The sequence below is a fragment of the Daucus carota genome, chromosome 4, assembly GCF_001625215.2.
Source record: "Daucus carota subsp. sativus chromosome 4, DH1 v3.0, whole genome shotgun sequence".
NCBI lineage: Eukaryota > Viridiplantae > Streptophyta > Magnoliopsida > Apiales > Apiaceae > Daucus > Daucus carota.
This window is the reverse complement of record NC_030384.2, coordinates 30578892-30700787: the sequence shown is the minus strand read 5'-3', so window position 1 is coordinate 30700787 and position 121896 is coordinate 30578892. Positions and strand designations below refer to the sequence as shown.

Genomic DNA, 121896 nt, shown 5'->3' with positions numbered 1-121896 from the left:
AGAACTGAAAGTAACTCATGGCTGACCGTTTTTCTGATTTCGGGAGTGTTTGGATTGTGAGTGGGAATGAGAATCGGCAATGAGAATGAAGGGTATAGGAATGAGGGGTAGGGTATCTCAAGCACTACAGGAAAAAACGGGTATTTTTGACCGACTTATTTTTGACTTAAAAATTTTATAATATTGTATTGATACTAGCTCGTTTAAACAATTAAGTTAGATTTGAATCCCCTGACAGAAAAAAGAAGAAGTTAGATTTGAATTCGTTCATATTTATTCGAATATGAATTATATCTTTTTGGAAATCTGAATCATGGTTCGAGCCTGATTATTCATATTATTTTTCAATTTTAAATTCATTTACGTAAATAATTAATTTATAGATATTAATCTATCATGTAAACAATATATGAGACTTAGCTGAAATAATAACTTGATCTCAAATAAAGAAGATATTGAAAGAGAATATAAATACAACCGTCTTAATTTATGTGGTTAATGCATTTCAATAACAAAATGTTTTTGTAGCTGATCAAATGGTTTGAATGGTCATGACTCAAGTCTTATCTTAGACTCAGGTTCGGAGCTACCTAATTTATTTGCTCGAAATTGAAAATTGAAAAATACTACAGAGTTGGACATAACAAGGGTCTAACTCAAACCTTAAGCTTTTTACCCTTGTAAAGAACTAATGCCATATTAGCCAGTAAGAAAATAATGGCCAGAAAGAACATGAAACTGATGACGGCAACAGTAACTGCAAGGCTATGCGAGTGGGCCAATACGACATATGTACCAGCTATAAATGTCAACATCATTGCAACGATGGATATAATGTTCAGCACTGTTGATGCAACATCGAATCATCTCACTCGAACAGGATCATCGTTCATTGATGAAATGAAGTAGATGAAGAGAGAAGTTAGTGATAGTGCCAGAGCTAAGGCATCTGATATCATGAATGTTTTAAAAGCTTTCCTCTTTGAAAGAAGAATTAATCCTTGTTCGGGTTCTCCACTCTGATGGTATCCGCCGGGCATTGTAAAACCAACGGTAAAAGTCACCGTAGTTATCAGGGCAGTTACAATAATCTGTGTGTTTGTCCTGGACCTATACCCTTGAACCTCTTCCTTCATCTTTTCACGCCTTCGTGCAATCAATTCTTTCTTGGCTTCCTTAAATTTCTCATCTTTTTTGGACCTTCTTTCTTTGGTCACTTCATGGTAAGGCATATCTGGTTTTCTCCAAAACCAAATCCAACTTCGTTTAGATTCTTGGATTTCATCAAGTGCTTCTTTGATTTGTACCTGTATATAATCGTTAGATCGACTTGAATAATTTGGAAACAACTTGTGTTTGACCGTGTATATTGAAGTTGTATAATGACAGTGTACACAATTTTGTACACCTGGCACTACTCATATTTTAAATGTACCTGATCAACAATGATATCGTCGCTAAAATATAACATGTCTGCCTGAGTCCAAGAACCCCTATTTTGGACCACCTTTTGGCATGACTTGTGTTTGATGACTTCCGGAACAAAACAACCGGACCAGATAAGTAAATGGAGGGGTGTATTGCCATCAGCGTCTTGCTGATTCAGCATGGCATCAACATGTTCCAGGGGACAATGTTTCAACATACATTGTATCATCTCTATCTTATGTTTAGCCACCGCCAAGTGCAGTAAAGTTTCACCGTGGATATTAACAACCGGATACGGCTCATCACCCCGCAATAATTTTATAAGCTGAATCAGTGTAGAAGTATTGGCATCCAAGACCGCTATTAGAAATGCTTTAATACGGTCATCTTCCGATATGTGGTCACTGATCCTGATGTGGGCTTTTATTATCACTTCAAGTATAGAATCAAACTCTTGAAACACAGCATGATGGAGTGGTTTCCACTTCCACCCATCCTTATCGACGTAAGTTACAACAGATGGGTTTTCTTCCAGGAGTCGTACTACAAAATCTGTGATAAATTCACCCAGATTCAAAAACATATTTAGAGAGAGATAGTAATATTCAAGGATGAAGTGTATCAGCCCGTTTGGCTGAGCTTGTGACTTAAGACTTAACTCGACTTATGATTTAATGTAACGTAACTTATTTGATAAGTTTGGAGATTAAAATTTCTGTTTGGGTAATTTTATAAGAGTAATTGACACTTTGTACCCCTCAACTTTAGGCGTTTTTTCGATTTAGTCTCAAATAATTTTTTTTGGCAATATGCACCCTAAAGTTTAAAAAGCACTTCGATTTGCACCCCTTTGACCATATTCCGTCAAATTGACCGTTAAAATTAACCGAGGCAGGGGTAACATTGTAATCTAGGAGGCAGGAAGAGGGGTTCGATGATAGAGCGATTGTATTTTCTGATTTTCCTGAAATGTAATTTAACAGTCAATTTGACGGAATATGGTCAAAGGGGTGCAAATCGAGCGCTTTTTAAACTTTAGGACGCATATTGTCAAAAAAAATTGTTTAAGACCAAATCGAAAAAGCGCCTAAACTTAAGGGTGCAAAGTCATTTATAGATAATCTACGACTTATGGTTAATTTTTATCAAAAAAAAGTTCAAAAAATTAAGTCACTAGAAAAAAAACCTCAAACTAACTTGTGACTCTAAGTCAGCTTCTGGCTTATTCCCGACTTTAAGCTGAATTCTGACTTATTACACAAACAAACATTTTTCAGCTTAAAGTCAGAAACAACGCTTTAAGCCCCAGCTTTTGGTGGAAAAAAGCAGGCTCTTAATTGAACTACCATCTTATAATTAAGTGACTCTTAGTTGGTTTAACAAATTCCCAGCATTCTTTGAATTTTAAGAACAAATTTAAAATTTTTCTTAAAATTTTCATACCTCGACTCCGGACTCTGATAGCAACAAGAAAAGCATGCAGACCAACATTTGTGATTTCAGTCTGACCTTTGTCGGTGGCGTTTAGAATCTCGTACGTCTCAGATAGTAGTATCACCATGTCCCTGAACCCATTATGAGCGGCTTTGCCGATTAAATCTGAGAGATTACTTGAACTGACTCCAAGTTCACGTTTATAAGCTGGATGTTCAGCTAATATCAGCTCAGCCACTTCCGTATAATTTTGACTTACCGCAAGTTCTAAGATGGTCATTTCGTCGTATGTTTTATCAAGTATTGCTTCAAAACTATCATTATCATCAGACGCATCCTCTGAATTACTAGTTGAACGTTTGGCTGCGTAAATGAGTTTTCTTAACGCATCTTTAGCTATGCTATTTGCTTCAAGCAAATTCTGTTTCCATGCTGCAAGTCAAGTGCAAAGGTACAGGGGTTATAACATTTGTTCAAATTATATATATATAATGCAATTGTTACAAATAACTAAAATTTATTATCTCATACATCTAACAGAATAAATTATATACATCAATAAAAAAACATAGTTGATATCATATTTACAAAACCTTTGATTGCATCACTGATGTTGTGTTTGGTTGGGGTGGATGGAATGAAATTGAATGGAAATGAGTAAAAATAAAGAAAATAATAGAGTGTAGGAGGGAGGACATTGAAAAAAATGAGTGACTACAAATTTTGTATGATAAGATTTGGGCATAAGATATGTATGATAAAGAATGGAGCAATCCTTCATAAAATGAAGGGTTTGAGTTCTAGTTCAGGGTGATATGAATGAAATGGTGGAAGGAATGAAATATTTAAACATTCAACTAAATTATAGTTCTAATCTTATTTCATTCCCTCCATTTCCGTTCACCCCAACCAAACACAACATAATAGATTAAATATAGATGAATTTACGTTCGATAGCGAAGATTATCAAATTTTTACTTTTTATATACTTCTGTCAGCATATAATAGTTGCTTGACTTTTTTTCACGTACTTTTAGGGGTTTTGACCGTACACTTATAAATATTTTTTAAAATTTTTTTTTTGTGAATAAAAATATTAGTGTCATATTTTTATTCACAAAAATTTTTTAAAAACAATATTTATATGTATACGGTCAAAACTCTTAAAAATGCGTAAAAAGTCGAACGATGAGTTATCAAGTTAATCAAATCTTTTTGTTGGTAAAAAAATTTTTAATTTGAACTTTGGTTGAAAGTTTGAACTGGTGTTAAATATATACTCCCCTGTCTTAATTTATAAGTCCTTTCTCAAAAGAACACGCATATTGAGAAAAATGTTGGTTGCATATAATTTTAACTCATGCATGTATCATTAATTAGTTCATTGATAAGTAAGAATAGTGTTGAGTTTCAAAAAATTCGCAATAAATATAGAGATTTAGTGTATTGAAACATGAGAATAATGTTGAGTTTAAAAAAGTCACAATTAATATGGAGATAAATTTGTGTTGAAAGAAGAGAGGGACATGTATTTTGGGACAATTTTTTTTTTCCAAAAAGACTTATATTTTGAGATGGAGGAAGCATAAGTATGTTATGAGAAAGCTGAGTATGGTTGAAAGTGGTGACCAGTGCAAACCTCTAGGAAGACTCATAATAGAGGCATGCAAAGCAGTCGTATCGTCCGGACCGTCTAGAGATGAGCTTTACAAAATGAACATATGGTCTTGACCATATCATGTTTCCCCAATTTAGCCGCAAGAAAGAGTGGAGTTTGGCCAATAGAGTTTTGAATATGTCTATCACTTGGGTCTGCCTGGACTAACCGAATAACAATTCCCAGATGACCAAATTGCACGGCTCGGTGTAAGGCAGTGTTCTTCCAATTATTAGCATGCCTCACAAATGCTAAGAACTCGGCACTCACCGGTTTACATTGTAAATCTTCATTATTAGCTGAGGAAATTCCAGCACTACTGCTCCTCCAATCGTTAGCATGCCTCACCAAAGCTGAGAAAGCACTAACCGGTTTATAAGGCAAGCTCCGGGCTGCTTCGATAAGGGCCTCAACGACCTCGACGTGTCCACGTTGTGCTGCTAAGTGAAGTGCAGTTTGTCCTGATGTATCCACCTTGACTAATAAATTTTTGTTTGCAAACTCCTTTACTAGGAATTTAACATGACTTGCATCGCCTTCCCAGGATTCCTTGTGAAGGATAGTCCAGTGATTTTCCTCATCTACAATTCCTGTGAACTTCTCTAATTCTTCTCTGGCATGAGTATCACCGGTTGAAGCAGCCCGAAATAATGTGTTTCGGCTCATCCTTATAATATATGTTTCTGAGAGGGGTTTGTATTGATATTGGATATTGTACAAAAGCTGACTACCAAATTACTCTTCTTATATAGACCAGGGCAGGCTCTTTCTTAGCCGCCAGTGATGTAATCACAAAAATGTGTGCGTGATATATACATGTGTAATTTTCTCAAAAATACGATTTTTCTTACAATTTATGTTTGGGTCTAAATAAATTTAAAAAATTTAAATTAGTGATTTCTAAATTACATCAAAATATAGTACATATAATATTTATATTGATCGTTGATAGCGGGAAAAAATATAGTGAAGTGTGATTCCAAAAAAATTTGGAGCCTTTTGTTACTAATGTTTGGAAGTTTTCTCTCCGATTTTCTCAACACAATCACTATATTTTTAAAGTGAATATCATTAAATCGTACTGATTTTTAATTTTTATTTAAGGGTTCGTTTGTATTTAATCATTAAATGAAGATAATCAAATAAAAACCAATATTAGTCTAAAAACTAAAAACTAGTTTTAAAATGATCAGAGATCTCTTAATAATTTTTAAAATTTATAATATGCATCCCTTTGCTGGCACATCAATTTTTCAAAACCTACAATTTTTACCCAAATGCCACATTAGCAATGGGACCCATCCAGACGCCACGTCAAATGTCACATCAGTATTGGGATCCCACCCAGACCGCCACATCAGCTGTTACATCAGCATTGGGCGCCTATCTAGATCGTTAAGTTAGCTGCCACGTCAGCATTGGAAGCCACCCGGATTGTCACATCAGCCCCATGGCAGCATGACGTCTCTGTCACGTCTGTAAAGTGATGACGTGGCAACGCCACATCAGCAGCCCCGCCCCGTCAATAAGTGGGCACCCCGGAAATTAAAAATAAATAATTATGAAAGTCATGCAGTCAAATGCAGTTAGCAATTATGAAGTGGGTATAATAAAATTGACAATGTACCTAAGGGTTTTTAGTATGCTTAGAATCTAATTTCTAATTTGAAATATTAGTTATAATATCCGAGTTAAAAAATTTGATTTTTAGATTTTGTTTTATTAAAGAACCAATTTAGATAAATATGATATTATTTTAGAATCGGTTTGAGTGTTATTCAATAATTTTTTAGAGATAAATGATGATATTTTATGTTTTTAATTTATTAATTACATGTTTGATTAATAATGAGATTGCTATATTATGTGTAAATATAGTTGTTATTGACTAGACTCTAAATAGAGTCTTCTATCACTACAAGAAAAGTCGATATTAGTTGAAATTTTTCGGGCGCGGACTTTCCCCTTTTATTTTGCCTACAAAATTTTGGAGTAGCAAAAAAAAGCTGAATTTATTTCTATTTTCGACCAACTAAATTCGTCAGGGAATATTTTTGACCAAATTTGATCGAAATAATTAATTTCGACCTTCGACCGTAAAGGTCACGTCCTTAATAATAATCATTATAATTAAGACCGGCTTAAAAATAATTAGCAAAAATAAAGAATAGGAATATTTTCAACCAACGTCATCTTCTAATGAATTGTCTCTAAACATTTAAAGTGCTGTACATACATAGGCAAATCAAAGGTCAACTTTTAATATTGTAGACAAAAGATTTTACTAAAAAACATATCTTCTGTATTATTAGATGAAACACTTTCGTATAAAACAAAGATAAGTTATAAATAATTAAAGAGAGAAAGAAAATATAATTAACTAATAGGCCTCGAATTCTTAAAGCCGGCCAGAGAGAAAGAGTGTCTAAATGTGGTGACCAAAAGAAAATAAGGGTTGTCTCACACCAACTCTATACAAATAAAAATACAAAAATAAAAAATCATAGGAGAAGAGGACAAGGAATATTCTGGAAACGTCCCCACTTACATTTTTAATTAGGCACCAGAAGAATTTTATAATATAGTTCAATTATAGGGACACCTTAAAATAAAAAGTTAACTAGCAACAATTATCAGTCAATAACATAGGGGCTGTTTGGCTAAGCTTAAAAAAAATGACTTCTTGCTTAAAATAAAGAAATAGATTATAAGTGAAAAGTTGGTTTGAATTTATAAGTTATTAAAAATGTTTGGATACTCATGACTTATTTTGTTATAATAAGCTCCAAACCCAAAAAAAGCTAGATTTCTTAGCTTTTTTTTAGGGCTTTAAGCCTCATTTTAAGTACTTCTCTTAAATTGCCAAACACTACATAAATAATAAGTTAAGTTTGCCAAACACCCACATAATATGATGTCGTTTCTCATCGCAAATTTTAATTATACATCAGAGTTGTTGAAACTACCCAATTTTTTGTAGTAAACTATGTTACTGTAAGTTTTGTTACAATGACGTATGTACAGAATCTAAACCCCGATTCCAAACTATGCTGAGCTCGTCAAGTTTAACATTCTGCTCAATAAATTCATCCAAACACAAAATTACACTTTATAGTCGTCACAGATGACACATTATAAATGACATGTTGCTCGTCACGAGCTTTGTATAAGAGCCTCAAAATGCGTGCAAACAGTGAACGTAAACTACCTGGTGGGACGGAGAGAGTACTTCTCTAGTCCAAATATCTCTGCAATGATTAATGATATTTAATTTAGTGTAGCATTGAGTTATTTAAAAATGTGTTTAACTATCATATTAATACGACGGTTTTTCTAATGTGTGCTAAAAGACACACAACAAACACCAACTCTTATGAAAATGACGTTTTTCTAATGTATGCTAACGAAATGATCAGGGCTGAGCCCACCACAGTCTGCGTAGATATCCTGCTAAACACGTGAGGTAATTAATGTTGTGTTTGTTTGTAAAAAATGAGATGGAATGGAATAACTAAAATTAATAAATAAAAATAATAGAGGTAAGAGGAGGTTTTAAAAAATAATCGAGTGAGTGTAAAATTGTTATGATGACATTTGAGAAGAAAATAAGTACAGTAAAAAATTGGAAGTATGATATTTGGCATAGGGTGTAAGGGTTGGAATTTATAAACATTTTCCCATATTATAGTTCAAAATTCATTTCATTTTTTCCATTTTCATGCACCCGGCCAACCAAACACAACATTAACAAAAGTTTGATCATCTTTTATTTACGGTAATAACTACATTATGTCGAACGCTTCGCAGCAATTTTCAGAGGTCTAAATAAATAAAACAAAAAACATTAATTCTGCGTACGCTACATCATACAGTTGCGTACTGTGCCTCCAAATCTTGCGAGTTCCTAGAAGAAACTGAATTCATCATAGCTCCTCTATTTGAACCGGAATCCACTGTATCAGTCCGTGTCCGACACGTCGGGCAGTTTGGATGCGAATAGAGCCACAAGTCTATACAAACTACATGAAATGTGTGCAGGCATTTTGGCAGAGTTCGCAGATCTTCACCGTCTTCAAACTCACTCAAGCACACGGGGCACTCTTCTTTCGGACTCTTGTTACTTGTTGTGTATTTATGAGTTGGGATGCTGCGAATGTCCACCTCGCCTTGGCCCGTATCTTGTGGTTGTTCGAGGAAATCATCTTGTCGAGGATGGCAGAAAATAGAAAGGAGACAGTGGTACATGGTGACTACTAAAGCAGCGCATCCGAATGCAAAGAAGAAAAACTTGTGATCAGTTAGGACGTTCATGATACAATAAACCAGAATCGTAGTTTAGCTCCAAATAAATCTTCATTTCTAGATTCGAGCAAGCTATGTTGTTGAGCGACGGTGATTACAACTTATAAGTTACAACATTGTTTTACTCATATGGATTCTGTTTTTTAACAAGTGCTGGTTTTTGTAAGTTATTCACCAAAATGTGTACAATTTGTTGACATTGTAATAGTAAAAATAAAAGACACGATGTTAAATGTTATGCCATTTATAGGAGGATGTTACTTGTTAGTGCATTAAAAATAAATTCAACCTAAAATATTCTTAATTTGTGGTTTTGAGAATCAACTTCCAAAATTAGAGTTACCGTCGTTATTTTTCCGCTCTGCAACTTTCATCTCCTTTATGGATTAAATCTTTCACTCTGTTATAATCTCTCATATTTATTACTCCCTCTGTCCCCCTAGATAGTTTACCTAGGGAACAATGAAACAGAACATAGTACCACCATATAATATACTATAAGACATCTCCTCTCTACGCCATCCTATATATAAACAGATTACTACATGGAAAAAGATACCAGAGAAAATAAAATAGAAGAATTATCGCGTTTTGCATAATTAGTTTAGCTTAGGCACGCCTGCAATACAGTGACCAGTGATTAAAACTTAATCGTAATGTCCCCCAGTAGCTAAGGTTTAATCAAAATATTTGGACGAAAACTTCTGCTGAAAATTGTTTTATGCATCTGCTTTAGTTATATATTCAGTAAACTTTCACTGGAAGGGAAGAAATCAGATAGCTGAAAATATAAACTAATAGCCATTTCAAAAAGAACATGTTGACTACAGTTACTCGAGGACAAACTAAACAATTGTAAGACCATGGTGATAACTCCATTCTCTGTCTGTAGTTGATAAAGTTTTCTAGATTGGAAGGACTAAGACTGAACAATACTATAGCTAACAACATCACAAGACCAAACAAAACTATAGCTAGCACCATCAAATGACCCGAATAAACTTCATTAAGTTCATAGAATTCCTTGGAATATTAAGAATAACAAAGTACATGAGGTAGGAGCGACATGCCAACTTAAAAGACAAAGATTTCAGGCTTGTAATACTTAGGTACCGAAGTCAACTCTACTAGAGGAAAGCTACAATAAACAAGAAAAAACTAATTACTGTTTCACATCGGTTAAGGTGCTAGGGTCGCGTGCATTGGCGCTTGGGCAAGCCACCAGAATATTCACCACCTCCTGATCCGCCAAATACCTGATTCCATCTGTGCTCGATCTCCTGTAGCTTATGCTCAAACTCATACACCTCTGCTTGCCGGTTGCCATCCAGCCAGCGAAATGTATTCCCAATAGCATCTTCCAGACTAGTCCTGGCAGCAACTGGAATGGCAACCTGGATGCTATGAATGAAATCCCTTTTGGTTTTCAAGTAATTTTCCAAGGTATTCATGGCCTGAATCCTTTTAGCTTGCAACTCATCCTCAAATTTATACTTCTCAGCATCACTAATCATTCTTTCTATCTCTGCCTTCGAGAGTCTTCCCATGCTGTTAGTTATCCTTACATTGTTTCTGACCCCAGTGGCATTATCCTCCCCTGTAACAGTCAGCACCCCATTTGCATCAATGTCAAAGGTGGCTGACAATTTGGCGACACCTCTTAGGGCAGGAGGGATGCCGGAGAGAACAAATTCACCCAGTAACCTGTTATCAGTGGATTTCACTCTCTCGCCCTCAATGACTTTGAACCAAGCAGATTTCTGATAATCAGCACTTGTAGTGAACCTACTTCTCTTAGTTGTGGGAATAGTTGTGTTGCGTGGAACAACAACACTTGCTACTTGGCCAGCACATTCAATTCCAAGGGACAAAGGATTCACATCCATGAGCACAATGTTTTGAATCTTTTCACTATCATTCCCACTTAAGATAGCAGCCTGCACTGCTGCACCATATGCAACAGCTTCATCAGGATTAATGCTTTTACAGAGCTCTTTTCCGTTGAAGAAATCTCGTAAAAGCTGCTGAACCTTTGGAATTCTAGTCGAGCCACCAACAATGACAACATCATGAATGCTGCTTTTGCTCATCTTGGCATCTTTTAGACAAAGTTCCACAGGCTCCATACATTGCAAGAAAAGATCCAAGTTAAGTTCCTCGAATTTTGCCCTGCTAATTTTCGAGCTAAAATCAACACCCTCGTATAAAGATTCAACCTCAACTGATGCCTGGGTATATGAAGAGAGTGTCCGCTTTGCCCTTTCGAGAGCAGTCCTCAATCTTCGAAGAGACCTAGAGTTTCCACTTATATCCTTTTTGTACTTCCTATTAAACTCCTCCACAAAGTAGTTGAGCATACGATTGTCAAAATCCTCCCCGCCAAGGTGAGTATTTCCTGCCGTGGCTTTCACTTCAAATATACCCGCCTCAATCGTCAGAATGGAAACATCAAAAGTACCCCCACCAAGATCGAATATAAGCACATTTTTCTCCCCAACAAAACTTCCACTGGCATAGTCCTTGTTAAGACCATAAGCAATGGCAGCAGCAGTAGGCTCGTTGATTATACGAATTACATTAAGACCAGCAATTGTTCCAGCATCCTTCGTCGCCTGGCGCTGAGAGTCAGTAAAATATGCAGGGACAGTAACAACAGCATTTTTAACCAATGATCCGATGTATGCCTCTGCAGTAATCTTCATCTTCAAAAGGACCATAGATGAGATCTCTTCAGCAGAAAACTGTTTCTCCACACCTTTGAAGTTGACCACAATCATTGGCTTCTCACCAGGACCAGATATAACTTTAAATGGCCACAATTTCATGTCATTCTGTACCGAAACATCACTGAACCTCCTACCAATCAATCGTTTTGCATCTGCCACAAGATAAGATCAAATCATTGTTGCATGAATATAGAGATGGTAAAGATGAACATTCAAAAGCATAAAAGCACAATTTAACAAGAAAAAAAAATTAGAATGATGCTACACCCTATACAAAATAGACATACTTAAACACGTCATCAGTTATTGACGTAATTAACACAAGTTTGCAACCCTCCCACTTAATTATATATCAAATATCCGTGCTTGGGGGCAATAACAATCCACTCAAACACAAACAAAACAAATTCTCATGTAAACACAGACAACACTCATATTCCAATATTCCAATATTATAACATATGTATCAATCTAATAAAAAAACGACCTTTTTAAATTTTTACACATTCTTTTATATATGTAGCATATAAATCCCATAAATCCATGATTCGGCACGGAGGGAGCAGTAGCACATTTCATACAAATCACATAGACACATATAGACATTATAAACCTATTTATTAGATTCCATAAAGGGTCATCAAAAATCCTCACAAAACACGCAATCCGCCCAAAGATTCCACGTTTCAAGAAAACCCTAATTCATAATAATCACCAATCATCAATAAAAAATTAAAAAAGGCCAAAAAATAAAATTACATAAAAGGGATCATCTATTGCACAACATCCGCCGAAAGATTCCACATTTGAATAAAACCCCAATTCATAACAATCACAAATCATCAATAAAATAAAGAAAAAACCCAAAAATCATAAAACCCCGAAAAAACCCAAATCACCATCAGAAAAAGAAAGAAAGAAAAAAAAAGAAACTACCACAGTAAAATTCATGTATCAACACGTATGTGCATGGGGAAAAGTGCAATAAATAGTTACCAAACACGGAGTTAACAGGATTCAAAGCAACTTGATTGTACGCAGCATCGCCAATGAACCGCTCGGAGTCGGTGAAAGCCACGTACGACGGCGTTGTTCGGTTGCCCTGATCGTTGGCGATGACCTCAACGCCGTCGTTTTGCCAAACCGCCACGCAAGAGTAAGTGGTCCCGAGATCGATCCCGATGGCCACTGCTCCTTTTCCTTGACCTTTTTTCTCTGGCGTTGTCTCCATTTTCAAACTTTTTATGACTTCTTTCTTTAAGGTAAATGGAGCGGTCGTAGGAGAGTGTACGGGAGCTACAGGGTTTTTTATTGCTGGGGGTGTATTGTGTAGTCTGTAGAGGCACGGAGGGGGCGTATATATAGGCACATAGATGTGAGAAAGATATCTCACTCCATCCGTTCGTGTGATATGTTTGTTTTGAAAAAATTACAAATAAAATTAGTTGAGGATTTTATTTCTTGTCTATCTCTAATAAAATACATTAAATTAAGATATATATATATATATATATATATATATATATGTAATAGCCAAATATGAAAACATGTATTTAGAAAGTATTTTGAAAAATATTCAAAAAATTATTTTGAAAAAAGAAACGAGACAGATATTTTGTGATAAAAATTTTCTCAAAAAAAATATGTAAAAGAGAAATCATTTACGGGATATCACTATTTGAAGGTCTTTGTAGCACTCTTCGTGCAAAGAGCCAATAGTTGAAAGGTATGTAGCCAAACATTGTAAGGTATCATGTGTAAGAGCAACTCCGGTAGTTTCCCTAATTCATATTTTAAGTCCAATTATAAGGGATGTGACATAAATTAGTGCTCCAGCAGTGTTTTAGAAGTGCCTCCAAGAGATGCTCTATATCATGTCCTAAGTTATAATTTAGGGCAATTGATGAAAAAACTTGATCCAACAATGTCCTAGTGATGCCCTATATCACTAGGACAACCTCATCAAGCCCTATTTTTGGGGCACATCTCTCCTTGCCCTATTCTATATTTTATTATAAATTCTCATCAACACTCTCTTTCTATCTACTTTTATATTGTGCTTTAATAATGAAAGATAGTCTTTAATAATAAAATATTAGACATATGGTAAAAATAAGGCACATTGTTGGAGTTCAAGTTAGTAAAGTATGTCCTAAATTACTGGGACATGATATTTTATATTATATTTGAGGCTTGAACTAGGACACTCTTGAATTTGCTCTTAAATCACTAGGATCCTCCTTCCATGCTTTATTAATGAGGCACCACCAGCCGTGTCTTATTTGATTTCTTTAATAAAAAAAATCATTTCTCTCTCTTATTGTAACTTATGTTCTCTCTCTTCCTTCCATCTTTTATCAATCTCTTTCTAAATTTATTATAATAATACTAAGGAATGAATTATAAGGATCATTGTTGGAGTTGAAATACAAAATCTTGTCCTAAATCACTAGAATTCAATATTTTATAATGTGGGTGTTTGGCTACCCATTTTAAGCCGGACTTCTCGGCTTATAAGTTAGAAGCACTTATTCGTACCGTTTGTGTAAAAAGTCAAGAGGCATTTATAAAAAGCTAGGAATGCTAACTTTTGTTTCAGGACTTCTACTTATTTCTCAAACACTTTAATCACTTATAAGTCTTATCTTGCTTCCAACTTCTACTCCACTTATTTATTTTAAGCAATAAGCACTAATTTTAAGCTCATCCAAACGGCCCCAATATTTATAAGGAAGACACTAAGATATTGCTGGAGATGCTCTAAGTTGCTACGGTGCTTTTGAGATAATAAAAAATAAAGGAAACTCGTAAACGGTTATGACTCTTTTCATCCACCAAGTATATAAAGCCTGTTGCCAAATTCAGTGTAAAATTACTGGAATGTCCTCACTCTAACAACCGTATCCACAATAATGCCACTGCTTTCTTAAAAAAAATACGGTCCAAACTGAAGCGTGGGTTGAAAATTAGAAGTACAGCTGGCATATATACACACATGTACACACAGGGTTTTTGAATGTGTGGGAAGTACAACACGTGTCGGAAATCAAGGTCTCTTTTCGTACGGCGTCGGCTTTATCTGCCGGTTCATTTCATTGCTCCCCCGGTTATTTGCTTTTCATTATTTGGTTTAAACACTTCATTTGAATATAAACCTCTGCTCAAATCATCCTCTATTCAAATTTGAAATTGAAAGAAGACGATATTTTAAAGCGCAGACATCTTCAAAGCAGGTTCAATCCTCATCCCTACAATTTTATATTCACCATTGTCGCTTATAAATCTTCATTTCAGATGATTACAGGAATTGTCACGCTGTTATGATCTCCTTTTTTATTTTCTTTGTCTTTGTATTGAAATGCAGTGCGTGCTCCTCTTGGTTCAATCGGAAAGGAGAACCAACCTAGGCAGCTCAATCATCACCTCTCTAAACTTTTGGTTAGTTCCTGATTTATTGATCTTTCTATATATGATTTTTGTTTATTTATATTATAAATAAGCCACAAGCTGTTCGATAGAATGCGTCACTGAATTTGGTATGTTTAATGATTGATTAGTTAATATCATTATGTTTTATACCAAGAAATATGTGATAATCTATAGTGTCTTTTTTATTGCATCTTCTGTTTTGATGATTTTCTTTGTTATTTTGGGTGTGTATGTTTATATTGATTTATTGTATATATTGATGCTCTTTCTGAGTTTAAATTTTTGACATATCTAATCATGGCGAATACTGAAGGATATTGAGATGGAATGTATTGATCTTATCACCAGGAACAATTTTGTAGAATTGATTATATGAATACTTGCATGTATACATTCGTAAATATGGTATCCATCCTCTAAGATGGTATTTGCATAATTTTGTTTCTTTTGAAGATTTAATGAATTAAAATTAGGTATGGTGTTGCTCTTATAGTTGGAAGGCCTTCTAATAGCCATAATAATGTATATGTACCGATCTAAACTTGAGTACAAGTTTAGATTCACCCACAAATATAAATCTGATTTGGTATGCTGCAATAAAGGCTCTTTTTTGAAGCTGTTAATTAAAGACAGAGTAAGATGGAACATTTCCTTTCGAATATAAAGATACAAAGTTTCTGGCTTCTGGGCAGGTCATTAATGCGGCGGTCCAACATCACCACTGACTGGCGCCATGGACGCTATCCCATGGAAGAGACAGTTTATCCTCTCCTTGAAGGTGGGTGTTATTTTCATTCCCGATAATCAGTGCATTACTTTTTCTATTAAATATTTTGTGTTAGTTTTGGCCATGGATTGTGGATTTGCAATTTAATCAGTGCTCTGTTTATCTTGGGCATGTATTTTGGTTTTGTTGTTCTGCTTTAATTTTTGGTTTGTTTTTGGGCATGGAATTTAATCAATGTGATGTTTAATCAAGCCATGGTTTTGTCATTGTTGTTATGCTTCAGTTTCAGGTTTGTTTTTTGTTTGTTTTTGGGCATGGAATTTAATCACTGCAATTTTTATTCAAGCCATGGATTTTGTATTTGTTGTGCTCCAATTTTGGGTTTGTTTTCGTGTTTTCCTCATTAGATAAATACAAATTAATTTTTATATTTATTATCACTGAAAAATTGTTGCGACTTAAGCCAAATACTGGAAAGAAATCCACTAATAAAAGCTGTGATGTGTGCAGGCCGCATCTCGAACAGGAATAAATGATAAGTTGAAGTAAACCTGAGTCTGAACATCTATTCTGCCAAGAAACCTATTCATGTTATGTGCAAAAGGGATAACATCAGATCAAGTGATCCTTAGTTTTGCAGCGTCAGTCGATATCTCTTTCGCTAGCTAGAGGTGAATATCACGGAGATACGTCTGTATCAATGTATGAATGAGTTTGCATAACCCTGTTTTCCAATTAAAGATGAAGTGAGCTGTGAAAGAGATTGTCTATGGAAATTTATATAAGAATGTTAACTATGCTGACAAAACAACTCACAAATGTTATCCTGCATTTAAAGAGTAAAATATTCACTTCCCTCCTTTTCCCACTCAAAGCACACGTTCAAAATGGACAGATATTCATTTGACTATGTGCATTCTTTATTATTAAGTAATGTATCTGGCTTGCTTTATATGCTAATTTATTATTTCTTGCAGAGGCCATGATTTTAGCAGCGGTGGATTTGGTGAGGGAATAGTGATCATTTGTGATCAGGTTTGCAGCACTTTTGGCTTTATGCAGGAGTTGCCAACGGATAAATGGTTTTGCTGCACATAGTCCATTAACATTTACTTTGTTATATTTCAGAAGCCAGGAAGATTAATAAAGTTTATGATGGTGATGATGATATCTTTCTTCCAACTGAAGTTTCACATTCTTCTGCTTCTCAGTTTCTTGATTCCTTTTGGAGTTCCAAGTCTTTGCCTTCTTTTCAAGGTCACTTTCTGCATATATCTTATTGTTGTTTGTGTGAAATGAGCTCTGCACTAATATTTTATGGGCACTGTGTTTATTATTAGTTTTTGCATAACAAAACCCTCCCGAATTTACTTTATTATATTGGATTTGCAGTTTTCTACATGTTGATAGGCTATATACATACATAGCAACAAGATTACATCATGATCCTTAAGTTAATTCCATACTAAGGGTTAAGTTATGACTATAGCTTAGTTGCATGCTTGATGCTTTCATTAGCTGTATTTTTTGTTAATAAGATGCAGTGATACTTGGCACAGGGGACTCTGTTTCTGACTCTACGAATATGGTTAATTTACAGAATTCCTCACCTAAAGATGCTGGACTTGAGGGATTAATACCTCTCATGAAAAAGCATAGAGTGGAAATGAGGACTATGATCCTGGCTTTCAAAAGCCCAAAAAGAAAAGGCGACTACAGTTGATCAGGTTAATTTTTTTGAATAGTTGAGTAACATAATTTCAATATATGCAAGTATGATATATTTATATAGAATTACAAATGTTCCGACAGTTCAGTTGTGTAAAATGATAATAGTTTCACAATCAAGTTCAGTTGTTGGTTTTAGTAAGAAGTTTAATCTTTTGTATCCACCAGCCTGAATCAAAAAAGTATCTAAGAAGAGGCTTGAGTATCCGAAACCAGCAAAAATATCATCATCAACTCCATTTTCTCAGAATGTGACCAGTGCAAATGTGATAACAATAAAGCAAGAGTCTGCAAATTCAGCCACAAGAGTGATGTTTTCGAGATAGAGAGTCCACATTGCGCTGATGTGAACCATATATCTATATTTCGGCCTGTTGACTCTTCTCAAGTCCTAGAACAAGATTTATCTGCGTGCAGGTTTTTGCCAGCCTCATGTCTCCGGAAGCTGAAAATTTGAGTCTTATGATAAATAACTGCATGATTATGTGAGCTTGCAGTAGATGATCCCTTTTATTATGAACTTATATGTACAGTATTTGGTTGCATATTGTTGACAGATTTATATTATTTGCAGTTTGGCAAAAATGATGCCAGTATGAGAGTAAGTGAGTAAGTCTTGCAGTAGATGATTTCAATGTGCTAAGTTTTTGTGCTGATAATTTTTACCAGAATGGATGGTTTTTCAATTTGAATTCTGCTTTTGTATATGATATGTGAGGTCAATTTAAAAAACGGCTGGATACTTTTCAAGTTAATATTTCTAATAAAGAAATGTTAAAATTTTCCTAAATAAGATGACTTAATTAAAAATCACTCTGAATTTAGAAATGACAAAATGAATTCTTTTTTCATATCTTTCACATAAATGTGATAAAATTTATTTTGACACAAAATTCAAATTTTAACTATTAGTATGTACACATATAGTATTTGCAAAAAAGTAATGTAAATTAATAATAGTATTTAAAATTCAAAATATATAGATTTATGAATTTACCATAACAAAAATAATAATAAAAATAATAGTATCTTAAAATTTTTATATAGAAAAATCATGGCCGCTAGGCCATGCCGAGAAAAATATATATTATAGTGTGTTGATTTTTAAAATGTTGGCAGCTAATTTGTTATCTTTTTAAAATAATAAATAATAAAGATCGAGGTATGGCAGCTGGCCATGCCGACCATGCCGAGAAATCCTTACATTGAAAAGATATAGTTATATTGCATCAATTTCTGCTTGAAAAGTATTATCTTCACAATTGAAACATAATATTCAATTTGTTATCAAAATACTAATATTTTGATAGTATAAATAATTCAAAAATTTTGGGTTGTTATTTTTAGATCAATAATTATATTTTTTATTATTAATAAAGATCGAGGTATGGCCGCTAGGCCATGCCGAGACATCCTTTTACTAGAAATAATACTTTTATATTAAATATTATTATGCGAGTAATATATTCTTTTAAGAAGAAATATTATATTGAATTGTTTCTCTTATTCTTAAAATTATATTATATTCATAATTAGATGATAATATTCACCCTATTATATTCATTATTTATATGTTTGGATGGTATTTAAAACTTACCGGGTATAAAAATTATCTTTATATCTCCAGTTAAAATATTTAAATAATATGAATTATGAGAAATTATTTAATAATACAAGTTGTTTTAATAATATAAATAATTCGAGAATTTTGTAATGCTGTTTTTTTAGAGTAATAAGTAATAAAGATCGAGGTATGGCCGCTAGGCCATGCCGAGAGATCCTTACATTAAAAAAAATGTAGTTATATTGCATCAATTTCTACTTGAAAAGTATTATTTTCGCAATTGAAAGATAATATTCAATTTGTTATCAAAGTCATAATATTTTAATAATATAAATAATTCAAGAATTTCGGGTTGTTATTTTTTAGATCAATAATTATATTTTTATTTATTATTAAATAGAGGCCATGCCGAGACATTCTTTTATTGGAATAATACATTTATATTGAATATTATTATGAGTAATATTTTCTTTTAAGAAGAAATATTTATATTGAATAATTTTTTATTTTAAAAATTATATTATATTTATAATTAGATGATAATATTCAACCTATAAAGTGTTAATATGTCATAAGTTTATAAAATTGATAATATTTGTATTTCATAACATTTTTATTTTATAAAATCTATACTATATAATACATGTTTTTAATAATATAAATTATTTATTAAAGTTTAAAGTATTATTTTTAGAATAATAATAATATTGAATTTATTATTATTAAAAATCGAGTTATGACTGTCAGGTAATGAGAAATCATTTTATTGAAAAGAAGATATTCATATTGAATATATTCTTATATTTGAAAAGTAAAATATATTATTAGTTTAAGGATAATTTTTAATTTTTTAACTAAATACTAATATGTCATGTAATTATATAATTAATACTGTTTAGGTATTATAAATAGATATAACATGGCGGTTTAGATTATATGAAGAGAAGTGCTTGCACATATATGAGAAGTTAATTATAAATGAAAAGCAATTTTTCGTTTATACGTTTGGATGTTGTTTACCACTTACCGAATATAAAAATTATCTTCAGTAAAAATATTTAAATAATATTAATCATGAAAAATTAAATAATAATATTAGTTATTTTAAAAATATAAATAATTTTGAGAATTTTAAAATGTTATCTTTTTAGAGTAATAAGTATTATCTTCGCAATTGAAACATAATATTCAATTTCTTTTTATCAAAATACTAATATTTTAATAGTATAAATAATTCAAGAATTTCGGGTTGTTATTTTTAGATCAATAATTATATTTTTTTTTATTATTAATAAAGATCGAGGTTTGGCCGCTAGGCCATGCCGAGACATCCTTTTATTAGAAATAATATTTTTATATTAAATATTTTTATGCGAGTAATATATTCTTTTAAGAAGAAATATTAAATTGAATTTTTTTCTTATTTTTAAAGATTATATTATATTCATAATTAGATGGTAATATTTAACCTATTATATTCATTATTTATATGTTTCGATGGTATTTACAACTTACCAGATATAAAAATTATCTTTATATCTCCAGTAAAAATATTTAAATAATATGAATTATGAGAAATTATATAATAATACAAATTATCTTTATATCTCCAGTAAAAATATTTAAATAATATGAATTATGAGAAATTATATAATAATACAAGTTATTTTAATTAATATAAATAATTCGAGAATTTTGTAATGCTATTTTTTTAGAGTAATAAGTAATAAAGATCGAGGAATGGCCGCTAGGCCATGCCGAGAAATCCTTACATTGAAAAAAATTTAGTTATATTGCATCAATTTCCACTTGAAAAGTATTATTTTCGCAATTGAAACATATTATTCGCTTTGTTATCAAAATCATAATATTTTAATAATATAAATAATTCAGGAATTTCGGGTTGTTGTTTGTTTAGATCAATAATTATATTTTTATTTATTATTAATAAAGATCGAGGCATCCTTTTATTGGAATGATACATTTATATTGAATATTATTTTGAGTAATATTTTCTTTTAAGAAGAAATATTTATATTGAATAGTTTTTTATTTTGAAAAATTATATTATATTCATAATTAGATGATAATATCAACCTATTAATAAAATGTTAATATGTCATAAGTTTATAAAATTGATAATATTTCTATTTCATAACTTTTTTATTTTATAAAATGTATATTTTATAGTACATGTTTTTTAATAATATAAATTATTTATTAAATTTCAAATTATTATTTTTAGAATAATAATGATATTTGAATTTATTATTACTAAGATCGAAGTATGGCCGTTAGGTCATGAGAAATCATTTTATTGAAAAGAAAATATTCATATTGAGTAGTTTTTTATATTTGAAAAGTATAATATATTATTATTTTAAAGACAATATTTAATGAATTTTAATAATATAAATATTTCATGAATTTTCTAATGTTATTTTTTTAGATTAATAAGTGATAAAGATATACCCGCTAGGCCATGCCAAGAAATCCTTATATTGAGAAAAATATAGTTATATTAAATCAATTTCTACTTAAGAAGTATTATCTTCGCAATTATATTCAATTTGTTATCAAAATACTAACCTTCTGCTGAAAATGGAGGAAATGAATATTGTTTTCAAATCAGAAAAGCTTAAGACAACTGAGTGAAGAGAGAGTAAAGATATTGAAAAATGTAAAATTTTAATGAGTGTTTTTAAATCACCCGTGCACAACCGTTTACTTTAATAAACAATAGCATTAGAAAAGCGCATATAAAAAGCCATGCTTTGGTTTTTTACTTAACATATATAATTGAAGCTCAAATATAACATAAATAAAGTTAAATAATAGAACCACCATAAATTTGTATATTTTATTTTATTCACGGGTTTTTTTATTTAAAAAAAAAATCTAAAAGTAGACCATGCAACGCGGGCAACAAATCCCTCTTTCAATCAGTTTTCACATTAATTGATTTTTCAACCAATGTTCCCTTAATCGAGACGGAAGGTGACAAAACAACAATTATTCGGGAATTATTCCCAAATTTTGCCTATATTTTAGAACATTATTATTTTGTAGCAAATGGCGTTAATGAAAAATAAAAAAGAAAGTTTTTCGAAAAGACACCATGCGAAGCGGGCAACAAATCCTAGTAGAAGTATTTTGTGTTACTAAGAGCATCTCCGGCAGAGTCTTAACATGTTCCCTAAATATATAATAAAATATTCATCTTTTAAGGGATTACTACATTTTATTGAATGGGAACTCCAACAACATTCCCTATTTCTATTCCCTATTATTATTATAATATTATATTCAACTTGTAAGTAGGAGAGAGAAAGGAGAGAAAGAGGGAGAAAGAGGAGTAAAGTGAATATTTTATTCTTGAAAATAGAATGAGGAATGGTTCCACAATCCTTAAAAATGAGGAATGAAGTGGGCATCCTAACTTTTTAAGGGATGGCTAGGACTCTGCTGGAGTTGTGTTTTATGTCACATTCCTTATATTAATAGCTTAGGACATCATATAGGGAAGCTGCTGGAGATGCTCTAATCATCTTAATCATCTGGCAGGTTTTGGACATCCAAGAGATTATAAGCACAAAGGAGTTTTGATGGAGATTGCGCAAGCGAAAATTTAGCATTCAAGTCACGCTTCAGCACTCCTGTGGAATATATTTTGAAAGCATTGTGTACAAAGGAAAAGTGATTTGCATTTCTTAAGACCTTTTGAACGATATACGGAGTATAGTCCTTGAAATTCTGAATACATATACGGGGCAAAGATTTTAACCCAATTGAATAGATATGGATTTTAACACATTAAAAAAAATAGATGTTAGATTAAGTCCAATAGGTTACTTAGAGCATCTCCAACCATATAAAGCCCTTGGCTAAAAAGTGAGGTGGCTTACTTAAAATAAAAAAATTTAGCCAACAGCTCCAAAAACCCAACTCCAACCATGCTCAGCTGTTGTCTATAAATTTAGCCAACCTCCTATGGATGGCTAAATTTGTCGAACCTCTACAGGTCTGTAAGAAAATCTGTAGGAAGATTGTACATCATTTATTACCATATTGAACTGATATATTCTATTTTAACAATTTAAAATATTAATAACATACTATTTTTAAATTATAACCAACCAATATAGCCAATACCATTGAAGCAAAATGTCTTACAGATTCAGCAAATTTTACATAATGTCTTACAGGTCCAATTTAGCCAACGATTATAGCCAACGCCGTTGGAGATGCTCTTATATGAGCTCCCAAACTCACATTTAGGTAATGAATAAAAAAAACCACTCCAACACTCTCCTAGTGAGCTCCTAAATCACTAGCACATGCTCCAATATGCTAGCTATTACCTATTTTTAAGTAACTCATAGCCATTACTTATATATTATTTATGAATAAAAAAAATCATCTCTCTCCTTTTTTTTTTGTCTTTTCTCTCCCTTTCTCCTTTAGATTACCTAAATCACTAAGACTCGTTAGGATTCATTATTTTATATTATTTATAAGTAATGAGATAGGTAACCTATTGGACTTGCTCTTAGTTAATTAAAATTTTATAATAATCAATATTTTTTGAAAATTTAAAGATTTTAACAGTTGTACAATAATTAAGTACATCACTATTTCTTAAATTCAAAAAAATCTCAAAAATTTCATATTTAATACTCCCTCCGTCCTACAATACATGTCACTTTGACCTTTTTCACGTAATTTGAGGTGAAAATAAAACATATGTCTATATATTATTTTTCAAATTTTCTTTTTCTGAATAAAAATATGGATGTTATACTTTTATTCAGAAAAAAATAATTTAAAAATAATGTATAGAAATATGTTTTATTTTATGTGCAAAAAGTCAAAGCGACATGTATTTTGGGACGGTTATATTTCAAAACTATCATCTCAAAGTCTAGGTTGGATTGTCACGTATTTATAAACACTGTATGTAAACTTAAACAAATCAGGTTAGTCAATCATTTGACTGATTTATGATTATGGGAAGTGGGGGGAACATAATGATCTTTTGTTGTTAGACTGAGGCCAAACAAAACTATAAGCTAGCACCATGAAATGACCGGAACAAAATGCGTTAGTAGAATTCTTTGGTATATTAAGAACGATTTTTCTAATGTGTGCACAAGGTAGGTAGGAATGGGCACAGGGGCACTTGATCCCCGAATTCAATACCCCTCCTCGACCCCGATCCCCGAATTCAATACTCCGCCCCGAACTCCGAACGGAAATTATTTTCCTCTCTGATCCCCGCCCCGAACGGGGAACGGGGATCCCCGCGGGAATTCGGGGAATTTTATTTTTTAATAAAAACATAATAACTTTATAATATATAATATATTTTTTAATAAAAAACAAACTACTAACTCCTAATATAATAATAAAACAATATTATCTTATATTTTCAACATCAAATTATATTAAAATTGATTTATAATATAAATAAATGACAATTTAAATTTATAAATATATTATATTACAATATATTTATAATCAAACAATAAAAATAAAGATTATTTTTAAATTTTATTATAGATATTATTAATTTTTAATAATATATTTAGTATAATATATATAAATATATTGTTATTTATATATATATATATATATAATCGGGGTCGGGGATCGGGGCGGGGAGACACCATTCCCCGCCCCCGCCCCCGCCCCCGCCCCGAACCCCGAATTTTTTATAAAACTCTCCCCGATCCCCGCCCCGTCCCCGAAAAATTCTCCGAATCCCCGACCCGAACGGGGCGGGGATCGGATCGGGATCGAGCGGGGCGGGGTGAATGCCCATCCTAGCACAAGGACACACAATAAGCAACAACTTTCATGAAAATGGTTTGTTTTGATTGGTGGAATTGATGTGAATGCAGAGAGCTATTTACATTTATTATCTATCCACCAATAAAAGCTACTATTCTCATAGATGTTAGTGACTATTGTGTGCCCACACCATAGAAAATTCGTATTAAGGATAACAAAGTACATGAGACAGGAGTAGCATGCCAACTTAAAAGACAGATTTTAAGTAACAGCATGGGAAGACTCTCGAAGGCAGAGAGAGAGAGAATGATTAGTGATGCCGAGGATGTGGCGCAAGCTAAAAGGATTCAGGCCATGAATACCAATCGTCAGATACTGCCTACTGGCCACAACAGGAGGTCCTCAATATTCTGGTGGCTTGCCCAAGCGCCAATGCAGAGGACCCTAGCACTTAGATTCATGTAAACAGCAATTAGTTTTTTCTTGTTTCTTGTCTAGCAAAATTAATGACAAAGATGGGGAAGATGAGCAAAAGTTGATAGAATTTTATAATAGATGTTTAATCACCATGTCTGTTGAAACATACGACATGGTAAAAGAAATTTTTCTTATATCAGTCATTTAAACCCTCTGTTCTAATATTAAGATCCCTTAAACTAGTGTTAAACGACCATTGATGTGATTAAATTAGGGCCGTAATTCGAGCCGTGCATGCCGAGTTTCGAGCCGAGCCTAATTCGAGCCAAGTTTAATCAAGTCCAGCCGAGCTGGCTCGTTTAACTAATCGAGCTTAAATCTTTTCCCGAACTGGACTCGTTTAATTTCACGAGTCGAGTCGAGCCAGCTCGTTTAGCTAAACGATCCGGTTTAACGAGTCAAGCGAGTCAGCTCGCATAATTTTACACTTAATCGAGCATAACACTCTACCCGAACTCGGCTCGTTTAATTTCACGAGTCGAGTCGAACCGGCTCGTTTAATTAAACGAGCCGGAACCTTTGCCCAAATTCGGCTCGTTTAACGAGTCGTGTCGAGCCGAGCCTATTTAAACGAGTTTGAGCCGGGCGGGCTTACAGCTCTAGATTAAATTTATTACAAATTCTAATCATAATGTATATAATACTTTTCTTGCGTCTTCTTGATAAACTAACGTTGACATATACCCTAATTCTAATTTTGCTATTATTATTATTTTATTAATATTAGATAAATTATTGTAAATGAAATTGGATGAAGTGTTTATATATAGATGTGGTCTCATTCTAATTTTGTTATTAGCCTTAATTTATTAATATTATTTAGATAGATTATTGGAAATGAAACTTGATGAAGAGCAAATTGAAAATATAAGCAATAGTGGAATGCTTCATGATAATTTATATACACTATTTTGATAAATAATCATGTATACACTAAAATAATGGAATACATAGTATAATAGAGTGTATGTATTATTTTATTTTAGGATCTAATATACATAAAATTTTACAGAGGTTTTGAGTGTTGGAGTGTTATGCTTTAGGAAGGGGTTTGCACCAATCTCTCTTCTCACACGCCTTTATTCTTGCAATTCGTGAAACTGATGGTTTCTGATTTCTTCAATTGTTTCCTCCATCGGACTTTGCCACCACTGATGGGTAATGTTTTGGGTAAGTCTCATGTGAAAAAGGCCATGAACTAAGATATTGTAGTAATATTGTATCACACACCTTTTTAATTATTGTGCACTAAGTCGGGGGTCTTCACGGAAGGGGCAGGGCTGCGTACATTTTACCCTACTCAGACCCTGCTCTAAGCGGGAATACTGAGTACGTATGGTATGGTATGGTATACATAAAATTTTAATTCAATATTCATAAATTACAATTATTTCTCTAACATATGCATCGAACAAACATTTTAGAAAAAGTATCAAAAACTATTTTCCCCATTTTCCATTGCACACGAAAATCTCTAAAGAATTCATTTCCTAAATACCACCCATATATTAAAATGAGATAGACTTGTACTCGAAAAGATATTGCACATAAACAGGCACACATTTCACATACTTATCGATATTAATTTATCATCTTTATAAATTCCTCCCGATTTACTAGATTTTGTAGGGAAAAACTTGTGCTGTGTCGGTCTACAAGAACTATATATATAACCAACGCAACTTTTTCCTTCCATCCCCATCTCTTTCGGCAACCTATACATACAAATATCAATTATATATCTGCCCTTTATCTTCCATGGCATCACAAGCCAGCCTTCTTTTGCAGAAACAGCTAAAGGGTAATTCAGTCTTGGCTTTTACAGAAACCCCTTTTAATTTTTTATGTTGGATCTGATTGATTTGAGGCTTTTTCTTGATGGGTGGTTGTGATTTTGCAGATCTTTGTAAGAACCCAGTTGATGGGTTTTCAGCAGGGTTGGTTGATGAAAGCAATCTTTTTGAATGGAGTGTGACGATTATTGGGCCACCTGATACTTTGTAGTGAGTATTTTGTTGTGTTTTTGTGGGGTTTTGTTGAATTGGATTGTTTTTGAGGGTTTTGGTTTATAGGGTTGTGAATTGAGGTTTTGGTGGTTAGGGATTTTGTGGGGTTTTGGTTTTGATTGGGTTTGACTTGGGGTGATTGTTTGGATTGTTTGGGTGGTATTGTGTTTTTTTTTTCCTGGTGGTTTTCGTTGGAAGTAGGAATTGTTTAATGTTGGATTGCTGTGAATTATATGTTTGGCGTGGATTGTTCTTGTAGTACATATATGTTAGATTGTATTTAGTCAAGTGCATCCTAGCATTCAAGAATGATGTCTTTGGCTTAAGCAGGACAATTTGTAATCAGTCTAAGTTAGATTAGAATAATGCCTCTTTTAAAAGTGCCTTGTGTTATTACTTCTAAGCTTTAAAGTGAAATTTGTGGAACAAAATCCTCTTGTTTTGTTGATGATTCCTTGTTCTCTTTGGTTGATGCAACTTAGTTGTGTACTTCTCAGTTTATTGAATGTATTTATACATGCAGTGATGGAGGTTTCTTCAACGCTATAATGACTTTTCCACAGAATTATCCGAACAGTCCTCCAACTGTGAGGTTCACCTCAGAAATATGGCACCCTAATGGTCTGTATCTGCTTTGTGGAGTTGTTTATCACTATGGTATTTATATGTGAAGTCTATATCATTAGTAATTCTTTTGTTAATTCTATTTCAAATATACAGTTTACTCTGATGGGAAGGTTTGCATCTCAATTCTTCATCCTCCTGGCGACGATCCTAATGGATACGAGCTCGCTAGTGAGCGCTGGACCCCTGTCCATACGGTATAGCTCTAGTGACTCTAATCTCTTATCACTGATTAAGAACATAGACATTGTAGAAACTCTATTCATTGTATGTGTTTTAGTTTATACTTATACATTCAGTCGCTATCAGTAGGGTTTCTGTTTATGCCATTTTTGTTTTCGGATTACATTTTTCCATATTGTTTTATGCGATGCGTGTAAAGATGAATGGGATAGTATTATATTATATTGTAAAGATAAATTAATAAATTTGAATGCGGCCATGCTTTGGGATCCCAATAGCGATCACTTTTTTTATTAGTAATAATGTTTTATCAATTGTTTTGTGTGAAATGTAAGATTTTCTTTTGAGAACATGAGTTTGAGCATCTTTTGCACCTTGAGCTGCCTTTAAGTATCAGTATATAAAGAATGTATTATCTTATAGATTTATCGTAGAATCAAACTTGTAATGTCTTGTAATTTGGCCCAAAGTTCAACCAGAAAAATGAATAATAGGGCTCAAAAACATAAAGAACTTGTGTTTTTTAATCTTTTCGCAGAAGAACAAATGAGGCTCGACTTGTGAATGTTGATAGATAAGTAATTTTAATTCACTTGCGTTTGTATTTGCTTGGACATGCTTGATACTTGGTTTTTTGATCTCTTTTGCATTAACTATGTTTAATTCAAACTTGTTATTCTATTACTTCCAATTAAACTACAAATTTGATGTGTTTAGTTAGATAAATTGTTAAGTTCGGTGATAATCTGTATTGATAACCTATGGACTTCTTGCGACTAGTCAGGTGTCTAAGTGCTCAACTGGGCCGTGAGAACTAAGCTTCATACAAGAATATTAGATCATATAACACTAATACTAACATAATGGTATTATGAAAAGGTATAATTCATGAATTATAAACTCAGGCCATTTTCTTTTTAAATGTCACAATAATATCCTCACTTTAACAGAGAGCAAATCATTTCTATGGAGGACTGCTCTTTTCTCGTTCCATTTTGCGTAAAATTGTGACAGGGTTTAATTTTTTTATCTACTTGGGGTTTTGTATGATTTGTTGAATGTAGTCAAATATTATCATGTTTGAGGAAGAGAGCATAGACAGAGGCAAATTGTTAGTAAAATGCATATTCTAACTTTGTTGCTTTGTATATCATAATTGATATTACATCTAAGGGAGAATGGTTGAAAGATGTATGTTAGCGCTTGTTGATTCCCAACAGAAGTACATTTTCTGATCTAATATTAATTAGATGAGTTTGGTACTTATTTTCAACATATCAGTGTCTCCCTAATCTTTGTATCATTTCAACTTCACATCATTATTTCCTTCCGATCACTACTTTTTGGCATCAGGCTATGTAATATTTGTATCATTTTCAACATATAAGTATATCCCTAATCTTTGTATCATTTTAACTTCACATTATGATTTCTTTCCTATCACTACTTTCTGGCTTCAATTTATATGTGAACTAACAATCTGCTATGTCGTATACATCTCACTGTTGCTTATTATCTTTTACTTTTGATCAAACTATAAACTGATGTGTGTTCAACTATATTTTATATATTAAATCTAGTAAAAATATGTATAAGAATGACTTGTCGACTTTTTACGACTAGTCAGGCGACTTGTCGACTAGTCGATTCCAAGGTATCCAGGCGCCAAGGCTCGACTTGGCGCCGTAATAAGCTTGGTGATTACGTACAAGTCATTGAAAAGTAATAGAAGTTGAACAATGGTAGAGCTTCCCATAATATGTATAGGTATACAAAGAGTGTCCCATGTTTTTAATTATGGTTTTTAGAGGGTACGGGCTTCAAGGATGTCCACATTAGACTTATTCACAGCTCCTAAATGATGTTTTGGTGCTGGAACTCTTTAGTAAGAAGCAATTTTCGAATATTCCACAGTTGGTTCCACACACTGCAAGAAGTCAAAATGTCAAAATATGGACTCAGATAAAATCCTAAAGTTAAGAAGAACCCTTGATAGTTTGCCTTGAATCGTTAGAGAAGGTGACACATCGAACATTATTTGACCCCTGTTTTGTTGGCAGTGACGCCAAAGGTGTTGTCAAAAGATGATGGCAAACTGGTATGGACAAATAGCAAGGAAGATTGATTAGAAATGGTGTGCCCCAAGTTTGCCTCAAGAAACTGGAGGTTGTGCTAAGAAGGATTAGAGAGATTTGCTGTCTGCAGAAAATGAAAGATAATGGTGGCTGGTGATAACAGTGTTTGGTGGATGAGAGAATATAGTGAATAAGTCTTGTCGTTATTTATATGTTTCTTGGACATAAAGACGCCGTGGTGGGCAGGGGGCTGGATGTTAACTTTTTGGGGTAAACGTGGTGCTAACTTGGATCCACATCAGTGTCAATTGGTCTTTGTGTTCTTCGAGGCATTATATACCAGAGGCCACAGGTGTCTGGGAGCCAGTGTCCTATAAATAATATAATCTATATTTGCATTTGTAAATTGAAAATGATAGATATGTTACTTATTGTCTGAGTTATCATGCTAGTTTGTAGCCCAATGTTTCACCTAAGGATTGGTATGTTCCTCAATTAGTTTCATCAACTTTCTTCTTGGGATGTCAATAATTATAATACAATGTTAATGTTTAGCATATTTACCTTTTAATGCTAATTAATGGTTCAATACAAGTGATCAAAGCTTAGTGTGTATTTGTAATTATTTTGACCTGACTCTATTTCCTTCATTCTGCACTACGGATATGATATCGTTTTATGGTTTTCTTGCAATATTGTAATATATGTCGTTCGCCTGCTGTCCGACCTTGAATACCTTAAGCAATTCTGTAATAAGAGCTATCAACATTTCCTTTGTGGAAGTGGAACCATGGCTCCCAGTCTTTCAAATATGAGATAAACATATGACTTGGGGTGTTGAAGATGTTACTGTTTTGGCTTGATTTTTTGATCTGTTCTGTAATGTCATGTTGACTGCAATTTCACCATGATATATTCTACAGGTAGAAAGTATAGTCTTGAGTATTATTTCAATGCTTTCGAGTCCGAATGATGAATCTCCTGCAAACGTTGAAGCTGCGGTAATTTCTTGTTACATTTGCTATATTTTTATTAATATTATGATTGTTATATCTTCCTCTTTTTCATCAAGATTTCTGTGGTAGCTTCGAAACCATTGCTTACACCTTTTGGCTTTTAATTACAATATTGTATGTGATTGTAATGCAAGTCATTAATGGTTGATGTTTAATTTCGCCTTAATTTGTTAATATAATACTATAAGTTATATGTTTACCTCAATACTTTAAGTAAAATTATATATGGTCTTGAGTGGTGATTTAATGAAATATATCTTAAGGCCTAATTTATTCTTGTAAGCATTTTGTTGTACGATAACAAAAAAGAGATCTAAAAGTAAGAGAGATTATGTATTAGTTTTATCATCACCAGGGCAAGCATAAAAGAAGTGTGGCATAGCAAGATTCACACTTTTATTTTAAACTCACTATTACACTCTAGGTGATTCGAGACAATGGGAGCCTCAGACTTGTAATTATTAAAGATTTTCCTTGGGTAGAATATAAGATTGGGTAAAAAGTATTCGGTACTGACTTTATGTATGCAAATATTATTCCTTTCACTATCTGTATATTGTTCAGTTGCCTGCTAGTGTTCATTTTCAAAATGTAAATCTTCTGGGAAATCGCATTGTGATGCTCATGAGCAACACAGCAGAACAGATATAGTCTGGTACAGTTGTAGATTAAAGTCAATATTACCTTTTCCATGAGCATGAATTACGTGAAAAGAGACCAGTGTTCGCAAAAAATGGGACGGAGTATTTTTGTGAGCCTTTTATATTTTATTGAAGAGTTGTTTGGTCTTTATAAAGTGGATGTATTTGCATCAGATATCCATAGTCATTCAAATTGAGACAAGTGTATCTATAGGCATTTTTTACCAGTAAAATATCTCTTTTCATGTTGATGCTTTCTGTTTGTAGGTCAGATAAAAATTTAAGATTTTATATGCTGTGGATCAGAATTTTGTATATCTAGTATTATTCCCGTGTCATTGTCTTATTACAGAAAGAATGGAGAGAAAGAAGAGACGATTTCAAGAAGAAAGTTGGCAGATGTGTGAGGCGGTCTCAGGAGATGATGTGAACATGATGTTTGACCTTATGTAAGGTTTGGTCCGACAGGTCAGCCTCTCAAGAACAATCAAAATTGAAGTGTGGAACTGGCTGTCCGTCGTACTATTCGTTGCATTTTTAGGATATCCTTCTTTATATTCCGTGTCTTGGCCTATGCTTTCATACATGTTCCTTTTGGTTTTTGTTTTGCTTTATTTGCAGTCATTTTGTTATGTTAAAAAAACACAATGAAGATATGTCTTCACCGCAGAAAGGAATGACTATCTGAATTGGTGATGTTGGTTTTCTTTGTGGACAGCTTTTCCTGTGAACTATTTGAACTAAAACCTTTTAACTTGCACTCTTTGTTAAGCTTTGCATATGGGACATATGAATCTGTATAATTAACTCTAGGATTGTTACTAATTGCGCTCATAATATGTGGAGGTATTAACGCCCTGCTCCCGAGTGAGAAAGTAAGTGATTGTATGTGAAAGCAGACGAACTTTCACTTTCATCCCATTTTTGGAGTGAGAGTTTTTGAGTGAAATTATGTTATAATTGCATTCATTTTCAATTGCTTTCGTCATATAAAAAAACTCTGGGGAGCACAATTAGAGGTGAAAATTATAGTATAAGTTTACTTCCTTTTCACTTGCTTTCTTTCCTGTTTATGACCCGGGAGCAGCATGCCATAAGGAAACAATAATTTGAAGTTAAAGCGTAAGTAACGATTGCTATGGAGAACATGTTATGCCAGAGAAGTTTGTATCTAGCGGGAGAAGTTTGCATCTTGCAGGAAAATTTGTTTCGGTCTTCAGTAAAGTGAACATCATCGCTTAATAATACTTGGGAAAACTAGAAAAGAGAAGATAACATGATAAATAATCATGAATTAGAGGTCTTTATGATGAATTAGCAACAATTTGCAGAGAATCGTTGGAATTTTACAGTAGAGATGATCTTGGAAATTCCATTCCATTTTTTTTGAGGGGTCAACATTTTTTGACTGATTTTATTTTCTTTGGTTGATGACTTATTTTCACAAGCAAACAAGTATATAAATTATAGAGAATTATTCTAGTAAAAATATATAATACACTCGGTGTTCTAAAATTCCTGATTTATTTAAAGGTCTCTAATTAATCATTGAATAATTAAAAAAATATATTTGATCGATTCATTGATTGAACTTTGATTTGTAATTTAACTAAAATTTCCGTATCAAAAAATGTCAATAAATACTGAATAAATACTGAATTGATAGGTCAATTAGAGTCAATTGATTCGATTTCTGCAATTATGAATACACCGATAAAATGGGGAAATTGCTTGCTTGTTTGTTTTTTTTTTTTAAAATATTTTTTTTTTGAGTTTTTCCTCTTCCACCCCGACTTTGTTAAAGAAATAAGGAAAATGTTGTGTAAATCCAGAGCAGAGATTTCGTCTCTAAAATAATTTAAGTACACCACGATTAGAGCAAGCTTTTTGAGTATGTAATAAACAATTATATGCCAGAAATTATACATAGACGGTATCCCTTTATGGTGAGTGTTAGGTGGTTATAAGAATAACATAATGAAAAATACCCATAATGAAATAAGCACTGTTAAATTTTGACTACTCACGCATACTTCCACCAATAGTTTTTATCATGCAGATGATGGAAATCTGGAATTTATTCAAAAAGTCCTCAGTCTAAGATCAAACATATAATTGAATTTGTTTAATGGATATTAAGAGCGCTCGGATATGATTCGGTATCTTCGCTCTTTACTAATACGATAAATTTTACGAATATAAAAATATCAAATATGATTTATGTCTTGACTCTCCCTTGCTACGATAAAAAAAAGCTATGCAATAAATGTAATCAATATATTCACATTTTCAGAGCACTGTTATAACTAGTCATGAAACAACTCTGAAACCGTGACAATGTTACTGAAAAAATATAGATTACATGAGAAAGCTAATTTTTGTTCAAGAAAAGAGAAAGAAAGCTATGTTAAAAAAGCATTAGTACTTGGTGTTCTTTGTTAAGTACACTACTCCCCTTCTTTTTATTCCTCCTTTTTCTTACTTTCCCAAACCTTTCTTTCAGCTTTTCTCACCTTCCTTCTCCTTTCACTTCCTCCTATACACACCTCCCTCCCCCAAACTAGCCTAAACAGAAAGAGATAGCCAGAGAGATTACACAGAGAGAGATTGGGAGAGAGATTACACACACCTCCAACAAAGTAGAAAGCCTTACAAACATACAATTATATCTTTAAATTGTATACACACCATATGCCCCCAGCCTTCTCGTGTAAATCATGCCATCTCTCGTGACTCCAGCTTTTTTTCTTTCCCTCTCCTCGTAATCAAATTTGACAAATATTATTTTAATAATTTCTCATGACACAATAAATCAGACCTTCACATTTCTCTCTACTTCTAATTCTCTCTGCCTCTGACCCATACCTCACTCGTGCCTGAGTAACAAAAACGTATCCAGTATATCCCGCTCGACTGATAACGAAAGGACTCACTCCTACGGATAACTTGACAGTGTGCTCCGGGATGCGCAACGGCGGAGGGGCTGAGGCCGCAACCATGAGGCAACAACGAGGACAATTTGATAACCATTACCAACATACACCACCTCATTTTCACTCCACTGTCTCGTTACAAAAACTACGTCGTTTCAACACTCTTATCTTCGTGTTTCGGCTAGCTACTTTTAGCTTCTCATTTGCGTCCGCTGTTTTTATGCTTACTAATTCCAGAGGTGATTCTTCTCCTCGTTGGAAAGATTTTGATGCTTTCAGGTACTTTTCACACTTGAGATTCCGCTGCCTTCAATTTTGTCCTTTCCGTTTTTATTTTGAGCATAGTTCTCGTCTGAGTCAGACCAACTTATATACATTATCTAAATAGACACAAAACTCAATTTTATGATTAATTGGGGAATTTCAATGTCACAGATTTATTGTAGCGGCAAATGGTATAGTAGCAGTGTATTCATTGTTTGAAATGGGAGCTTCCGTTTGGGAGATTTCACGCGGCGCCACAGTCTTTCCTGAAGTTCTCCAAGTTTGGTTCGATTTTGCTCATGATCAGGTTCGATTCTTCTTCAATTATAGCAACTCAATTTGCATCAATTTCTAGACAATTCTAGGCACGACGGACAAAATTGGTATGAGATTATATCATCTAATTAAAATGTAACTAGCAAACAAGTTTTGTATTTATATCCATCTATAACAAACCCTAACAACTCACAAGTATTTCGGGTTCAGAAATTTTGGGCGCTTTGTTTATTTTCATATAGGCCTTTGTCTAAATTCAAGGGGGTAAAAAACGGAATGTAAGTTTTTGACTATTGTGTTTTGGAGACACAAAACGAGTAAAATTAAAAGGTGTCGTTTGGTAGCACAGGTATTCGCGTACTTGTTGCTGTCGGCCAATGCAGCAGGGACCTCATTAGCTAGAACACTGAACGGAATGGTGGATACATGTTCTGCTAGTAACGCCTTCTGTGTGCAGGCGGATATATCTATATCATTGGGGTTTGCTGGGTTTTTGTTCCTGGGAATGCTGTGTTTGCTCTCGGGATTTAGAGTTGTTAGCTTTATAATCAACGGTTCTCGTTTTCATCTCTAGGAGAAGCTAGTAGGCTTTGTTAATTGATCAAGTATCAACATTATTCTCATTTGTTCTACAATATGATTAGTGTATGTACTATGGCCTTCTGTACATGAGAGATGTGTATTCATTATTCTGTTCCTGTGTCCAATAGTGTAAAAGATACCTTGTTACAATCAATCTTTATGTAACTTGATATGGTTTATTACTTTATTTATTTGGGAATTGGTCCCTCATTAGTCATTCATTGTTGGCGGCGATTTACAAATATTTTCCTTTATTTTAAAATAATAGTTGTTCTGGTTTTTTACATGTAGTTCATTCTTACAAAATAATAATCGCTCTGATTTTTGCACGATGAACAAAACCATATTTTTACACGTTATTTTTCAAAATAAAAACTTTCGGACAAGTAATTAAATAGCAATGGTAATAATAACATCTTTAATAGTAAAAACTGTTAGATAAAATTATATAGGTAGCGTCTATTTGACATATGTGTCACTTTTAAAGATTATGTAAAAAGTTTATACTGTAACTTTTATAACTCCAACCCTCTCTCCTCTTAGCAAAAATTATAGTCAACCATATTTAGTTGGCTATACTTGTCGATCCAAGAAAGTCTTTAAATATACTTTTACATAATTTATATATAATCCCATTCGAGTTATCATTAATCCTCTTAGAAAAAAAATTACATAATCAATTTTAATTAACGAAGATAGCTACCATTATACATATTACCCTGAATTCTTTGGATTACCCCGGAGATGCTCATGCCGGTCTTCAAAGGTTTTCACAACAAACTAGTTCAAAACAAGTAAACAGATAGAGGGTTATGTATGATTAATTGGATTCGAAATATAATTTTGGATTGGACTAGCTCACTGTCCTGGGCCATAAGACAGTAGCAGACCCAAGTTTTCAAAAAGCTACGTATTCAACTGGAGTTTCATAATTAACGGGCCCACTGGTACCCATGGGTATTATGAAGGTTTTTGAAGATTGCGAAAAAATGACAGGGGGTTGGAATAGTAAATCCAAAGACTTCATCATTCTAAGTTCTAACCATCTGTGTTGAATTTTCTACATGTATCCATATAATTGAATCCTATTATTTTATCCATATCCGAACCTATCTCAAAATCCGAAAATGAAAACCCGTGCGGATTTTGGAGCGGATTCGGATAATCGAAATCGGATCGAATCAGCCTGTTAAAATATAGAAGCAACAATTTTGCGTTGTATCTTGGTGAATGCAAATGTTTCTGGCTTCCATTGCAAGAAATTTTGAAAGTTCGATACTTGTCAAAAAGAAGATGGGTATCGACTAGAGGTGTAAACAAACCAAACTGTTCGTGAGCTACTCGAACTCGACTCGTAAAATATTCGAATTTGATTCGGTAATAATCGAGCCGAGCTCGAACTCGAACTATTTGGATGTTTTACCGAGCCGAGCTCGAGCTTCAAATTACTCGGCTCATAAGGTTCGCGAGCCTTATCGAGCCTCTATTATTTTTTAATTTTTTATTATAAATATATTTTTACAAATATATTTAATATTTTATTTATAACTTATATATTTAATCGAATCGAACTCGAGTCGAACCGATCATATTTCGAGTTTTTGTCAATATTTGGTGACTCGATTCGAGCTTTCGAGCCGAACTCGAGCCTATCGAACTATTTACGAGCCGAGTTTCGAACTTGAAATTAAAAACTCGGTCGAACTCGAACTCGAGCCCCAGCCCCGAACTTTTCAGTCGAGCTCGAGCCGAGCCTGGCAGTGTTCGACTCGGCTCGGCTCGATTGCTATCGACACTAGATTTATGGTTTGAAGTTCAAACTAGACTAGACACTACATATGAATTTTGAACCACAATGTCACCCTGTTACAATGATTACAGATTTGAAAATTGACCAGTAAAATGATTACTCCTATATATAATGTACAAGAAGGCAGGCAAAGACATTGAAATCGGGGGCACAATATAACAAAACTATTAGTAACATGTGTTATGCAAGTCAGTTGTTATAACATAAGTGTAACTATCTTAACCTTGGGTATGAACATAGGTGTTCAATTTTACAGATCTGTCAATATGTTCTTTGATGAAATAAAAAATGCCAATATGTTCTTTGATGAAATAATAAATGCTACAAACCCTGTTGCCATAAAACATGTCTACAACAACCCATCTAATCAAATCAGAATGGAGTTTCATTGGGCTGCTTTATGGTTTGATTTCAAGAACCCAGATAGACCACAACCACTTCAATTGTGTTATATTACCTAGTTACTTTGCAGAGAACCAAGAGGAACACCGTCGAAAGGTTACTCACACAATTAGGACAGGAAATATTATCAAGTCAAAACCAGGTGATATACAGTACCGCAGAAAACAAATCAGTCTCTAAGCTACAAAGCAAATTTCAAAAGTAATAACATAAAAACATCATCTCCAGAGTAAACATTGTGCATGCTAATGATGTATATATGCAATTAATGCTCGGTCATATTTTACCACTTCCATATTAAGTATAATATATAGTTCAATTTAGTCCTCCAGTGGTACAAGAGATAAATTAGTCCTAATAGTATCATTTAGTCTTTGCACAAGTGATTAAGTATTTCAGATAAACAAAACAAAAAATGTCAACTATTAGGGTATTCAAGCCTTTAACTTTGGGCCGTAAAAGAGGTGCTTGCAACTACCCTAACTCTTGCATATTTGTTGGTATGAACTTCATTCATACCTGATACCACCAGTCAACACAAAGAAAGTAAAACGACAACAAATTCAATTAGGTAAAACAAAGTGAAATTATAATCAACAAGAACGCCAGCATGCTAAAAAATTATGCACATTTTATAAGCTAAGTTTCTTGATTAAATGGACTAAGATTAATAGGTACCTACTATGATAGCCCCCTCATTTCCCAGATGCCAAACACACTACAATATGCATAGTACTCGTATCCAATTTAGGGCTCGGACAAGAAAGTTCTGTATGCCAGAAGATGAAATATATGTCTTTCTGAAAGTTACCTCAAACTTAACATAAGATTGTAATGTAAATACTATAAAGACAAGTAAAATATCAGAGTACTTCGACCTGTTCTTATAGTCCAACATTATATCCGAGAAATAAACTGTACGATAAACATGTTTAACTTGTGAGGAAGGGATATCAAGAAATCTCTCTGCATCCACGTAGGGATCAACTCCCTAGTTGCCTTCATACTTGGGTTCAGCCATCACAAAGTGGTAGGCTATAACCAAAACAAATATAAAAATGCCAAGAAAGTTGGCGAAAAATCCCAAGTCCTGATCATCAAACATCTGCAAGGAAATTTTATTATTCAAATGTTCAGCAACTCTTTAGAGAATTATATATAATCACATGACTTAAATATTACGAGTTATTATTCCTAAAATAAAACACAAATGGATATATTGTGTCCATGAACATCATTCTAATTCAGCCATACAATTAATCACCACACAGTTATATGCTATAACCAGATTGATATCTCAGCGCAAAATTTTTGAATCCCACACAAAATATATATATTTCTCAATCAGTCAAAAACATTTTACTTTAATCTCAATTTTAAGTTCAAGGTCTCTCATATCAGCGCTTAATTCCTCTTTGCAAAAGTCAACTCAAGTAGCAGTGTGGCCTGTAGAACCTCTACCAGCTACATCCACCTTCGAGTAAAGTTTGCACTTTTGATCTTCAGGTATGTGTGAAATGAATTATTGGAGAATGGAAGTCTTGAGAGAAGGCTGAAAAAAGACGTACTTCAGTGTGAAGGCAAAATGCCCTCAAATCAAGATACTTAAGGCATCTTGCATCCATGAAATGAAATTGTAAAATATTGATATATAAAGAGACTCCAGTAAAATCAACTAAACCCCCCAAATGAGTCACCAGCTATGACTAAAAAATTCTTTTAAAACACAAGGTTCCAGAACACTTGCGACAGGTTGAGCAAACAACAATGCGTGAAACCTTAATCTTAGTCTAGTTTAGCTCTGCCCACCGAAAACAACTACAATTTTACCAAACAACCTGCCCCAGCTAAAATCCACAACTACCTAGTTTCTTACCAGCTACTGATCTAAAATCAAAATGCCAAGAGATTCAAAATCAAGTACAAGATGTGAAAAAGTACCTGACTTCTACCTAAACATTCTACTCAACAACTGAAATCCCAAGTCGCAAAAAAAATCCAAATCAAAACGTTCCAAAACTTCTCAGTCTGTCTTCATTTCTTTGAATTCAAAGCAATCAGTAAACACATAATTAACCAATTCTACAAAAGTAAAAGGGTCTCCATAACATCTCTTAACAAAAAACCCAAAAATCAAGAATGATCAATATCGTATAACTGAAACAAGATTAAACACAGATAAAGGGTTTCAGATCTAAGTCAATCTATATAAACATCAACCCAAAAACAAGAGTAATCAAGATAATTCATGGATCATATGCATACATACGTACAACTAATTTTACATTAACAAATAAAGAATAATACTGTAGAAGATCAAAGATCTACCTTTTCTCACTAAAGCTTCTTCTCAAGGGAGTGCAAGCTCGAAAATCGAAACCCCAGTTGGAAAAGAAGAGCAGAATTAGGTATGAGAAATTTATAAACCAGAGACAAATGAACACAATAGGAAAAATAAAATAAGAAAACAATTAGTGTGGCTGCTGGGATTCGAGCCCAGGTCTCCACGGCCACAACGTGGAATTCTAACCACTAAACTACAGCCACATTAGTATTAAAATTATTGATATTTGTATTAATCTAGATACTGGACTTGAAGCCCACCTACAGATTCTCGTGATTTTAAATGGACAAAAATATTAAAGGCAGTACAAATTCAAATATTAAAGGCAGTACAAATTCAACCAAAAACGAAAAAGAAGACAAATGGAAAATGTAGCATGATGCTGAAGATTTCTGACATTAATCATGATCTTCCGTTCATTTTATAAATAAGCAAAAAACAATAATTCTGAACTAGAAAGATATCTTATTTCTATAAGATTTAAATAAAACAATAATCCAAGCATCCTGTACATTGATAACTAGAGAAAAATATATGAGTACTCGAGTATTACTTTGAATTGATAAATGAGGCATAATTAACCTTATATTTAATTTAGTTAGAAACAATGTATAGAATAAAAATTATATAGTTTTAAATTTATTGCATTTAACAATAAAAAATATATAATTATGAGCAGAAAAATGATAAACATATATTTTTAGAAGGGAATTTCATAAAGCATTAGATAGCAATAAGAACAAAATCAAATAATGTATCAGAGATATAGCGGCTGTTTGGTCGAGAGAAGCTCGAGTTATTTCTAACTTATTATTTTTTTTCACCCATTTGTTTAAATAAGCACAACCAAACCGCTTAAAATTACGATCACTCATCTGTGGGCCTTTTTCCTTGCATCTGGGCCTTGGGCCTGTCTATGTCTTGCAGCTCCTTTTTGCTTTGGCCGGGATTATTGTTGTTCTAACTGTAAACTGCAATGAAGGATTCTGGTCAGTGAAAGGAATATGAGATAACTGATAAGCACATTGAAATAAGTAGTTATTCATTTCTGGTTACTGTTTCTCTCCGTAACATTGTTAAGTTATTTATCTTGTGGTCAGTACTTTTAACAAACTGTATTAATTTTTTGATTGACACTTAAAGCAACGGAGAAATAAGTACAAATTAATGAGAAAAAGATTGGCAAAAACTCGAACCTTAGGTAATCATGTATTGATCAATCGACAAATAAAAAAATTTAAGTAGGTAAATTGTTAATCATCTGTCACTAGTCACTAGATAATCAAGTCAGACATTAGTTGTCATGCAATGATATATGGGAATTTATCTTATTCCATAAACTAAATGAAGTTAAGATAGCTCAAGAACCGACATGATCTGGGCGTAGAGTGCCGGTCTGTCCACTATGTAGTTTGTCCAAGGGAGTGAGATATTTGGAATTCAGTATTTTCCAATCAAGTGTCTTAGGATTTATGAGTTTCGGGACATAAGAGTAAGTCCAATAGGTTTCTTAAATGAGCTCCTAAACTCATATTTAGGTAATGTATCATAAAAGAGGCACTCCACACTATCCTAGTGATTATCTAAATCATGGCTAGCCATTACATATTTTTAAGTAACATCTAGCCATTAACTATATAATATTTATGAATAAAAAAAAATCATCTTTCTCCTTCTTTCTTTGTCTTTTTTATCCTTTCCCCCCTTCTCTCTCAAATTTATTACTAAAATAATAATAGAAGAACAAATATAAAGATTACTATAGGAGTTGGACACTAAAAGTAGATTACCATTTTTTTGATTCTATTTTCATATATTTATATCATTTTTCTCTTCAACTAACTTATTCTCCTTAATTAATAGGTTAGTCAGTTAGAGCCGGCAGGGAAAGGGAAAGAGGTTGCTATGAGACAAGTCATAGCCAATAGGAATATGATCACGATGCACAATTATTTCTTTTACCTTAATCTAGGCATCTGATGAATGCGGTAGTTTGCTAGAAATTGACAATTTCAATAATGGATTGTGATGGCAGGGGTGGAAATATCACATGTATTTTGGTGATGACAAGTAACTAATGACTTCTATTAAATATAATTTTTATTTCGTTTAAAAATGTTATTTGAATGTCTTGGTATTTGTGTAAGTTTGTTTTGATATTGATTAAGTCTCCGTTATTGTTGGATTTATACTTGTAGGTACGCAGAGGTCTTTACAAATGGTAATTTTTTCATTAATGGTATAATAAATTCAATCGGGAAGTTTTTCAATAAAAAAAAATTCGATCGGGAAGACTAAATGGGATAAAATAGGTTCAACCTCATATTTTCGACCGTCTAATGTCGAATTAATATCTGAGCATAGGGAATTTGAAATTTAAACTTCCGGTTGAATATATAATTTTGCCCAGAAAATTGCAATAAATTCAAAATTTTAGCAATTTTCGGGCGGCCGAATAAAATTTTCAATTTTTTTTTGCCTAAGTTTTAATTTTGTGATCAAAATTTCTGCCTAGTAAACTCACCCGTTTTCGGTTGAATATATGCAACGAAAATCGCAATCGAAAGTTTATATTTTCAACAAGTTGGAAGGGAAGTTAACAAATCACAATTGTTCAAGAGTAAGCATACCTTATTATAGCTAGTTAGAATGGAAGTTCAACCAAATCACAAAGCTCCCTTTGGATCATTCAATGTGCTAAAAGTTTAATAATTTTAGCATGGGTCAACTTTAATATTTGATAATTTTCTTACACATGTTTTATTTAATAAGTTTATCTTATATGAAATTTTAATATAAATAAATTATATTTTCTCATTTTAATAAAATATAATAATATGTATCGTTATTGTTTTTATAATTATATATATATATATATATATATATATATATATATATATATATATAATTTAAAAAATTATTGAGGGGACTCGAACCTCAAACTTTACCATGCATCTAAATTAACAAAATATGGAATATTATTAAATATCTGATCTAATTTTACTACATTTAATATATGAATCGTTTATACCAAACTATAAACTATGCGTAATAACATATGATTATATGAAATTACACCTGGGTGAAATTTTGTATTATGGCTTAGTATGAATATTTTTATCTTTTATCAACTTTTGTAGTTGACTGTTATATTAAAGTATTTCATAGTGTCTAAGATAATGTCTTACTCTTTTCAATTAACCAGTGCATTATAGCAATCTATTATGCTTGCAATGATAAAAACATTAAGGTGTGGTAAAGAAAATGAGAAAAGAAGTTTTAGCCAGGTTTGACCGCTAGTGTTTATGATTTACATCCTCCCCCTTAGTAGTGTGGTAAGAGAATATTTTGTCATTGAAAAATTCAACAATTACAAAATAATAATAACTGTCACCGGAAGTAGTTTGATATTTTCTCGTGCAACTTGAGTCGACTTTAATTAGCTCGACACTAGATTCCCCTTCCAATCCATTTCTTGAACCTCTGAATTTCTTGAGCTCCCCTTCTTGAATTCCCATGTTTCTTGGACCCTTTGCAATGCAGAACCAACATCACTAATCTACCGAGCTCCCTTGCTTTAACTCTAGAACACTTGCTCACTTTCAATAACTAACAATTACAAATTTTCGATATAAAGAAATAGATTTCACAACTCAAACTAAATTCTCTAAATCATATATATATAAGTAGTAGACAGTCAAGCTCGTTTAGAGAAAGTAAATGTTTTTTAAGATCGCGAGTTGTAATTTTTTTAAAAGCCTTCAACAGTGATATATATTGACATACATAATGGCTATTTGAATTTCTAAAACCATATGAACATTGTAGAACTCAAAATACACTATATAAGTATAAGAAACCGGGTTTATAAAGTTAGCCCCTACAACTATGGTATAAAAGTTGAGAACGTTTAAAACAATTTGAATTAGTCTCAACTAATCCTATAATGTAGGAAATACATTTTGATTAACAAGACTGAGTTTGAATGTATACTAAAAGCATAGAATCCTAACCTCGGTAGAGATATAATTTATAGAATTTTGATGGACTTTTACTTTGTGTAGAACTCTCTAAAAGCTAGCTGTAATTTCATCATGGATTATTGTTATACTCATAGTATAATTTCCTACAAAACTGATGCAATACATATATTGGAGCAGGCTATTATCTTCATTCAAAACAATATCAAGCTATAATATCATAAAAGCTTGCTATAAAGTGTCAACATCAAAACTTGAATTTACAACATAATTATATAGGATAAATTAATTAAGACCGAAAGACAATAAAATCTCAAACCAAAGTGCCTTTGGGCTTTACGATGTAAGAAAAGTACTCATGTTTCATTTAATTTGAAAATGAAAATGAAAGAGACTCTCATATTCCATTTCAATAAGGATATTAAAAAATATATATCTTCTATATGAAAAACTCAATATATTCTTTGCTTCTTTTAGTAAATTGTAACATGATATCTTAGATCCTCTATGTATAATCCAAATTTGGTATCAAAATTTAATAAATATATCAAATTATTTACCCTAAATTTTTGGAGTATATATAACCTTATATCTTAGATCATGTATCTATACTACAAATTTGGTATCAAAATATTGTAAATATTCCCACATATTCCCCTAGTATAATTCCTTTTAATTTTTTGATAGGAGTATGATAATTTTCCTATTATTATTGTTAGTGAGAGTAATAGGAACAAAACATGTAAAAAAACTTTACTAGTTAAAAGAAAAGTTATTAACACAATGATCCTCCCATTGTTTGAAACTTTCAAGCTCCAATAAGAATAACGCATCAATTCAAGAAATCAAATCTCGTGCCGTTCTCATGTTCAACACAATTAGCATAAATAACAAACCTCTCAAAAATCTTAAAAGTTTTCTATACTCCCTGAACCTTGAATAATCTATTGTAGTTGTCAAATTCCACACCTCATCCCAATTACTGCGCAATCTCTCTTTTAATATTTCGATCATCTACATAGCTTCCAATAATGATATGGAGGGTGCAGGTGTGTGTTACAATGACAACCAAGAGAATATCAACCTAATAATATTTTTCATTTATGAGGACAATTGTCCTTCAACTTTCCATTCATAGGCAATCAAAAATAATAACAAGAGCATGCTGTTAGAAAAAAGGACGCCTGTAACTGACATAATCATCTCTTTGTTTTTAGTCAAACGACAACATCCAATCTCTTTTCACGCAAAAACTCATAATAGTTACAATTTTTTTACTTTCGGTTATTCTCTTTATTTAAATGATATATGCAAATTTTGTAGTTTGATCTTGTGTTCCCAAGTATCTTAACTTATGGTTCTTATTTCTTCTGCTATCAAATAGTAATATTATTTATTGAATTTATTTGTAAAATATTCTTGAACAATTGTTTATTGAATCTAAGAATCTTCGAGAATCTTAAGGCCATGATCCTCAACGGGCATTGTTTGAAAATTGCACGTCATAGAGTTTTTGTTTATGAATGACTTATCCATGCATTGTATTTATTCATTTATCATATCTCGTGTTATTTTGGGTATTTATGTTTTGAGAATCTTATGTTATTTTTCTAATTGATTGGTATTCAAGTAGATGGACGGTATAATGAAACTGTTATTTAAATCTAAGAAGAATGCATATGTGCACAAACTAAAGCCAAGGAGAATGCATTGTTAGAATATAAGATCCTGCAAAGGGTCATTCTCTAACACCTTGAGGTTTTAGAGTAACTGGTTCCTTTACATGGTATCAGAGCTCAGGCTGGCAGAGGACCCGGATTCGATCCCGGAAAGAGTCATTCTTTAACACCCCCAATGTAGTAATCAATTATTTGTCTTATTGAAAATTTTACTTATTGAAAATTTTACTTATTAGCAATTGTCAAGGCCTGTTATTATCTTTTGCTATTTTTATAAATGTGTATAACTCTATCTTGTTAACAATGGAAGGGTGTAGAATAATTTGTGAAACTGCAAAGCCATTCCTCTTCAAGAAAATGTTGTGAAAGTTATCACAAAGGGTTTGCAAATTTTTTGAGGATTTTGTTTTGTTAATTTCTTTTGAATATTTATACTTAGGAACAAAGGTTAAACGTTTGAAATTCATTTACTTTATGTGTTTCATTTGTTCAATAATTTCAATTTGTGTTCACCCATATTGATGTACTATAACGTTATTTTTTGTTCGACAATGTTAATATTTTGTAATTTCTTTTTTGTTTTCAATAATATTATAATTTTTGTTTCATATATTCGGTACAAAATATGAATTTTGAGTTTTAAATCATTTAAAAGACTAAAAACACAATAAAGATAAGAAACACATATCATAAATAGTGTAATATAAGAGAAAAATAAAATAAAACAAACGTAAAGAATATAAATACAAAAGTCGAAACTAAAAGCATTACTTTTGACACGAGTTTTAGTTATAATATGGTATACGCAGGCCCACCCATTCTCCACCACTCATGTCTCTTGTTACCTCTCATATTTACTCATTGAACCATCCCTAAAAATTATCAAATTGAAAGAACTAAAATAGAATGGAAGATAAACATGTTTGGTATGATCCTATATATAGTAACGGAGAGTCCAATCCATATTTAGTATTAAATTAAAGTAGTCTTAAACTTTGTTTTTGCTTGTATGTATACATATATACTTTCTCAAATTTCAAACATGACAATGAATTGGGACATAGGGAGTGCATATATACACTAGGGAACCCCTTTTTTATTAAAACTAATTTCTTTTTTAGCTAATCAATTAAGATAATATATATTAAATATAAGAGGTTTGGTCTAAGATGCTCAATTACAATAAATAGAACAAGCGTGGAGAGACCATCGAAAAACAAGCTCAATGAATTTTACCAATGCAAAATAGATATTATTGAAGTCAAACAATTCTACATCCAACCAACCAATTTTCACAAGTCTAATCACTGGGGAGGCGGGGACAAAGTTATGCAGTATCGTAAAAATTGATAAAAGTTTAACAAAACAATTTCATACTAAAATTTGAGAGATACTAAAACAAAAAAAATGTCATAAATAGTCGAAGAAGAAGTATTGAAAATTAATGTGTATTTTGAAGAAGTTTTTTTTAATCTAGTGGGATGCCAGATGATGCGGTTTCTTGAGGAATTTAAAGCAATATAGAAGAAGAGAACAATGAAATTCAGATAGTGTAAATATATATCTTTTATTATATCTGAGGTGACACAAAAGATGAGTCAAACTCAGTGAAGTAATATTTAGAAAACTCACAAACAAACAACAAATACAGGGGCGTTACAAATTATAAAGTGGTCAAATCTCACCGCTACACTACACAACCGTTTTTGTAGTTTACTGGAAATTAATGCTAATCTTATCATCATACATTTTACATGTGACCTTTGGCTAACTCTAACCATCATACATAAGTATTCAAGTCCTCAAAGACGATTTCACATAGGAGCTCTCTCAAAGGTGTATAATCACATATCAGGTTGTGACCTTTGTGTATTATTAGCTTATAAAATGGAATCAAAGGGGAATCACCAATTTGGAAGCCGTGGCGATGAGTTGATGACATACTCAGTCAATCAGATTATGCTACTTCATCAATTGTTTGAGGAGTCTCACAACCCAACTGACTCTGATATGCTTGCAATGATCCGTGATAATTCCATTCTCTCTAATCTTAACTTCGAGCACATCAAGGTTTGGTTCACAAAGATCAGGTAATATTTTTTTTTCTTTTTGGTGGGGTAAGCATTTGTGCCCTTTTATAATTTTTATTGTCTATCTATTAAGATTATTATTATTATTATTATTATTATAATTGTCGTTTTTATTCAATAAGATATGTAAGTTGATGAAAACTCATTAGGAGTGTATTTGCTTGGGGCTTTAAGCCATCTCTGATTTTAAACTAAAAAATGTATGTTTGTGTTATAAGTTAAAAGTCAGCTTAATTAAAGTCAGAAATAAGTCAGAAATTGACTTAAAGCCGGACGTTAGTTTGAGGTACTTTTTTGAGTGGCTAATTTTTTTTAACTTTTTTTTTTGATAAAAATTACTTCTAAATCATAAGTTACTCATAAATCACTTTTATTATTATTATTATATTTTAAATAACTCCTAAGTCAGAATTACCCGATAGACATTTTAAGCTATCAGCTTATCAAATAAGTCACGTTAAGTCATAAGCCACATTAAGTCATAAGCCATAAACTCAACCAAACGGACTCTGGGTTATTAATAATTTAAGAAACTATTCCTAACAATAATTCATATTTGTTAATGATATTTTATGAACTCCATAAAACAGTTTCACAAAACTTCATTGATATCTTTTTTTTTTTCTTTTTAAAACAAATTAACTTCAATTGCTTTTTGTGTGTGTGTGAAACCTCATGCTTTATAAATATTTGATTATTAAAAATAATAAATTTAGGATGACTCTCTCCTTGTTTGATTAGCATTCTGAAATTAGCTTAATTTTGACAATTATCTAGTTATTTAATTTCAAAAGTGTATAATTTTAAATAATTTTTCAAAGTTGCTTGTGGCTATGACTGAATTCCATCTTTTTTCTTATTCATCATGTATCTTGTGTAGGTGTGCCAAGGAGCTAAAGAAGGAGGCTCTTATGCTCGATGTGCATATGGCTATTAGAATGGAACAACAACTTCTGATGGAGAATGACTTTCTTCAGGGTGTTGTCAAACAATTTTATATAGAGAAGGAATATATTCGCAACCTAATGCGACATGTATGCTATATAGTGCCTAATTTCCTAAATTTCACATACATATATATTATATTTTTAATCTCAGGTCCTGTGATTCCCATTTAATACAGGTTTCAGTTCAATCTCTTATTGCGCCAGAACTCCCAAGATCTGTTGTGAAGAATTTGAAGATGGCCTCTACTAGAAATCTAATGCAGTTAGAAAATGAATACCTTTACTGTGAGTATCTGATGATAGTAAAGGGGAATGCGTATGCTGGGAAGGTACTCCAATAAGCATTACATCCTCACCACTATTGCAAGTACTACCTTTGTATTAAAAAATTTCATACACATGTAACTCTTCCACTCTTCAAAAATCTAATTTTCAAATGCTAGGTAGCACAAGACATCTAATGAGATTACAGTTATCATTAACCAAATGTTAGAACCCTTTTCTTGTTTTTATTTGCTGAATTCTGTTTTTTTTTCCACTGGAGGGCCTCCCGTGCTAACATGTTACTACTTTATTGAAGTTATCTAACAATTAAGAGCAACCGAAGGCTAACATGTCACTATATTTGTGGAATTAATGAACTTGTTGAAATAAATGCATGTAATTGTCACTTTTGTTGGATTCATTGATGTCTCAAGCTAGAAGTTTTAAAATCGGATAAATACCTGTCTTGATTGATGATTTGTGTATAGTTCGCACACACTTTTTATGGAAACCATTATATTTGGATCACATAAAATGAATAGGCATTTCAAAGTTCCCTTTGAGATAGATTTTAGAATATAATATGATCCTAAAACCGCCACGTGTTGGGATGAGGGATAATTAACAGGATCATATTATATTCTAACAATAGATATTATGTTAATGAACTATACTTGCTTGGTTTTCTAGCTCAGAATTACTTTTTCTATCCACATTGCAGATAAGCTTGAGCACAATGAGATTTCGCACGGTGACAAGAGAAAGGATGTATCAGCTTATGAGGATTGTACGTGATTTAGTTCGCTAGTTTGCATGGATTCTTGGTGCAAGAAAAATTGAAAGGTCAAGAACTGAGTTTTTTCATTTCAGCATTTGCAGACTTATATCGTAATGGCAAGTGACCTTAAGATGTTATGCTATGCTCTGTATCTGTCTTGAGACAGATACAGTAATATGCATTCCATTATGTAATATATTTAGATTGTTGCACAGTAATATCTCATGCAGAAGAAACTAGAAAGTCCTATACTATAAGGCCGTTTAAGTCTTTTTTTCAGAATTTTATTTCAATTGGTAAATTAGAAAATTAAGCAATCCTAGGAAAAAAAACCAAGAAATTCCAATGGTGATGTTCAAATTCCATTTTTAATGGTTTATGTGATTCGGGTGTACGTGATTAATATTTCTACTCATGCCCACCTTATATTGTATTAGTTAGTTGGCAGTAAGAATATTAAAGGTTTTAAAAATATATTTTTTTAGTTAGCAGAATTTTATTATAATTAGTGTTTTCACTCTTCATTTTGGAATCCTGACCTTGAAGTATGCTAAAAATGAAGGAGAATATTTACGTTCTTTAAAATATGCTATATTGTTCTACCCATGGGTATAGAACTAAGGTCAATTAACCATGGGCAATGTTGGGTGCTGCTATCACTCTTGCTAGTCATTCCTGCACGGGAAAAGATGTTAATGACCCCTGGTAATATAAAGTTGTACCTTGATATTTAAAAAAAAACGACTTTAGAATGACATATATGCATTTGAATTAGTGAACTTGGGAAATCCCAACTGATCGACTCTAGAAACAATAAAAGCCAACAATCTTTAGTTGCTTGAAGTTGTTTGCAATTAGGTTTTGGTACACCCAATTCCTTCCAGTCGTGTGTTCTTAAGTGATTTAAGTTTTTGAAAAACTACATGAGAGAGAAAATTGATAGCCTCCTCAAGTGATTTCAGTTTATGCAAAACTGCAGTCTCCATCCTTGGAAGTACATCCAGGCATAAAATTTTCAAATTCGTTCCTTGTTGGTTTCCATGAAAAGAGTTGATAGCCCTGGTAAAAGTTATCTAACAATTCAGAGCAGAGGAATGCTAACATGTCACTATATTTGTCCCGTTGATGAACATTGTCGAAATAAATGTATGCAATTGTCACTTTTGTTCGAATCATTGAGTAGAAGTTGTGAAATAGGATATCTATGTGTCTTGATTGATGTAGCTAGTGTGTATAGGTGGGCATAACTTTTTATGAAAACCATTACATTTGGTTCTCATGAAAATGAAGAGGAAATTCAAAGCTTCCTGAGATAGATGTTAAAATATAATATGATCCTAAAACATGCACGTATTAGGATGTTGCCTTAGGATCATATTATATTATAACAACACATATTATATTAATGAATTATACTTGATCATTTGGCCCTGTGACCAGTGGCGGAACCAGAGGGGGCTAGGGGATGCTAGAGCCCCCCTAACCTCGAAAAAACAATGTATAATTTTTTTCAGCCCCCGCTGAATTAGTGTGATGTCAGTATAATTTTTTTAGCCCCCGCTGAATTATAAATGTCATAGAGAGGGACTTATTGGAAAAAAAAAAGGAAAAGAAAAGGCACTTAGTCTAAGGAGAGTCTAATTAACAAATACATCCAAATTGAGAGCAACTCCAACAAACTCCTTAACTTTTCTCTAAAAATAATATAAACAATCAACTCTTAATTATAAATCTCATAAGTCATACGTACACATTGACACTACCCTAACTCAGTGGAGTTCTTTTGATGAAAGTTTTCTTCGCAATTACTAATGATTTGTCATAAGCTTTACAACAAAGAACTCGAAATATTATAAATACTATGACAATGGTTCGAAGTATGAAAATTAAATTGCAGCTATTAAGAGGGAAAGAATGGGAGACATTTTTAGAAGATGTTCAGTGTTATAAAACTTGTTTACTAACCTTTTTATTTAACAGTTTATTGATGGATAACCGTTTTACATAAGGAAACATAGAGCTACTACTTTATATTTACTCTTTGGATCCTAGGAATTAATTTTCCGCCTTGCACAATTTTATCCGAAAGATATCTCTTTACTAGACCCGGAGTTGTTATCAAATGAGTTAGACAAGTGGATCTATGATGTGAGAGCGGATAAAGATTAATCTGGACTTCAAAGTATAGGAAATCTTTGTGTCATGATGGTTAAGACACACAGGCACACTGCTTATTCCTTAGTTTATCTTCTGGTTGAGTTAGCTCTGGTTTTATCCGTTGTCATTGCTATTGTTGAGAGAGTTTATTCTGCTATAAAAACAATCAAGATTTATCAGCGTGATAGGATGGAAGATGCATGACTGAATGATAATATGATGATATATATTGAGAAAACTATTTATGCAAGTATAGATGAAAAAATATTTCAGCCCCCCTAACTTTTAGTCCTGGTTCCGCCGCTGCCTGTGACAAGAGTAAGGATGTATAAGCTCCCTAGGACTATAGGTGATTTAGTTGGCTAGTTTGTATTGATTTTTGGTGCAAGAACAATTGGAAGGTCAAGAACTCAGTTCCTCATTTACTTAGATTGTTATATAGTAATATCATACCCTAGAAATTAGAAAGTGCTACTACAAGGTTTAAGTCATTTTTTAGTATTTTATATCACTTGATAAAGCAGACAATTAAGCAATCTTAAGAAAAGAACCAAGAAATTTGTGATGGTGCTATTCAAATTCAATTCCTAGTGATTTATGTGATTGGGATGTATCTAATTAATATTTATACTCATGCCTGCCTTGTATTATATTAGTCGGCATAATAACAATCGATGAATATATTGAAATTCTAAAAATATTCTTTAGTACATTTGAATTTAATTTATGATACTAAAAATTATTTTATATCAATATATTTATCTCTTGATGTTAAAAAAAATCTTATTATAATTAGTATTTTCAAGGGCTTTTTTCATAACTAAATAGCTTCTTAATTTTTTTACAAAAATGCTTTTGCAAACTTTCAATATTTTAAAAATATCATTTTTTATAAATTATTTATAAATTTACGACTTGCAACGCAAATAGTTGCAAATGAGAAATTAATATGCAACATCTATAACAAATACGATTTGCAACTTCTACAACCTCGTTTGCAAGAGTTGTAAATGAGAAATTTCACTTGCAACTTTATTTTCAATATTGCAAACTGATGTTGTAAATGAGGTTGCAGAAGTTGCAAGTCGTATTTTTGTAAATAAATGAAAAGAGAATTGTATTTTTAAAAAAAAATCAACTTGACAGTATTTTTGTATATAATTTGTAAAAAGTTGGTATATTTATAAACAATCCTATTTTCAACCTCAATTTAAAATCTTGACGATTAATTATACTAAAAAAATTATTTTTTTTCTTCCAAATAATGTGACTAAGGGGCCATATGTTAAATCTGGATAATAATTTCTGAACGATACAAATTTCTGGTCGGATAAAATCTGAATGGAATGAGTAAATATTGTTTGATTCAAATTTATGGACGGATAATATCTGAATAGAATGAGTAAATACTATTTGATAAATAAAATCTATTGCAGTTTTCTATTTGTTAAATTTTAGATAAATTACCAACTTCAAAAATCAAGCACTATAATACTATTACATCCGTCCCACTAGATTCTTTATGATTTTCTTTTTTGGACGTCCTACTAATTTTTTAACATTACAAAATTTTCCTAAAATAGTTACGAGTCCCACTACTTTCCCACTTTTCTTCCCTTTTCACCCTACTTTTACTACACTATCTCTCTTTTATATAATATTAAAAATTAATGGGTCCCACCACTTCACCCACTTTTATTTCTTTTTTCTCCTACTTTCTACATATTTCTTAATCTCCGTGCCCAAACCGAATGTAAAGAATTCGGTGGGACGGAGGGAGTATTATTTATCAATGTCCTAATGTGTGTGTGTATAGATAATAAAAATTAAATTTTATTATATTTTTGGAAATAAAAAGTGTTAAACAGTTTCTTTTGCGTAGGGAAAGAAATACTACATCGTTATATGTACTAGGTACATCCGGCATCACATAACTTTATTTTTTGAAACTATTGTTAATGAGATCAACCAACCATCCAGCTTCATTTTTGAGGAGGTATGGTTCAGCCGTATTTCCGTTTCGTCCAGATTCGTCCAGACGAATCTCACTTTACCAAATAAGCTGAACCACTGCTCTCCTCCCCGTCCAGCTCTTTTTGTCTCGTCACGGGGTTAACAAATGACCCCTAAACCAAGTTTGGTATATGAATGGGAAAAATGTGTTCAACAATGGCATGATAATAGAAGGATCTGAATATAACGTTATTTTTTGTTCGATAATGTTAATATTTGGTAATTTCATTTTTGTGTTCTATAATATTATAATTTTTGTTTCGTATTTTCGATACAAAATATGAATTTTGAATTTAAACGCATTTAAAAAACTAAAAACGTAATAAAAATAGGAAACACATCATAAATAAAGTAATATAAGAGAAAAATAAAATAAAATAAATGTAAAGAATATAAAAACAAAAATCAAAACTAAAAGCATTACTTTTGACACAAGTTTCAATTCGGTGTTAATATAGTTATACTATGCACAGCTGATATGCACAGGCCGGCCAATTCTCTACCACTCATGTCTCTTGTTACCTCTTATAGTTCCTCATTATAGTTCCTCATTGAACCATCCCTAAAAATTATCAAATTGAAAGAACTAAAATAAAATGGAAGATAAACATGTTTGGTACCATCCTATATATAGTAATGGAGAGTCAAATCCATATTTAGTATTAAATTAAAGAAGTCTTAGACTTTGCTTTTACTTGTATGTGTACATATATACTTTCTCAAATTTCAAACATGACAATGAATGGGGACATAGGGAGTGCATATATACACTAGCTAGGGAACCTCTTTTTTATTAAAACTAATTTCTTTTTTAGCTAATCAATTAAGACAATATATATTAAATATAAAGGGTTTGGTCTAGGATGCTCAATTACAAGAAATAGAACAAGCATGGAGAGACCGTCAAAAAACAAGCTGAATGAATTTTACCAATGCAAAATAGATATTATTAAAGTCAAACAATTCTACATCCAGCCAACAAATTTTTACAAGTCTAAACACCGGGGACAAAGTTATGTAGTCCCGTAGAAATTGAATAAAGTTTAACAAAATAGTTTCATACTAAAATGTAAGAGATACTAAAACAAAAAGAGTCATCAATAATCGAAGAAGAAGTATTGAAATTTATGTGTATTTTGTAGAAGTTTTTTTTAATCTAGTAGGATGCCACCGTTTCTTGAGAAATTTAAAGCAATATAGAGAAGAAGAAAAAAATGAAATTTGGATAGTGTAAACATCTTTTATCATATTTGAGGTGGCAAAAAAGATGAGTCAAATTCAGTTTAGTAATATTTAGCAAACTCACAAACTAACAACAAATACAGGCGTTACAAATTGTAAAGTGGTCAAATCTCACCGCTACACTACACAACCGTTTTTGTACTTTACTAAAAATTAATGTTAATCTTATCATCATACATTTTACATGTGACCTTTGGCTACCTCTAACCATCATACATAAATACTAAGTCCTCAAAGACAATTTTACATAGGAGCTCTCTCAAAGGTGTATAATCATGTATCAAGTTGTGACCTTTGTGTATTATTAGTTTATAAAATGGAATTAAAGGGAAATCACCAATTTACAAGCCCTGGCGATGAGTTGATGACATACTCGGTCAATCAGATTATGCTACTTCATCAATTGTTTGAGGAGTCTCACAACCCAACTGACTCTGATATGCTTGCAATGATCCGTGATAATTCCATTCTTTCTAATCTTAATCTTTTATCATATTTGAGGTGGCAAAAAAGATGAGTCAAATTCAGTTTAGTAATATTTAGCAAACTCACAAACAAACAACAAATACAGGCGTTACAAATTGTAAAGTGGTTAAATCTCACCGCTACACTATACAACCGTTTTTGTACTTTACTGAAAATTAATGTTAATCTTATCATCATATATTTTACATGTGACCTTTGGCTACCTCTAACCATCATACATAAATACTCAAGTCCTCAAAGACAATTTCACATAGGAGCTCTCTCAAAGGTGTATAATCACGTATCAAGTTGCGACCTTTGTGTATTATTAGTTTATAAAATGGAATTAAAGGGAAATCACCAATTTATAAGCCCTGGCGATGAGTTGATGACATACTCGGTCAATCAGATTATGCTACTTCATCAATTGTTTGAGGAGTCTCACAACCCAACTGACTCTGATATGCTTGCAATGATCCGTGATAATTCCATTCTTTCTAATCTTAACTTGGAGCACATCAAGGTTTGGTTCAAAAAGATCAGGTAATATTTTTTTTCTTTTTGGTGGGGTAAGCATTTGTGCCCTTTTATAATTTTCCTTGTCTATCTATTAAGATTAGTATTATTGTAATATTCGCTTTCATTCAATAAGATATGTAAGTTGATGAAAACACATTAGGTAATATAAATGATCTAAGAACTCATTCTTAACAATAATTCATATTTCTCAATGATCTTCTATGAACTCTATGAAACAGTTTCACAAAACTTGAGTAATATCCTTTTTTTTCTTTTTAAAGCAAATCAACTTCAATTGCTTTTTGTGTGTTTGTAAAACCTCATGGTTTATAAATCTTTGATTATTATTAATTCAGGGTGACTCTCTCCTAGTTTGATTAGCATTATGAAATTAGCTTAATTTTGACAATTATTGAATTATTTAATTTCAAAAGTGTATAAATTTTCAAAGTTGCGGCTATGACCGAATTCCATCTTCTTTTTTCTGTAGGTGTGCCGTGGAGCTAAAGAAGGAGGCTCTTATGCTGGATGTGCATATGGCTATTAAAATGGAACAACTTCTGATGGAGAATGACTTTCTTCGGGGTGTTGTCAACCAATTTTATATAGAAAAGGAATATATTCGTAACCTAATGCGACATGTATGCTATATATATAGTGCCTAATTTACTATATTTCAATTTGCTAATTAATGTAATTCCTTTTTTTTAGGCAAATTATACGCAAACACACACACACACACACACACACACACATTGTATTTTTAATGTCAGGTCCTGTGATTCCCATGTTATACAGGTTTCAGTTCAATCTCTTATTGCACCAGAACTCCCAAGATCTGTTTTGAAGAATTTGAGGATGGCCGCTAATAGAAATCTAATGCAGTTAGAAAATGAATACCTTTACTTTGAGTATCTGATGATAGTAAAGGGGAATGCGTATGCTGGGAAGGTACTCTCATAAGTATTACATCTTAACCACTATTGCAAGTACTACCTTTATATTAATATTTTTTATACACATGTAACTCTTCTACTCTTAAAAAATCTTATTTTCAAATGCTAGGGAGCACAAGACATCTAATGAGATTACAGTTATCATTAACCAAATGCTAGTCGAACATTAACCAAATCCTAGGGAGCACAAGACATCTAACAATTAAGAGCAATGGAAGTCGAACATGTCACTATTTTTGTGGGGTTGATGAACTTGTTGAAATAAATATATGTAATTGTCACTTTTGTTGGATTCATTGACGTGGAAGTTAAAAGTTTTAAATCGGATATATACCGGTCTTGATTGATGATTTGTTTATAGTTAGCATACACTTTTTATGGAAGCCATTATATTTGGATCACATAGAATGAAGAGGCATTTCAAAGTTCCCTTTGAAATAGATTTTAGAATAAATTATATTTGGATCATATTATATTCTAACAATAGATATTATGTTAATGAATTATACATACTTGCTTGGTTTTATAGCTCAGAATTAATTTTTCTATCCACATTGCAGATAAGCTTGAGCACAATGAGATTTCGCACGGTAACAAGAGAAAGGATGTATCAGATTATGAGGATTGTACGTGATTTAGTTCGCTAGTTTGCCTGGATTCTTGGTGCAAGAAAAATTGGAAGGTCAAGAACTGAGTTTTTTCATTTCAGCATTTGCAGACTTATATCGTAATGGCAAGTGACCTTAAGATGTTATGCTATGTTCTGTATTTGTCTTGAGACAGCTAAAAGTAATATGCATTCGATTATATCATATATTTCGATTGTTGCACATACAGTAATATCATGCAGAAGAAACTAGAAAGTCCTACTATAAGTTTTAAGTCTTTTTTCTGAATTTTATATCAATTGGTAAATTAGGTAATTAAGCAATCCTAAGAAAAAAACAAAGAAATTCCTTTGGTGACGTTGAAATTCCATTTTTAATGGTTTATGTGATCGGGGTATATGTAAGTAATATTTCTACTCATGCCCACCTTATATTGTATTTTTTTTCCATAACCCACCTTATATTGTATTAGTTTGCAGTAAGAATATTGAAATTTAAAAAAAAACATATATTCCAATTTAATTTATGATATTGAAAATAATTTAAATTTAAAATATTTATCTTTTTAGATTAATAGAATCTTGTTATAATTAGTATTTTCACCCTTTACTTTGGAATCCTGACCCTGAATTATGCTAAAAATGAAGGAGGATATCCACATTCTTTAAAATATCCTACATTATTCTACCCATGGGTATAGAACTAGGTCGATTTACCATGGCCAATGTTGGGCGCGACTATGGCTCAGTCATTCCTGCACCGAAAAAGATGTTAATGACACCTGGTAATATAAAGTTGTACTTTGATATTTAAAAAGCTTTTCGACTTTAGAATGACATGCATTTGAATTATCACTAGTGAACTTGGGAAATCCCAACTGATCGACTCTAGAAACAAGGTATATACACCAAATCATTCTCCTAGTTCCTTCCAGCCGTGTGTTCTGACAGCCCAAATTTACAAGATACTACATGAGAGCTAGAGAAAATTGATTAATTGATAGCCTCTTCAAGTGATTTCAGTTTCTGCAAAACGCCGGTCTCTATTCTTCGCAGCAAGTCCAACCATATAAAATTCAAATGCGTTCCTTGTTGGTTTCCATGAAAGGAGTTGATAGCCCTGATAAAAGTTATCTAACAATTCAGAGCAGAGGAATGCGAACATGCCACTATCTTTGTCGGGTTAATGAACTTGTTGAAATAAATGCATGTAATTGTCACTTTTGTTCCAATCATTAAGTAGAAGTTGTAAAATCGGATATACATGTGTCTTGATTGATGTAGTGTGTATAGTGGGCATAACTTTTTATGAAAACCATTACATTTGGTTCGCATGAAAATGAAGAGGCATTTCAAAATTTTCTTTGAGATAGATGTTACAATATAATATGATCCTAAAACCTATAGAGGTTGGGCTGATGACTTAGGATCATATTTTATTACAACACATATTGTGTTAATTGTACACTGTAGGCAAACACCTTTAACAAATGCTAACTTGCTGCTTGAATTGATATTACATTTTTCCTTGAAATTCTTAATAACAAATCTAGTTTCAAGTTACAACATACAGACATTCATGTTATTTATATTCTTGTTATCTCTGTACTATTTCCTTAAAGTTGCATATGTAAATTTTCTAGGGAAGGGCATTGCAGAGGATGGTGGCAACTCAGACATAGGCCGACGTGACGGCGGGGCTCTAGTACGGAGTCCAAAGATCCCGAACTCCGTCCACCACCTAATATTGGATCTAAAAGTGGTCTCGTGATCAAGGGTTAAACTTTTGTAGTGAATTATGTATGTAACAGTGAAACTTTTGTACGATGGCATGGAGCCATGGACAAACTTTTGTAACAATTATTTACATTTTGGCGTTTCCAATATGAATATATGGTTGCGTGTTTATGAATATGTTTACATTTTGGCATTTAAAAAGATTGATTGCATGTTTGAGCAGGTTTATGTATATATGTGTGTGTTTTTTGATGCCAGAACAATGACGGGAAACAAGGAAAAACGACATGTACAAAAAACAAGGATCCCAAACTTACATCAGAATTATATATAAAAAATAACTCTGAAATCCGTCGCAATAGCTTACTTTTACGACGAAAATTCCGTCATAGTTTAGAAAGAAAATTGCTAGCTAAGACGCACTGTAAAGTGCGACGCTATTTAAATCGCAAGGTAAACCATTTACGACGAAAATATTCTGTCGTAAGTTTAGAAAGAAAATGTTAGTTGGGACCCACCCTTAAAGTATGATGCTATTTCCGTCACGTGGCAACTATTTTACCATGAAAGTTTTTTGTCGTAACTTCAGAGAAAAATTTGTTGGATGGGACCCAAACTTAAAGTACAATATTTTCTCCATCGTAACTTTTTGATGGACCCATCGTATATTGACTTACGACTTAATTGTAAACTTGTGACGAGATTTATACAGAAGACCAAAATTTGAACTTAAGATGCGAGCAAAAGCGACAAAACTATTCTGCGACAATAACTACCATTTATGAAGGATCTAGTATTAAAGATTGGTCATAAAAATGCTAGTTTTTTTTTTTGCTAAGTAAAAATGCTAGTTTTTTGTAGTGATCAAAATGTATGTTGAGAACTTGATATTTCCTTTCCCCTTTTTTAACTAAAATCTATCCTCATATCTTAGATCGTCTATATATATTATAAATTTAGTATCAAAACATAGTAAATATTCTAACATATTCCTCTAAGATGAGGAGTACATGGTAGTCATGTATGTATGCTACAAATTTGGTATCAAAATACTATAAATATTCCAACATATTCTGAGAATATAATATTTTTCCTTTTTAAATAAGAGTATATATAATAATTTTTGCATTGCTATTTTACAAATTAGTCTTTTTTCCCTAAAAAAAAGGTCATTAACAAAATAATATCCTCCCTCCTACTTGTTTGAATTTTTCAACCTCCTATAAAAATAACACATCGATTGAGAAAATCAAAACTCCTCCCTGTCTCATGTTCATCAAAATGGCATAAGTAATAAACCCTTAAATAATCTTAAAAGTTTATACGCGTCTTGAATTCTATAAATAATCTATTGTAGTACCAAAATCCACACTCATCCCATTTTCTTCACAATCTCAACTTTAATATTTCAATAATTTACAAAGCATCCAAGAAAGAGACGGAAGGTGCAACAATGACAACAAAGAGAACATTAACCCAACAACATTATTCATTTACCAGGACAACAAAAATCTCCTTCAACTTTCCATTAATCAGCAATCAAGAACATGAATAAGAGCATGTTGTTAGAATTTTTAAGTGATGTAACCCATCTCTTTGTTTCTGGTCAAATGACTTCCAATCCGGTTTCTTGCCTGATTCAAAGGTCACTGATAGCCAAAACGCAAACGGGGTTGAGAATACTAATTTTATACAGGGCACGGTTCTTAAATCCACAATCAAGCGTTTCATATAGGCAAACTGATGATATACTTGGGCATTGGGGATTCAAAGATTGTTTCATTTTCTTTGAGCATCCAGCATTTTACTTTTCAAGCAAAAACTCATAACAGCTATACAATCATTTTGCTTGGGGTTATTTCCTTTATTTTGCAGTTTCATCCTCTTCATGTGCAGTCATGGTGTCAAGACCCAGAAAACCCGAAGAGAAAATGCAATTTCAGGAACCCAAAACCCTATAAAAAAAATGGCTTAATGACCTTTTAGCCCTTGAAGTTTGGGTGGAAGTTTCGATGCGGCCTCGAAGTTTAAAAACGTACCTTTCGACCCTCAAAGTATCTTTGTCGTACCTTTTAGCCCTTATCACATATACCGGTATATAACGGGGGTGGACAAAGTTGACATTTCACATCTGAGGGTTAAAAGGGGCATTAAACATTAAGGGTTAAAAGGAACATCTAATGTATTTTAATGTATTCTTTAGGGGTTAAAAGGAACGAGATGTATATACTTTAAGGGTTAAAAGGTACGCTCAAACTTTACCCCAAATATGAATTGTCAAGTTTATCCCCCGATTTATACCGGTATTTTTAAAAAGGGCTAAAAGGTACGACAAAGATACTTTGAGGGACGAAAGGTACGTTTTTAAACTTCGAGGCCGCATCGGAACTTCCACTCATACTTCGAGGGCTAAAAGGTCATTAAGCCAAAAAAAATCTATTTCAAGAACAGTAAAGTCCACAAAATGCAACTTGAAGAATCCAAAAACCCAAGGAAACAAATACAATTTCCGCAATTCAAAAAACCAAGAAAGATAAACAGAAAATGGAATAAAATTAACAAAAAAAATATGCGGCAAGGTGGATAGAGAGGTGTGGCTTGATATTCATATAAGGACACATATTAAAACTGATATTTTAGGAATGATAGAACATATTCATATACACTTTTGGTAATATAAAAAATGGCAATTGTGCTTTTTTGTTGACGGTTACATGAAGGATATTAAATAAATCAATATAATATTATAATTTGAGCTCATAAAATAGTATTAAAGACATCTATATCATTATATTAATATCATAATTTTAGCATATATATTGTTATCTTTTGTGGTTATTTAAAATTCTAAGACTATAATTATATTTTAAAAAATAACTTGAATTCCTTAATGATAACCAGAATTTAAATTTATATTAGATATTTACAAAAGAATTTTTGATTTAAAGTGCATCATCAACTTTTAAATATAAAATCATTTTAATTTTCTATTCCCCTTATTGGCCTTTATTATTCCAACTTTAAAATTAAAAATTAAAAACAAGACGGGCCACATTTCTTTTAATTTGGCCAAGTATCCCATATACAAAAGTCCAAACGGAGAAAAAAACCCTATAGCTTCTGTGTATATATTATCATCCCTCTCCGCCTCTCTTTTCCACCGTGATGCATTGTATTTTGATTGATTATTTTGAATAATAAATCATCCCTTCAGTAGTATTATTTAAATGAGATTAAAAATATATAAAAAAAATCAAGAAATAGATGATATACCACTCAATAAACCCAAATCTATGTAATTTAAAACTCTTCAATTTATGGAGTATATTCTAATTTAAAAAACTCTTTAATTTATGGAGGAAATATATTTAATATATTTACACTCTGGTTTTTTTATTACAAAGACCTCTTTCCTTATAAATTTATCTTTAGCCTAAATCGCTTCAGAAAAACCCTAGCCCCCCTCCCCCAATGTTTACGGGACTAACTAGGTCATTCAGTTCGCCGTCATTTCACCTCGAAATTTCTCTGTTTACATTCATTCCAAGGAACGGCATAATTCTCTTATGTTCATTCCGCTTTTGATCATCTATTTCATATGGTTTTTACGTACAATAGATGCTTTCATATATAGCTGCAAGGTACGTTTTTCTTGTTTAGTTTCATTTAAATCTATATTTAATTTCAGTTGATTGTTGTTATATATCTTCATACAATTATATCAATGCTAATCGTACCACTTGTTTGATAGATGGCTAGTTTTGATGCTATCATGTATAGATCAGTTTTATTTGAGTATGTTTCCAGCAAATTTAACTAATCTTGTTTGCATAGTCCTGATCTAATTTTGTTTGCATTATATGGGTCACCATTGCCGCCAATGTTTACAGCTTCGGGGTAAAATTGATGGAATTTTTGTCTGGAAAAGCACATGGGACCGAGTTGGTGAAGCCGGATATCTCTGCGGGATAAGTTGGATGATGGGATCACAGTCTTGATTGCAACTAAAACCGGATGCTGTTAATCCTTAATGTTGCGCTAGATCCTTACTTGAATTTACTTGTGAATAATTATCCGTTGCTGCAGGGACAACTATGCAAAAATATACGACTCTTTCTGATGCCATGGATTTGATTACGTCTACCTGTGCAGGGACAACTATGCAAAAATCTTCGACCCTTTGTGATGCCATGGATTTGATTACGTCTACCTGTGCAATGGAATTAGTTGGAAAGGTAACTGCAAATGAGTCACTTTTCCCAATATTATCTTTAGAGCACATCTGTTTGTTTCATTCTCTATCATCTACGTGCATATTTTGGGACATGTGTATGAGCTCTTCTAATATGCATCAGGATGTGACTATTATAAGTGTCAGGATCAAATTAAAATAAAGTTTTGATTTCGGAAAAGACAGAAGTTTAAGTTTTCGTAAATTGATATAAAATGATTTATATATATCGATACTACTTGATGGTCGGTGGATATGCTTCTCTGTTTGGCCGAGAACCTTTTTAAAAGTAAACTCGTAAACTTTGGGTGCACACTGTAGTACCCAACACTAAGTGATATATAGTCTGGTTTTGGTTATTATAATTAAAATATTTGTTTTTTACCCGAATATATAAAACTAAGCTAATCAAAAAATGAAATTTTTATGATTACTTATAAAATAAGAACCTTCAATAGGTATTTAAGAGGGCATCTAAATCTGTTTTTGTAAAGGCATATCTCGTTGTTCCTTTCTTTCATCTGCACTATCTTCCCAACTCCTTCATTTTATTATTATTTTAACTAAAATACGTTTTTAAAAAGATTTTCAACCAAAACGGTATCAATTTATCTTCTTTTCTTATATCACCTAAGTTAAAGGTGGATCGCTGAAGTTAGCGAACTGGAGCGTGTGATCGATGTCGAAGAAGTATCGTGTTCATGAAGAAAGTGAACTGAATCGCAGTTTCATAAGCTGAACAACGAACCATGCAACACTGATCCAATTAAATGCGATCCATTGATATGCCTCAGGATTAAAGAAATATTATGGATGCAAGTAAATCATTATACCAATTTGTTATCAAGAGTATAGATCATGGGTCTCACTTTCCGCAAATATAAGGTATATCATAATATCTATTTTTTGTTGTCACCGTACACTAAATTAACAAATTGAAAATTCGATACACCTGCATTTTGATTCACATTTTAATGATGTTTTAGCCATTGAACCTTGTGCTGATGTACATATATTACCTGGTACAAGCAAGTTTTAAGCCCCAAGTGGGTTTGAATTTTAGAATGTAGTCATCCCCTTCTAAAACATTTCATATATATATTTGTTTTTTATTTTGTTAATCTGCAGTAATGCTTGGATTACTAATTCAAAGAGAGAATCAGATTCTGGTATAAGTCCCAATTTATTCTGGTATAAGTCCCAATTTCAATCTACTTTTCTTATTCTACTGGAAGTAATTGGTCCTTATAGCCAAGATCTTAATGTATTCTTCTAGGGATGTTGTTTCTATATGTAGTGGGATTCCTACATACATCTTTCATGCAATTGTCTTCAGGTATTTATTTTAATCTTTGTCCTGCCTCTCAGAAGCAATTGTATATTTTATTAGTTTCTGTATGGCCTGATACCTGTCCCAGGCCCTGAACAACCAATCCAGAAAGCTTTTCTTCTTTTTCCGAAGTTCAAGTTCTGCTAAAAAGATATTGATATGATCAACAGTCGGCTGATCTTTCATTTCTTCATCGGCAAATATGTGTTCTCGTGGAGGTAGGATCACATGCCGAAAAGTTGATAAGACATATAAAGTGGTTTAGAGCTTATCCTCTATCGTCCGAGGCCCTGAGTTCGACCCTAGCTCACCCGAGAATTTATTATAACAGATACTCACTCGTAAGGCTATAAGCCATATTTGTCAAAAAAACACAAATGTGAATACCACAACATAGTGAAATCCTTTAAGCGAGGGTAAAACCACAAGTTCAAAAATACTCATGGAAGGTATGAATCAATATGATAAATGCATTAAAATACTGAAATTGTTGCCTCACCTAACACACTTGAAAATAATTACTCTCTCAGTTTATAACCTCAATTAACGTACAAAACCTCCTGCCTAGAGCCATCTGCTCTCATGTGTCTATTATTTCTCAGTACACTCGTGCGCAGACTTCTGCACGCCTCTGAAACATATCGGACCTATCTCAAGAATCTTTTCAGCAAGAAAATAAAATTTTAGGGAGTTTGTTTAACACTTAATATCGTAAGCATGTAGGCAAATTATTCTTACACTTATTAAATAGCACCCTGTCCTTCACAGCCAATGTGGAGCTCCTAACGGTTTTTTCCCCAAATGGGAGGACTCCAACACCACCAAATAGTAAATATAGCTCCGGCTTTTTTGTTGTTCCTCATAGCTGAACTGTCTGTGGAAAAGCAAACTCTCAAATACCTTAATCTTGGTATTTTCTACAACAGAGTTTGCACAAGCTAATAAGATATATTACTTTTCATTACATTTTCCTCGTCTATTCAATTGAACAGTATACGTCTGATTTTAGTATGTTAGGTTATTATTTCTTCTGAATTACAATGACTATTTCATAATTGATATCGTTAAATACTTTAATAAGATCAAATTTTATAAATCACTGAATCACATTTAATCATTTAAATCTGTTTTTTTCTTGAACCCATGGGCTCATTAATCCATTCTATCACTTTGAATAGAACTGCAATATATTTGTAACTGTATATAGTATGTGGAAATCGAGTTTATAACCTTCCTTCTATTCATCCGTCTCGTCCGCAAAATTATTTGTTGACAATTAATTGACTGCTTGATAGTGCAGACAATATATGTGAAGAACAATAATAAAAGCACGAGCTAATGTACATGGTACCAATACAAGTGAGCGAATGTTGGGAGGCAAACAGTTATGAGCCCGGTAAGTCCATTCTTATTTCTTATCCTGTTTTGGGAGCTGCAATTCAGTGCAAGTCATGGCAACCCCGACCTCACAAATTAACTTAAAGTTTGCTGTTTTTATTGAAGAAAACCGGTAGGTTATTGAACACTACTTGATTTTATTCCCATCCTTGTACATATGGCTTGGCATTATGAGGCCTGCATAGTGCATACTGCAGTTTTAGAGATTTTTGCTCGAATTAAACATGTGCGTTTTGAGAATAAATGCCCATTTCTCCCACTGAATCACTTTTGTTTACGAACCTTAAAACTTTCTATCTTTTTTTTCTCATTTCCTCATAGATATGTTATTTCTACTTCTGGTTTTGTTAATAATTTGTCATTTTATTCCTACCACAATTCATTTCTTCCAGCCAACCAGACATAACAATTAACATTGGACTTCCAAATTCATGCCTTTTTTTCTAAAGGATCTGGGTTACTGGGTATTATAAACTTAAGCCTAGCAACCAAGCATTTAGGAATAATGTTGTGGTAAATTTATGTAAAGTTCGTTATCGGGGAAGGACTGAATAGAATATTAAATCAAGTATATTACTTCTTTACATTCAAAAGTGTAGAGAAAAATTGTTGTTTTTACAATCAGCTAAATTAAACCAATGAGCAATTAAAATTATGAATTAACGATGATAAAAAGCAATCCAAGAATTAGGTTTTTCTGTTGGCGATAGTGAATGTCAATTAATTGCGATATACGAGTCCCTACTCTGCTAAAAACAACCTTTTTATTGTTTATAATGTTCTCTCCCAAGATACAAAATAACAACCTTGACGTCACTCTCATGATCAATGAATATCAAATTGTAAGCTATTACGAAGCAAGGGTTTTCATGTTTTGTAACTCGCGTAATAATCTCATAATTAATTAATTGAGTTATGTCTGTCATATCATGAACTGGAAATATAAATCATCTTCCGATTCATTAAAAATCCTATGAATTCAAGTATAGGTTTGTGACTCCTATAAAAGTGTTAAGCGCTCAATGACAGATTAGCACACGTAGAGAAATCACAATATTAGATCAAACAAGCATATTAAGCCAACAAATACTTCGTAATCCATCTAATCTCAGCAATACATTTTTATTCCTAAAGTAAATCACAACCACACATTTTATATTTTAAAATTTTCTTTTACTCCACCCACCTCCCTCACCACCCACCCACCGCCACATCTCCGGTTATACTCCTCAAACCCCTAGACGGTTACGATTCTCCGATTCTATAAATATCCCCACAATATCCACCCCCACTCATCACATCTCCTACATTTTCATTTTACTCACTTTATCTTTCCTAGGGTTTTTAATATCTCCCTCTACAATCACTCCAATGGCTGAACAGGAGGTGAAGAACGTCGACGCTACCAAAGGGAACGCTTCGGTGGTGGCATTTACGGTGATGAAGTCGATGCTGTTCGTCGAGGCGCCCAAGGCGAATGACACCATTCTATTCTATAAGTCGGCGTTTGGCGCCGAAGGAGAAGCCACACATTTGTAGATGGTGGTGGTGGTCTGTAGATGGTGGTGTGGTGATGTGGTCGTGGTGGTGATTTAATTGTAATGATTTATATTTAAATTTGATGATTTTCATTATGATTTTGGTGGTCGGAGTTGATGAACGTAGCCGGTGGTCGGATCTGGTGGGTATGAATAGTGGCCGGGTGTGGTGATATTCGATTGTCGGCATTGATTTTTCATTTTCTGGTGGTGATTTTTAGTTTTTCAGTGACGATTTTTTGTTTGACATGGTGATTACTAGTGGTCACTTAAGATGGTGCCGTCCGCAAATGGAGTTCGGCGGTGGGTGGAGATGGAAGGTGGTGGAATTAGAATGAAGAGATGGTGATAAAATAATTAAATATAAAAAAATTAATGTGTGGTGAGATTGATATAAGGTATAAAATGAGTGGATAGGATTGGATCACATATCTCACAATAATCGTGGTTCTTATTTGAGTGTCATATGAAATTCAATCATAACCACTCATTTTATACCTTATATCAATCTCTCGTCAAACATCGATTTTTAATATTTGAATATTTTATCACCATCTTCATTTTAATTCCACCACCCACCGCCGAACTCCATCTCCGGCCGCCACCACCACCTCCAACGACCACCAGTAATCACCAGCGGCAAACATAAAATCACCACCGACAAATCAAAAATCACTACCAGAAAACAAAAAATCAACGCTGACAACCGAAAATCACCTCACTCGGCCACTATTCATGTCCACCAGCTCCGGTCATCAACTCCGACCACCAACATCATAATGAAAATAACCAGATTTAAATATAAATTATTACATTAAAATCACCACCGCCAACACACCACAACAACCACCATCTACAGACCATCACCACCATCTACAAATGTGTGGCTTCTCCTTCGGTGCCAAATACCAACTTAAGAACAGAACGGCGTCGTTCGCTTAATTTGGGCAGCTCGACGAACAGCATCGGCTTCATCGCCGTGAATGCCACCGCCTAAGCGTTCCCTTTGGTAGCGTCTCCGTTCTTCACAGCATGTTTAGTCATTGGAGTGATTGTGGAGAGAGAAATTAAAAACCCTAGGAGAGATGAAGTGAGTAAAATGAAAATGCAGGATATGTGATGAGTGGGGGTGGATACTGTGGGATATTTATGGAATCGGAGAAGCGTAACCGTCTGGGGGTTTCAGGGGTATAACTAGAGATGTGGCGGTGACTGATCTTGAGGGATGGGTGGAGTAAAAGAGAAATATAAAATTTGTAGTTGTGATTTAATTTAGGGATAAAAATATGTGGCTGAGATTAGATCTCATATTAATATGGGATCTTATTTGAGCAAGAAGGGCTGAACATTTACGTCTAGCAACTCCTGGATGCTACGCTTCTTAGAGGACTACAATGGTTGGGATAAAGGTGTTTATAAACAATTCCTGCTGACAGCCAAAGAGATTTCATCACTAGTATTCTACCTATATCTAATGCTACCCGTCGAGATCTTCTCCCCATTTATTTTTTGTAGGAAGATCAGAAGTAGATGTCAATGATCTCAATCCTTTAAGAACAGCTTTGGTGTCTCCTAGTAGATCCACCACTGAATTTTCCCACCACTCCAAATATCTCTTAGTAACATCGCCCTCAAAGAGCCTATGGGGAAAATATAGCTTGGCATCACAAACTGGTCTATTATAGTTTTCCCAAGCAGTTTCAGGAGTTGCATTGGACTTGGGAATCCATCGGGGAAGATCTTGATCCATACCAAACTGCATTGCAACTCGATGTGGTAAGTAAGCCTCCACGCTGTCAGTCCCAACCAACTCCGACACCTCAAACACCGATCTTATCTTTTTTTTAGGCCTTATATATGACATCTGTTACTTTCATTCTCTATCATCTACGTGCATATTTTGGGACATGTGTATGAGCTCTTCTAATATGCATCAGGATGTGACTATTATAAATGTCAGGATTAGATTAAAATAAAGTTTTGATTTCAGAAAAAACAAAGTTTACGTTTTCATAAATTGATATAAAATGATGTGTGGATACTACCTGATTGGCATGGTAGATATGTTCTTTTTTTTGTGGAAAACCTTTTTTACAAGTAAACTCTGGATGCGCACCACCCAATACCACCGTATCGTACTTAACACTAAGTAATATATAGTCTAGTCATGATTATTATAATTAAAATTATTTTTTTTCCTGAATATATAGAAGTAAGCTAATCAAAAAGTGAAATACAAGTGAGCGAATGTTGGGAGGCAAACAGTTATGAGCCCGGTAAGTCCATTCTTATTTCTTATCCTGTTTTGGGAGCTGCAATTCAGTGCAAGTCATGGCAACCCCGACCTCACAAATTAACTTAAAGTTTGCTGTTTTTATTGAAGAAAACCAGTAGGTTATTGAACACTACTTGATTTTATTCCCATCCTTGTACATATGGCTTGGCATTATGAGGCCTGCATAGTGCATACTGCAGTTTTAGAGATTTTTGCTCGCATTAAACATGTGCGTTTTGAGAATAAATTCCCATTTCTCCCACTGAATCACTTTTGTTTACAAACCTTAAAACTTTCTATCTTTTTTTTCTCATTAATTCCTCATAGATATGTTATTTCTACTTCTGGTTTTGTTCAAAATTTGTCATTTTATTCCTACCACAATTCATTTCTTCCAGCCAACCAGACATAACAATTAACATTGGACTTCCAAATTCATGCCTTTTTTTCTAAAGGATCTGGGTTACTGGGTATTATAAACTTAAGCCTAGCAACCAAGCATTTAGGAATAATGTTGTGGTAAATTTATGTAAAGTTCGTTATCAGGGAAGGACTGAATAGATTATTAAATCAAGTATATTACTTATTTACATTCAAAAGTTTAGAGAAAAATTGTTGTTTTTACAATCAGCTAAATTAAACCAATGAGCAATTAAAATTAGGAATTAACGATGATAAAAAGCAATCCAAGAATTAGGTTTTTCTGTTGGCGATAGTGAATGTCAATCAATTGCGATATACGAGTCTCTACTCAGCTAAAAACAACCCTTTTATTGTTTATAATGTTCTCTCCCAAGATACAAAATAACAACCTTGACGTCACTTTCATGATCAATCAATATCAAATTGTAAGCTATTACGAAGCAAAGGTTTCATGTTTTATAACTCGCCTAATAATCTCATAATTAATTAATTGAGTTATGTCAGTCATATCATGAACAGGAAATATAAATCATCTTCCGATTCATTAAAAATCCTATGAATTCAATTATAGGTTTGTGACTCCTATAAATGTGTTAAGCGCTCAATGACAGACTAGCACACGTAGAGAAATCACAATATTAGATCAAACAAGCATATTAAGCCAACAAATACTTCGTACTCCATCTAATCTCAGCAACACATTTTTATTCCTAAAGTAAATCACAACCACACATTTTATATTTTAAAATTTTCTTTTACTCCACCCACCTCCCTCACCACCCACCCACCTCCACATCTCCGGTTATACTCCTCAAACCCCTGGACGGTTACGCTTCTCCGATTCTATAAATATCCCCACAATATCCACCCCCACTCATCACATCTCCTACATTTTCATTTTACTCACTTTATCTTTCCTAGGGTTTTTAATATCTCCCTCTACAATCACTCCAATGGCTGAACAGGCGGTGAAGATCGGCGACGCTACGAAAGGGATTGCTTCGGTGGTGGCATTCACGGTGATGAAGTCGATGCTGTTCGTCGAGGCGCCCAAGGCGAACGACACCATTCTGTTCTATAAGTCGGCGTTTGGCGCCGAAGGAGAAGCCACACATTTGTAGATGGTGGTGGTGGTCTGTAGACGGTGGTGTGGTGATGTGGTCGTGGTGGTGATTTAATTGTAATGATTTTTATTTAAATTTGGTGATTTTCATTATGATTTTGGTGGTCGGAGTTGATGAACGTAGCTGGTGGTCGGATCTGGTGGGTATGAATAGTGGCCGGGTGTGGTGATATTCGGTTGTCGGCATTGATTTTTCATTTTCTGGTGGTGATTTTTAGTTTTTCAGTGACGATTTTTGGTTTGACAGTGGTGATTACTGGTGGTCACTTAAGGTGGTGGCGGCGTCCGCAAATGGAGTTCGGCGGTGGGTGGAGATGGAAGGTGGTGGAATTAGAATGAAGAGATGGTGATAAAATAATTAAATATAGAAAATTTAATGTGTGGTGAGATTGATATAAGGTATAAAATGAGTGGATAGGATTGGATCACATATCTCACAATAATAGTGGTTCTTATTTGAGTGTTATATGAAATTCAATCATAACCACTCATTTTATACCTTATATCAATCTCTCGCCACACATCGATTTTTAATATTTGAATATTTTATCACCATCTTCATTTTAATTCCACCACCCACCGCCGAACTCCATCTCCGGCCGCCACCACCACCTCCGGCGACCACCAGTAATCACCAGCGGCAAACATAAAATCACCACCGACAAATCAAAAATCACTACCAGAAAACGAAAAATCAACGCCGGAAACCGAAAATCACCTCACTCGGCCACTATTCATGTCCACCAGCTACCGTCATCAACTCTGACCACCAACATCATAATGAAAATAACCAGATTTAAATATAAATTATTACATTAAAATCACCACCGCCAACACACCACAACAACCACCATCTACAGACCATCACCACCATCTACAAATGTGTGGCTTCTCCTTCGGTGCCAAATACCGACTTAAGAACCGAACGGCATCGTTCGCTTAATTTGGGCAGCTCGACGAACAACATCGGCTTCATCGCCGTGAATGCCACCGCCTAAGCGTTCCCTTTGGTAGCGTCTCCGTTCTTCACCGCATGTTTAGTCATTGGAGTGATTGTGGAGAGAGAAATTAAAAACCCTAGGAGAGATGAATTGAGTAAAATGAAAATGCAGGATATGTGATGAGTGGGGGTGGATACTGTGGCGATATTTATGGAATCGGAGAAGCGTAACCGTCTGGGGGTTTCAGGGGTATAACTAGAGATGTGGCGGTGACTGATCTTGAGGGATGGGTGGAGTAAAAGAGAAATATAAAATTTGTAGTTGTGATTTATTTTAGGGATAAAAATATGTGGCTGAGATTAGATCTCATATTAGTATGGGATCTTATAAGGGCTGAACATTTACGTCTAGCAACTCCTGGATGCTACGCTTCTTAGAGGACTGCAATGGTTGGGATAAAGGTGTTTATAAACAATTCCTGCTGACAGCCAAAGAGATTTCATCACTAGCATTCTGCCTATATCTAATGCCACCCGTCGAGATCTTCTCCCCATTTATTTTTTGTAGGAAGATCAGAAGTAGATGTCAATAATCTCAATCCTTTAAGAACAGCTTTGGTGTCTCCTAGTAGATCCACCACTGAATTTTCCCACCACTCCAAATATCTCTTAGTAACATCGCCCTCAAAGAGCCTATGTGGAAAATATAGCTTGGCATCACAAACTGGTCTATTATAGTTTATCCAAGCAGTTTCAGGAGTTGCATTGGACTTGGGAATCCATCGGGGAAGATCTTGATCCATACCAAACTGCATTGCAACTCGATGTGGTAAGTAAGCCTCCACGCTGTCAGTCCCAACCAACTCCGACACCTCAAACACCGATCTTATCTTTTTTTTAGGCCTTATATATGACATCTGTTACTTTCATTCTCTATAATCTATGTGCATATTTTGGGACATGTGTATGAGCTCTTCTAATATGCATCAAGATGTGACTATTATAAACGTCAGGATTAGATTAAAATAAAGTTTTGATTTCGGAAAAAACAAAGTTTATGTTTTCATAAATTGAAATAAAATGATTTGTGGATATTACCTAATTGGCATGGTAGATATGCTTCTTTTTTTTGTGGAAAACTTTTTTTAAAGTAAACTCTGGATGCGCACCACCCAATACCACCGTATCATACTTAACACTAAGTAATATATAGTCTAGTCATGATTATTATAATTAAAATATTTGTTTTTCCTGAATATATAGAAGTAAGCTAATCAAAAAGTGAAATTTTTATGGTTACTCATTAAATAAGGAGGACCTCGGTAGGTATTTATCATGGAATATAAATCTGTTTTTGTAAAGGCATGTCTAGCGTGTCCTTTCTTTTATCTGCGTCATCTTCCCAACTCCTTCATTTTATTATAATTTCTTTTACTAAAGTACGTTTTTAAAAAGATTTCGATTAAAATGGTATCAAGTTATCTTCCCTTCTTGTATCACCTAAATTAAAGGTGGATCGCCGAAGTTAGTGAACTAGAGCGTGACTCTAGTGATCCACGTCGAAGAACAATTGTGTTCCTGAAGAAAGGGAACTGAATCGCAGTTCCTCAAGCTGAATAACGAACCATGCAACACTGATCCGAATGCGATCCATTGTTATGCCTCAGGATTAAAGAAATATTATGGATGCAAGTAAATCATTCTACCAATTTGTTATTAGGAGTATAGATCATGGGTCTCACTTTCTACAAATATATGGTATATCATATACTTTATATCTATTTATTGTTGTCACCGTACCTCAAAACAAATTGAAAATTTAATACACCTGCATTTTGATTCACATTCTAATTATGTTTTAGCCATTCAACCTTGTGCTGATGTACATATGTTACCAGGTAGAAGCAAGTTCTAAGGCCCTAGTGGGTTGTAATTTGAGAATGTAGTCATGCCCTTCTAAAACATTTCATATGTTTGTTTTTATTTTGTCAATCCAGAAAGCTTTTCTTCTTTTTCCGAAGTTTAAGTTCTCTTAAACATATATTGATCAACAGTGGGCTGATCATCCATTCCTTCATCTGCAAATATGTGTTCTCGTGCTGGTAGGATCACATGCCGAATAGTTGATAAGTCACTACAAGAAAACTGTCAATAAACATCGGTTTTTAACCGATGTCTATGTTCTTTCATGACCGATGTCTTTGTCGGTGATGTCTATATATAGACATCGGTCCTGTAAAATTTACAAAAAGGCAGAGAAGTTAATAGGCTTTCGATTTGAAAAAACCCCAAATTTACAAAATTAGGGTTTCGATTTGAAAAAACCCCAAATTTACAAATTAGGGTTTTGATTTAAACAAGATATGTGTGAGAGAAGACGTACCCACTTCGATTCAAACTTACCAAGTTAAGTAGAGAGTAGAGAACACCGGAGATGCAGAGCAACGGAGGTGATAGGTGATGAGTGGTGGTGAGCGGAGCGGCAGTGATGAGTGGAGCGGAGCGGTGGTGAGCGGGCTGAGTGCGTGGAGCGGTGGTGAGTGGGTGGGCTGAGTGAGTCAGCTGCTTGAGAGAGATGGTCGAGAGAGAGACGAGAGCTGAGTGAGTGTGTTAGTGTGTTTGTAAGAAATGTTTTAGTTTTTAGTTATTTTAGTTATTAGTTTAGAATTTTGATTTTGTTTTTATGTTAAATGTGTGAAAAGAAGGAGGGAAACCTAAAATGTTTTAAGGCGGGGGAATATTTGGTTCTAATTAGGCGGGGTTTTTTTGACTAAGGGGGGGAGAGAAGGATGGCCGCGCGTTATGAAATTTTTAATGATATTTTAGACATCGGTTTAAATTTCTTTGATGTCTTAAAATGCTAAAGACATCGCCTTTAGAAGCGGTGATGTTAAAAATATTTTTAACATCGGCGGCAAATCTGACCGATGTCTGACCTATGATGTCTATCAACAGTTTTCTTGTAGTGAGTGTTGAAATATAAGGTATAAGATCCATAGAGAATGGCCATTTCCAGGATCTTATATTCTAACAATAAGATATATACCTAAACACAAGTGTGAATACCACAACTAAGTGAAATCCTTTAAGGGAGGGTAAAACCACAAGTTCAAAACTACTCACCCAAGGTATGAATATTGAACATTGTTTACATAGACTTACTGGTGCGCAGACTTTTGCATGCCTCTCAAACATATTGAACCTATCTCAAGTATATTTTCAGCAAGAAAATAAAATTTTATGGATTTTTTCAAGACTTAATATTGTAAGCATGTAGGTTAATTATTCTTGCACTTGTTAAATAGCACCTTGTTCTTCACAGCCAATGTGGAGCTCCTAACAGTTTTTTCTTTAACATGTCAGGACTTAACACCACCGAATAGTGAATACAGATCCAGGGATTTGTTGTTCCTGATAGCTGAACTATCTATCTAAAAGCAAGCTCTCAAATACCTTAATCTTTGTATTTTCCGCAAAAGATTTTACACAGGTCACAAGATAAGATATTTTACTTCTCATTAAATATCCCTCATCTATCCAATTGAAGAGTATGTATATGATTTTGTTATGTTAGATTACTATTTCTCCTGAATTACGATGACTATTATAATTGATATCGTTAATTATTTTAATAAGATCGAAATTATAAATCTCGGAATCACATCTAATCATTTAATCATTAATTCATTCTGCCACTTTAAATAAAACTGCAATTTTCTTGAAACTGTATATAGTATGTGGAAATTGGAGTATATAACCTTCTATTATCCATCTGGTCCGGAAAATTATTTATTGACATTTAAATGACTGCTTTGATATTGCAGACAATATATGTGAAGAACAAGAAAGGCGCGAGCTGATAATATGATACCAATACAAGTGGCGGCGATTGGGAGGGAAACAGAGTTATGAGCCCGTAAGTCCATTCTTATTTCTTATCCAGTTCTGGAAGGGGCAATTTCAGTGCAAGTCATAGCAACCCCAACCTCCCAAATTAACTTAAAGTTCAATGTTTTTATTGAAGAAAATGGATAAAATATGGTGATTGAACACTGCTTGATTTTATTCCCATCATTGTACATGTGGCTTGGCCTTAGCATAGCGAGTCCTGCATAGTGCATACTGCAGTTTTAGAGATTTTTGTGTAGATAAATAGAGCACAGAGTATGCTCTGCTCGCATTAAACATGTGGAATTCGAGAATAAATGCCCAATTATCCTACCCACTGAATCACTAATGTTCACCAACCTTAAAATTTACTGTTAACTTTAGAGAATAATACTGTAATTCTCTTATTCATCTTAAAAAGATATATACAAGTTATATATATACAGACCTAAACACCTTTCTTAGGAAACTACATATTAGGAGACTGTTGTGTCATAACAGGTATATTTTCAACCGTTGTCTCATGACTGTTGTGTGAATGTGAATTTGGTGTAGTGCATGGACAAACTTTTGTAACAATTATTTACATTTTGGCATTTCCAATATGAATATGGTTGCATGTTTATGAATATGTTTACATTTTGGCATTTCAAAAGATTGATTGCATGTTTGGGCAGGTTTATGTATGTATGTGTGTGTGTTTTGATGCCAAAACAATGACGGGAAACTAGGAAAAACGACATGTACAAAAAACAAGGATCCCAAACTTACGACAGAATTATATATCAAAAATAACTCTGAAATCCGTCGCAATAGCTTGCTTTTACGACGAAAATATTCTGTCATAGTTTAGAAAGAAAATTGCTAGCTAAGATCCACCGTAAAGTGCGATGCTATTTAAATCGCAAGGTAAACCATTTACGACGAAAATATTCTGTTGTAAGTTTAGAAAGAAAATGTTAGTTGGGACCCACCCTTAAAGTATGATGCTATTTCCGCCACGAGGCAACTATTTTACCATGAAAGTTTTCTGTCGTAAGTTCAGAGAAAAATTAATTTGCTGGATGTGACCCAAACTTAAAGTACAATGATTTATCCGTCGTAACTTTTTGGTGGATCCCATCGTATATTGACTTACGATGTGATTGTAAACTTGTGATGAAATTTATACAAAAGACCGAATTTTGAACTTAAGATGCAAGCAAAAGCGACAAAACTATTCTGCGACAATAACTATCATTTATAAAGACTCTAGTATTAAAGATCGGTAATAAAAACGCTAGTTTTTTGTAGTGATCTAAATGTATGTTGAGAACTTGATATTTCCTTTCCCCCCTTTTAACTAAAATCTATCCCCATATCTTAGATCGTCTATATATATTATAAATTTAGTAAATATTCTAACATATTCCTCTAAGATGAGGAGTATAGCATGGTAGTCATGTATGTATGCTACAAATTTGGTATCAAAATATTATAAATATTCCAACATATTCTGAGAATATAATATTTTTCTTTTTTAAAGTATATATAATAATTTTTGCATTGCTATTTTACAAATTAGTCTTTTTTCCCTAAAAAAAGGTCATTAACAAAATAATATCCTCCCTCCTACTTGTTTGAATTTTTCAACCTCCTATAAAAAAAACACATCAATTCAGAAAATCAAAACTCCTCCCCATCTCATGTTCAACAAAATGGCATAAGTAATAAACCCTTAAATAATCTTAAAAGTTTCTAAACTTCTTGAATCCTATAAATAATCTATTGTAGTACCAAAATCCACACCTCATCCCATTTTCTTCGCAATCTCAACTTTAATATTTCAATAATTTACAAAGCATCCAAGAAAGAGATGGACGGTGCAACAGCAATGACAACAAAGAGAACATTAACCCAACAACATTATTCATTTACCAAGACAACAAATCTCCTTCAGCTTTCCATAATCAGCAATCAAGAACATGAATAAGAGCATGAATTTTTAAGTGATGTAACCCATCTCTTTGTTTCTGGTCAAACGACTTCCAATCCAGTTTCTTGCCTGATTCAAAGGTCACTAATCGCCAAAAAGCAAAGGGGGTTGAGAATACTAATTTTATACAGGGCACCGTTCTTAAATCCACAATCAAGCGTTTCATATAGGCAAACTGATGATATACTTGGGCATTGGGGATTCAAAGATTGTTTCATTTTCTTTGAGCATCCAGCAATTTTCTTTTCCAGCAAAAACTTATAACAGCTACAATCATTTTGCTTGGGGTTATTTCCTTTATTAAAATGATACTTAAATTTTGCAGTTTCATCCTCTTCTGCTCTTCATGTGCATTCATGGTGTCAAGACCCAGAAAACCCGAAGAGAAAATGCAATTTCAGGAACCCAGAACCCTATAAAAAAATATATTTCAAGAACGGTAAAGTCCACAAAATGCAACTTCAAGAAACCAAAAACCCAAGGAAACAAATACAATTTCCGCAATTCAAAAAACCAAGAAACATGAACAGAAAATGGAATAAAACAAAAAAATATGCGGCAAGGTGGATAGAGAGGTGTGGCTTGATATTCATATAGGGACATATTAAAACTGTTTTTTTAGGAATGATATTCATATACATTTTTGGTAATATAGAAAATGGCAATTGTGCTTTTTTGTTGACGGTTACATGAACGATACAAAATAATATATTAATTTGAGCTCATAAAATTGTATTAAAGACATCTATATTATTATATTAATATCATAATTTTAGCACATATATATATTGTTATCTTTTGTGGTTATTTAAAATTCTAAAAATATAATCATATTTTAAGAAATAACTTGAATTCCTTAATGAGAATTTAAATTTATATTAGATATTTACAAAAGAATTTTTGATTTATAGTGCATCATCAACTTTTATATATAAAATCATTTTAATTTTATATACTCCTTATTGGCATTTATTATTCCAACTATAAAAATTAAAAATTAAAAACAAGACGGGCCACATTTCTTTTAATTTGGCAAGTATCCAATATATACAAAAGTCCAAACCGAGAAAAAAATCTTATAGCTGATGTGTATATATTATCATCTCTCTTCCACCTCTCATTCCACGTGATGCATTGTATTTTGATTTATTATTTTGAATAATAAATCATCCCTTCATTAGTATTAATTAAATTAGATTAAAAATATATAAAAAATTAATAAAAAGATGTATACTGCTCAATAAACCCAAATCTATGTAATTTAAAACTCTTTAATATATTCTAATTTAAAAAACTCTTTAATTTATGGACAAAAATATTTATATATTTACACTCTGGTTTTTTTATTACAAAGACCTCTTTCCTTAATTTATCTTCCGCCTAAATCGCTTCAGAAAACCCTAGCCTCCATTCCCCAATGTTTACGGGACTATCTAGGTCATTCAGTTCGTCATTTCACCTCGAAATTTCTCTGTTTACATTCATTCCAAGGAACCGCATAATTCTCTTATGTTTATTTATTATATTATTCCGCTTTTGATCATCTATTTCATATGGTTTGTACGTACAATAGATGCTTTCATATATAGCTGCAAGGTACGTTTTCTTGTTTAGTTTCATTTAAATCTATATTTAATTTCAGTTGATTGTTGTTAAATATCTTCATACAATTATATCAATGCTAATCGTACCACTTGTTTGATAGATGGCTAGTTTTGATGCTATCATGTATAGATCAGTTTTATTTGAGTATGTTTCCAGCAAATTTAACTAATCTTGTTTGCATAGTCCTGATCTAATTTCGTTTGCATTATATGGGTCACCATTGCCGCCAATGTTTACAGCTTCGGGGTAAAATTGATGGAATTTTTGTCTGGAAAAGCACATGGGACCGAGTTGGTGAAGCCGGCTTCAAAGCAAGCCATCTCTGCGGGATAAGTTGGATGATCGGATCACAGTCGTCTTAGTTGCAACTAAAACCGGATGCTGTTAATCCTTAATGTTGCACTAGATCCTTACTTGAATTTACTTGTGAATAATTATCCGTTGCTGCAGGGACAACTATGCAAAAATATACGACTCTTTCTGATGCCATGGATTTGATTACGTCTACCTGTGCAGGGACAACTATGCAAAAATATTCGACTCTTTGTGATGCCATGGATTTGATTACGTCTACCTGTGCAATGAAATTAGTTGGAAAGGTAACTGCAAATGAGTCCATTTTCCCAATATTATCTTTATAGCACATCTGTTTGTTTCATTCTCTATCATCTATGTGCATATTTTGGGACATGTGTATGAGCTCTTCTAATATGCATCAGGATGTGACTATTATAAGTGTTAGGATTAAATTAAAATAAAGTTTTGATTTCGGAAAAGACAGAAGTTTAAGTTTTCATAAATTGATATAAAATAAAGTTTTCTATGGGACCCAAACTTAAAGTACAATATTTTCTCCGTTGTAACTTTTTGGTGGACCCATCGTACATTGACTTACGACGTAATTAATTGTAAACTTGTGACGAAATTTATACAGAAGACCAAAATTTGAACTTAAGATGCGAGCAAAAGCGACAAAACTATTGTGCGACAATAACTACCATTTATGAAGGATCTAGTATTAAAGATCGGTCGTAAAAACGCTAGTTTTTTGTAGTGATCTAAATGTATGTTGAGAACTTGATATTTCCTTTCCCCCTTTTTTAACTAAAATCTATCCCCATATCTTAGATCGTCTATATATATTATAAATTTAGTATCAAAACATAGTAAATATTCTAACATATTCCTCTAAGATGAGGAGTATAGCATGGTAGTCATGTATGTATGCTACAAATTTGGTATCAAAAAATATTGTAAATATTCCAACATATTCTAAAAATATAATATTTTTCCTTTTTAAATAAGAGTATATATAATAATCTTTGCATTGCTATTTTACAAATTAGTCTTCTTTCCCTAAAAAAAGGTCATTTACAAAATAATATCCTCCCTCCTACTTTTTTGAATTTTTCAACCTCCTATAAAAATAACACACATCAATTCAGAAAATCAAAATGCAACTTCAAGAATCCAAAAACCCAAGGAAACAAATACAATTTCCGCAATTCAAAAAACCAAGAAAGATGAACAGAAAATGGAATAAAACAAAAAAAATATGCGGCAAGGTGGATAGAGAGAGGTGTGGCTTGATATTCATATACGGACATATTAAAACTGATATTTTAGGAATGATAGAATGATATTCATATACACTTTTGGTCATATAAAAAACGGCAAGTATGCTTTTTTGTTGACGGTTACATGAACGATATTAAATAAATCAATATAATATTATAATTTGAGCTCATAAAATAGTATTAAAGACATTTATATCATTATATTAATATCATAATTTTAGCATATATATTGTTATCTTTTGTGGTTATTTAAAATTCTAAAAATATAATCATATTTTAAGAAATAACTTGAATTCCTTAATGATAACCGGAATTTAACTTTATATTAGATATTTATAAAAGAATTTTTGATTCAGAGTACATCATCAACTTTTAAATATAAAATCATTTTAATTTACTATTTCCCTCATTGGCCTTTATTATTCCAATTATAAAAATTAAAAATTAAAAATAAAACGGGCCACATTTCTTTTAATTTGGCCAAGTGTCCGATATACAAAAGTCCAAACCCAGAAAAAAGCCTTATAGCTTATGTACTGTATATATTATCATCCCTCTCCACCTCTCTTTCCACCATGATGCATTGTATTTTGATTTATTATTTTGAATAATAAATCATCCCTTCAGTAGTATTATTTAAATTAGATTAAAAATATATAAAAAATCAAGAAGTAGATGGTATACCACAATAAACCCAAATCTATGTAATTTAAAACTCTTTAATATATTCTAATTTAAAAAACTCTTTAGTTTATGGAGGAAAAATATTTAATATATATACACTCTGATTTTTTTATTACAAAGACCTCTATCCTTATAAATTTATCTTCAGCCTAAATCGCTTCAGAAAACCCAAGCCCCCCTCCCCCAATGTTTACGGGACTAACTAGGTCATTCAGTTCGTCATTTCACCTCGAAATTTCTCTGTTTACATTCATTCCATGGAACCGCATAATTCTCTTATGTTCATTTATTATATTATTCCGCTTTTGATCATCTATTTCATATGGTTTGTCCGTACAATAGATGCTTTCATATATAGCTGCAAGGTACGTTTTTCTTGTTTAGTTTCATTTGGATCTATATTTAATTTCAGTTGAATGTTGTTAAATATCTTCATACAATTATTTCAATGCTAATTGTACCACTTGTTATATAGATGGCTAGTTTTGATGCTATCATGTACGAGATCAGTTTTATTTGAGTATGTTTCTAGCAAATTTAGCTAATTTTGTTTGCATTAAGTCTTGATCTAATTTTGTTTGCATCATGGGTCACGATTCCGGCCAATGTTTACAGCTTCGGGGTAAAATTGATGGAATTTTCGTCTGGAAAAGCACATGGGACCGAGTTGGTGAAGCCGGCTTCAAAGCCAGCCATCTCTGCGGGATAAGTTGGATGATCGGATCACAGTCTTGATTGCAACTAAAACCGGATGCTGTTAATCCTTAATGTTGCACTAGATCCTTACTTGAATTTACTTGTGAATAATTATCTGTTGCTGCAGGGACAACAACTATGCAAAAATATTCGACTCTTTCTGATGCCATGGATTTGATTACGTCTACCTGTGCAATGGAACTAGTTGGAAAGTTAACTGCAAATGAGTCCATTTTCCCGATATTATCTTTATAGCACATCTGTTTGTTTCATTCTCTATCATCTATGTGCATATTTTGGGACATGTGTATGAGCTCTTCTAATATGCATCAGGATGTGACTATTATAAATGTCAGGATTAAATTAAAATAAAGTTTTGATTTTGGAAAAGACGGAAGTTTAAGTTTTCATAAATTGATATAAATTGATTTATATGGATACTACTTGATGGGCAGTGATATGCTTCTCTTTTTGGCCGAGAACCTTTTTAAAGTAAACTCGTAAACTTTAGGTGCCCACTGTAGTACTCAACACTAAGTGATATATAGTCTCGTTATGGTTATTATAATTAAAATATTTGCTTTACCCGAATATAATAAAGTAAGCTAATCAAAAAATGAAATTTTTATGGTTACTCATAAAATAAGGACCTTCGATAGGTATTTATGAGGGCATCTAAATATGTTTTTGTAAGGGCATATCCCGTGTTTCCTTTCTTTCATCTGCATCATCTTCCCAACTCCTTCATTTTATTAGTTTTTTACTAAAATACGTTTTTAAAAAGATTCTCAACCAAAACGGTATCAAGTTATCTTCTTTTCTTATATCACCTAAGTTAAAGGTGGATCGCTCAAGTTAGCGAACTCGAGCGTGATCGATGTCGAAGAAGTATCGTGTTCCTGAAGAAAGTGAACTGATCAATCACAGTTCCACAAGCTGAACAACGAACCATGCAACACTGATCCAAATGTGATCCATTGATATGCCTCAGGATTATAGATATATTATGGATGCAAGTAAATCATTATACCAATTTGTTATTAAGAGTATAGATCATGGGTCTCACTTTCCGCAAATATAAGGTATATCATCATATCTATTTTTTGTTGTCACCATACACTAAAACAAATTGAAAATTCAATACACCTGCATTTTGATTCACATTTTAATGATGTTTTAGCCATTGAACCTTGTGCTGATGTACATATATTACCTGGTACAAGCAAGTTCTAAGCCCCAAGTGGGTTTGAATTTGAGAATGTAGTCATGCCCTTCTAAAACATTATATATATATATATTTGTTTTTTATTTTGTTAATCTGCAGTAATGCTTGGATTACTAATTCAAAGAGAGAATCAGATTCTGGTATATGTCCCAATTTCAAACTACTTTTCTTATTCTACTGGAAATAATTGGTCCTTATAGCCAAGATCTTAATGTATTCTTCTAGGGATGTTGTTTCTATATGTAGTGGGATTCCTGGATACGTCTTTCATGCAATTGTCTTCAGGTATTTATTTTAATCTCTGTCCTGCCTCTCGGACGCAATTTTATATTTTATTAGTTTCTGTGTGGCTTGAAACCTGTCCCAGGCCCTGAACAATCAATCCAGAAAGCTTTTCTTCTTTTCCCGAAGTTCAAGTTCAGCTAAACAGATATTGATCAACAGTCGGCTGATCTTTCATTTCTTCATCGGCAAATATGTGTTCTCGTGGAGGTAGGATCTAACAAATACTCACTTGTAAGGCTATAAGCCATATTTGTCAAAAAAAACACAGATGTGAATACGACAACATATACAGTGAAATCCTTTCGGCGAGGGAAAAATCACAAGTTCAAAAATACTCATGGAAGGTATGAATCAATATGATAAATGCAGTACAATACTGAAATCGTTGCCTCACCTAACACACTTGAAAATAATTACTCTCTCAGTTTATAACCTCAATTAACATACAAAACCTCCTGTCTAGAGCCATCTGCTCTCACGTGTCTATCATTTCTCAGTACACTACTGATACTTAATTTTGAACACTGTTCACATAGACTTACTGGTGCGCAGACTTTTGCACGCCTCTCAAACATATCGGACCTATCTCAAGTATCTTTTCAGCAGGAAAATAAAATTTTAGGGAGTTTGTTTAACACTTAATTAATATCGTAAGCATGTAGGCAAATTATTCTTACAGTTATTAAATAGCACCCTGTCCTTCACAGCCAATGTGGAGCTCCTAACGGTTTTTTCCTCAAATGGGAGGACTCTAATAACACCAAAAAATAGTAAATACAGCTCCGGCTTGTTTGTTGTTCCTCATAGCTGAACTGTCTATATATGGAAAAGCAAACTCTCAAATACCTTAATCTTGGTATTTTCTACAACAGAGTTTGCACAAGCTAATAAGATATATTACTTTTCATTACATTTTCCTCGTCTATTCAATCGAACAGTATACGTCTGATTTTAGTATGTTAGGTTATTATTTCTTCTGAATTACAATGACTATTTTATAATTGATATCATTAAATATTTTAATAAGATCAAATTTTATAAATCACTGAATCACATTTAATCATTTAAATCTGTTTTTGTCTTGAACCCATGGGCTCATTAATTCATTCTATCACTTTGAATAGAACTGCAATATATTTGTAACTGTATATAGTATGTGGAAATCGAGTTTATAACCTTCCTTCTATTCATCCGTCTCGTCCGGAAAATTATTTGTTGACATTTAATTGACTGCTTGATAGTGCAGACAATATATGTGAAGAACAATCAAAGCACGAGCTAATGTACATGGTACCAATACAAGTGAGCGAATGTTGGGAGGCAAACAGTTATGAGCCCGGTAAGTCCATTCTTATTTCTTATCCTGTTTTGGGAGCTGCAATTTCAGTGCAAGTCATGGCAACCCCGACCTCACAAATTAACTTAAAGTTTGTTGTTTTATTGAAGAAAACCGGTAGGTGATTGAACACTACTTGATTTTATTCCCATCATTGCACATATGGCTTGGCATTATGAGGCCTGCATAGTGCATACTGCAGTTTGAGAGATTTTTGCTCGCATTAAACATGTGCGTTTTGAGAATAAATGCCCAATTCTCCCACTGAATCACTATTGTTTACAAACCTTAAAACTTTCTATATCTTTTTTTCTCATTTCCTCATAGATATGTTATTTCTACTTCTGGTTTTGTTCAAAATTTGTCATTTTATTCCTACCACAATTCATTTCTTCCAGCCAACCAGACATAACAATTAACATTGCACTTCCAAATTCATGCCATTTTTTCCAAATTAAAGGATGTGGGTTACCATGGGTATTTTAAACTTAAACCTAGCAACCAAGCAGGAATAATGGTGTTGTAAATTTATGTAAAGTTCGTTATCTGCAGGGAAGGACTGAATACAATATTAAATCAAGTATATTACTTATTTACATTTAGAAGTTTAGAGAAAAATTAATGTTTTTCCAATCAGCTAAATTTAACTAATGAGCAATTAAAATGAATTAACGATGATAAAACTCAATCCAAGAATTAGGTTTTTTCGTTGGATATAGTGAATGTCAATCAATTGTGATATACGAGTCTCTACTCATCTAAAAACAACCATTTTATTGTTTATAATGTTCTCTCCCAAGATACAAAATAACAACCTTGACGTCACTCTCATGATCAATCAAATTGTAAGCTATTACGAACCAAGGGTTTCATGTTTTATAACTCGCCTAATAATCCCCCAATTAATTAATTGAGTTATGTTTGTCATATCATGAACAAGAAATATAAATCATCTTCCCATTCATTAAAAATCGTATGAATTCAATTATAGGTTTGTGACTCCTATAAATGATAAATGTGTTAAGCGCTCAATGACATATTAGCACACGTAGAGAAATCACAATATTAGATCAAACAAATATATTAAGCCAACAAATACTCCGTGATCCATCTAATCTCAGCAATACATTTTTATTCTTAAAGTAAATCACAACCACACATCTTATATTTTAAAATTTTCTTTTACTCCACCAACCTCCCTCACCACCCACCCACCGTCACATCTCCAGTTATACCCCTCAAACCCCGGGAAGGTTACGCTTCTCTAATTCTATTAATATCCCCACAGTATCCACCCCCACTCATCACATCTCATGAATTTTCATTTGACTCACTTTATCTCTCCTAGGGTTTTTAATTTCTCTCTCCACAATCACTCAAATGACTGAACATGCTGTGAAGAACGGAGACGCTACCTAAGGGAACGCTCAGGCGATGGCATTCACGGCGATGAAGCCGATGTTGTTCGTCGAGGCGCCCAAGGCAAACGACATCGTTTGGTTCTATAAGTCGGCGTTTGGTGCCGAAGGAGAAGCCACACATTTCTAGATGGTGCTGGTGTGGTGATGTGGTCGTGGTGGTGATTTTATTGTAATGATTAATATTTAAATTTGGTGATTTTCATTATGATGTTGGTGGTCGGAGTTGAACGGAGCTGGTGGGCATGAATAGTGGCCGGGTGTGGTGATATTTGGTTCTCGGCATTGATTTTTTGTTTTCTAGTGGCGATTTTTAGTTTTTCGGTGATGATTTTTGGTTTGACAGTGGTGATTACTAGTGTTCACTTAAGGTGGTGGCGTCCGCAAATGGAGTTCGGCGGTGGGTGGAGGTGGAAGGTGGTGAAATTAGAATGAAGAGATGGTGATAAAATAATTAAATGCAAAAAATTAATGTGTGGTGAGATTGATATAAGGTATATAATGAGTGGTTAGGAATGGATCACATATCTGACAATAATAGTGGTTCTTATTTGAGTGTCATATAAAATTCAATCATAACCACTCATTTTATACCTTATATGAATCTCTCTCCACACATTAATTTTCAATAGATGAATATTTTATCACCATCTTCATTTTAATTCCACCATCCACCGCCGAACTCCATCTCCGGCCACCACCACCTCCGACGACCACCAATAATCACCAGCGGCAAACCAAAAATCACTACCAGAAAATGAAAAATGAACGCCGGCAACCGAAAATCACCACACTCGGCCACTATTCATGCCCACCAGATCCGGCCACCAGCTCCGTTCATCAACTCTGACCACCAACATCATGATGAAAATAACCAAATTTAAATATAAATCATTACATTAAAATCACCACCACCAACACACCACAACAACCAACATCTACAGACCATCACCGCCATCTACAAATGTGTGGCTTCTCCTTCGGTGCCAAGTACCCGACTTATAGAACAAAACGGCATCGTTCGCTTTGGGCGGCTCGACGAACAGCATCGGCTTCATCGCCGTGAATGCCACCGCCTGAGCGTTCCCTTTGGTAGCGTCGCCATTCTTCACAGCCTGTTCAATCATTGGAGTGATTGTGGAGAGAGAAATTAAAAACCCTAGGAGAGATAAAGTGAGTAAAATGAAAATTCATGAGATGTGATGAGTAGGGGTGGATACTGTGGGGATATTTATAGAATCGGAGAAGCGTAACCGTCTGGTGGTTTCAGGGGTATAACTGGAGATGTGGCAGTGACTGGTGTTGAGGGATGGGTGGAGTAAATATAAAATTTGTGGTTGTGATTTAATTTAGGGATAAAAATATGTGGTTGAGATCAGATCTTATATTTAAATGGGATCTCATTTGAGCAAGAATTGCTGAATATTTACGTCTAGCAACTCCTGGATGCTAGGCTTCTTAGAGGACTGCAATGGTTGGGATAAAGGTGTTAAACAATTCCTGCTGACAGCCAAAGAGATTTCATCACTAGCATTCTGCCTATATCTAATGCTACCCCACCAGATCTGCATCAGATCGTCTCCCCCATTTATTTTTAATAGGAAGATCAGAAGTGAAATTTTTTATGATTACTCGTAAAATAGGGGGGACCTCGGTAGGTATTTATCAGGGAATCTAAATCTGTTTTTGTAGAGGCATGTCTAGTGTGTCCTTTCTTTCATCTGCATCATCTTCCCACCTCCTTCATTTTATTATTTCTTTTACTAAAGTACGTTTTTAAAAAGATTTTGATTAAAACGGTATCAAGTTATCTTCTTTTCTTGTATCACCTAAATTAAAGGTGGATCGCCGAAGTTAGCGAACTAGAGTGTGACCCTAGTGATCCACGTCGAAGAAGAATCGTGTTCCTGAAGAAAGGGAACTGAATCGCAGTTCCTGAAGAAAGGGAACTGAATCGCAGTTTCTGAAGCTGAACAACGAACCATGAAACACTGATCCAAATGTGATCAATTGTTATGCATCAGGACTATAGAAATATTATGGATGCAAGTAAATCATTCTACCAATTTGTTATTAAGACTATAGATCCTGGGTCTCACTTTCTGCAAATATATGGTATATCATACTTTATATCTATTTATTGTTGTCACCTTACCCTAAAACAAATTGAAAATTTAATACACCTGCATTTTGATTCACATTCTAATTATGTTTTAGCCATTCAACCTTGTGCTGATGTACATATATTACCTGGTAGAAGCAAGTTCTAAGGCCCTAATGGGGTTGTAATTTGAGAATGTAGTCATGCCCTTCTAAAACATTTCATATGTTTGTTTTTATTTTGTCAATCCAGAAAGCTTTTCTTCTTTTTCCGAAGTTCAAGTTCTCTTAAACAGATATTGATCAACAGTGGGCTGATCATCAATTCCTTCATCTGCAAAATATGTGTTCTCGTGGTGGTAGGATCACATGCATGCCGAATAGTTGATAAGATATATACCTAAACACAAGTGTGAATACCCAACTAAGTGAAATCCTTTAAGGGAGGGTAAAACCACAAGTTCAAAACTACTCACGGAAGGTATGAATATTGAACACTGTTTACATAGACTTACTGGTTCGCAGACTTTTGCATGCCTCTGAAACATATCGAACCTATCTCAAGTATCTTTTCAGCAAGAAAATAATATTTTATGGAGTTTTTTCAACACTTAATTAATATCTTAAGCATAGAGGTTAATTATTCTTAGACTTGTTAAATAGCACCTTGTCCTTCACAGTTAATGTGGAGCTCCTAACAGTTTTTTCTTTAACATGTCAGAACTTAACACCACCGAATAGTAAATACAGATCCAGGGATTTGTTGTTCCTGATAGCTGAACTATCTATCTAAAAGAAAGCTCTCAAATACCTTAATCTTTGTATTTTCCGCAAAAGATTTTTCACAGGTCACTAAGATATTTTACTTCTCATTACATTTCCCTCATCAATCCAATTGAAGATCAGTATATATCTGATTTTGTTATGTTAGATTACTATTTCTTCTTAATTACGATGACTATTATAATTGATATCGTTAATTATTTTAATAAGATCAAAATTATAAAACTCTGAATCACATTTAATCATTCAAACCTGTTATTTTTCCTTATGCCAATGGGCTCATTAATTCATTCTGCCACTTTGAATAAAACTGCAATTTCTTTGAAATTGTATATATAGTATATGGAAATTTCTTTTTATTAAAAAGAAATTTCTTAAAAATAATTTCTTTTTAATAAAAAAAAATTTCTTTGAACCGCATTTTATTAAAAATAATTTCTTTTTTAGCTAATCATATAAGACAATATATATTTAATATAAGGGGTTTGGTCTAAGATGCTCAATTACAAGAAATAGAACAAGCATGGAGAGACCATAAAAAAAAAAGCTCAATGAATCCTACCCATACATAATAGATATTATTGAAGTCGAACAATTCTACATCCAACCAACCAATTTTTACAGGCCTAATCACGGGGGACAAAGTTATGCAGTTCATTAGAAATTGATAAACAGTTTCATGCTACACTTTAAGAGATAATAAAACAAAAAAAAAGTCATCAATAGTTGAAGAAGTATTAAAAATTTATGTGTATTTTGAAGAAGTTTTTTTTAATCAAGTAAGATGCCAAATGATGCGGTTTCTTGAGGAATTTAAATCAATGTAGAAGAAGAGAAAAATGATATTTGGATAGTGTAAACATCTTTTATTATCTTTGAGGTGGCTCAAAAGATGAGTCAAATTCAGTTTAGTAATATTTAGCAAACTGACAAACAAACAACAAATACAGGCGTTACAAATTGTAAAGTAGTCAAATCTCACCCCTACACTGCACAACCGTTTTTGTACTTTTATGAAAATTAATGTTCATCTTATCATCATACATTTTACATGTGACCTTTGGCTACCTCTAACCATCATACATAAATATTCAATTGTCCACAAAGATGATTTCACATAGGAGCTCTCTCAAAGGTGTATAATCACATATCAGGCTGTGACCTTTGTGTATTATTCGTTTATAAAATGGAATCAAAAGGAAATCACCAATTTGGAAGTCATGGCGATGAGTTGATGACGTACTCAGTCAATCAGATTATGCTACTTCATCAATTGTTTGAGGAGTCTCACAACCCAACTGACTCTGATATGCTTGTAATGGTCGGTGACAATTCCATTCTCTCTGGTCTTAACTTGGAGCACATCAAGGTTTGGTTCAAAAAGATCAGGTAATATTTTTATCTTTTTGGTGGGGTAATCATTTGTGCCTTTTTATAATTTTTTTTGTTTATCATTTAAGATTAATAGTATTATTATAATAATCGTTTTAATTCAATAAGATATGCAAGTTGATGAAAACTCATTAAGTAATATAAATGATCTAAGAAACCATTCCTAACAATAATTCATATTTCTTAATGATCTTTTATGAACTCCATAAAACAGTTTCACAAAACTTCATTGATATCTTTTTTTTTTCTTTTTAAAGCAAATCAACTTCAATTACTTTTTGTGTGTTTGTGAAACCTCATGCTTTATAAATCTTTGACTATTAAAAATAATAAATTCAGGGTGACTCTCTCCTTTTTTGATTAGTATTGTGAAATTAGCTTAAGTTTGACAATTATCTAGTTATTTAATTTCAAAAGTGTATAATTTTAAATTAATTTTTTAAAGTTTCTTATGGCTATGACTGAATTTCATCTTTTTTCTTATTCATCATGTATCTTATGCAGGTGTGCCAAGGAGCTAAAGAAGGAGGCTCTTATGCTAGATGTGCATATGGCTATTAAAATGGAACAACAACTTCTGATGGAGAATGACTTTCTTCAGGGTGTTGTCAAACAATTTTATATAGAGAAGGAATATATTCGCAACCTAATGCGGCATGTATGCTATATAGTGGCTAATTTACTAAATTTCAATTTGCTAATTAATGTAATTCCTTTTTCCAGGCAAATACACACACACACACACACACACACACACACACACACACATATATATATTTTGTAACACCCCAGTCCCACATCGAGAAGAGTGGGAATATTTGTTCAGTTTATAAGCATAAATACTACTACTAATTGCACCAACAAATCATGATCTTTTGGGGGCCTGTGGTGGGCTTGTGGATTACCCAAGTTGTTGCAATTGGGCCAGTTTATTTCAGCTTATATTCGGATTCGGATTTCGGGACTTGACCCGATTTTCGAAAAAGACTCGGGATTTGACCCGGGTTGTTTCAAGTGGCATCAGAGCCAGGTTCTTTCCTGTAGAAAATCTATTTAGGTTGACCTGTGAGAGTGGGTAGACCCGCAATAGGATGGGTATTCTGTTTAAAGTTATTTTATTTGCTTGTTTCGTTTTATCAAAGTTTTATGGAAGGATCATCCGGTATAAGAGTCTACTTGGAAATGAGAGATTCAATTCGTGTGAGATGTCCGCACTTATTCGGTTCAGGTACGAGTTTTAGTTTCGTTAGATTCCGGGGACGGAATCCTTTTTAAGGGGGTATATATATAATATATGTAGTTTTAATAATAATAGAATAGTAATGATGAAGAGTGGGGAATTTTCAGTCATGTGCCTTGTTTTTAAATGAATATTAGAGAGTAGATTTTGGGGGGATTTGGAATTTGGGGACCAAATTCTTTTTAAGGAGGGTAGAATGTGATATCCCGTAATTTTTAGAATAATATTAATAGATTAGTATTAATAAATAGGGGATTAAAAATGGATTATAATTAGGATTTAAAATTGAATTAGGATAATGGACTTAGAATTTGGATCAGACTTGTATTCCGATTATGGATAGGTTTAGAATTAGGGTTTCAAGACTCTATATATTGATTGTAATCCTCCATTCTTTTATATACACTTTTGAGAGCCACCCAACCTTCTATTCGTTTTTATTACAAAAATTCGCAGGGCTTTATTCTCATAAATCAGCTGTCTTCTTGTAAAATTCGTAGTAAATTCAATTCTTATCGGATTTCGACGATTCTTGATGTTTCGGAAAGCTCTTTCAATCTCCTACGACTTTCGTTCACAATGTTTTCTCAGATTCGTTTTCGAACTGTTCTCAAAATCCCAAAAACATATTCAGGTCATGTTTTCGCTCTGAATCTGATCAGCAGACGTTTTATTTAATTACCGATTCGTTATAACTCCGATTTTGATGAGCCATACCTTTTCAGAAAGGTCTTTTCGTTCTCTACGACTTTCGTGTTTTGAGTTTTTCCATAAAACCTCGTTTAGAGGGTCAAAACAGTATATTATTGGTCTGGGCAGATTGCAATCATGGAGATAATTGGAGTTTAAGTTAAAGTCGGGGTTCGGGAGTTTAGTTGGTCCCTTGCGAGGTTCGTTAGTCTTTGAGTTTGCTATTTTCGAGGTACGGATTTCCTTCTCTTTATTCAGCACTCCTCTTGAAAATAAACTATTTTTGATTTGTACGGATTTTATTCTCTTTTATTCCGCACTACTTCAATTAGTGTTAAATTTGTTTACTCTGTTTTGATCCTTTCTGTTTGGCGTTTTTGTACGGATTTCGTTCTCTTTGATTCAGCGATATTCATGTTATAACTTGTTATATTCGTTTCATCTTTACTTTGTTCCTTCTGCGAATATTTATTTGACTAATTTGATTTTTGAAAATTATCTCACAATCTATTTCAAAATCGTTTTTTTTCAGTTGCATTCCAAACTATAAAAGAATCTGTTTTACTTCTGTCCGAATTTTACTCGGCTATTCCTCATGGAAATAAACTATTTTTGATTCGTAAGGATTTTGTCCTTTTAATTCATCGCTACTCGTGCTAAACTGTTTTCGACTCTGTTCATGACTTCCGAAAATTATTTTAAAATCTGTTTTTGAGATATTCAAATATTTGTCATGCGGTTCTCAAAGATTTTACAAATTATGATTTGTTCGGCTTATTTGAAATATATGTATCGTATGATTTTAAAATTGTGAAAACTATTTTATTTATGTGAACCCTTAGAGAGATATAGGGTATACCGAGTTTCCCAGCTGTGGGGGTACTACAGCCATGTCTTTGCGGCACCATTGACATGACACTTCCGTGACGGTGTGATTGGTCACGGCGTATCCTTCTGTTAGCTCTTGGGAGGAGCTTTGGCCATTTTGATTATTTGTTCAGGATACGTGGATGCATCCAGTTCAGTTTGATATGATTTGTGATTTGACGGTGACGTTGTATATGCCGTACACGTTAGCCGGTTTGTTGCACACATTAGGTACCCTATGATGTGTGTATTTGTATATGTTTTGATCTCGGTATGAAATGTCCTAACCCCTTGTTGCCTCCGCCTATTATTTTAAAATAACTGATTTATATTACTGTCAAAATATTTAAATGTTTCTTGTTTTGTAAATGCTTCCAATCCGTACTGGGCATTTGGCTCATGCCGTATTCTTCTTCTGGCAGGTTCTTAGAGGGACCCGGGGCTGTGTGATGGAGAGCTACCCTAAGTTACAGTGATCGAGATTTATGGACCTATAGTGTTGTTAAGATTTTATTGTTTAGTGATTCTATTTACTCATGTTTATCGGATATTAGTGCTCTGTTTGCAGTTTTTGGATTTGTAGGTAACTCCTCGTCTTAATTTAAGATGGGGGTGTTACAAAAGTGGTATCAGAGCCAGGTTCTCAAAAGCTTGATTCGTCAAGTTGCCGGAGGTGGGGACACGAAGGCTGGTGGTATTATCCCGCAATGGACAGAGATCCGGAGGCGGGGACACGAAGCCAGCCGGTATTATCCCACAATGGCTAGAGAGGTTCGATCTGGGCCTATGGGCTATCCGTTTCGGCCTGACGAGGACGTCAGGAATTTAAGTGGGGGAGTTTGTAACACCCCAGTCCCACATCGAGAAGAGTGGGAATATTTGTTCAGTTTATAAGCATAAATACTACTACTAATTGCACCAACAAATCATGATCTTTTGGGGGCCTGTGGTGGGCTTGTGGATTACCCAAGTTGTTGCAATTGGGCCAGTTTATTTCAGCTTATATTCGGATTCGGATTTCGGGACTTGACCCGATTTTCGAAAAAGACTCGGGATTTGACCCGGGTTGTTTCAATATATATATATATATATATTGTATTTTTAATGTCAGGTGATGTGATTCCCATTTAATACAGGTTTCAGTTCAATCTCTTGTTGCGCCAGAACTCCCAAGATCTGTTTTGAAGAATTTGAAGATGGCCGCTAATAGAAATCTACTGCAGTTAGAAAATGAATACCTTTACTGTGAGTATCTGATGATAGTAAAGGGGAATGCGTATGCTGGGAAGGTACTCTCATAACTATTACCTTAAAAACTATTGCAAGTACTATCTTTATATTATTATTTTTCATAGACATATATGTAACTCTTCTACTCTTAAAAAATCTTATTTTTAAATGCCAGGGAGCACAAGACATCTAATGAGACTACAGTTATCATTAATCAAATGTTAAAACCTTTTTCTTGTTTTTATTTGTTGAATTCTGTTTTTTTTTTCCACCGGAGGGCCTCCGGTGCTAACATGTTACTAGTTTATTGAAGTTATCTAACAATTAAGAGCAACCGAAGGCTAACATGTCACTAACTTTGTGGGGTTAATGAACTTGTTGAAATAAATGCATATAATTGTCACATTTATTGGATTCATTGACGTAGAAGCTAAAAGGTTTAAAATCGGATATATCCCTGTCTTGATTGATAATTTGTATATAGTTCGCATACATTTTTATGGAAACCATTATATTTGGATCACAAAATGAAGAGGCATTTCAAAGTTCCCTTTGAGATAGATGTTAGAATATAATATGATCCAAAAACCTCCACGTGTTGGGATGAGGGATAATTAACAGGATCATATTATATTCTAACAATAGATATTATGTTAATGAATTATACTTGCTTGGTTTTCTAGCTCAGAATTACTTTTTCTATCCACATCGCAGATAAGCTTGAGCACAATGAGATTCCGCACGGTGACAAGAGAAAGGATGTATCAGCTTATGAGGATTGTACGTGATTTAGTTCGTTAGTTTGCATGAATTCTTGGTGCAAGAAAAATTGGAAGGTCAAGAACTGAGTTTCTTCATTTCAGTATTTGCAGACTTATATGGTAATGGCAGGTGACCTTAAGATGTTATGCTATGCTCTGTATCTGTCTTGAGACAGCTAAAAGTAATATGCATTCGATTATGTAATATATTAAGATTGTTGCATAGTAATATCATGCAGAAGAAACTAGAAAGTCCTACTATAAGGTTTAAGTCTTTTTTTCATAATTTTATTTCAATTGGTAAATTAGATAATTAAGCAATCCTAGGAAAAAAACCAAGAAATTCCTATGGTGATGTTCAAATTCCATTTTTAATGGTTTATGTGATTTGGGTATATGTATTTAATATTTCTACTCATGCCCACCTTATATTGTATTAGTTGGCCGTAAGAATATTGAAATTTTAAAAAAAAATTAATATATTCCAATTTAGTTTATGATATTGAAAATAATTTTGTATTAAAATATTAATCTTTTCAAGTTAATTAGCAGAATCTTATTATAATCAGGGTTTTCACTCTTCATTTTGGAATCCTGACCTTGAATTATGCTAAAAATGAAGGAGAATATTCACGTTAGTTATGCTGTATTGTTCTACCCATGGGTATAGAACTAAGGTCAATTTACCATGACCGCGGGGCTACCGCTCTTGCTAGTCATTCCTGCACCGAAAAAGATGTTAATGACGCCTGGTAATATAAGATTGTACCTTGATATTTAAAAAACTTTTCGACTATAGAATGGCATGCATTTGAATTATCACTAGTGAACTTGGGAAATCCCAACTGAGCGACTCTAGAAACACTAAAATCATTCTCCTAGCTCCTTCCAGCCGTGTGTTCTAACAGGCCAGATTTACAAGATACTACGGAGTCCAAAGATCCCGAACTCCGTCCAACACCTAATATTAGATCTAAAGGTGGTCTCGTGATCAAAGGTTAAACTTTAGTAGTGAATTATGAATGAAACAGTGAAACTTTTGTACAATGGCATGGAGCCATGGACAAACTTTTGTAACAATTATTTACATTTTGGCATTTCCAATATGAATATATGGTTGCGTGTTTATGAATGTGTTTACATTTTGGCATTTCAAAGATTGATTGCATGTTTGGGGAGGTTTATGTATATATGTGTGTGTGTTTTTTGATGCCAAAACAATGACGGGAAACTAGGAAAAACGACATGTACAAAAAACAAGGATCCCAAACTTACGACATAATTATATATCAAAAATAACTCTGAAATCCATCGCAATAGCTTACTTTTACGACAAAAATATTCCGTCATAGTTTAGAAAGAAAATTGCTAGCTAAGACCCACCGTATAGGCACATATTAAAACTGATATTTTAGGAATGATAGAATGATATTCATATACACTTTTGGTAATATAAAAAATGGCAAGTATGCTTTTTTGTTGACGGTTACATGAACGATATTAAATAAATCAATATAATATTATAATTTGAGCTCATAAAATAGTATTAAAGACATTTATATCATTATATTAATATCATAATTTTAGCATGTATATTGTTATCTTTTGTGGTTATTTAAAATTCTAAAAATATAATCATATTTTAAGAAATAACTTGAATTCCTTAATGATAACCGTAATTTAACTTTATATTAGATATTTATAAAAGAATTTTTGATTCAGAGTACATCATCAACTTTTAAATATAAAATCATTTTAATTTACTATTCCCCTTATTGGCCTTTATTATTCCAATTATAAAAATTAGAAATTAAAAACAAAACAGGCCACATTTCTTTTAATTTGGCCAAGTGTCCAATATACAAAAGTCCAAACTGAGAAAAAAGCCCTATAGCTTCTGTACTGTATAGTCATCCGTCTCCACCTCTCTTTCCACCATGATGCATTGTATTTTCATTTATTATTTTGAATAATAAATCATCCCTTCAGTAGTATTATTTAAATTAGATTAAAAATATATATAAAATCAAGAAGTAGATGGTATACCACAATAAACCCAAATCTATGTAATTTAAAAATCTTTAATATATTCTAATTTAAAAAACTCTTTAGTTTATGGAGGAAAAATATTTAATATATATACACTCTGATATTTTTATTACAAAGACCTCTTTCCTTATAAATTTATCTTCAGCCTAAATCGCTTCAGAAAACCCTAGCCCCCCTCCCCCAATGTTTACGGGACTAACTAGGTCATTCAGTTCGTCATTTCACCTCGAAATTTCTCTGTTTACATTCATTCCATGGAACCGCATAATTCTCTTATGTTCATTTATTATATTATTCCGCTTTTGATCATCTATTTCATATGGTTTGTCCGTACAATAGATGCTTTCATATATAGCTGCAAGGTACGTTTTTCTTGTTTAGTTTCATTTGGATCTATATTTAATTTCAGTTGAATGTTGTTAAATATCTTCATACAATTATTTCAATGCTAATTGTACCACTTGTTATATAGATGGCTAGTTTTGATGCTATCATGTACGAGATCAGATTTATTTGAGTATGTTTCTAGCAAATTTAGCTAATTTTGTTTGCATTAAGTCTTGATCTAATTTTGTTTGCATCATGGGTCACGATTCCGGCCAATGTTTACAGCTTCGGGGTAAAATTGATGGAATTTTCGTCTGGAAAAGCACATGGGACCGAGTTGGTGAAGCCGGCTTCAAAGCCAGCCATCTCTGCGGGATAAGTTGGATGATCGGATCACAGTCTTGATTGCAACTAAAACCGGATGCTGTTAATCCTTAATGTTGCACTAGATCCTTACTTGAATTTACTTGTGAATAATTATCTGTTGCTGCAGGGACAACAACTATGCAAAAATATTCGACTCTTTCTGATGCCATGGATTTGATTACGTCTACCTGTGCAATGGAACTAGTTGGAAAGGTAACTGCAAATGAGTCCATTTTCCCGATATTATCTTTATAGCACATCTGTTTGTTTCATTCTCTATCATCTATGTGCATATTTTGGGACATGTGTATGAGCTCTTCTAATATGCATCAGGATGTGACTATTATAAATGTCAGGATTAAATTAAAATAAAGTTTTGATTTTGGAAAAGACGGAAGTTTAAGTTTTCGTAAATCGATATAAAATGATTTATATGGATACTACTTGATGGGCAGTGATATGCTTCTCTTTTTGGCCGAGAACCTTTTTAAAGTAAACTCGTAAACTTTAGGTGCCCACTGTAGGACTCAACACTAAGTGATATATAGTCTCGTTATAGTTATTATAATTAAAATATTTGCTTTACCCGAATATATAAAAGTAAGCTAATCAAAAAATGAAATTTTTATGGTTACTCATAAAATAAGGACCTTCGATAGGTATTTATGAGGGCATCTAAATATGTTTTTGTAAGGGCATATCCCTTGTTTCCTTTCTTTCATCTGCATCATCTTCCCAACTCCTTCATTTTATTAGTTTTTTACTAAAATACGTTTTTAAAAAGATTCTCAACCAAAACGGTATCAAGTTATCTTCTTTTCTTATATCACCTAAGTTAAAGGTGGATCGCTCAAGTTAGCGAACTCGAACGTGATCGATGTCGAAGAAGTATCGTGTTCCTGAAGAAAGTGAACTGATCAATCACAGTTCCACAAGCTGAACAACGAACCATGCAACACTGATCCAAATGTGATCCATTGATATGCCTCAGGATTATAGATATATTATGGATGCAAGTAAATCATTATACCAATTTGTTATTAAGAGTATAGACAGTGGCGGAACTAGAAATTCATGTAAGGAGGGCGTCATATAAATAACATAATATTATAATGGTCATTAAATTTCTGATCGGAGCTTCCGGAGAATGGTGTTTTGTTTGCTAGGCGAGATGGGGAGTATCCTTACTCTGTTTCTTAACTCTATTTCTTGACTTTATGTTTTAGTGCGTGTATTTCTTTCTTCTGTTTTAAGTGAACTTGCTGGGTGGGCCTCGGCTATTTTAACCTATGGACTTAGGAAATTTATGTGTACAAAAGTTTTGATTTTATAATTTAAGCAGGGGCAGCCAGATCAATCAACAAAATGAAGCCTGTAAAATATCTCACTGCTCCTTCCGCCACTGAGTATAGATCATGGGTCTCACTTTCCGCAAATATAAGGTATATCATAATATCTATTTTTTGTTGTCACCATACACTAAAACAAATTGAAAATTCAATACACCTGCATTTTGATTCACATTTTAATGATGTTTTAGCCATTGAACCTTGTGCTGATGTACATATATTACCTGGTACAATATATGTAAGAATAATGGTGTTGTAAATTTATGTAAAGTTCGTTATCAGGGAAGGACTGAATACAATATTAAATCAAGTATATTACTTATTTACATTTAGAAGTTTAGAGAAAAATTGTTTTATTTCCAATCAGCTAAATTTAACTAATGAGCAATTAAAATGAATTAACGATGATAAAACTCAATCCAAGAATTAGGTTTTTTTGTTGGATATAGTGAATGTCAATCAATTGTGATATACGAGTCTCTACTCATCTAAAAACAACCATTTTATTGTTTATAATGTTCTCTCCCAAGATACAAAATAACAACCTTGACGTCACTCTCATGATCAATCAAATTGTAAGCTATTACGAACCAAGGGTTTCATGTTTTATAACTCGCCTAATAATCTCCCAATTAATTAATTGAGTTATGTTTGTCATATCATGAACAAGAAATATAAATCATCTTCCCTTTCATTAAAAATCGTATGAATTCAATTATAGGTTTGTGACTCCTATAAATGTGTTAAGCGCTCAATGACAGATTAGCACACGTAGAGAAATCACAATATTAGATCAAACAAATATATTAAGCCAACAAATACTCCGTGATCCATCTAATCTCAGCAATACATTTTTATTCTTAAAGTAAATCACAACCACACATTTTATATTTTAAAAATTTCTTTTACTCCACCCACCTCCCTCACTACCCACCCACCGCCACATCTCCAGTTATACCCCTCAAACCCCGGGAAGGTTACGCTTCTCTAATTCTATTAATATCCCCACAGTATCCACCCCCACTCATCACATCTCATGAATTTTCATTTTACTCACTTTATCTCTCCTAGGGTTTTTAATTTCTCTCTCCACAATCACTCAAATGACTGAACATGCTGTGAAGAACGGAGACGCTACCAAAGGGAACGCTCAGGCGATGGCATTCACGACGATGAAGCCGATGTTGTTCGTCGAGGCGCCCAAGGCAAACGACATCGTTTGGTTCTATAAGTCGGCGTTTGGCGCCGAAGGAGAAGCCACACATTTCTATCTAGATGGTGGTGATGTGGTGATGTGGTCGTGGTGGTGATTTTATTGTAATTATTAATATTTAAATTTGGTGATTTTCATTATGATGTTGGTGGTCGGAGTTGATGAACGGAGCTGGTGGGCATGAATAGTGGGCGGGTGTGGTGATATTCGGTTCTCGGCATTGATTTTTTGTTTTCTAGTGGCGATTTTTAGTTTTTCGGTGATGATTTTTGGTTTGACAGTGGTGATTACTAGTGTTCACTTAAGGTGGTGGCGTCCGCAAATGGAGTTCGGCGGTGGGTGGAGGTGGAAGGTGGTGAAATTAGAATGAAGAGATGGTGATAAAATAATTAAATACAAAAAATTAATGTGTGGTGAGATTGATATAAGGTATATAATGAGTGGTTAGGATTGAATCACATATCTGACAATAATAGTAGTTCTTATTTGACTGTCATATGAAATTCAATCATAACCACTCATTTTATACCTTATATGAATCTCTCTCCACACATTAATTTTCAATAGATGAATATTTTATCACCATCTTTATTTTAATTCCACCACCCACCGCCGAACTCCATCTCCGGCCACCACCACCTCCGACGACCACCAATAATCACCAGCGGCAAACCAAAAATCACTACCAGGAAATGAAAAATCAACACCGGCAACCGAAAATCACCACACTCGGCCACTATTCATGCCCACCAGATCCGGCCACCAGCTCCGTTCATCAACTCTGACCACCAACATCATGATGAAAATAACCAAATTTAAATATAAATCATTACATTAAAATCACCACCGCCAACACACCACCACAACCACCATCTACAGACCATCACCGCCATCTACAAATGTGTGGCTTCTCCTTCGGTGCCAAGTACCCGACTTATAGAACAAAACGGCATCGTTCGCTTTGGGCGGCTCGACGAACAGCATCGGCTTCATCGCCGTGAATGCCACCGCCTGAGCGTTCCCTTTGGTAGCGTCACCATTCTTCACAGCCTGTTCAATCATTGGAGTGATTGTGGAGAGAGAATTTAAAAACCCTAGGAGAGATAAAGTGAGTAAAATGAAAATTCATGAGATGTGATGAGTAGGGGTGGATACTGTGGGGATATTTATAGAATCGGAGAAGCGTAACCGTCTGGGGGTTTCAGGGGTATAACTGGAGATGTGGCAGTGACTGGTGTTGAGGGATGGGTGGAGTAAATATAAAATTTGTGGTTGTAATTTAATTTAGGGATAAAAATATGTGGTTGAGATCAGATCTTATATTTAAATGGGATCTCATTTGAGCAAGAATTGCTGAATATTTTTACGTCTAGCAACTCCTGGATGCTAGGCTTCTTAGAGGACTGCAATGGTTAGGATAAAGGTGTTAAACAATTCCTGCTGACAGCCAAAGAGATTTCATCACTAGCATTCTGCCTATATCTAATGCTACCCCACCAGATCTGCATCAGATCGTCTCCCCCATTTATTTTTAATAGGAAGATCAGAAGTGAAATTTTTTATGATTACTCGTAAAATAGGGGGGACCTCGGTAGGTATTTATCAGGGAATCTAAATCTGTTTTTGTAAAGGCATGTCTAGTGTGTCCTTTCTTTCATCTGCATCATCTTCCCACCTCCTTCATTTTATTATTTCTTTTACTAAAGTACGTTTTTAAAAAGATTTTGATTAAAACGGTATCAAGTTATCTTCTTTTCTTGTATCACCTCAATTAAAGGTGGATCGCCGAAGTTAGCGAACTAGAGTGTGACCCTAGTGATCCACGTCGAAGAAGAATCGTGTTCCTGAAGAAAGGGAACTGAATCGCAGTTCCTGAAGAAAGGGAACTGAATCGCAGTTTCTGAAGCTGAACAACGAAACCATGAAACACTGATCCAAATGTGATCAATTGTTATGCATCAGGACTAAAGAAATATTATGGATGCAAGTAAATCATTCTACCAATTTGTTATTAAGACTATAGATCCTGGGTCTCACTTTCTGCAAATATATGGTATATCATACTTTATATCTATTTATTGTTGTCACCTTACCCTAAAACAAATTGAAAATTTAATACACCTGCATTTTGATTCACATTCTAATTATGTTTTAGCCATTCAACCTTGTGCTGATGTACATATATTACCTGGTAGAAGCAAGTTCTAAGGCCCTAATGGGGTTGTAATTTGAGAATGTAGTCATGCCCTTCTAAAACATTTCATATGTTTGTTTTTATTTTGTCAATCCAGAAAGCTTTTCTTCTTTTTCCGAAGTTCAAGTTCTCTTAAACAGATATTGATCAACAGTGGGCTGATCATCAATTCCTTCATCTGCAAAATATGTGTTCTTGTGGTGGTAGGATCACATGCTTGCCGGATAGTTGATAATATACCTAAACACAAGTGTGAATACCCAACTAAGTGAAATCCTTTAAGGGAGGGTAAAACCACAAGTTCAAAACTACTCACGGAAGGTATGAATATTGAACACTGTTTACATAGACTTACTGGTGCGCAGACTTTTGCATGCCTCTGAAACATATCGAACCTATCTCAAGTATCTTTTCAGCAAGAAAATAAAATTTTATGGAGTTTTTTCAACACTTAATTAATATCTTAAGCATAGAGGTTAATTATTCTTAGACTTGTTAAATAGCACCTTGTCCTTCACAGTTAATGTGGAGCTCCTAACAGTTTTTTCTTTAACATGTCAGAACTTAACACCACCGAATAGTAAATACAGATCCAGGGATTTGTTGTTCCTGATAGCTGAACTATCTATCTAAAAGCAAGCTCTCAAATACCTTAATCTTTGTATTTTCCGCAAAAGATTTTTCACAGGTCACTAAGATATTTTACTTCTCATTACATTTCCCTCATCAATCCAATTGAAGAGTATATATCTGATTTTGTTATGTTAGATTACTATTTCTTCTGAATTACGATGACTATTATAATTGATATCGTTAATTATTTTAATAAGATCAAAATTATAAAACTCTGAATCACATTTAATCATTCAAACCTGTTATTTTTCCTTATGCCAATGGGCTCATTAATTCATTCTGCCACTTTGAATAAAACTGCAATTTCTTTGAAACTGTATATCATATGTGGAAATTGGAGTATATGACCTTCCTTCTCTTCATCCATCTCGTCCGGAAAATTATTTATTGACATTTAAATGACTGCTTTTATATTGCAGACAATATATATGTGAAGAACAAGAAAGGTGCGAGCTGATAATATGATACCAATACAAGTGGCGACTGTTGGGAGGGAAACAGAGTTATGAGCCCGTAAGTCCATTCTTATTTCTTATCCAGTTCTAGGAGGGGCAATTTCAGTGCAAGTCATGGCAACCCCTACCTCCCAAATTAACTTAAAGTTCATTGTTTTTATTGAAGAAAATGGGTAGAATATGGTGATTGAACACTGCTTGATTTTATTCCCATCATTGTACATGTGGCTTGGCCTTGGCATCGCGAGTCCTGTATAGAGCATACTGCAGTTTTAGAGATTTTTGTGTAGATAAATAGAGCACAGAGTATGCTCTGCTCGCATTAAACATGTGGAATTTGAGAATAAATGCCCAATTATCCTACCCACTGAATCACTAATGTTCACAAACCTTAAAATTTACAATCTTTTTTTTTTTCACATTTTCCTCATAGATATATTATTTCTACTTCTAGTTTTGTTCAAATATTGTCATTTTATTCCTACCTCGATTTATTTCTTCCAGCCAACCAGACATGACAATTAACATTGGACTTCCAAATTCATGCCTTTATTTCTAAAGGATCTGGGTTACTGGGTATTTCAAATTTAAGCCTAGCAGTCAAGCATCTAGGTATGATATTCATGGATAAATAAGCAACATGGGGGTCATTTTCCAATACGCTATGGAAGGACCCTTATTTTAATTTTTTTGGTGCTCAGTAGAAAATATGTGAAAGCCAGTGAGTTTTGCTCTTGTTCTGTTTGTGCCCATTTTTTATGAAGATCAAATCATCTCCCTTGTTTAAACGTCCAACCAGTGAATTTTCAAAAGGCTCCTCTCCTAAGACCCTGAAAAATTTGAGGTAAATTGCAACATTGCAACTTAGTATGAGTATTTATCTTTTTTGAACTGCCAAGCAATTATAGTATGAACCATTATACTGTTCTAAGATTATCAAAACCTTACAATTGTATTTCAGCAGTTGATACTAAACCATAAAAACATATTGAAACTGCCAAGTAGCAAAACATAGTACTCTCATACAGGCAAGTTTATCAGATCTCAGCAGTTTAAACTTATCCGCTATCTAAATGTGTACCAAACAAAATTCAAAGCTTTAAAGGAGCTAGCTAAATGCATCTGTATTTCTTTTCTAGAATACTCACTAAAATTTTAGCATAGATTATGATTAGTTAGACTTATGTAAACCCGACCAAGATGCCTCGGGATAAATGCTATCTAGCAATCTGGTTCTTGCTTCACACCCGCGGACCCTGACCTTTTTGCTTTCATCTCAGCTAATACCTTTTCAACTAATTTGATACTAGCATCCATGTCCAAGTCAGACAATTTAGTTGTGAGAAAACTGCTTCTTTCATCAAAGTTGAAGCCACCTTCACTCTGAATGGAGCTCTCAGGTCTTGTCTCATGACTCTGAGCAATTTCAGCAGCTGGTTCTGTTGTTCTTATTGTAGCTTCACTCTGCTTAGTCGTTCCCATTGGTTCTAACAACCCCTCCAACATTCTAGAACCCCCGTTACCTTCAGCTGAAGAAGATGAACGCTGTTTCTTCAAAGCCAAGAATGGGTTATTAGTACACATCTGTCTGGGCTCATATCCTTTTCCAATACTTGCTTGCGCCTTCTCTTTTGCCTTCTGACTTAGTGGAGTAAATCCAGGAGGAACATCATCACTGCCTTCACTTAAAGATGGTAGACAATTATCCTTAACAATCAGAAATGGTTTGATATGGACAACGGACCTGTTTTGCATATGCTGCATGTTACAGCATTTAAGTATATCATTTCCTTGATCCGGCTTTGGGGGGAAACCAGGAGGAACATCAGGATCATCGCCTTTATTAGAAGCTGTGGATCCATTAGGATTATCTTTTATAAGCAGAATGGGCTTAATATCAACATCCAACATGTTTTGAACATGTTGCATGTTACTGCTTTTAAGTAACCCTTTTCCTTGATCACTCTTTGGGGGGAAACCAGGAGGAACATCAGGAACATTGCCTTCAGCAGATGATGTGGATTCATTAGTTTTAACTGCTGAGATGGGCTGAACATTTACGTTTAGCAACTCCTGGATGCTACGCTTCTTAGAGGACTGTGATGGTTGGGATAAAGGTGTTAAACAATTCCCGCTGACAGCCAAAGAGATTGCATCACTAGCATTCTGCCTATCTCTAACACTAAACCGCCAGATTTGCATCAAATCATCTCCCCATTTATGTTTTCCAGGAAGATCAGAAGTAGATGTCAATGATCTCAATCCTTTAAGAACAGCTTTGGTGCCTCCTAGTAGATCCACCACTGATTTTTCCCACCACTCCAAATATCTCTTAGTAACATCGCCCTCAAAGAGCCTATGGGGAAAATATAGTTTGGCATCACAAACTGGCCTATTATAGTTTTCCCAAGCAGTTTCAGGGGTTGCATTGGACTTGGGAATCCATTGGGGAAGATCTTGATCCATACCAAACTGCATTGCAACTCGATGTGGTAAGTAAGCCTCCACACTGTCAGTCCCAACCAACTCAGACACCCTCAAACACCGAGCATAAGTTTCAAGTTCTTCACTGAAACCCTCATCATACGACACCCATTGTGCCTCATCTTTGTAAAACTGTGGACACAACCAACTGTCCCTAATAGCATATGGACGCCAAAGAAAACTGTCTCCAGCACCGTCTAGAATCCATCTAATATTTTCGCGTTTTGATCTATTCACACCATGCCATCGAGCTGATCTCGGATGCCCAATAGGAATCACCTTACGTCTTGGCTGCAAAGGAGGGAATCTCTCCCAAGCCCAAACCTGAACAAACTGAATAGGTGACCACAAAGTAACAGCTATATAACTCTCTTCATCCTTATTACGACTAAGCTCAGAAGTAGCAACAATACCCTGTTTCAACAAACTCAAATCTCGATATAAACTTGCAAGAACAGGGGGTCCAAGTGCAATCCTAATACCTCTAGCAAGATATATCGCAATCGAAAAAGTTTCTCTATTGACAGCATTCAGCTCATTTCCAGGCAAAACACACCTTGACAACCAAAGAACAAGAAATGCCTCATGCTCCAAAGCATCCCCACTATCCATAAAATAGTCCATCAATTCACCATGACTGACCTCATCCTCATCACCCTTCCTTCTCGATTTAACAATCGATTTCATAGCTTCATTCAACCTCTCCTTGACCCCAACCAAGTTCCGGTTTTCAAGAGGCATGGAGAAAGGGTGTCCCAAAACCGAAAACCCCCCTAGAACCAACACATCCTCGAGCGTCACAGTGGCCTCAGCCCACTGAAACCTGAAAGTACTAGTCTCACAGCACCACCTCTCAGCAACCCCAAAAACCACTTCTTTGTTTTTTTGAATCTTGCACATTGACCCCATCAAGGCCTCAAAAATCCCAGATTTTTGCCACACGTACTGATACTTAGGGACCATTTTTTCAACCCATTTAGTCCACTTTGGTAGAGGATCATACCAGCCATTAAAAGACACGGAAATAGGCCAAGAAGACTCTGAACAAAGGGGGAGATATGGAAGCTTCAAAGCAGGCCCATTCATGGAGTGTTTCTTTACAGTGGGTTTAAGAAAATTGCCTATCCTCACCGTTGAAATTCTACCATTTGGTGGCACCATCAGAGCTTTTCTTTGCTCGAAAATGCCCTCTTCTTCATGTGCATTCATGGTGCCAAGAACCCAAAAACCCGAGGAAAAAGAAATGCAATTTCAAGAACCCAAAAACCCCAAGAAAAATGCAATTTCAAGAACCCAAAACCCCAGGAAAAAGCTGCACTTTCAGGAACTGCAAAACTCCAAAAATGAACAGAAAGGGAATAAAACAAAAATGATATGCGGCAGAGGTGTGGAAGGATAACTATATTCGTACAGTACAAATAAATGTGCCCTGGGAGTTTTTGTAAGTTAGTTACACGCATAGGACTTCTTATTTTTTTTTTACTCAATGGGACTTTTAGTTATTAATTTTTGATTATTATTGTTGGAATAATAATGTATATTATGCTAAATTTGAACTGTGTATTCAATTAGATATTTTTTGAATTTAATTTTCTGTTATGTGTTTCATTAGATATTTTTAGAATTTTGAAAATATGTATACTTTTCAAAATTTAAAGAATTTTAGAAATTTATAATTTTACAAATTATCTTATAAAATCAGTATTATCAATATTTTTCGTGTAACTATCAAACAACAAATTATCCTTCATATCTTGAAATACGGAGAATTGTCAAATGATTCATCTTCAAATACATGGAAAATTCTACATAAAAATAAAATTTAATATCATCTCAAATAATATATCGTTTCTTTTACATATCATAAATGATATTCAACTTTATCTCAAATGTTATATTATTTTTTCTTAATTTTCTTACTACTTTAAGAAAATTAAAATGATTATATGTTGTTCAGAAGTTGATGACAGTTCATCGAATCTATACTATATTCAATTTGATATCTTTTAAATTTATTTTTATATTATGTATTCAATTAGATATTTTTAGGATTTTGGAATGTATATTTCATTGGAATTTTAAAATTTAGAATAATTTGATTATTCCTTCTTTCTATTATTCTTACTAAGCTAATTTCAAAAAAATTGAAGGGGAGAGAGAAAAAAAAGTGAGGCATCCGACAAGCTAGTTAAGACACTAGTCGAGACGATCAATATGATTTCGTAATTATATGAACAATATATAATGAATTTTAGTTATTCATTAAAATTTATAGTGTGATCGAATTTGTATTTTTGTTGAGAGTTAATTAATAGGTTAAAGTAAAAGGGTTTGCGCACACATAGAAAAACCTAAAATAAAATTAAGATTAGTTGGATAACGTTGATATCAGCTACTACTACACGACTCTCTTTGAATCAACCAGAATCAACCTATATTTCTCTAGAAATTTTCTAAATAATTAAAATTTTCATATATAGAAGAAGAAGCAATTCCAGTCTTCTAGAAATTTCTAGAATAGTTAAAATTTTGATAATTGTTATATAAAAAATTGTAGTGAGGCGCTATTGCAGTACTGCTTACATCAAACACTGAAGTCTAATTTTTGTTGCAGTAAGAGTCTTACAATTGCAGCTAACAAACGATCACGAAAGATGTCCAGAAAATATCAGCATGTCGGACAGATAACTGAGGCATAAATATCTGCATTACACCAAAACAAACAATACAAATTTCAGTGAAAGATATGAATGATAAGTATATTTTAACAAGAACTACTATTCAGATTCCCTCTTTGAGTACCAGCATCATGTTTTGCTGCCTTAATGTCATTAACAATCTTTCCAGAGTCTAAGGCTAGCCCCATATCTTTAACATCTAAACTTTCCACTCCATTCCATCGAGCTGATCTAGGCTCTTCCCTTTCGACAACACATGGAGTTGGTCTCAGAATTAAAAACCTCTCCCAAGCCCACATGTTCACTTATTAATAAGTTTCTAGAAGACTATTATCAAAATTTTAACTATTCTAGAAATTTCAATGAATCGAAAACATCAACACATTCATCCACTTTTTACCAACACTAAGCATTTTTCAATGAATCGAAAACATCAACACATTCATCAGCTAAAGGGGTCAAATATGAGGCACCTAAAACAGAATAACCTCCAAGAAACATAACATCTTCAAGAGTAATAGTTACCTCACCCCACGGAAACACGAAAGTGTTAGTCTCACCACACCACCTCTCAGCAAGAACCATGATCAACTCTTTGTCTTTCGGAATTTTGTAGTTTGAGGCCAAGATTGCTTCATAGACACCAGCTTGTTTCCATATTTCTTCATATTTAGGCCTCAAATTATGTACCCAATCTTCCATTTCTCAGATGGGTAGTTCTTATATGAGCGCAAATTGTAATTTTTCACCTTTTTACAGATGGGTTTTAATGTACATAGTGAACTAGGTGGAGGAGGAAAATGATCATGATCTTCACCAAAAAGGGGTTTTAGAAAATGGGCTTTTCTGAGAGTTGGGTTTCCACCACAGGGTGGATGCATAACAACTACTCTCTCTTCCACAAGAGTGTCTGCAGCAAATGTATGATCCTCCATCAAAGAAATTTCAAGATTATTTTTTTTTTGCTTAAAAATATTTCAAGATTTACATACAAGATAAAGATGGGGTTTTTCTACTTGTTGACAGCTTTGCTAGTGCTTGAATTAGACAAACCCTTTGATCTGTATCTTTTTGCTTTCTTTCTTTTCATGGGTTCAACTTGTACTGGAGATGCTCAGCCTCGGGGGTTATGCATGACAGAGAGTTGTTGGGTTTATGCACCATCAGGGAACGAATTCGCTAAAAAATTAAGGCCTGTTTGGGAATTAGCTGTTAACAGATTGCATTAGATGATTTGACTAGTTGTTTGAAATTGATGTATTGACTAGCGGATTGAATTAGCAGTTTCTTGTAAAACTGTTTGGTAAATAGTTGTTTCATTAGCTTTTTATGACACATACCCAAACCTCTAACCCAAAAAACTCCTCAAACTAGCTTTTTGAAAATTAGCTTTTTGAGCCCAAACCGCTATTTCAATCCGCTAACTATCAAACACTATCATTAGCGGATTAAAATGGTCAAACCTTTAAATCATCACAAACCTCTAAGTTTTCCCCAAACCGCTAACTTCCAAACACGGCCTAAGTGTGTGTATGAAAATAAACATATTCGTCACATCAAAGTTTTCCTTGTCTGTTTGTAACGTTACATTCCTATTTTTCTTCGCTAAAATAACATTCGTCGCTAAAGATGGTTGCAGACAATCATTTGTCAAGGACCAGCTTCCGTTAGAAAATGCTCTAGCATCAAGTTTTGCCGCTTTAGTTGCATCAACAATCTTTTCACACCTCAAAATATGATCGAGGTCCAAGGAGTCTCAACTGCAGCCGACTCAGATGAAATATCACAGTTTTTTCTTTAATATGGGCAATTTTAAGCTCAACACAATTAGCTTTACTCACAACTTTATCTTCTCCAAGCTCGACATTTTTAAGCTCAACAAAATTAGCTTTACTCACAACTTTATCTTTTCCAAGCTCGACATTAGCATTATACACCTCTACATGATTGGTATCGCTCAGAGCTACATTTCCTGTTAGATTCAATCTTTTGTAAGTGCAGCAAGCAGTTCTAGGACTCTCGCTGTATAGCAGAACACAGGGAAGAACATCTTGGTCCAATCCGAATTGCATAGCTACGCTGTGGCGCAGATACTGTTCTAAATAGTCTAATCCAACTAGCTCGGAAACTCTCAAGCATAGTGCAAATGACTCTCTGTCATCAGATTTGACCACTAGTACCCACTGTTCATCATCTCTTCACAACTCAACATTTTACTTGAACTAATAACATAAGGGCACCATATAGCAATTTCATGTTTACAGAAAACATAATATGAACCTTCCCCCATCCTTTTTTTTTCTGGATAACAAGCATCCCTAGATTTTTTTTTAAATTTTCAATGTATAATCCTAAGATTAACTACATAACAGAGAACGTATGATAAAACAGAAAGTGGAGCCGAAATCAGAGGAAAAACGAGGGCTTCTGCAACGTAACAATGTCACAATCCTAGGAATTATGTACATTGACCTGGTTTGTCCTTCATGGATGATTCTGCTTTCCAATTTGATTCATGTTCTTCAGTAAAGCATCCGAAGAGAAGTACATGAAGCATAATTGCAGCAGCATATATAAACTGGCAAATATGAAGTAAAATGTAACAGGAAGAAGTTAAAGGCCGTCTGGCAAGTGCCCAGACCAAATATGGAGGTAGCAGCACAAGGGACGCAGAGACGGAGGCAGCAAAGAAATATAAATAAAACGATCGTATAATATTATAATAAGAAAATTACTTGAAGAAGAAGAATAAGTTATGAAGACAGAATAGAAAATTACTTGAAGAAGAAATTACGTGAATGTGACATGAAAAAGATGCTAACGATGAAACAGAAGGATCATGAGTTAATTATCTGTCTTATGGCCAAAGATTACAGAAATCACAAAGAATCCAACTAATTTATTTCGGCAGCTGCCTCTGAGTCCAGTCGCAGAGTAAAAGGACATGCCAAACCTAAGGTAAACATTTTCCAGTTTTCTTGAGACCCTGCTTTCTACAGTTAAAGCTAGTAGAAGATCTTAAAATACATAAACGCTGAATATATGATAAAATATACATTCTACTGCATCTGAGTTATCTGCTAACTAGCAGCTATCTAACGGTTTCACATACACTTGAACATTTATGTATAAAAACAATACCAAGCAGAGATTATGCTATGGCAAAACCAATAAAACAAACGATTTCAGAATTTAAAGATGAATACTTCAACTGCTGTTTTGGAAAAAGTATATATAACTGATTTACTGCATGCAGAAACGACAGCAGAATTCCCAGATAGAAAGACTTTGATATCATAAACGCTTCCTGCACTAAAGACAAGTCGCATAAAGTAAAAACACTGGATTAGAAGGGGTACCAAGTTCAAAAATAGAATGTTAGAATGATAGTATAGCAATCAAAACAAAAAAGTGTACTTAATGAAGCTTTACTAATTCAACATAGCATTTGGGGAACTGAAGCTTGAACTTAGATAAACCTAGTGACAAATGATGCATCCACTGCATGACTTGAACAGATGCATATCACTTTTTAGCATTCTGGACAATTATCTAAAATAGAGATTGTATGAGCAGTTGAGCACAGTAAATAGCATTAGAGAACCAAAAAAATGGAAACTTAAAGTATGCTCTAGGACTTCTTAAACAGTATTGCTACATATATTTCTCTGGCACAATCTTGTTTCTAAGACAGTGCTCGTCCTGAGACATAGTGCAGCAGCCTTACCAATGCCAAGATGATGCCGTATTTTTTTAGTAAACACAAGTATCTACATGTTTCCAAATACACAAAAGTTTCGTCATGGAGAGCAGACAAGAAACTGACTCTACACTTCTTCATACAAAGATTTAAGGTTATATCACATCTGTTATGTATACTAGTAATAGAAGAAAGTGCTACTATGTTTACCTCAAACATTTTCTTTTTTCTGTAGACATGATGCGTACCTTAAAAATTGAAGTCAGATTTTTGCAGCAAGATACTTAACATCCATGTACAGCTTCAGCATACAGAAACAATCACAAAACATATCTGAGAGCTTTGCACAAGCTAAAAAGACTGAGAAACGTTTTCTATTCACTTTCAAGTAAATAGAGTACTGGGAACCGTAAAGACATATATCTGCATTACACCAAATTAAAGGAAACACAAAGTTCAGTGAAATATATGATAATGTGAATGCTATGTTCTATCAAGAACTACTGTCTCAATATCCACTAAACTAGCATCAAGCTTTGCTGCTTTAATGGCATCCACAATTGCTTCAAGCCTCAAAATACGAGCCATTAGTTCTAAATGTGGCAACTCAGATGTACAATTATCACTGCTTTCTTCTTTGATATTGACAATTTTATCCTGTGGACAATTAGCTTTACTCACAACTGCTTGTTTTGCAAGTTTGATATCAACATTGCTTGCCTCTGCATGATTTGTGTTATTTACAACTGCATCTTCTTTTAGACTTACTAATCTTTCAGCAGAAGAACTCCTCTCAATTTTATCAGAAGATGACATGCTTTGCACACTCGATATCAGAGGTTTAGTCATGCCAAATCTCCTGGCAGGAGTTTCAGTTCCAGAATGAGTTTTTAATATCAGCATATCAGCAGGACCATTTCCTTTTTCAAATCTCTTGCTCTTTGGTGATAGTCTGTTTCTTGAACGTCTTCTCTTCTGTCCCCAAGAAATTAGTGACAAATATTTCTCATTTTGGATGCAAGTAGTCACCATTTTCTTATTCACAGGCTGCTGGTCCCTCCACCAAACCACATATCGGGAAGAGTAATCAGACTCATAAAATCGAGGTGGAATATAAATTTTAGTACCTTTAAAGGATCTGTTATAACTCCTCCAAGCAGTTTTAGGACACTCGTTGGATCGCAGAACATGGGGAGGAACGTCTTGGTCGAAGCCAAATTGCATAGCAACTCTATGGGGAAGATACTGTTCTATATTGTCTAACCCAACTAGCTCAGAAACTCTCAAGCATCGAGCAAATGACTGTATGTCATCAGATTCAACCACTATCCATTGTTCGCTCTCTCTATACAACTTACTCAGCATACTGTTACTTGGAGTAATAACATAAGGGCGCCATATAAATGATTCCTTTCCAGAGTCTAAGGCTGCCCTTACATCTTTAACTCTCAAAATTTTAACTCCATTCCAATGAACTGATCTAGGCTCTGTCCATTCCATGACACTGGGAGTTGGTCTCAGCTTAGGAAACCTCTCTAAAACCCACATCTGCACTATATCCACGTGACATAGAGTAAACCTCAAACGATCTTTCGACTCTACTTCAGTGGAACCAACAATTGAATTTTGTAACAGCCTCATATCCTTATAGATGCAGGCAAGGACAACTGGTGCTAGCGCAATTTTATTACCTCGAGATAGATGACTAGCAACATGAAAATCCTTCATGATTATTTTACCATAACAACGAATGAGAACAAATGTAGACAACCACATTGCAAGGAATGCTTCATGTTCAAATCGCTTGCCACTAAACATAAAATACTCCATCCACATTGGAGCAGAGGCATTTCCACAACAAGAAGTTCTAACTTCTTTATAAGCTTTTCTCAAAGCTTCATACATAGATTCATCAGCTAGAGGAGTCAAATATAAGGCACCTAAAACAGAATAACCTCCAAGAAACATAACATCTTCTAAAGTAATAGTTGCCTCACCCCATGGAAAAATGAAGGTGTTTGTCTCAGCACACCACCTCTCAGCAAGACCAAAGATCAAATCTTTGTTTTTTGGAATTCTGTAAGTTGAGGTCATGATTGCTTCATAGATACCAGCTTGCTTCCATACTTCCTGGTATTTGGGCTTTAAATTATGTACCCAAATCTTCCATTTCTCTAACGGGTATGCCTTAGAATGCAACTTATATTTTCTTAGATTTTCAGAAGTGGATTTTGAGGAGAACAGCGAAGTGGGTGGAGAAGGTAGATGATTTTGATGTTCACTAAAAATGGGCTTAAGAAAATGGGCAGTTCTGAGAGTGAGGTTTCCACCACCAGGTGGACACATAACGACCTCTCTCTCTTCCACAAGAGTATCAGTATGAGCACAGGTTTCTTCTTCAAGATTGACGACGTCAGTCTCAGGACAATTTGCTTTGCTCACAACCGCATCTTCTTTTAGATGTTCTTTAAGATTAATTGGTCTTTTAATAGAAGATGAAATGCTCCGCCCAATTGATATGACAGATTTAGTCCTACGGATTAGCTTTTCAGGACTTTCAGTTTCAAAATTAATTTGTAACACTGGCTCATCATACAGATCCTTTATTTTTCTAGAGCTCTCCTTTGTTGGTGGAGCCTTTCTTGAACAACTCATTACTTGAGAAGCTGTAAGACTATCCTGTTCAACATAATCATCTGGTCTTTCTGTAACAGAACCAGGAGCAGTTAACAATGTATGATGTCTTGAATGTCTTCTCTTGTATCCCCAAGAAATCAGTGGGAAGTGTTTCACATTTTGATTGCACGTTGTCACCGTTTCTTCATTTACGGGCAGAAGGCCTCTCCACCAAACCACATAGCGGGAGGAAACATCCGACTCAAAAAGTCGAGGTGGAATATAACATTCTGTACCTTTAAGAGATCTGGTATAACTTCTCCAAGCACTTTTAGGACTCTTGTTGGATCGAATAACATCAGGAGGAACATCTTGGTCTAACCCGAATTGCATAGCTACTCTATGAGGCAGATACTGTTCTATATTGTTTAATCCAACTAGCTCAGAAACTCTCAAGCACCGAGCATATGACTCCAAATCATCAGATTCAACCACTAGCCACTGTTCACTATCTTTGTACAACATACGCAGCATACAATTACTTGGAGTAATAACATAAGGGCGCCATATAAATGATTCTTTTGTGGAGTCTAAGACCGCCCTCACATCCTTCACTTCCAAAAGTTTCACTCCATTCCACCGAGCTGATCTAGGCTCATTCCTCCCCATGACACCAGGAGTTGGTCTCAGTTCTGAAAACCTCTCCCAAGCCCACATGTGCACCAAATCCAAGTGACATAAACTAATAATCGAACAAGCTTTAGACTCTATATCAATCGACTCAATAATTGAATTGTGTAACACTCTCATATCCTTATAAATGCTGGCAAGAACAACAGGTGCTAGCGCAATTCTTTTACCTCGGGACAGATGAATAGCAGCATGAAAATTACAAACAACTATGTCTTCATAAGAGTGAAGAAGAACAAACCTAGACAACCACATTGCTAGAAATGCTTCATGTTCTAATTCTTTACCACTACACATAAAATACTCCATCCACATTGCACAATTGACATGTTTGCCACAAAGCAATCTAATTTCAGAATGAACTTTCTTGAAAGAATCAAAAATACCAACACATTCATCAGCTAAAGGAGTCAAATATAAGGCCCCTAAAACAGAATAACCTCCAAGAAACATAACATCTTCTAAAGTAATAGTTACCTCACCCCACGAAAACACGAAAGTGTTAGTCTCACCACACCACCTCTCAGCAAGACCCATGATCAACTCTTTGTCTCTCGGAATTTCGTAGGTTGAGGCCAAGATTGCTTCATAAATACCAGCTTGTTTCCATATTTCTTGGTACTTGGGCTCCAAACTATGAACCCAAATCTTCCATTTCTCTGATGGGTACTTCTTGTATGACCTGAAACTGTAATTTTTCAGGTTTTCAGAGATGGGTTTTGAGCAAAGTTGAGGACTAGGTGGATCAGGAAGATGAGTGTGATCTTCACTAAAAAGGGGTTTAAGAAAATGGGCTTTTCTGAGAGTAGGGTTTCCACCAAAAGGTGGATGCATAACAGCCTGTCTCTCTTCCACAAGGGTTTCCTCCATTACAGAACTTTCAAGACTTGTCTTTTGCTAAATAAGTTTCAAGATTGTACTGGTGAATTTTTTGGTTTCAAATTTAGTGCAAGCATTTTGTTCTTTCCTTTTATGGGTTAACTTGTAAAACAAAAACTCTGGGGCAGCTGGGCAGGGGTTTATATATATCAGTAGTTGTCCTTTGACATGAAAAGCTCTTACTTTTTTGCTGGCATTTTGAGCCTACAAAGTATAGGTGTATTATGTTTAAAAAAAAAAAAAAAAAAGAATCCTGTGCAAAAATTTGATGTTTAAATTTTTATTTAAAAAATGTTATGAAACAGTGAACGTAAACAATCAAATGACACGGAACATTATATATGTATGCACTGCACAGAACAATGGTTATTAGTAGAAAAGAATGACAAAAGAGCCAAAACCCAAGAATGATTCAAAGTTTGGATACATCCAACTTTTTAAGTTTTGTCATTGATTTTCGTAGTGTGTTTTTTGTATGATGACAGTTGTGGCAAGAGCTAGCAGCTTGCTCAAGCACTCTGTCTGATCACCAGGATAACTTAATGCTTCTTGGGTGATTTCGATGTTCAAAAACAAATATGTTTCTTACTCTATTAGGTTTCCAAGGAAATCACAGCAACATTATCCAAATATTTACCAGGCCAACATTTTTTAAGCCGCGCAAAATCTGAAAAAATGCTGACAAATTAGAGTTACAATAAGTTGCTTCTGACTTAGAAGCTGAGCTTTTAGGCCCAGCCAAAAACCCCCCACTATGTTATAAATTAGCCAAGAGGACTTGTAGCCTAAAACATATGTATCTGCATTACACCAAATGACCAAACGAAAGGAAACAAAGTTCATTCTAATATATGAATGCTACGTTCAATTACAAACTAATGTTCAAAATTCCCACCAGAATTAGCATCACGTTTTGCGGCTTTAATCGCATCAACAATCTTTTCGAGCCTCAAAATACGAGCCATCAATCCCAAATGTGCCAACTCAGATGTAGTACTACCACAGCTTTTTTCTTCAATATTGACAATATGATTATCAGGACTATTCACTTTCCTCACAACATCATTTGCAAGTTCGGCAGTTGCTTCATTCACTTTTACCTGATTACCGTCACTGACAACTGCATCTTCTTTCAGATTTATAGGTCTTTCAGTGGAAGATATACGCTCCTTACACTTGTCAGAAGATGACTTGCTCTGCACACCCGATGTCACAGCTTCAGTCAAGCAGATTAACTTTGCAGGAGTTTCGGTGCCACAATAGGTTTTTACTACCAGCATACCATCAAGATTGTTTCTTTTGCCAAAACTCTCCATCTTTCTTGAACGTCTTCTCTTTTGCCCCCAAGAGATCAGTGGAAAATGTTTCTCATTTCGGATGCAAGTAGTCCCAATTTCCTTATTGGCAGGCAAAAGGCCCCTCCACCAAACCACGTATCGGGATGAGACATTAGACTGAAAATGTCGGGGTGGGATATATAGTTGAGTACCTCGGATAGATCTTTTATAAGTGCTCCAAGCAGTTTTAGGACTGCCGTTGGATCGCATAACATGGGGAGGAATATCTTGGTCTAATCCGAATTGCATAGCTACTCTATGGGGAAGATACTGTTCAATATAGTCTAATCCAACTAACTCAGAAACTCTCAAACATCGAGCAAGAGACTCTGCGTCTTCAGATTCAACCACTAACCATTGTTCACTATCTCTATACAACTTACTCCACGTACAATTGCTTGAAGTTATGACATAGGGGCGCCATAGAAATGAATCTTTTTCAGAGTCCAAGGCTTTCCTTACATCTCTGACCTTTCGAATTTTCACACCGTTCCACCGAGCTGATCTAGGCTCTTCCGTATTTATGACAACAGGAGATGGTCTCAGCTTTGGAAACCTCTCCCAAGCCCACATATGGACTAAATCAGCATGACATAAAATTAATCTCAAACGAACTTGAGACTGTGATTTGATGTATTTAACAGTCGAATTCTGTAACACCCTCATGTCTCTATATATGCTGGCAAGAACCACTGGCGCTAGTGCAATTCTTTTACCTCGGGACAGATGAATAGCAACATGAAAATCATGTACAGCTATGTTCCCATAAGAGCGGACGAGAACAAACCTAGACAACCACATTGCAAGAAATGCTTCATGTTCTAATTCTTTACTGCCACGCAAAAAATACTCCATCCACATTGAAGCAATAACATTTCCACCAGAAAGTAATCTAACTTCGTCGTAAGCACTTTTCAAACAATCGAAAATACCAACACCTTCATCAGCTAGAGGAGTCAAGTATAAGGCACCTAAAACAGAATAACCCCCAAGAAACATAACATCTTCTAAAGTAATAGTTACCTCACCCCATGGTAAGATGAAAGTGTTTGTCTCAGCACACCACCTCTCAGCAAGACCCAAGATCAACTCTGTGTTTTTTCGAATTTTGTAAGTTGACGCCATTATAGCTTCATAAATACCAGCTTGTTTCCATATTTCTTGGTATTTGGGCTTCAAACTAAGTACCCAAATCTTCCATTTCTCTGATGGAGAACTCTTATATGAGTGCAAATTAGAGTTCTTTAGCAGTTTAAAGTTGGCTTCTGATGACAATAGTGAACTAGGTGGAGGAGGAAAATGATCATCATGTTCACTAAAAAGGGGTTTTAGAAAATGGGCTTTTGTGCGTGTAGGGTTTTCATCAGAGGGTAAATACATAGCAACTTCTCTCTCCTCCACAAGAGTATATGTATTCACCACTTCCTCATTCACAGGCACAAGGCCCCTCCACCAAACCACGTATCGGGAGGAGATATCAGACTCAAAAAGTCTAGGTGGAATATATATTTTTGTACCTTTAAAAGATCTGTTGTAACTGTTCCAAGCAGTTTTAGGACTCTTGTTGGATCGAATAACATGAGGAGGAACATCTTGGTCTAATCCAAATTGCATAGCTACTCTATGGGGAAGATACTGTTCTATAATATCTAATCCAACTAGCTCAGAAACTCTTAAGCACCGAGCATATGACTCTGCTTCATCATCCTCAACCACTACCCACTGTGCATGATCTCCGTACAACTTACTCAACATACAACTGCTCAAAGTTATCCCATAAGGGCGCCACACAAATGTTTCTTTTCCGGAGTCTAAAGCTGCCCTCATATCACTGCCTTCCAAAATATTCACTCCATTCCACCGAGCTGATCGAGGCTCGGACCTTTCAATGACACTGGGAGTTGGTCTCACTTCTTGAAACCTCTCATAAGCCCACATGTGCACCAAATCAGAGTGACATAAAACAACACTCAAATTAACTTTAGACTTTAAATTAGTAGACTTAACAATTGAATTGTTTAACACCCTCATATCCTTATAAATGCTGGCAAGAACAACCGGAGC

General features: G+C 33.8%; 9 protein-coding genes, 2 long non-coding RNA genes and 1 other non-coding gene across 15 annotated transcripts; 4 read left to right on the top strand and 8 right to left on the bottom strand.

The window, feature by feature from the left end:
* Nucleotides 1–421: 421 nt before the first annotated feature.
* Nucleotides 422–5220, bottom strand: LOC108217208 (protein ACCELERATED CELL DEATH 6-like). Its single transcript, XM_064091325.1, has 4 exons — nt 4502–5220; nt 2872–3294; nt 1436–1980; nt 422–1307 (listed from the first exon to the last, which is right to left on the bottom strand). The coding sequence occupies exons 1-4, from the start codon at nt 4515–4517 to the stop codon at nt 864–866; spliced, it is 1428 nt and encodes a 475-aa protein (XP_063947395.1). The 5' UTR covers nt 4518–5220; the 3' UTR covers nt 422–863.
* Nucleotides 4556–5185, bottom strand: LOC135152290 (ankyrin repeat-containing protein At5g02620-like). Its single transcript, XM_064092164.1, has one exon. It carries the CDS (start codon nt 5183–5185, stop codon nt 4556–4558), a length of 630 nt encoding a protein of 209 aa, XP_063948234.1.
* Nucleotides 5221–9809: 4589 nt separating the features above from the next.
* LOC108216229 (heat shock 70 kDa protein 18) lies at nt 9810–12889 on the bottom strand. The gene is made up of 2 exons (XM_017388930.2): nt 12544–12889; nt 9810–11699 (listed from the first exon to the last, which is right to left on the bottom strand). Exons 1-2 carry the CDS (start codon nt 12776–12778, stop codon nt 10009–10011), a joined length of 1926 nt encoding a protein of 641 aa, XP_017244419.1. The 5' UTR covers nt 12779–12889; the 3' UTR covers nt 9810–10008.
* Nucleotides 12890–14385: 1496 nt separating this feature from the next.
* Nucleotides 14386–18186, top strand: LOC108217815 (uncharacterized). 3 transcript variants are annotated; one of them, XR_001806250.2, is made up of 8 exons: nt 14386–14780; nt 14912–14985; nt 15669–15754; nt 16214–16405; nt 16681–16738; nt 16832–16960; nt 17304–17430; nt 17600–18186. It is a non-coding gene; the product is annotated as an uncharacterized LOC108217815 (long non-coding RNA). The 3 variants fall into 3 exon arrangements; XR_010290938.1 differs by having other exon boundaries at nt 14387–14780; nt 16214–16374; nt 17263–17430; XR_001806249.2 differs by having other exon boundaries at nt 14390–14780; nt 16214–16374.
* An 8675-nt stretch (nt 18187–26861) lies between these two features.
* LOC108219275 (ubiquitin-conjugating enzyme E2 7) lies at nt 26862–32567 on the top strand. Its single transcript, XM_017392633.2, has 6 exons — nt 26862–27063; nt 27163–27265; nt 27792–27889; nt 27989–28089; nt 31074–31151; nt 32160–32567. The coding sequence occupies exons 1-6, from the start codon at nt 27021–27023 to the stop codon at nt 32235–32237; spliced, it is 501 nt and encodes a 166-aa protein (XP_017248122.1). The 5' UTR covers nt 26862–27020; the 3' UTR covers nt 32238–32567.
* Nucleotides 32568–34221: 1654 nt separating this feature from the next.
* LOC108216717 (CASP-like protein 4C2) lies at nt 34222–36053 on the top strand. Of its 2 annotated transcripts, none has more exons than XM_064092394.1 (3): nt 34222–35019; nt 35176–35311; nt 35738–36053. In XM_064092394.1, the coding sequence occupies exons 1-3, from the start codon at nt 34772–34774 to the stop codon at nt 35852–35854; spliced, it is 501 nt and encodes a 166-aa protein (XP_063948464.1). In that variant the 5' UTR covers nt 34222–34771; the 3' UTR covers nt 35855–36053. The 2 variants fall into 2 exon arrangements, with proteins under 2 accessions (XP_063948464.1, XP_017245041.1); XM_017389552.2 differs by having other exon boundaries at nt 34233–35019; nt 35630–36053.
* Nucleotides 36054–38831: 2778 nt separating this feature from the next.
* Nucleotides 38832–39179, bottom strand: LOC108216834 (dolichyl-diphosphooligosaccharide--protein glycosyltransferase subunit 4A). The gene has a single exon (XM_017389680.2). The coding sequence runs from the start codon at nt 39177–39179 to the stop codon at nt 39066–39068; it is 114 nt and encodes a 37-aa protein (XP_017245169.1). The 3' UTR covers nt 38832–39065.
* A 62-nt stretch (nt 39180–39241) lies between these two features.
* On the bottom strand, nt 39242–40728 carry LOC135152342 (uncharacterized). Its single transcript, XR_010291400.1, has 2 exons — nt 40403–40728; nt 39242–39626 (listed from the first exon to the last, which is right to left on the bottom strand). It is a non-coding gene; the product is annotated as an uncharacterized LOC135152342 (long non-coding RNA).
* TRNAH-GUG (transfer RNA histidin (anticodon GUG)) lies at nt 40550–40621 on the bottom strand. Its single transcript has one exon. It is a non-coding gene; the product is annotated as a tRNA-His (tRNA).
* A 7031-nt stretch (nt 40729–47759) lies between the features above and the next one.
* On the top strand, nt 47760–50413 carry LOC108217205 (uncharacterized). Its single transcript, XM_017390049.2, has 4 exons — nt 47760–48167; nt 49048–49201; nt 49291–49443; nt 50100–50413. Exons 1-4 carry the CDS (start codon nt 47965–47967, stop codon nt 50184–50186), a joined length of 597 nt encoding a protein of 198 aa, XP_017245538.1. The 5' UTR covers nt 47760–47964; the 3' UTR covers nt 50187–50413.
* Nucleotides 50414–106471: 56058 nt separating this feature from the next.
* LOC135152363 (uncharacterized) lies at nt 106472–109269 on the bottom strand. The gene has a single exon (XM_064092474.1). It carries the CDS (start codon nt 109139–109141, stop codon nt 106670–106672), a length of 2472 nt encoding a protein of 823 aa, XP_063948544.1. The 5' UTR covers nt 109142–109269; the 3' UTR covers nt 106472–106669.
* A 5439-nt stretch (nt 109270–114708) lies between these two features.
* On the bottom strand, nt 114709–118617 carry LOC108216903 (uncharacterized). The gene has a single exon (XM_017389766.2). The coding sequence runs from the start codon at nt 118484–118486 to the stop codon at nt 114794–114796; it is 3693 nt and encodes a 1230-aa protein (XP_017245255.1). The 5' UTR covers nt 118487–118617; the 3' UTR covers nt 114709–114793.
* Nucleotides 118618–121896: the final 3279 nt, after the last annotated feature.

What these genes read in the sequence shown, in the direction of transcription:
- LOC108217208 (XM_064091325.1), bottom strand. An exon ending in TATCAGAGTCCGGAGTCGAG is followed by an intron (nt 1,981 to 2,871) that starts GTATGAAAATTT and finishes AATTTATCACAG; the next exon opens with ATTTTGTAGTACGACTCCTG. An exon ending in ACGATATCATTGTTGATCAG is followed by an intron (nt 1,308 to 1,435) that starts GTACATTTAAAA and finishes GATTATATACAG; the next exon opens with GTACAAATCAAAGAAGCACT.
- LOC135152290 (XM_064092164.1), bottom strand. Translation starts at nt 5,185, where the DNA reads ATGAGCCGAAACACATTATTTCGGGCTGCTTCAACCGGTGATACTCAT.
- LOC108216229 (XM_017388930.2), bottom strand. Translation starts at nt 12,778, where the DNA reads ATGGAGACAACGCCAGAGAAAAAAGGTCAAGGAAAAGGAGCAGTGGCC. An exon ending in TCCTGTTAACTCCGTGTTTG is followed by an intron (nt 11,700 to 12,543) that starts GTAACTATTTAT and finishes ATCTTGTGGCAG; the next exon opens with ATGCAAAACGATTGATTGGT.
- LOC108219275 (XM_017392633.2), top strand. Translation starts at nt 27,021, where the DNA reads ATGGCATCACAAGCCAGCCTTCTTTTGCAGAAACAGCTAAAGG. An exon ending in GCTGGACCCCTGTCCATACG is followed by an intron (nt 28,090 to 31,073) that starts GTATAGCTCTAG and finishes TATATTCTACAG; the next exon opens with GTAGAAAGTATAGTCTTGAG. An exon ending in CTGCAAACGTTGAAGCTGCG is followed by an intron (nt 31,152 to 32,159) that starts GTAATTTCTTGT and finishes GTCTTATTACAG; the next exon opens with AAAGAATGGAGAGAAAGAAG.
- LOC108216717 (XM_017389552.2), top strand. Translation starts at nt 34,772, where the DNA reads ATGCGCAACGGCGGAGGGGCTGAGGCCGCAACCATGAGGCAACAACGA. An exon ending in AAAGATTTTGATGCTTTCAG is followed by an intron (nt 35,020 to 35,175) that starts GTACTTTTCACA and finishes TCAATGTCACAG; the next exon opens with ATTTATTGTAGCGGCAAATG. An exon ending in TCGATTTTGCTCATGATCAG is followed by an intron (nt 35,312 to 35,629) that starts GTTCGATTCTTC and finishes TTGGTAGCACAG; the next exon opens with GTATTCGCGTACTTGTTGCT.
- LOC108216834 (XM_017389680.2), bottom strand. Translation starts at nt 39,179, where the DNA reads ATGTTTGATGATCAGGACTTGGGATTTTTCGCCAACTTTCTTGGCATT.
- LOC108217205 (XM_017390049.2), top strand. Translation starts at nt 47,965, where the DNA reads ATGGAATCAAAGGGGAATCACCAATTTGGAAGCCGTGGCGATGAGTTG. An exon ending in TTCGCAACCTAATGCGACAT is followed by an intron (nt 49,202 to 49,290) that starts GTATGCTATATA and finishes CATTTAATACAG; the next exon opens with GTTTCAGTTCAATCTCTTAT. An exon ending in GGAATGCGTATGCTGGGAAG is followed by an intron (nt 49,444 to 50,099) that starts GTACTCCAATAA and finishes TCCACATTGCAG; the next exon opens with ATAAGCTTGAGCACAATGAG.
- LOC135152363 (XM_064092474.1), bottom strand. Translation starts at nt 109,141, where the DNA reads ATGAATGCACATGAAGAAGAGGGCATTTTCGAGCAAAGAAAAGCTCTG.
- LOC108216903 (XM_017389766.2), bottom strand. Translation starts at nt 118,486, where the DNA reads ATGGAGGAAACCCTTGTGGAAGAGAGACAGGCTGTTATGCATCCACCT.